General features: G+C 33.2%; 6 protein-coding genes and 1 pseudogene across 6 annotated transcripts; 4 read left to right on the forward strand and 3 right to left on the reverse strand.

Annotated features, from left to right (window-relative positions):
• The first annotated feature begins 4656 nt into the window (after positions 1-4656).
• On the forward strand, positions 4657-6867 carry LOC149563351 (aluminum-activated malate transporter 14-like). The gene is made up of 6 exons (XM_089828124.1): positions 4657-4978; positions 5090-5221; positions 5274-5570; positions 5789-5910; positions 6033-6176; positions 6283-6867. Exons 1-6 carry the CDS (start codon positions 4657-4659, stop codon positions 6865-6867), a joined length of 1602 nt encoding a protein of 533 aa, XP_089684250.1.
• Positions 6868-14278: 7411 nt separating this feature from the next.
• On the reverse strand, positions 14279-16334 carry LOC149563352 (aluminum-activated malate transporter 14-like). Its single transcript, XM_089828126.1, has 5 exons — positions 16139-16334; positions 15192-15329; positions 14799-15071; positions 14578-14696; positions 14279-14341 (listed from the first exon to the last, which is right to left on the reverse strand). The coding sequence occupies exons 1-5, from the start codon at positions 16332-16334 to the stop codon at positions 14279-14281; spliced, it is 789 nt and encodes a 262-aa protein (XP_089684252.1).
• A 26038-nt stretch (positions 16335-42372) lies between these two features.
• Positions 42373-44567, forward strand: LOC149563353 (aluminum-activated malate transporter 14-like). The gene is made up of 6 exons (XM_089828127.1): positions 42373-42694; positions 42790-42921; positions 42974-43270; positions 43489-43610; positions 43733-43877; positions 43984-44567. The coding sequence occupies exons 1-6, from the start codon at positions 42373-42375 to the stop codon at positions 44565-44567; spliced, it is 1602 nt and encodes a 533-aa protein (XP_089684253.1).
• A 12184-nt stretch (positions 44568-56751) lies between these two features.
• Positions 56752-58883, forward strand: LOC149563354 (aluminum-activated malate transporter 14-like; annotated as a pseudogene).
• Positions 58884-69062: 10179 nt separating this feature from the next.
• Positions 69063-81940, forward strand: LOC149563355 (uncharacterized). Its single transcript, XM_089828128.1, has 5 exons — positions 69063-69175; positions 80533-80837; positions 80949-81080; positions 81157-81251; positions 81356-81940. The coding sequence occupies exons 1-5, from the start codon at positions 69063-69065 to the stop codon at positions 81938-81940; spliced, it is 1230 nt and encodes a 409-aa protein (XP_089684254.1).
• A 5340-nt stretch (positions 81941-87280) lies between these two features.
• LOC149563356 (aluminum-activated malate transporter 14-like) lies at positions 87281-89501 on the reverse strand. The gene is made up of 6 exons (XM_089828129.1): positions 89180-89501; positions 88931-89068; positions 88578-88850; positions 88238-88359; positions 87972-88115; positions 87281-87865 (listed from the first exon to the last, which is right to left on the reverse strand). The coding sequence occupies exons 1-6, from the start codon at positions 89499-89501 to the stop codon at positions 87281-87283; spliced, it is 1584 nt and encodes a 527-aa protein (XP_089684255.1).
• Positions 89502-102314: 12813 nt separating this feature from the next.
• Positions 102315-104435, reverse strand: LOC149563357 (aluminum-activated malate transporter 14-like). Its single transcript, XM_089828130.1, has 6 exons — positions 104114-104435; positions 103914-104002; positions 103582-103753; positions 103239-103360; positions 102973-103116; positions 102315-102866 (listed from the first exon to the last, which is right to left on the reverse strand). The coding sequence occupies exons 1-6, from the start codon at positions 104433-104435 to the stop codon at positions 102315-102317; spliced, it is 1401 nt and encodes a 466-aa protein (XP_089684256.1).
• Between the last annotated feature and the right edge of the window lie 39744 nt (positions 104436-144179).

Here is a 144179-nt window from a genome sequence, read left to right on the forward strand (position 1 = left end):
TGGTTAATCTACATTTAGAATAGACGTAAGAGTTAGAAATATTAAGATAATCTACTACAGTCATTCCATTGAGAGTGATAGGTTACTCAAATCTATTTTTCCTAAATTGTTTGTGCCTACAAACAATTTGGTTATCTTTTACCACTCTCAAGTTAAGAGCTTATAATGTCAAAACCTCTGATCTCATAAAAAAAAATTCATTGCATATCATTTCAAATCATAGGGAATTACACCTAATCATTCAGAGGGTAATGATAGAATACATATACTAACCCATTTGTTGGTAAACATGTTTTTGTCTCTCCAAGCATTGGGTATCAAAGAGTTAGGATTTTAAAATCTAATAGGAGAGAAAATTGTTAACCAATAGTATTTAAAAAGTAAATTAATCTAATATATCTTGTAAATGGATGAGATCATATTATGTTAGATTTAATCTTGTAGAAATTGTAGGATATGTGCCCAATGATTTTGTTGAGAGGGAAATATGAACTTTTAAGTAATTCTTGCAAGAAACACTATATCAAGAACTAAAAATTTTGTAGGACATGCACAACATGAACTTTTAGAAAATCCTTTAAAGACTTCAAGGAAAATATAGTTTCAAGTTTAAAGATAGATCATGTCATTGATAAAATAGGATCATTAGAATTATCCATACATCTTCAAAATATGACTTGGGCAATAGTACATTCATGAGATTAACTACTTTTTTAATAGCAACATACATAATTGTCATTGCTTCATTGAAAAGCACAATAAACATTGACAATGCCTAAGGTGTACACTCATTTTCAAGATACATTAACAATAATATAGATAATATCAATTTTATGCATTATATAAAGTACATAACAAACGAGTTTCTAATTTGAGCCACTCATTCATTTTTAGAATATAATCTGTTATTAATTTAAAATTACTTAACACCTATTTTAATAGAACATTTGCAGGAACTAGAAAACCATTCAAAGGAGAAACAATATGAAATATTTCCTAAATTTCTTGTGCACATCATTTGTTTATGTTCAATATTTATTTTCAAGCTATAGATGCAACATAGTTCTATATTCTTTGTCTATGACTCTTTAGATGAACACTCGAACACATACATTACTTTAAGAAACTTTACAATTTATGAATATGTCACCATTACTAAATGTTCAAAATTTTTAATGTACAATTTGACTCAACACTTACCCCAAAACCCACCACACTAGAGGCAAGAAATTTGGCACTTGCACCCCTTGTTAAGATCTATCATATTCAATAGTAGTATACAATAATAATATATGATGGTTAAGTTTTGGTGGTGTTCAGTTTAATAGTGGTATTGTATGAAAGTTAAGTTTTTGTGTGGTATTCTCCTTACTAAGGATCAAACTCTAATAAATAAAATAGACCTATTTTTTTCAAAAATATTATTATTAATAATATTAGGGTTTACATCTAATCTTAATTGAAAAAGTGTCAAAAATTTATACAGATATAATAGAATGTCAATAATTAATTCAATTTGTTAGATTTAATTTTATAATTAGAAATTGAATAATATCTTGATTGTAATTCAAAGAATGTTATAAAAATTATAGATTTTTAGAAACACTATTAAAATAAATCAAATTTAGTCATTCTGATAAGTCAGCCTGAAAGGTGACACAACTTTGTACTTTCACCCTCTAAGTCCAAGTCTAAAGAAAGTGAGGAGAAAGGGAAACATGCGATGAAAAAATAGAAAACTAGGAGGTTCCAGTGCATCAATGATGATGAGGAGGAAAATGCTACTAAGTTCCCCTTGATGATAGAGGAAGTTTAGTCATTAAAAAGGTATATCTCATGTTTCGACTAGTTTCAGTTTGGACAATCTAGATCTCACAGGTTGTCCAACCTAGCCACCCATATAAAAAGTTGTGAGATCTAGCTTGTCCAAACTAAAACGAGCCAAAACATGAGATATATCTTTATCCTGAGAAACTTCCTGCATCTTTAGGGGGGATTTAGTAACATTTTCCTCCTCCTCATTATCGATGTACTAGAACCTTCTAGATTTTTTGTTTCTTCCTTGCATGTTTCTCTTTCTCCTCACTTACTTTAGACTTAGAGTTAGAATCTAGTTCTTTCAGGCTCTCATTATTTTTCACTCTTTTTTTTTTATTAAGGTTTGAGACATCTCTATGGGAATGTCTCCCATCCCTAGTTAATTAATTCCATCCTAACCTCACCTACATCCAGACCCTGAAATGTCTAAAATAACATAATTGAAAGTTCTAGTATTACATCAGAGAAATGTGGACATGTGGAAGAAAAGCAAGAGGAAATAAAAGATAGCCCAGAAGAGATAGACTGGGATTTTGTGTCTAAGGGGATTGAAAAAAAAGGAACCCACGATGCTAAGTAGGAGCAAAAATCTAGGAGGAACTTCTATATTGAGGAACAACAGGGTATACTCCAAGATATTGCAAAAGCCTTCTCAGATATAATCACCCATGTTTTGGCTACACTTGGTATGGGCATGGAAAATCTCATGAGAAAGGATCATAACCTAGGCACAAATGATAACTCATCCATGACATTTACTTCCCCTCTCAAGAGGCCTAAGGAGGACCCCCTTATTTTGCCTCCCCCTAAGAAACCCCCTGTCCAACCCTTGACCCCTTTTACTTGTCCCATGCAACCCCTTGTTCAAGACCCCGACCCACCCACCAATTTGGATCAAAGTACTTTCAAATAGGTTGAAGCTAAATTGAAGACATTGTGGACCAAGATGAAAAAGCAAAAGAACCTGCTAATTTATTTGAATATGAGGTTCACCACTTTGGTGGATTTTTTGTGTAAAGTTTATGCATTTTGTAGTAACCATTCTTTAGCTTCTTCAGTCAGGGAAGATGGGAGGTAAGGTGGAGGAAGATGAGGAAAGCACCTAAAGACTCTATAGGTTCCAATTAAATGACATGTTGAATGTGCGACAAGGGAAACCAACCCCCTGATGAGAAGAAAGAATGACTACTTGGCCTCATTTTGTGTTAAATTTTTAATATTGTTATGATGGTTCAATTTTGATCTTGTGTGGCCAATATGGAAACTTTTTATATGAACTTTAATGTTGGTAGCCTGATTAGTTTTCTTGTTGGTAACTTGTATGACACTATAGACTATAATGGTTTTGATATTAGATTGAAAAATTCTTGTAGGTACTTATTTTTTATGATAATGGGCAGCTAGTTTTTTGTTTATGATTTGGGTCAATGAGCCATCCGTCAGGTGATAGTGTTTCCTTCACTATGGTTGTTCTTACTGGGCTAGTCACCCATTTTGGACTGCTAATGTTATACATAATAAATGTGACATCAAATATGAAACTCCTTTAGCCACATAATAATATTTGATGGTAAGGGGATGATTGCCTTCTTAGGCATAATAAATTATATAACGCCTTCAAATTAATCGTATGAAGTTGGACTATATTATCTTGGATTGTTAAGAGTATATTCAACTATTATTTAGATTAATTTAGACTAAAGTAAATTTTTTAAGATTTAAACTGAAAAATTATTTTAATTATGTATTTATATTTTTATAAAATTTTAATAAAAAAATTCAAATACTATATCTCGAAGTAGTACAAAAACAATCAAAATCTATGATCTAGCTATTGGTTGCGTATATTATTTATAGATTTAATTTTGCAAGGTTTTTTCACAAACTATCTCATCCACTATTAGAAATGGGAAATATGACAAGACAAATGACAGATCATGAAATTTGATATTGAACACCTAGGAAAAAATCATCCAATAAAATCTAAAAGTAATAGATATTACTCTTTAAAGATTCTTCTGATCAAGAATCTATCACTTGATAATTATTAAATCTAAAGTCCCTTACTTGATCCCACTTTATAAGCCATTCTTGGCTTAGATGGTAGAATAAAGTCTATTATCCATCATACATAAAGTAAGAAAAAAGAAAAAAAAATCATACAATTTCATTCAAATTTCGAAAAGAAGAATCCATAGAATGGAATTTAAAATTTAAAATTAATATATATTCTTTTTTAGAAAAAATGACAGTATGAAATCTCCCTATAATAACTTTCAACGAAAGACGTTTAAATTTTATAAGACTATATATTTACATATAAAAAAAATTTATTTATTTATTTTTATAATAGCCTTTTCTATTAATAATTAATAATCTAAGAATACAATTCACCAAAAAAGAACTGGAGATACAGAATCACCCATCCAGAATTCACAAGTATTATCTCCGTGACAATGAAAATAAAGTAATTCAATCATCTCCCTCTCCCTCTCCGTGACAAGTATTATCTCTGCGATTAGTAAAACAAGAAATGCAAAGGCCGATTCATTTGAGAAGCCGAGTTTTTTCTCTTCCATCTTGTAGGGCAACCGCAAGAAGAAATGAACGGTTTGCTCGATCCTCAGAATTTATAAGATCTGCTTCCTTACTACAATTGAGCTCATTTATAAGGTGCTCCAAGATTTTAGCCAGGGTGTTCTTCTTTGGAGTTTATGAGGGCTTGTGTAACTGTTCAGACCAAGATTAAATTACATTATAAATCAGTTTGGCTGGATCTCCTCTACTTGAAATTTAAGCTCTTGTATCTGAAATCTGATTGAATCGATTTTGTGTACCATGGTGTCTCTTGGCAGCGGCGAATACAGAACTAACATCAGTACGTCTTATGAAGAAATTAGCTACAATGAGTCTCGAAACGGGGGATTTCTAAGAAAAATTTGGTTAAATATAAGCAATGTTTTGATGGGGTGGTGTAGAAACATAATGGATGTTGGAATAGAGGATCCCAGAAGGATTACGCATGCTATAAAAGTTGGGTTGGCATTGTCATCGGTTTCGCTGTTATTTCTGTGGGATCGATTATTCCGTAGGGTGGGATTTGGTAACCATGCAATTTGGGCAGTCATGACTGTCGTTGTCGTTCTCGAATTCTCCGCGGGTATGAGTTAGTTTAATTTAATTTACCCCTTGTTCGATTGTTTCTAACGCAACCATCTTTTTCACCCTAATCGACTAACATTCAGAATGGATGTTGTTGCTACTTGAGCAGGGGCTACCATGAAGAAAGGCCTCAACAGAGGAATTGGAACCATGGTGGCTGCATTTCTTGCCTTCCTCGTTTGCTACGTGTCAGAGAAGGTAGTGCGAGGAAAGGCGTTTGTGCTCTCTTCATCATGGGTGAGTTTTTGTGCTCTCTTGGAATCACCTTGTTGCATTCACCAAATCTCAATTAGTACTCTACTACACTCATTTTGCAGGAGCGGCTACCACGTATGCCCATTTCTTTCCTTCCCTCAAGAATACATTTGACTATGCAGTCCTTATATTCCTGCTCACATTCAGCATGATAACGGTCTCTGGATATCGAGTGGAGAATATATCACGCATGGCATACGAACGCTTCGCCACCATACTCATCGGATGTGGAGTGTGTTTGGTTGTAAGACTGCTCATCTTCCCCGCCTGGGCTGGCGAGGATCTTCACAATTCCACTCTCAGGAAGTTACAAGGCTTGGGGAAATCTCTGCAGGGTAAGAAAACCGAACGAAAACAATTGAGGTTAAAAATCCTTGTTTTGATTGTGATGAAAACGTAACGTTTTCTTCAGCGTAAAATGTGTGTTTTTCGCAATGGGCTGTTACAGATGAACTACTAGTACACTTTGATTGGTGTGGCTTGTTATCGGCTCGGTAGATTAACTTGTTAAAATATCCGACTAATGTAATGGGCATGATATATTTGATGCCAGGATGCGTGGATGAATATTTCAGCGGATGCCGTACTGATGAGAAGGTGGAAGATGAGTCAGAAGATATCATACACAGAGGATACAAGTCTGTGCTGGACTCAAAGGCTACCGACGATTCTTTGGTAAATCGAAAAAATATATAGTTATTAGAAGAAACTAATTAAGTGGTAGCCATGACAACTTTTGACATTAAAGAATGTTAAATGGATCGTCTCAAAGCAGTGATTGTACATGTTAATTGCAGGAGGAATTTGCTAGGTGGGAGCCAAGGCATGGTGTATTTCGATGCCGGCATCCATGGAAGCAGTATGTGAAAATTGGAGTGAAGCTTCGTTATCTGGCTTATCCTATTGTGGCCTTGCACGGATGCCTTCGATCTGAAATCGAGGTATATTCGTATGCATTTCCTCATTTGGTATCATTACCTTAAATTTACAAATTATCTTCAATGCATGCACTATAGCTGATGAATTTTTGTTTTGCATACGTTTCAGGCCCCTCGTTCCCTTCGTTCACCATTGAAGAAGCCATGCACCAACGTCGCCTACAAAGCAGCCAAATTACTGGCAGAGCTGTCAAGCTGCATTGAACAAATGAGAATATACGACTTCGAGCCAATATTGGAAGAAGTTCAACATGCACTGGAGGATCTTCAAGTTTCCTTGAATTCTCAACCAAACCTCTTACTGCATTCAACAACAAGAACGCCGAGTCAGAAAATCGTACTTGAGAATGAAAATAGAGAAGAGGAGGTAAGGTGGGCGACGAGAAGAAGATCATGGCATGGAGAAAGTAGTGACGAGAAGAGGTTAATGCTGAGACACGGCGTTGAATTTGGAGAAGCACTTCCATTGGCTACGTTTGCGTCGTTGGTGGCGGAGATAGTAGCGAGGCTTGAGCACGTGGTACACGCCGTGGAAGAGCTCGCGGCAATGGCGAAATTCAAGCCTCACAATCCTTCGGCATCAGATCAGGAGGCTTTAATCATAACTAGTGCTGCTTCTCCCCGTAGTTATATCCAGAGACCCAGTCTTGCAAGAACGCCGGAAAGATGTGTACATATCAACAATGTCGACTGATTTTTCCCTTCAATTCACACTCTAATACAGGAGTCAATTTTTAACATCATACACTAAGGGAAAAATTAAGCTTGCCAAAAACAAAGTCAAATGCTATGGTTGCATTATTAAATTTTATGTATTAATGATTTACACTAGTCTCATTTTTGTCTCTCTCACAGTTGTCATATCATCTTGCTGACACCATGAGCTACTCCTAATCCCAATCTTTCTGAGAGGAGCACATATCTTAACTTCACTATGCATGTCTAATCGAATAATATTATAATTATACCAAATAATCAATTTAAAAACGATATACACTATTATGACATTCGTAAATTTTTGAAAACTTTTTAAAGACTAGTTGTTACACCTACTTCCAATCTTGTTTGAGCAGATGTCAAATAACATTTTTAATTTTCACTTCTTTCTATTTTACTAATATCAATCTATAATACCTTCTATTCTTATTTATTATTATAATTATAATCTCATCACATACTTTTATATCATGATTATTCTTTATTTGTTTCCACTATCTATATCTACATCTCTATAACTCTTGATATTACCTCTTCGAGACCACTACCTCTTATGTTCCAAATATCAACTATATGTTTATACATGACCAAAAATATTTGTAGTAATGAACAATATTTATTGAAAATATTTCAGATTATAAAACATCGTTCTCTTCTTTCATACGCTTTTCTCTAAATATATCAATATCATTCTTCCTTCAAATATCTGCTTTATATCATCATTTTTTTCATGATATGTACTTCTAGATTTCATTTATGGTTATATCTAACTATATTTAAAAGTAAATTTAATTATTTTTATATTTATTATTAGTTATTATTTTTGCTTTAAAATAGAGTAAAGGAATCTCAAACCTTTCCTTTTACGTGAAAGTTGGTGTGTAGAGTGCTTGGGCACACTTTTTTAGCACAAACAAAAGGTTTGCAATGCAACTACTACCACCTACAAACAAGACAATGGAAAACCTTAAATAAATAGTAAATATTCAAGTTTTGAAACCAATTGTTTTAAATATTATGAATGATTTGAATAGAAAGATTTCTAATGACCTAGGGATTCATATTTTATAGCTATATAAAGCGCGCACACAAATATTTACATCCACACATTTGCAAATGTTGAAGTAAGTCATTATTAATGTGTATGCCAACGATTTCATGTGTTCAAAAGAAAAAAGAAGAAGAAGATTTGAAATGTTGAAAAATGTCATAGTTTTTTTTGAAACTTATAAGAAATTGAATAGGTTCCTCCACAAGGAAATTCTTAACAAAATGAAAGACATAATTATTATTTTTAATTATAATAATCTCTTTGAGTAAAATATTATTTTTATTTTAATACATTTGTAATTGATTAACATTTCATGTAAAATAACATTTTTCTCAAAATTATTTTCTATGTCTTCAAACCTCATTTTTATAATACTAAATCTTATATTAATTAATTAATTAAAATCTTTTGAAGGTTTTATAAATTGAAATTTAATTTTAATACCTAGAATTACATTATTAGGACTTTTGTTAGGGTTAGTTTTTTATTGGGACAAGGGTTAAAGTAAGGATTTAAGGGTTAGGGTGAGCATTAGGGTTTGACATTTAGGATTAGGATCATGGTTTAACATTCATAACAAGGTATTAGGGTTAACCATTTAGGCTTAGGGTTTATCTTAAGATTTAGGATTCAAGGTTAGTCTTTTACATTTTGTATGAGGGTTCAACATTTATGGTTATTATTACGTTGAGCGTTATGGTATGGGTATGCATCATAGTTAAGATTGGGATTTATATTAAGGTTAGGTTTAATAGTTAGAGCTAGGATTTAGAATTAGGGTTGTATATTTAGACTTGATGATTAGCAATTAGGATTGGGGTTTAACATAAGGATTAGATAATGGTTTAAGGTTTATCATTTAGGATTATAGTTTGGATTTAGATTTAGGTTTTAGTTTTCTAGATTATGATGTGGTAATTGGGATTAGGTTTGGAGTTTATTATTTAGGGTGTAGCATTTAGAACTAGGATTACAATTAAGGCTTATAATTTAAGATTTATTTAGTAATTTATGGAAATAGGATATGATATTACATCATGGTTAGTATTATAGTTATGGGTAGAGTTTGAATTACGATAGAATTTTGGTTAAAGTTCAACATTTAGGATTATGATTCAATAATAAGGGCTATGATTAGTGTTTGATAATAGTGATTAGCACTTATGATTTAGGATCATAATTTAGGGTGGGATTATGATTAGGGTTTAGCAAATGGGATTTGGGGTTGGAGAGACTTAGACTTAGGTTAAGGTTAAATATATAATTTTTTAAAAAAATTATTAATCAGAAACCTAACTACAATTGAACTATAATACAAATTCTCACCATAAACTTTAATGAAAAGTATTAATCCTTATGCTTACATAAATTTCACCTTTGATTGTAAGCATAATAAAAAATCATAACCCTAATTTATTTAATATTCTCACTACAATTATTGTTTGGGTGTTGGAGATCGGAGTTAAAATTTAGGTTTTTGTATTTAGATCATAGTATGCATTATGGTTCTAATTAGGGACACATAATAGTAAATTTTAGTGTCAAGGTTAGTGTTTATAATTATGATCAACACTTAGATTTTACCATTAGGATTATAGTTAGAATTACCGATAAGAGGATCTACACCTTGAGGAGGGTAAGTGGTAGTCTCCCAACTTGGGCCTACCTTGTCCAACTTCAGTTGGATGGCCCCATTTACTTTCTAGATATCAATGACTCTCTTTAGTGAGCTATCTTAAAGCTTCACATTCTCCCTAATTTAGCATGTTTGAATAAATGTCAAAAAAATGGACCAGTTGTATACCATCCTTATATACAATCATTATTCCCTCATTAATTTAGATCATGAAGTGGTCCTTGAGGAACTCTACAACCATAGATACTTGTGACATGATATTGAAGAAGGTGATTTTAAGCATAAACCTAGTAAGTTCCCTCTTGATATTTTGGAAGACTTCATCATTCCTCTCTTTCTGAAGATACAAAATCACTTCAGTAGATAGAAAAAACTAGAACTGATTAAGCACATTGTCAAATTTATCTACATGACTAGCAAAGACTAGTAAATGGAGTCAACAAAAGGTAAATCGTGCGTGAAAGCATTGAAAAGAAGGGAAGCAGAACATTTTTACTTTAGAGCATTCAAGATTTGATGGATTTATTTTAAGCCCCAAAATGGAAGCGTTTTCACATAATGTTCATTTGCATTTTAAATGAAGTGTCCATCGCACTGGTTTAGTTTTTAATAGTTGCCATTCAAGAGTGGATTTTCTTAATTAAACTATCCAAACATTCCAATGAAAAAAATTATAATATTTAGACATGGATTCCATGAAAAAGAAAGAATGGTTCATTTTTAAGCTTTTAAACATGGGTTTTCAAGAAATCATTATAAGAAACTTGCAAAAAACTGTTAGTATTTTGCTACCACAAATACTCGCAACAAAAAAAGATTATAGGTTTGCCACTAGTTGGTCATTCCAGCAAACTCATGGGTTTAAACTGCGATCCCACAATGCAGGATCGAAGCTAAAAGGTAGTGGGATTGGAGTGAAAAAAATTGGTGAAACTACAAAAAAATGGGTCGCGAGAAGAAAGTAACAGGGCAATCTTGCAAAACGATGATTGCATGGTTTTATGGGGACACTTTCCCACTGAAAAATTTATCTGTGGGTTCGATAGTTGAGGAAAAAAAGTGGGGTATAATGATTGAATAAATAGGTGAAACATTCCTATAGGTTTTTACAGCGATCCTGTTGGTAAAAATTGGCGTTCCCATGGGAATAGGGTCAATGGGAATGAAAACTCGGATGTTTTTAATGTCACGTGGTGGTGGTGTTTGGGGCAAAGGGTGATTTCTCCTTCACCAGGTTGTGTTCCCATGGGTTGAAGATCACGATCTCACAATTGTGCGTTTGCAATTTTGTGGTTGCAGGATTGCGAACCAGGGGTGCTAAAATATTGGTGAAACTAGAATTTGATTTTATGGCCGAGAGCATAATTCTTGGCAAGGGAATTTGGTGCCTTCAAAAAATGCTAGAAGAACACCTACATGCATAAAAGACACAAAATGTTAGTTTGGTTAGTTCAAACATGAATAAGCAAAAGTGTGATTATAGTGACCCGAATGCGGACTCCCATTGGGTGTGCCAAAATGTATAACCTAATCTAGTAGTGTAATATTGAATACTAACTAGTAAAAGCATTCACAAAAGTAAATAAGTAAAAATTTATAATAAGACGAGGTTACCACCAAAAGGAAGGCAAACAAAGAATGGTAAGCTCCTTGGGTGTAACCTATTATGACGTGAATATGTCCCTGATGGATAGGGGATGTATGCTAATGATGTACTCAAGCTTCCAATGGGTGGGGGTTTTTACCAAGTGTGTAGATGGGTGAGAGTTTCAACAATGGAGGTGTGGATGCATTTCAGCATTATGATGGTGTAAAATGGATATGATGTAGTAGTTAGTGGGGCATTATAAGTTTTCATAAAAGTGGATTGATAGATTGTGAGAGGGAAGGGCTTTATTTATAGGCTAAGGGGTAGTGAAATGGAGGGTCAAGATGCAAGGATGGAAGAATGGTGAGGAAGGGCTATGATTATTTCAAAGGGAAGCACATGGATTGTGCTTGTTTAGAGCCAATAGGAAAGTGACACTTGTCACAAGGAGGATCAGTGTGAGGGGATGGGATAATGGTTGGTCAAAGGGAGTAACGAGGGAGGATGAGTGTGTAAGAGGGATGTAAGATGTATTTAATGGCATGCAAGAGGTATTAATGGTATGTAAGAGCCATAAAAGCTCTTGGATAGGAATGGAAGAGGATAAGGGAGACTTTTTGACTTTAGCTTGGGTTAGCAAGTCTCAACCCTTGCTTAAAGTTGTGAACATGTTTAGGAGGGGGATTAAACTTAGTTTAGAAAGGGGATTAGGGGGCAAGTGGCTTAGCTTTGGTGGGATGGGTTAGTTAGGTGGCCAAGTAAGGTTAGTATGGGTGGATGAGTTGGATTAGGGGTAAAGGTTGGGTTTAGGGATATTTTTAGGGGTTTGGATAATTTATTTAATAAAATGGGGGATGTGGGATTAAATTAAATAGGTTTGAGGATTTATTTAATTTAATAGAGGAATATGGATTTAATTGATAGATTGATTTTGGGTTATCATTTGATTTTATCAATTGGACTATAGTCAATTAAATAAATAAATAAACTAGGGGATGACGACTAATTAATTAAATAGTAAATATTTAATTAGTAACATCCTAGGAGACTACTAAATAAGATTACCTAGTGATGTAAATAGATTTAGGTGTCTACAGAATTTACTTTTGAATTGGGGATGGATCCTATGAATTTTCTAAGAAAGTTGATGCATAACCCAAACGATATTTCTCGCCCAAACTTGACTCAAGCATTTTTTGCGCAAAAAAAATGGGGAAGAAGCAAGAGCAATGAATACTAAAAAATCCCTCAGCTTGAAACCCGACATCATACTATACTCATATTTGAATGAAAAATGATTGCACCTGTGAAAAAGGACTTAGGGATTTTTATGACCACAGTGAGACTGGAAACATTAAAAAAATTTGACTGCTGGGAAAACAAAGGGACCTTAAACATGACAATCGACCCTTCATTAATTGATTTCAAAAAGTAACTCAAAATTATAACGTGGTAAAGGTTTTCAAGAGTTTCACCTAGGGTTTTATACTTAGGAAACTTTAATGGACATGGAAACAAGTAGAAATCTCACCCTATCAACAAAGTTTGAGCATTTTATGATACAAATATTAGATTTTGCACTTTACTAGAATAAGGGCCAACACCCACAACTACTATTTCACCCTTTTAAATAATTTAGGTTCAAGAAATGAGTTTTCTTTCCTTTTTGTCAGCTCTTCTCTCTCACTCATAGTATCAAGGCTCATAGAGAGAATCCACATAAACCCATTTTGCGCCAAGGTTTCATGGTTTTAATTTATGATTACATAGTGGAAAAATGTGAAATTAAACCTTGCGAGGTCCTTGGTGTTAAATAAGGATAAAAGCTCAAAATTCCCTTCTAGCAATAAAGGTAAGGGAAAAGGAATTATGGAAGAGTTGGGTGATATTAAGAGTGAAATGAGTAAGAGGAAGAAGAAAAATATCTGTTAAAAGGATACAAAAATAGAGTTAGAAGGTGAAGTGAGGAGGATGGAAAGATATTGAAGATGGTGGATGATGGGGATGGTGAGTATTTTGGTGGTTCGATGGACAAAATATACAAGCCTCTCAATAATTGTCTTTCCCCTATTTCATCCCATTCTCATGACAACCAAGGCCTTCCTCGAAATGACATGGAAAAGGAGGAAAAAGTGATTAATCAAGAGGAGAATGATGAGGATTTTGATAAAGAGACTCTCCATCTTGACAAATTTGTGGATAATGTGAATCATGATGTGCACAGTTCACTGAATGCCTCAACCCAAAAAGGGGATCAATAAAGATGTTGAAAGTCAAAGAAAGAATTCCAACAGAAAGAACATTCCTATAACTAATATGGTGGACACGGATGAGGTTAATTTGAAGCTTTTGGAAGATGAGCTTAAGGATCTTAGTGTTGAACCTTCCTTGGGTGTTTTGTAGATAGTGAAGGCAATTTCCTTGAACACATTTTGTATGGAGAACTAGTCATTCAATGCTATTAAACTCTTGAATATCAATTATAGGGCCCTAAATGCTAAGATGGATGAAATCTTAGGTAAATGCAACATTGTGTAGAGAAAGAGAATTATAGGGAATCCATTAAAAAGAACAATGTTATTCTAGCATTGATAGAAAGAATTGAGAATCTAGAAAATACTATGAAGCGAGGATTAAAATACTATCATTGAATAAACCATTTTTTTAACAATTTTCGTTGTTTCTGTTGGTTTTAATATCACTTTTTAGATCGCTGTCTGTGATCTATAATTAAGAATAATGAAGTGCAGTCACATGTTTTAGATCATTTTCTATGGCCCATTATCAGAATGAGTAGAATGATTCAAAAATGGATCATAGATCTTGATGAGTGAATTTGTGTGTTATTAGTTTTCATGATAGGCTACATAAATTATCTATAATGTTGATGAAAAAAGTGCAGAATGATTATTATTACATTTGTATTGATTTTCTTAAACATCACTCTAAGATTTAATTCCTAACTAAAAGTATTAGATAATCAAAATTGAAATACCATACAATTTATACAACAATAGATAGAATTTGTATACCATAATCTCAGATCAAAGGCATCCATGCAAGGAAACTATAGAGTAAGCCAAATAACGAAGCTTCACTCCAATTTTTGCATACTACTTCCATGGGTGCCGGTGTCGAAATTGGCCATGCATTGGCTCCCAGCTAGCAAAAGTTACCTGTAATGGAAACACACACTTTCAGATTTACAACAATCAACTGCGTGGATGAATATACTTGAGTCTAGAGTCAAGTAAATTTGATGGTTATTATGTTATAGATTTGATTCTATTAAACATCACATACTAAGGATGAAATTAAATTTTGAACAATAAGTTAATTTTGACTATTTAACACTTTAACATAAGAATCAAGCCTTAGTATATAATGTTTAAGCCATCTGTTTTAAATTTACCCAAGACTCGTCCATAGTTTTTGAATCCGACATAGACTTGTATCTTTTGTATATAAGATCTTTTGATTCATCTCCATTCCCCTCATCATTCCTTCCATCGATGTATTCACCAACACATTCTGTGCAACATATACTCACATTTAAACATTCCATGTAACCCTAACTTTTCCATATAAACATTCCATGTACATATAGATTTTTGAAACCCTAGGTTTCCTTACCTTTAAGAGATTTAGCTAGGAGTTGAAATTTCTCAACAGTTGTGTTGTGAAGATCCTCCCCTGCCCAGATGGGGAAAACAAGTAGACTTATGACGATGCACACTCCGCATCCCATGAGTATGGTGATCAAGCGTTGGTACGCCATGCAGATTATGTTTTGCACTGGATATCCAGAGATTGTTATTAGACTGAATGTTAGCAGGAAAACCACTACTCCATAGTCATATCTTCTTTTAATGAAGGGGATAAACCAAGCATATGTAGCAATAGCGCCTGCAAAAGGACATTACCAATAAGAAGGCAGATGAAGGAATTAGAGGCTTAATGTTTGATACTTATAATAGAAATAGAAATCAAACTTAATTTTGTTTAAGGGTGGTCACAATTAGAGACCTATAAGAAACATGCAAGAACCAACTACAATGGCCTCTCCTTGGGCTACTTGCTCTGACAAATAACAAACAAAAAATCCTAGATACACTGCCACTCCAGTCCCGATTCTTCTGTTCAACCCCTTGCTTAAAGTACCCCCTGCTTTCACACAAACAACCAAAGTCACAACTTTATCTTTTTCAACACCCAAATTGAAGCCTTGCTTTTACAAGAAAAAATTCTGAAGAATATTAAAAAGTGCTATATAGAGATAACTATGTTTTGGTATGCATGTATGCTTAACATTAACTCTGCATTATAATGTTTCTATTTACAATTAATAATCTAACATCATCTTTTTGAATCAATGTTTCTGATCATACTCTTTATGATCAATTAGAAACATTTTGAATTAATATTTTCAATACTGATCTATGATCTATCATCATCTTTTTGAATCAAAATTTCTTGTCATATTCTACCATCAAAATGATAGACATATGATTCACAACATTGATTCAAAAATATATGCTTGTATGTTTTTACATAATGTTTCTAATTATATCTTATAATCTATGATCGTCTTTTTGAGTCAACATTTCTGATCATACTCCATGATCTATGATCATCTATTTGAATTCATATTTCGAATCTATTATACATCATCATCTTTTTGAATCAACATTTCTCATCATATTCCATCATCACAATGATGGGAATATGATTTACAGCATTGATTCAAAAAGATGCACACAAGATAATGATAGATCACACTAAAATCAGAAAGTATGATCTCAAATGTTGATCCAAAAAGTACACAGTTAATCCACAAACTTACAAACAAATTATTGTTAACTATAGAAACATAATATGATTGATTACAATGCCTTCAAAAAACATGTCGCAAATGTTTCGCTGTTGCATTTCTCTACTCAGATTGGATTTTGAAAACGAATTCTTACCTCAACTGAATTCCAGAACAACCACGACTGTCATAACTGCCCAAATTGAATTATCACCCACTTCAACAAACAATGGATTCAAGAGAAATAAAAGAGAAACCAGAGACAATGCTAGATTTGCGAGTAATCCACTATATTGAGACCCGTTTCGCTCATCAACTGTGATGTCTACTTTACATTCGCCATTAGAATCAGCTGCCATTACCAAAATTGATTCCAAATGTATTTATGAGAGGATGAAATGAATTTTAGTTTCTAGTATCCCAAAACACCCAAATCCACCATTACAACTTATAATGCTTCTTGATCATAGTAAACCCAAAACACCCAAATCCAGCATTATAACTTATAATGCTTCTTGATCATAGTAACAACAAAAATATAAGCAAAGAATGAACCGAAGAAAGAAGAAAAAGTTTGGGGAAAATGCATATGCCCAATAGCTGAAGCCATTTGTGGAGGAAAACATAATAAAGGGACATGAAAGTACAGCAGCAGATGCGTGATAGTTGTTATATATCTTTCTCAAAAAGTTCACATGAGCACAGTAATTTGAATTTCGATTACACAAAATTTTCATATAGTAAGGCTGTCGTCAAGAACGTGAAAAAATAAAATCTCTCTTCTGTTACCGTGAGTCAATAGGTATTCTCTCGGTGTCCACCAACAAAATCTTTGGATTCCAAGATGCTTTTTACAACAGAAATACCGTCATTGGGTGATGATAATGCTTATACTTTTTATATGATTAAATAGCAGTTTAAATATTAGGATGAAATGACTGGGTGCGCCTTTACTGTTGGCACACATAATTTGAAAAAAAGAGGGTTGAACCACGTACGTGTCGGTATGGTTTTGTTTCGTTTGAAGGAAAAGTAAATGTCATTTGTCTTTCTTTGAACTGACATGCTGATTTCAGTTCTTCGAAAGGAGGAGAGTATTTTTTTTAATAGCATATCTGTATATGGATTTCTATGGTTTATAAGAGGTACATATCTTATTTCATACAAAATTTGCATAAGTTTTTTTTGTCATTACAATGACTTGGAATAACTAAATATTGATCTAATAATGAAAAATTTAAATATCAATTGTTTTTTTTTATGAATAGTCCTTTTCAATTAATACAATTTACTAAGATTACAATTCACAAAAAAGGGCCGGGGGATATAGGATAATCGGCCAAAGTTGGAGCAAATAACATGGCTGCAGCCAGCAACTATAAACTATTCATCAAAAAAAAAAAATATTAAGAACAACCTCATGCTGCCAAGGCAGTACCAGCAGAGGGAGGAGGATCATCTTTATCTGGAAATCCCCACGCATCAGTGGGATTGTGAGGCGGACTAGGAATAGTCCAGCCGTCAGCAACATCCACAAGATCTGGGGTAGTTGCAGTCTCCGCATCCTTTTTATCTGGTTGCGGAGGAGAAATTGCCAAGGCCAACCGAGGAAACTTGCCAGAGTGCGCCTGTCTAGGGGGAGGAGCCGGAGACCAGCACGAAGCCCATCCAGGGGGGAGCCGGGGACCAACCAGAACCACCACGTGGTGGGGAAGCGGAGCGGTGCCTCCAACCGCCATGACCACCGCTGGGAGAGCGATGGCGGGGACCCTGGGAGCGCAGCATGTGTGAATGGCGGCCAGAGGATTGGCATCTGGAACAGTGACCGCGGGATGAGGAAGCATTAGCTGATTCATCCGGAGGCACTCTGGCAATAGTATAAGGAGCATTGCCCCAATGGTTTAACAATTCTTGTAAGTGGGCAACCTCCAGTGCAACTTTATTAGCTTGCACCTGTATCTGCATAATGACATTGTTACAAATGCATGCCTTAGTGTACATTGCAATATTAACATCCAAAAAATTGCGAGTGAATAAAACTGCATTCCTATCTTTCCATAGAGAAAACAAAATTTCCATCCTGAAGGTATGCCAAATCTGGAAAAACTTTTGAGAAAATCTGGGGGAATCACCCAGAAGGATCATGTGCAATGAAAAAGGTTTGGGCCTGAAAGGCTTGAAAAAATCATAGATCCAGTGCCAATAATTCTGAGCACATTTGCAAAACTAAAAAATATGCAAAAAGGACTTAGGTTGGCCATAGAAAGGGCATCTAGGGTCAGGAACCCCAATGTGTTTGAGCCGAGACCCCAGGGGAAGACCTTCAAAAGCAAGGCACCAAGCAAAGTGAGCAATCTTAGGTTCTATAATGGCACTCCAAATGGTGTCGAACCGTTTTCTCCATTGAGAAAGCGAAGAATACAAATGCCACCGTTGATTAAGCATGTCCACCATCGAAAGGTGGGGCGAAAGCCATCTGTATCCCATATTGGGCTTATAATTGGTAAATGGAGTGGTAGGAAACCACTTCCAATCATGCCACCAAGGTCGAACAAACTGAATCCCCACTTTATGAAGTAAGTGCACAGGGATGGAAGACAACAGAAGCTCATAAGTCTAACGATCGACACGAACAAGGCAGTATTGAACTTGCATATCCTCCCAAGACCTAAAATTCATGGTGACTCTTGAAAAAATATCCTTAGTAGTGCGAATGCCACGTTTATAGAAACGCAGAGCACTGGCACCTTGAGTCTTGGTAAGAGGAATACCCTGGAAGGCAAACAAGGGAGACCACCAAATGTTCTGTTGATTTAAGGACAACCCATTGCGGAACTCATTACCAGCCCAACGAAGCCAAGGTTTAACAGTTTCCTAGGCTTTCCAGATGCTCTTTATAATGAAGGAGCCTTGTATGACCACTGGTTCTCACATAGTGAGAAGGCTCTGAAAACCAATTCCCTTCCAGGCCGGTCTGTTAGCAGGGTAGCTTGAAGAGATGCAATGTCTGACGAGATTTTTCTAGGCTTCATCTCCAGAAATAGCTTTGATAATCCATTTAGCACAGAGGGAAAGGCCCTGCTTCCGAATGGAAAATAGGCCGAGACCCCCAGATTCCCTCGGGAGACAACAGAAATCCCAAGCAACTCTTTGAAAACCATGATGGTTAGAACCAGAGGCCCAATGAAAATCTCTGAGCAAACGTTCTAATTTTAGGTATGAAGCTTTGGAGGGAGCCCAACAAGAAGAATAAAACACATGGGTGGCAGCCAAAATCTTAGAACAAATTTGGTATTTACCATCAAGAGAAAGTGTCTTAGTGATCCAATAATCAAGCTTTTTGGTAATCTTTGTAAGCACAACATTCCAAAGTTGCACAGGGGAAGCCTGGAAAGCAAAGGGAGTTCCAAGAAAGCAGAAAATTTCTCCATGAGTAACCCATTTCCATTGGAATTGGCTGAGCCAAGGTGGAGCTAGCAAAAAAGACTGTCGGTAACAGAGCGTTTTATGCCATTGAATGGCAGAGCCAGAGGCTTGACAAAAAGTGTCAAGACAATCTAACGCATTGTTGATGTTTTCTTCATCTTCAAGAAGAGTTAGAAAAGAATCATCAGCAAAATGACTATTGACTAACTGGGAGGAAGAATTAGGCAAGGAAATGCCACAGACCAACCCAGAAGACACAGAGTGAGCAAGTAAATAACCAAAGCCTTCAACAACAAGGACATAAAGCGCAGGAGCTAACCGACAACCTTGTCTGGTGGAATGAAAAATTCCAAAAGCTTCAGATTGCGAATTATTGATGGTGATGCAAGAATTAGTGTCACCAAAGAGCATCTCCATGGACTGAAGGAAATAGGGACCAAAACCCAGAGCCTGAAGCATAGCCAAAATGAAAGGCCATTCAATGCGATCATAGGCTTTAGTAAAATCTATCTTTAAAAAGATAACCTATTGCTTGGACTTACGCGCCCATTCCATACCTTCCCAAACAGCAATGATTTTGTCAAGAATATACCTGGATTTGATGAAGCCAGTTTGTTTAGGCCGCACAATTAGAGGAAGCATATGGCGGATTTTGGGAGAGAGCGCCTTAGTAATGATCTTATAAGACACATTGAGGAGGGTGATGGGCCTCCAGTTGCAGATGTCCTTAGGATCACCAACTTTAGGTATGAATTTAATATTGCCTTTATTTATGATCACTCCTAAGATTTTAGAATGGTATGCTTCAAGATAGACTTTGTGCAGATCAGGACCAATTTGCTCCCAAAGATGTTTGTAAAATTCACAGGGAAATCCATCACACCCAGGGGATTTCTCATCCACCATGGAGTAAGCTGCCTCTTTAAGGTCTCGGAGGGAAAGAAGTTGCTCACAGAAAGTGCGTTGCTCAACTGCGAGGCAGTTTGGAGTAACAGATATACACTTTTTGAGAGCCTCCTCCTGAGCAACCGAATGGCCTTACGAAGAAAAAACGTTCTCATAGTGAAGAACAAAAGCTTGCAGGAGGTCTGGCAGATTGGAAAGAACATCAGTTCCCTGTTTTATCTTTTTAATCCCAATATTGGTATGACAGGCTCGGAGAGCCTGGAAGAACTCCTTCGAGGCTTTTTCGCCAACCTCCAACCAGTGGAGACGGGCTTTGATTTGAGCTCCTCGGGTAGCATAGTTATCAGCAATTTGCTTTTCATGGCGAAGCTTGGCAAGCTGAAGTTGCAGATCCACATCAAAAGGGTTGAAGGTGAGCACTTCAGAGGCTTTTTTGAGGGCAAGGGTGTTGGCTTCATAAGATCATTTTCTGAAAATTGCCAGCTGATGCCCGTAGATGCGCAAAAAATGAGCCATTCTGGTAATGGCATCATTCCACCATTGAATCCAACCTCGATGGGAATGTGTTTTCCCTTGAATTCAAGTGAGAAAGTTGAATAATTGGTTAAGGCCAAAGGCCAAGCTATTAAAATTATAGCTAGATTCTGTTAGGTTAAAAAAATAGAGCATGTGAATTTATAAAGTATTTTAATTATAAGTATAAAAGAAAACAATTGGTGCTATATTAGATGAGCATGAACTACACACTCATGTTACTTCAAACTTTCTATTATAGTAGACTTTCAAAATAAAATTGTCAAAATCTATTAAAAGAAGGGAAAAAATGGACAAATATAGTTAGTGTCTTAAACCTAAAGCTTTGTGACATTATGATTCTTTACTAGGATTGGGCCCACTTTGGAAGATGTGCTGAATTTATGCCTCAATATGTTCATTTTAGACTATTTTCATAACTTATGTGCATTCCCATATTCGTACACATTTTTTAGACATTTTACAAGGTGTTGGCTCCTTATTTGACAGAACAGGTTTACAATATAGAATAGCAACCACCACACCCTGGTTGTGACCTTATGAATTTGTCAAATTCAATGACGAGGAGACAATCAAAAGGAGGGGATCAACTAACAAGGTTTCTTATAAACCTTCAATACTTTAGGCCTTGCAAGACCTAGGAGGGACTCCCCAATTCCATGGTATTTTCACACATTCACCTCTTTCTTATAATCAATTAAGTAGGTAGCTCCACTATTCAACTACAACACACCAAGGATAAGAACATTGGGCTAGGAAACTTCAAACATGCCTTTCAAATGTGGAGGATGGAGCTGGAAAATAACTTACAAATAAGTTAAACATAAAAGGGAAATGGATTTTTGATTTTAAAAGATTCAAACAAGAACCATGGAAAATAGACAACAAAATATATGCAAAGTTTCCAATTGAGATCAATGCCTTATCTCCATTGGGCACCTAAAACATGAGGCACAATACCACTTTCATAATAGAGTTTCTAACATAGCATTAGATATGAGAAATGTTGTCTTACAACATTATTTATCAACACTAACAATTCAACCTACTTATCAAATCCATAAAACACTTTATCAATCTATGTTCTTCATTAAACAACTTAGTTGATTCCTTGAATCAAAGTAAAAAAAGAGACACACGTCTCACAAAAAGACACCAAATGCACTACATCCTTGATTCATTCATTTGAAACTTGATAGAGCATTACAATGGTGAGATCTAAACCATAGTATTTTATTCATTGAAAACCCTTGCTATCTCTGCTATACAATGAATTATGAATGAACAGATACAAGAAACCATACAAAGGCTAAACATGAATCTATTAATCTTCTCAAGAAATTATACAAAGTGCTTCTCAAAACATGAAAAACTTGCTAGAAAAGGTGGAATCGGAAGAATAGAAACTTGTCCAATAAGATGGAACCAACCCCCTACAATGAATTAGAAGAAGAAGATATACACGGAAAAAGATGAGCAAATTTGATCTTTGGATGCCAAATGTCACCTTGAGACTCCATCTGTTATTGTTGCAAAACCTCTCTCATCTCTCCCCAATTAAAAAGCAAATCAAATCTTGTCATTTCAACAACAAAATAAAAAAATATCTCTCCAAATGATGAGAAAACCACTAAAGAAAAAGCCTAATCTAATATTATTATTTTTTCCAAAATGCCCTCCAAAAGGTTGCAACAATAAAATAATGCACTAAGAGAATGTCCTCCAAGTTTGGAGACAACCCAGATGGTGGATTTGCAAAAAAGATGCCTCTTACTACCAAATTGAAAAGCCTTGAAAATTGCTTCTAAAGTTGAGTTTAGAAAATCCCCAATTTAATAAACTTCAGAATAGATTCTTCATAGTGAGACCTACACTCATTACACTTGTAAAATTAAAATCCCCACCTCAAGAAATTTTCGATGGTATATAATACTTGTAGGCCTGGACATTATCTGCACTATAGAACTACACTGTTGTGAAAAATTCCCTTTGCTAGAAAATGAGAATTTCCCTTTGTTGCTAGTAAAAATGAATCCTTTGTAAAAATGTGACAAGCCTCTTAAAGCATAAGTCATTTTTATTAGTTATCTCCCAACCAATAAAATCTCATATCTTAACCTCCTTATCTCACTGGTCACTTTCTTTAATGGGCCCCACATCATTTCTTTTTAACATTTTCCTATATCCTTGTGGGTTCATATTAATGGCAATGAAGGGAAATAATTTAATATTCCCCCTATTCACGCTACATGAGGATGAATAATTATTAATACTTCAATTGTAACCTTTTATATTACCTTTCTCTTCCCTTGGAATTTGGTAAAATTCGGTCAACTTGAGATGTGACAAGTGTCAATCCCTGCTTAGCTTGCTTCATCCATGCCACTAATCTATTAGCATTATTTATCATCTCTACCATATCATTTCCATATGGCACACTATCATTGGTCCTCAGAACTGATGTAGGGGCATCCGAGGGTTAAGGTTGTTGACTTAGATGTGGGTTTTGGTCAAAATTTACTTTTGGCAATCATATCTTTTGACTTGGATGTGGTTTTGGCTGAAATTTTATAGGCAATTGCATGAGAAGGAGTTATTTGGATTGCTAATAGAGCTTATCTCAATAGGTGGCCATTTCGACATTTTTCAAGAGCCTAAAAAAATGTCTTGACCTCCAAAATTAGCTTTTCATATTTTTTCCAAATTTTTTTGAAAGTTGTTTTTGTAATAAATCAAAAATCAATTTTTTGATTTCGTCGATTAGTTGACAATTCATCTTGCCTTAGTTGGGGTTTTTTCTTGGCAAAAAAAGGATTCGTAGGATGGGTTATAAAAATTTACCAAAAATGAAAAAATCTATTTTCCCTGAAAAACTACCAAATATGGTAATTTTCAAAATTTTATTAAGTAGGTTTTTTATTTCATTGTAGAGGTAGAGTAGAGTTTCGAAAGTTTAATGAAAGATTATGGCATTCTAAAAGTTCTTTGTTGGGTCATTTTCTGATTTATTCTTTGAAGAGTTGATGGTTACATCAAGAACCATTTCAACCTACCACATCGTACAGACCATTTGGGTGCCCCTAGACACATGTCAAACTATCATGGAGCCTCTCCAAAGAATAATTTTATATCTCTTAATCATGGGTTTGTGACAACCATTGATCTTCACCATCGTTAAATATATCTCATTATGCCTTTAGGGACATGTGTTGACCAGTCGTGAAGCCACTATTATTAAAGAAACATGTAACTCTCTATCACAGGTCCGCAACAACCATTGATCTTCATCATCATTGACCTAATCTAACTCACACAACAACATGCATATCAAACATGTGTCAGTTTGTTGTGAAGTTGCAAAGCTTTTCACACCATGCATCTTATTTCTAATGGTTCATGACTATTGTCAATCTTTTTTGTATTCAATAAAATTTGACTCTATCTTCCTAGACACATAGAAAAAGTTTGTAAAGACACAAAGATAATTTAACCTACATCTTCTCATCACAAGTTCACGGCCATTGTTAGATCATTGTGATCCTTGATCTCATCTCATCTTTACATTGCCTATATATATGTGTACTTCCCTCTGAATCATAGTCAACCTACATTTGATCATTTGGATATTTCCACAAGACATTGTGCAATTAGCTCTTGAATCCATCTCACCACCTCCTACAAATTCGACCCCACAAACATGTGTCACCTTCTCACGAACCTGCAATGGCTTTCGTAAACCTACCATTCTCTTTGTAGCATTGTGACTAACTATCATGTGTCCTTCTATTGACATCACAATCTCATGTATCTAGCATTAGTCACTATGCTATGTGTTAGATATCCATTCGTTGTCTAAGTCTAGGTCATCCTGGCTTCAAACTGACCATCTAGGTATTCTTGGACACGTGGCATCTCATTGCAATGCCTCAATGCTTAATGAACCATGCAACTTACATTGCACATTAGTGACCACCATTGGATCAACTCAAGATTAAATCATGCTAAAGTCTATCATCTTGGACACATGGAAAGTAGTCATGAAGTTTCCATGAACAATGATCATGCACCTTATCTTCATAGATTCATGGCTATCATTAGATGAATTTCATCTTTAACCAGATCTTGTCTACACATTGTAACTCAGTAGGAAAATGTGGCACTTAGTCGTGAAGCCACCTCCAAAGAAATATCTCATCCAGACTCAGAGTATATTTCTCATTGTAGGATCACTTTATAGTTTTTTAGAGCTATGCAAAAATTGCTTCTCCTCTGACCAGAAAAGAAGCAAGAGAGAGGAAATTACAAACACTTCTTTATTAAGAAAGCACAAAAGGGATTAGACTTTACTTCTGATTTGGGAGTGGATCCTATGAATTTTCTAGGAAAGTTGATGCATAACCCAAACAATATTTTTTGAGTAAACCTGACTCAAGCATTTTCTGTACCAAACAAATGGGGATGAAGTAGGAGCAATGGATCTTGAAAAATCCCTCACCAAAGGGAAACCCACTAAGAAGTAATTTGAGTTGAATTCCAAAATCATATTATACTCATATTTGCATGAAAGATGATTGCACATGTTAAAAAGGACTTAGGGATTTTTAATGACCACAATGAGACTAGAAACATTAAAAAGTTTTGATCCCTAGGAAAACAAAGGGGCCTCCAACATGACAATCGACCCTTTATTAATTGATTTCAAAAAGTAACTCAAAATTATAACATGGTAAAGGTTTTCAATAGTTTTACCTAGGGTTTTATACTTAGGAAAATTTGATGGACATGGAAACAAGGAGAGATCCCACCCTATCAACAAAGTATGAGCATTTTATGATACATGTATTGGATTTTGCACTTTACTATGAGTATTCTTCCCTTTCTATCAACTCTTCTCTCTCACTCATAGTATCAAGGCTCATAGAGGGAATCCACATAAACCCATTTTGCACCAAGTTTTGATGGCTTTAATTTATGATTAAATAGTGGAAAATGTAAAAGAAAACCTTTTGAGGTGCTTGGTGATTAATAAGGATAAGAGCCCTAAATTTCCTCCTAGTAGTAAAGGTGAGGGAAAAAGAATTATGATAGAGTTGGGTGATGTTAAGAGTGAAATTAGTAAGAGGAAGAAGAAAAATATCAGTTAAAATGATACAAAAATAGAGTTAGAAGGTCAAGTGAGGATGATGGAAAGATCTCAAAGACGATGGATGATGGGGATAGTGAGTATTTTGGTGGTTCGGTGAAAAAAATATACAAGCCTCTCAGTAATTATCCTTCCCTTGTTTCATCTCCTTCTCATGACAACTAGGGCCTTCCTCAGAATGACATGGTGGAGGAGGAAAAGTAATTAATCAAGAGGAGAATGGTGAGGATTTTGATAAAGAGACTTCCCTTCTTGATAAATTTGTGGAGAATATGAATCATGATATGTACATTTCATCGAATGTGTCAGCTCAAAAAGGGGATCAATAAAGATGTTGATATTCAAAGAAAGGATTCCAACAAAAGGAACTTTCCTATGACTAATATGGTGGACATAGACAAGGTTAATGCAAAACTCTTGTAAGATGACCTCAAGGATCTTATTGTCAAACCTCCCTTGGGTGTTTTGTAGAAAATGAAGGCCATTTCCTTGTACACTTTTTGTATGGAGAAATGGTCATTCAATGCTATTAAACTCTTGAATATCAATTACAGTGTCCTATATGCCAAGATGGATGAAATCCTTGGTAAATGTAGGATTGTGCAAAGAAAGAGAATTCTAGGGAACCCTTTAATAAGGACAATATTAAATTCTAGCATGGCTAGAAAGAATTGAGAATTTGGAAAATACTATGAAAGTTTTCAGTATATTTTGGAAGCTATCGTTGAATGTCTTAACAAGACACTAGGCAAAGTGGATCATAAATCTATGAATCTGCTTGTTTTAGTCTTAGTGGACCCAAAGTGTTAGAATATATAGTCCACCAATATAATTGGGGCGGGGGGGGCTTGAATCAGTTATCCAACTAATATCACAATTATCAACCTTATTAAACTTTAACCATATGAACAATATAATTAGAAACCACAATAAGATACTCATGCACAATAACACCAAATATGATAATTAGGGAAACCCTTGATTAGAGGGAAAACCCTGGTGGAGATGATACCCAAAAGATGATGTACTAATATAAATATTGCTTGTTAGAGGATGAACCCTATTAGGAGTCTATAACATCATTCAATACATATCAGTCCCTACTAGGAGACTTTGAATCCCTTTTAGGAGATTCCAACTATGTTAGGAGTTGTGCCAACCGTGTTAGGAGTTGTAGAAGACAGATGGACCCACTGTCCAAACAACTTCACGGGCAAGACTAATGAACCCACTGCTCAAATGATCTTTGTATTATTCCTTGCAGATGAATATTAATAAATAGTACTAATCCTTCAGGGCCTCTTTCTTTGTCCTGTCAACCAAACATCTCCTTCTAATCTTGTAACTACATCACAAATCTTGCATCCAATAATCCCTTGGATTTCTTACTCCCATTCGCCAAACACTCTACTCCTTTTCACACTTCACATTCAATACAATGATTTTTACCACTACTACAAACAAGGAAAACATCTTTCCTTTATACCCTATCTTTAAAATAATTCCTTGAGTCGGCCTTGAGGATTTCCCAATTAATTATGATAAGATAATTAATTAATTTGTAATTACAATAGCACTGTTAGCTAATAATCTATACAATTTTTCACATGTGAGACACTACAGCTTGCGCATTCACTGACATCATCATCGGACTACCTTATGTCATTGGCTGATCGCACATCTCTAGATTATATCTCTATTAGAAGATATAAGACAAACATTAGGAACCACTTCTTAGGTACCTTGTCTCTATACTGTTACTGCATTTATTCTACTGTTACCGCATTTAAAATTTTGAGGTGAGGTTATTATTGGCCTTACATGTATAAAGATGCATATAAGTGGATGGTTACTTGTGAGAAATGCAAGATGTTTGCTGGTAAACCTCAGCTTGCTATTCTACCTCTTAGGCCAATGGTAGTAGAAGCTCCTTTCCATGAATGGGGTTTATATTTTATAGGTCCACTTAATCCTGCTTCTAGTCAAGGACACTCTTACATACTAATTGCCACAAATTATTTTAGTAAATGGGTTGAAGTAAAGCCAATTAAGAAGAAATCATCAGAAGTAGTATGTGAAATCCTTAAAGAGCATATATTTATTAGGTTTGGAGTTCCTATCAAATTGAAAATGGATAATACATCTTACTTTTCCTCTTTATAAATTATTGGATTTTACTATGATAAAAAATCATAGCCCTAATTTATTTAATATTCTCACTACAATTATTGTTTGGGTGTTTGAGATCGGAGTTAAAACTTAGGTTTTTGTATTTAGACCATAGTATGCACTATGGTTCTAATTAGGGACACATAATAGTAAATTTTAGTGTCAAGGTTAGTGTTTATAATTATGATCAACACTTAGATTTTACCATTAGGATTATAATTAGAATTATTTTTAGGTTTACTATATTTAATAAAATTAAAAAAATTGAGAACACTATCCACCTCATGTATACAATTATGTAACGTGTCTTATTTTTTTTCTCTATAATGACATTGTGCATAAGTTAAATTTTGTGTAATGTGTTTTCTTAGTTTTTATTTTTGGTATTTTCCTTAAATTTGGGCTTACTTAATAGAGTTTAATTCCACTACACTTCCCTCACACATGTTTATAAACTTCCTCCAATTATTCACTAAGTTGTGTTAAAACTAAATTAAATTTTATCTACTTCAAAAAATTGTAGAACATATATATTATTCTTTTACTTATTTTTAATATTTATCCTAGAAATAATGAAAATGATTAATATGTATTTTTAACTATCATATAGTATTCCTATTTTTTTAAATAATTAGATATCTAAATCATACACTGTCTACTTTAAATACTTATTTGAAATACTTTGTTACCAATTTTAGGGACCACCTCAAATTGGTCGAGCTATATAGTTGTCAACTTAATGAAAAGTACATGTTTTCATTTCAAAAATTTCACAAAAATTGATAAAGTTATACTCATTCTTACTTTTGATCTAATTTTTTTAATAATAAGATAAAGGATAAACTACATACATAGCATAAAAAACTTGAAGTACAACATCAAAATAATGATTACTATCAATCATGTAAGAATATTAAATTTGAAACCAAGCCATATAATCTCACGAGTGAATCAAAAAATAAATAGTGACAAGTTACAATGCTTATCATATACAAAAAAACATCTTGCTAATAACAAAGAATTAACAAAATGATATTGTTTCACATGAAGGACTAGTCCAATGCACCGAAATTAATGTTGCTAGTTTTTTATTTATTTTTCTCAAAAGCACCGATAAGAGGATCTACACCTTGAGGAGGGTAAGTGGTAGTCTCCCAACTTGGGCCTACCTTGTCCCACTTGAGTTGGATGGCCCCATTTGCTTTCTAGATATCAATGACTATCTTTAGTGAGCTTTCTTAAAGCTTCACATTCTTCCTAATTTAGCATGTTTGAATAAATGTCAAAAAAATGGACCAGTTGTATACCATCCTTATATACAATCATTATTCCCTCATTAATGTAGATCATGAAGTGGTCCTTGAGGAACTCTACAACCATAGATACTTGTGACATGATATTGAAGAAGGTGAGTTTAAGCATAAACCTAGTAAGTTCCCTCTTGATATTTTGGAAGACTTCATCATTTGTCTTTTTCTGAAGATACAAAATCACTTCAGTAGATAGAAAAAACTAGAACTGATTAAGCACATTGTCAAATTTATCTACATGACTAGCAAAGACTAGTAAATGGAGTCAACAAAAGGTACATCGTGCATGAAAGCATTGAAAAGAAGGGAAGCAGAACATTTTTACTTTAGAGCATTCAAGATTTGATGGATTTATTTTAAGCCCCAAAATGGAAGCATTTTCACATATCGTTCATTTGCATTTTAAATGAAGTGTCCATCGCACTGGTTTAGTTTTTAATAGTTGCTATCAAGAGTGGATTTTCTTAATTAAACTATCCAAACATTCCAATGAAAAACATTATAATATTTAGACATGCATTCCATGAAAAAGCAAGAATGGTTCATTTTTAAGCTTTTAAACATGGGTTTTCAAGCAATCATTATAAGAAACTTGCAAAAAACTGTTAGTATTTTGCTCCCACAAATACTTGCAAAAAAAAAAGATTATAGGTTTGCCACTGGTTGGTCAATCCAGCAAACTCATGGGTTTAAACTGTGATCCCACAATGCAGGATCAAAGCTAAAGGTAGCGGGATTGGAGTGAAAAAAATTGGTGAAACTACGAAAAAATGGGTCGTGAGAAGAAAGTAATACGACAATCTTGCAAAACGATGATCGCATGGGTTTATGGGGACACTTTCCCACTGACAAATTTATCTGTGGGTTCGATAGTGGAGGAAAAAAAGTGGGGTATAATGATTGAATAAATAGGTGAAACATTCCTATAGGTTTTTACATCGATCCTGTTGGTAAAAATTGGCGTTCCATGGGAATAGGATCAGTGGGAATAAAAAATCGGATGTTTTTAATGGCACGTAGTGGTGGGGTTTGGGGCAAAGGGTGATTTAGGTTGTGTTCCCATGGGTTGAGGATCACGATCTCACAATTGTGGGTTTGCAATTTTTTGGTTGCAGGATTGCAAACCAGGGGTGCTAAAATATTGGTGAAACTAGAATTTGATTTTATGGTCGGGAGCATAATTCTTGGCAAGGGAATTTGGTGCCTTCAAAAAATGTTAGAAGAACACCTACATGCATAAAAGACACAAAATGTTAGTTTGGTTAGTTCAAACATGAATAAGCAAAAGTGTGATTATAGTGACCCGAATGCGGACTCCCATTGGGTGTGCCAAAATGTATAACCTAATCTAGTAGTGTAATATTGAATACTAACTAGTCAAAGCATTCACAAAGTAAATAAGTAAAAACTTATAATAAGACGAGGTTACCACCAAAAGGAAGGCAAAAAAAGAATGGTAAGCTCCTTGGGTGTAACCTAATATGACGTAGATATGTCCCTGATGGATAGGGGATGTATGCTGATTATGTACTCAAGCTTCCAATGGGTGGGGGTTTTTAGTAAGTGTGTAGATGGGTGAGAGTTTCAACAATGGAGGTGTGGATGTATTTCAGCATTATCATGGTGTAAAATGGCTATGATGTAGTAGTCAGTGGGGCATTATAAGTTTTCATAAAAGTGGATTGATAGATTGTGAGAGGGAAGGGCTTTATTTATAGGCTAAGGGGTAGTGAAATGGAGGGTCAAGATGCAAGGATGGAAGAATGGTGAGGAAGGGCTATGATTATTTCAAAGGGAAGCACATGGATTGTGCTTGTTTAGAGCCAATAGGGAAGTGACACTTGTCACAAGGAGGATCAGTGTGAGGGGATGGGATAATGGTTGGTCAAAGGGAGTAACGAGGGAGGATGAGTGTGTAAGAGGGATGTAAGAGGTATTTAATGGCATTCAAGAGGTATTAATGGTATGTAAGAGCCATAAATGCTCTTGGATAGGGATGGAAGAGGATAAGGGAGACTTTTTGACTTTAGCTTGGGTTAGCAAGTCTCAACCCTTGCTTAAAGTTGTGCACATGTTTAGGAGGGGGATTAAACGTAGTTTAGAAAGGGGATTAGGGGGCAAGTGGCTTAGCTTTGGTGGGATGGGTTAGTTAGGTGGCCAAGTAAGGTTAGTATGGGTGGATGAATTGGATTAGGGGTAAAGGTTGGGTTTAGGGATATTTTTAGGGGTTTGGATAATTTATTTAATAAAATGGGGGATGTGGGATTAAATTAAATAGGTTTGAGGATTTATTTAATTTAATAGAGAAATATGGATTTAATTGATAGATTGATTTTGGGTTATCATTTGATTTTATCAATTGGACTATATTCACTTAAATAAATAAATTAACTAGGGGATGAAGACTAATTAATTAAATAATAAATATTTAATTAGTAATATCCTAGGAGACTACTAAATAAGATTACCTAGTGATGTAAATAGATTTAGGTGTCTACAGAATTTACGTTTGAATTGGGGATGGATCCTATGAATTTTCTAAGAAAGTTGATGCATAACCCAAATGATATTTCTCACCCAAACTTGACTCAAGCATTTTTTGCACAAAAGAAATGGGGAAGAAGCAAGAGCAATGAATACTGAAAAATCCCTCAGCTTGAAACCCGACATCATACTATACTCATATTTGAATGAAAAATGATTGCACCTATGAAAAAGGACTTAGGGATTTTTATGACCACAGTGAGACTAGAAACATTAAAAAATTTTGACTGCTGGGAAAAAAAAGGGGCCTTAAACATGACAATCGACCCTTCATTAATTGATTTCAAAAAGTAACTCAAAATTATAACATGGTAAAGGTTTTCAAGAGTTTCACCTAGGGTTTTATACTTAGGAAACTTTAATGGACATGGAAACAAGTAGAAATCCCACCCTATCAACAAAGTTTGAGCATTTTATGATACAAATATTAGATTTTGCACTTTACTAGAATAAGGGCCAACACCCACAACTACTATTTCACTCTTTTAAATAATTTAGGTTTAAGAAATGAGTTTTCTTTCCTTTCTGTCAGCTCTTCTCTCTCACTCATAGTATCAAGGCTCATAGAGAGAATCCACATAAACCCATTTTGCACAAAGGTTTCATGGTTTTAATTTATGATTACATAGTGGAAAAATGTGAAATTAAACCTTGCGAGGTCCTTGGTGTTTAATAAGGATAAAAGCTCGAAATTCCCTTCTAGCAATAAAGGTAAGGGAAAAGAAATTATGGAAGAGTTGGGTGATATTAAGAGTGAAATGAGTAAGAGGAAGAAGAAAAATATCGGTTAAAAGGATACAAAAATAGACTTAGAAGGTGAAGTGAGGAGGATGGAAAGATATTGAAGATGGTGGATGATGGGGATAGTGAGTATTTTGGTGGTTTGATGGACAAAATATACAAGCCTCTCAATAATTGTCCTTTCCCTATTTCATCCCATTCTCATGACAACCAAGGCCTTCCTCAGAATGACATGGCAAAGGAGGAAAAAATGATTAATCAAGAGGAGAATGATGAGGATTTTCATAAAGAGACTCTCTGTCTTGACAAATTTGTGGATAATGTGAATCATGATGTGCATAGTTCACTAAATGCCTCAACCCAAAAAGGGGATCAATAATGATGTTGAAAGTCAAAGAAAGAATTCCAACAGAAAGAACATTCCTATAACTAATATGGTGGACACAGATGAGGTTAATTTGAAGCTTTTGGAAGATGAGCTTAAGGATCTTAGTGTTGAACCTTCCTTGGGTGTTTTGAAGATAGTGAAGGCAATTTCCTTGAACACATTTTGTATGGAGGACTAGTCATTCAATGCTATTAAACTCTTGAATATCAATTATAGGGCCCTAAATGCTAAGATGGATGAAATCTTAGGTAAATGCAAGGTTGTGTAGAGAAAGAGAACTATAGGGAACCCATTAAAAAGAAAAATGTTATTCTAGCATTGATAGAAAGAATTGAGAATCTAGAAAATACTATGAATGCGAGGATTAAAAGTTTTCAGCATATTTTGGAAGCTACCGTCGAATGTCTTAACAAGACACAAGGTAAACTGGATCAGAAATTGAAGAATCCACTTGTTCTAGAATTAGAGGACCCAAAGTGTTTGAATATATTCCAGCAATATATCTTTTGGCAGGGGGGGGGGCGGGGGTGTGGGTGTTGAATTAGTATTTTGTGTGACAGAAGGCAAGCCTGTTGCTCATATTGTATCCCAAGAAGGAGTGATGATTTATCTAGGCAGAGTTAAAGTCATTCAACAATTAAGTCTTTCATTGAGTAAAACTAGAGTAAAGTCCTTCTTTGGTCAAGTAAATTTCTTGAGGAGATTTATGCCCGACTTCTCTAAAATAATTAAATGTATAGTTGATATGATAAAAGAAAATACAACTTTAAAATGGACTGATGTTGGGAAAAGACTTTTGAAGATATCAAGAGTTCCATTGCCAAAGCCCATGTTCTTGTCCATCCTAACTACACTAAAGAATCCATTATTTACTGTTATTCCGTAGAAAATACTTGTCAACTGTATTGATGAAAGAGAATAAAGAAAGAATACAAGCTCAAATTGCTTTCATGAGCATACCATTGAAGAATCAAGAATTGATATACTCATAGATGGAAAAACATGTATATGCAATGGTGAGAGCCCTTAAATTTTTTAGGTTTTATGTGCTACATTCTCATTCAATAATATATGTGCCAGATCCTACAAAAAAAAGTATTCTGATGGAACAAGAGGTTGGTTGTAATAATAGAGGAGTATGGATAGAAAAAGTCCAAGAATATGATATAGAAATTAAGCCAACCAAACCTGTAGGAAGTAATACACATTGTAAAGCCTTGGTAGAGGATCAACAATTCAAAGAAGAAGATACTCCAAAAGTTCTAATGGTAAGCCTTTAGGATCCTTGGTTCTCAAAAATTACTTATTTTATGATATATGGTGAATTCCTTGATGGATTGATTACTAAGAAAAGAAGGGTTCTAAAAACAAAAATCTTGAAGTATGTGATTCATGATGATGTCTTGTATACAAAAGCAATTGATGGAACATTTTTGAGATATGTGGATAAAGAGAAATAGGTAAAATTGTTGACATCTTTTCATAATGAAGCATGTGGAGGACACTTTTATTCTACTGTTACTGCATTTAAAATTTTGAGGTGAGGTTATTATTGGCCTTACATGTATAAAGATGCATATAAGTGGGTGTTTACTTGTGAGAAATGCAAGATGTTTGCTGGTAAAACTCAGCTTGCTATTCTACCTCTTAGGCCAATGGTAGTTGACACTCCTTTCCATGAATGGGGTTTATATTTTATAGGTCCACTTAATCCTCCTTCTAGTCAAGGACACTCTTACATACTAATTGCCACAAATTATTTTAGTAAATGGGTTGAAGTAAAGCCAATGAAGAAGAATTCATCAAAAGTAGTATGTGAATTCCTTAAAGAGCATATATTTATTAGGTTTGGAGTTCCTATAAAATTGCTAATGGATAATACATCTTACTTTTCCTCTTTATAAATTATTGGATTTTGCTATGATAATGGTATTCAAGTTGGACATTCCTCTGGCTATTTCCCTTAAGGAAATGGGCATGGTGAGTCTGGTAATAAGAATCTGATTAATATTTTAAAGAAATTGGTCTCAAATAATGTAAAAAATGGGCATAAGAAGATTCATGATGCTTTATGGGTTGATAGGACCACACCTAAAAGGGCTTTTGGTACCTAAAAGGGCTATCCAGTATTTCACCTTTTCAATTAGTCTATGGAGTGGAAGCTAATTTGCCACTACCCTTAGAGCTTTCTACATGTAAACTACAAACTATTATTGAAGAGGATGATTTAAAAGATGGATTAGAGAAGAGGATCTTGTAACTTACCAAATTGCAAGAGGAAAGAGAAGAGATGGTTGATAAAATCACTGAACACTAGGGAAGAAACAAAAGATTGTTTGATAGAAGAACAAGGCCTAAAATTTTTATGGAAGGTGATTTGGTGTTGCTATGGGATAGGAGACATGAGCCAAGAGGTATGCACTCTAAGTTTTAGTCTTTGTGGAAAGGGCCATTTTAGATCATTTAAGTGAATCAGAATAATTCTTTCAAAAATGAATATCGCACTGGAGAAACCCTACTAGGTTCCTATAATGAGAAGGATTTGAGGTTGTATCAAATGTAAAATTGAAAGTAGATAACCCCTGTATAGTAGTTAGATAGGTAGGTAACATGCGGTTTTCTTTAGCTTAGTTGCTTGCTTTCTTAGGTAGTTTGTTGTTGTTTTCCTAGTTTAGTTTTTTTTTTTTGTTTGTTTTGTTTTTAAGTTGTCACCTTTTGTGCATAGCCAAAGATTGCTAGATTTCCTTCAACCATTATCATGCTTAAATACCCAGCCAGAGTCAGCTGTTGCCCAAGTTTCAGTTCATATATTTTTGCTTCAGGGTTTTGGAATCAAGTCAAGTATCAATGTTTCAAGTCTAGGTCTATATTTCCCATAGGATTATCTATCTTCTCACCATTCCTTCAAATGAGCTAACCGAATGTAGAGAATCATATGAACAATGCATCAATTCAAAGCTAGGTGATTAGGGTTTGAAAGGTTTTATGTGTCATCTCGATGAGAAGAAGGTCTATACCTTCTATTGATTTGTTCCTAACCACGATAAACACAAAGATTCAACATTATCTTATGGTTTCCATGAAAGACATTGTAGATAAGAAAGATCAGTGAGTAGAAGAAGTAGTTCATGTAGAAGAAAAGATTCAAAACCCTCCTAAAGTAAAAATATGAAGATAAGAAAATATGCATCGTCGATTTAGTACATGAACGGTTCATATGCAATCATACTAAGCTACATGGTGGAGAAAATTCAAATGAATGAAAGAATGCACACTATTGGCCAATTGACAAGTCAAATGGTTTAGAAGATCAAATCTAGATCATCGATAAAGACCAGATCAATGGATGAAGTTTTAATGATGGAAATATGAGTATTCAATGATGCATCTTATTCATTGTCAGATCAAAAGAACATCTACACTTGTCACTATATCATTATGAAAAGATGAACATGCTTTAATCATTACAAAAAAGTGATAGAAAGACATGTGTCCTATGGGCCATTACATTTCACGAAGCAAAACTAGGTCAATGTTAGATCCTCCAAGTTATAAAATAGTTCCAACTACTCACCATGGTGTACCTAGTTGGAAAGTGGACCCGCATCATAAAGAAAATAGAGAATTAATATCTTTTATTTTTGCCATCAGATCAAAAGAGAGATCAACGCTCATTGTTATGTTGCTATAAAAAGTTACAAGGAAAATAATCATAGTAACATAATGATTGAAAGATACGTGTACATGGAGGGACTCAAGGAAGAAGTTTTAATGAAAATTTATAATTTTTTAATCATGATCGTTAATTTAAGATTGATGGTTAGTGTTCAAAAATGCAATGACCATTGGAATATGAAATACACAGGTTTGGCGCAAAATAGAAGACTATGAAGAATTAACAATTTTCTACAAGTTTTTCTGAGATTGCATGAAATCGAATAGTTATTTCATATTTTCATAAACACCATGGATTTAGAAACATTGATGGAGAAGATGCCACATATTCATATGAATAGATAATTTCACATTTTATTTCCTTTTCTATTTTGTGACTGTTGCTCTGATAAACTGAAGGATAACGAAAAACTATAAATGTAACCTCATTTGACGTTATAAAGGTTGACAAACTTGATGGTGAATTGGTCTATAATTTCATTTACCATATTTTCTTCTCATGTTTTATTGCCCATGCATAGATTAGTTCTACATTAAGAGTTGAAAGAAAATCATATGTGGCTCTGTGGTTAACATATGGATTCTATTTCATTTTGGTAACTATAGTGAATGTGATTCCATTTACTCTCTTTATATATGGTCTTGTTTCTCCTCTTATTAATTTCATCTCATATTAGATAGGTTCATTGGGAAATGAAAGATAAATGTGTATGAATCTATTAGTTATTGGTTGGATTCTATTTCATTCAAGGCTGGTAGTGAGAGCAATTCCATTTTCCCTCATATGCATATCTCTTCATTCCTCTTCTACATTTTGATGGTTAATCTACATTTAGAATAGAAGTAAGAGTTAGAAATATTAAGATAATCTACTAAAGTCATTCCATTGAGAGTGATAGGTTATTCAAATCTATTTTGCCTAAATTGTTTGTGCCTACAAACAATTTGGTTATCTTTTACCACTCTCAAGTTAAGAGCTTATAATGTCAAAACCTTTGATCTCATAAAAAAAAGTTCATTGCATATCATTTCAAATCATAGGGAATTACACCTAATCATTTAGAGGGTAATGATAGAATACATCTACTAACCCATTTGTTGGTAAACATGTTTTTGTCTCTCCAAGCATTGGGTATGAAAGAGTTGGGATTTTAAAATCTAATTGGAGAGAAAATTGTTAACCAATAGTATTTAAAAAGTAAATTAATCTAATATATCTTTTAAATGGATGAGATCATATTATGTTAGATTTAATCTTGTAGAACTTGTCGGATATGTGCCCAATGATTTTCTTGAGAGGGAAATATGAACATTTAAGTAATTATTGCAAGAAACACTATATCAAGAAATAAAATTTTTGTAGGACATGCACAACATGAACTTTTAGAAAATCCTTTAAAGACTTCAAGGAAAATATAGTTTCAAGTTTAAAGCTAGATCATGACATTGATAAAATAGGATCATTAGAATTATCCATAAATCTTCAAAATATGACTTGGGCAATAGTACATTCATGAGACTAACTACTTTTTTAATAGCAACATACATAATTGTCATTGCTTCATTCAAAAGCACAATAAACATTGACAATGCCTAAGGTGTACACTCATTTTCAAGATACATTTACAATAATATAGATAATATCAATTTTATGCATTATATAAAGTACATAACAAACGAGTTTCTAATTTGAGCCACTCATTCATTTTTAGAATATAATCTGTTATTAATTTAAAATTACTTTACACCTATTTTAATAAAACATTTGTAGGAACTAGAAAACCATTAAAAAGAGAAACAATATGAAATATTTCCTAAATTTCTTGTGCACATCATTTGTTTATGTTCAATATTTATTTTCAAGCTACAGATGCAACATAGTTCTATATTCTTTGTCTATGACTCTTTAGATGAACACTCAAACACATACATTACATTAAGAAACTTTACAATTTATGAATATGTCACCATTACTAAATGTTCAAAATTTTTAATGTACAATTTGACTGAACACTTACCCCAAAACCCACCACACTAGAGGCAAGAACTTTGGTGCTTGCACCCCTTGTTAAGATCTATCATATTCAATAGTAGTATATAATAATAATATATGATGGTTAAGTTTTGGTGGTGTTCAATTTAATAGTGGTATTGTATGAAAGTTAAGTTTTTGTGTGGTATTCTCCTTACTAAGGATCAAACTCTAATAAATAAAATAGACCTATTTTTTTTCAAAAATATTATTATTATTAATATTAGGGTTTACATCTAATCTTAATTGAAAAAGTGTCAAAAATTTATATAGATATAATTGAATTTCAATCATTAATTCAATTTGTTAGATTTAATTTTATAATTAGAAATTGAATAATATCTTGATTGTAATTAAAGGAATGTTAGAAAAGTTATAGATCTTTAGAAACACTATTAAAATAACTCAAATTTAGTCATTCTGATAAGTCAGCCTGAAAGGTGACACAACTTTGTACTTTCACCCTCTAACTCCAAGTCTAGAGAAAGTGATGAGAAAGGGAAACATGCGAGGGAAAAATAGAAAACTAGGAGGTTCCAGTGCACCAATGATGATGAGGAGGGAAATGCTATTAAGTCCCCCTTGATGATGGAGGAAGTTTAGTCATTATAAAGGTATATCTCATGTTTCAACTAGTTTTAGTTTGCAAAATCTGGAGCTCACAGGTTGTCTAACCTAGCCACCCATATAAAAAGCTGTGAGATCTAGCTTGTCCAAACTAAAACTAGCCAAAACATGAGATATATCTTTATCCTAAGAAACTTCCTGCATCTTTAGGGGGGATTTAGTAACATTTTCCTCCTCCTCATTATCGATGTACTAGAACCTTCTAGCTTTTTTGTTTTTTCCTTGCATGTTTCTCTTTCTCCTCACTTACTTTAGACTTAGAGTTAGAATCTAGTTCTTTCAGGCTCTCATTATTTTTCACTCTTTTTTTCTTATTAAGGTTTGAGATATCTCTATGGGAATGTCTCCCACCCCTAGTTAATTAATTCCATCCTAACTTCACCTACATCCACACCCTGAAATGTCCAAAATAACATAATTGAAAGTTCTAGTATTAGATCAGAGAAATGTGGACATGTGGAAGAAAAGGAAGAGGAAATAAAAGATTGCTTGGAAGAGATAGACTGGGATTTTGTGTCTAAGGGGATTGGAAAAAAAGGAACCCATGATGCTAAGTAGGAGCAAAAATCTAGGAGGAACTTCTATATTGAGGAACAACAGGGTATACTCCAAGATACTGCAAAAGCCTTCTCAGATATAAACACCCATGTTCTGGCTACACTTGGTATGGGCATGGAAAATCTCATGAGAAAGGATCATAACCTAGGCACAATTGATAACTCATCCATGACATCTACTTCCCCTCTCAAGAGGCCCAAGGAGGACCCCCTTATTTCCCCTCCCCCTAAGAAACCCCTTGTCCAACCCTTGACCCCTTTTACTTGTCCCATGCAACACCTTGCTCAAGACCCCGACCCACCCAGAAATTTGGATCAAAGCACTTTCAAATAGGTTGAAGCTAAATTGAAGACATTGTGAACCAAGATGAAAAATCAAAAGAACCTGCTAATTTATTTGAATATGAGGTTCACCACTTTGGTGGATTTTTTGTGTAAAGTTTATGCATTTTGTAGTAACCATTCTTTAGCTTCTTCAATCAGGGAAGATGGGAGGTAACGTGGAGGAAGATGAGGAAAGCACCTAACGACTCTATAGGTTCCAATTAAATGACATGTTCAATGTGCGACAAGGGAAACCAACCCCCTGATGAGAAGAAAGAATGACTACTTGGCCTCATTTTGTGTTAATTTTTTAATATTGTTATTATGGTTAAACTTTGATCTTGTGTGGCCAATATGGAAACTTTTTATATGAACTTTAATGTTGGTAGCCTGATTAGTTTTCTTGTTGGTAACTTGTATGACACTATAGACTATAATGGTTTTGATAGTAGATTGACAAATTCTTGTAGGTACTTATTTTTTATGATAATGGGCAGCTAATTTGTTGTTTATGATTTGGGTCAGTGAGCCATCCGTCAGGTGATAGTGTTTCCTTCACTATGGTTGTTCTTATTGGGCTAGTCATCCATTTTGGACTACTAGTGTTATACATAATAAATGTGACATCAAATATGAAACTCCTTTAGCCACATAATAATATTTGATGGTAAGGGGATGATTTCCTTCTTAGGTATAATAAATCATATAACGCCTTCAAATTAATCGCATGAAGTTGGACTATATTATCTTGGATTGTTAAGAATATATTCAACTATTATTTAGATTAATTTAGACTAAAGTAATTTTTTTAAGATTTAAACTGAAAATTTATTTTAATTATGTATTTATATTTTTATAAAATATTAATAAAAAAATTCAAATACTATATCTCGAAGTAGTACAAAAACAATCAAAATATATGATCTAGCTATTGGTTGCGTATATTATTTATAGATTTAACTTTGCAAGGTTTTTGCACAAACTATCTCATCCAATATTAGAAATGGGAATTATGACAAGACAAATGACGGATCATGAAATTTGATATTGAACACCTAGAAAAAAAATCATCCAATAAAATCTAAAAGTAATAGATATTACTCTTTAAAAATTCTTGTAATCAAGAATCTATCACTTGATAATTATTAAATCTAAAGTCCCTTACTTGATCCCACTTTATAAGCCATTCTTGGCTTACATGGTAGAATAAAGTCTATTATCCATCATACATAAAGTAAAAAAAAAGAAAAAGAAATCATACAATTTCATCCAAATTTCGAAAAGAACCATCTATAGAATGGAATTTAAAATTTAAAATTAAAATATATTCTTATTTAGAAAAAATGATAATATAAAATCTCCCTACAATAACTTTCAATTTTATAAGACTATATATTTGCATATAAAAATAATTTTAAATTTTTTTTTTTATAATAGCCTTTTCTATTAATAATTAATAATCTAAGAATACAATTAAATTTTATAAGACTATATATTTGCATATAATAATAATTTAAATTTTTTTTTTTTATAATAGCCTTTTCTATTAATAATTAATAATCTAAGAATACAATTCACCAAAAAAAAACCGGAGATGCAAGATCACCCACCAGAATTCACAAGTATTATCTCCGTGACAATGAAAATAAAGTAACTCAATCATCTGCCTCTCCCTCTCCGTGACAAGTATTATCTCTGCCATTAGTAAAACAAGAAATGCAAAGGCCGATTCATTCGAGAAGCCGAGTTTTTTCTCTTCCATCTTGTAAGGCAACCGCAAGAAGAAATGAACGGTTTTCTCGATCCTCAGAATTTATAAGATCTGCTTCCTTACTACAATTGAGCTCATTTATAAGGTGCTCCAAGATTTTAGCCAGGGTGTTCTTCTTTGGAGTTTCTGATCGCTTGTGTAACTGTTCAGATAAGGATTAAATTACATTATAAATCAGGTTGGTTGGATCTCCTCTACTTGAAATTTAAGCTCTTGTATGTAAAATTTGATTGAATCGATTTTGTGTACCATGGCGTCTCTTGGCAGCGGCGAATGCAGAACTAACATCAGTACGTCTAATGAAGAAATTAGCTACAATGAGTCTCGAAACGAGGGATTTCTAAGAAAAATTTGGTTAAATATAAGCAATGTTTTGATGGGGTTGTGTAGAAACATAATGGATGTTGGAAGAGAGAATCCCAGAAGGATTACGCATGCTATAAAAGTTGGGTTGGCATTGTCATCGGTTTCACTGTTATTTTTGTGGGATCGATTATTCCGCAGGGTGGGATTTGGTAACCATGCAATTTGGACAGTCATGACTATCGTTATCATTCTCGAATTCTTTGGGGGTATGAGTTAGTTTAATTTAATTGTTTCTAACGCGACCATCTTTTTCACCCTAATCGACTAACATTTAAAATGGATGTTGTTGCTGCTTGAGCAGGGGCTACCATGAAGAAAGGCCTCAACAGAGGAATTGGAACCATGGTGGCTGCATTTCTTGCCTTCCTCGTTTGCCACGTGTCAGAGAAGGTAGTGCGAGGAAAGGCGTTTGTGCTCTCTTCATCGTGGGTGAGTTTTTGTGCTCTCTTGGAATCACCTTGTTGCATTCACCAAATCTCAATTAGTACTCCACTACACTCATTTTGCAGGAGCGGCTACCACGTATGCCCGTTTCTTTCCTTCCCTCAAGAATAAATTTGACTATGCAGTGCTTATATTCCTGCTCACATTCAGCATGATAACGGTCTCTGGATATCGAGTGGAGAATATATCACGCATGGCATACGAACGCTTCGCCACCATACTCATCGGATGTGGAGTGTGTTTGGTTGTAAGTCTGCTCATTTTCCCCGCCTGGGCTGGCGAGGATCTTCACAATTCCACTGTCAGGAAGTTACAAGGCTTGGGGAAATCTCTGCAGGGTAACATAACCGAACGAAAACAATTGAGGTTAAAAATCCTTGGTTTGATTGTGATGAAAACGTAACATTTTCTTTAGCGTAAAATGTGTGTTTTTCGCAATGGGCTGTTACAGATGAACTACTAGTACGCTTTGATTGGTGTGGCTTGTTATCAGTTCGGTAGATTAACTTGTTAAAATATCCGACTAATGTAATGGGCATGATATATTTGATGCCAGGATGCGTGGATGAATATTTCAGCGGATGCCCTACTAATGAGAAGGTGGAAGATGAGTCAGAAGATATCATACACAGAGGATACAAGTCTGTGCTGGACTCAAAGGCTACCGACGATTCTTTGGTAAACCGAAAAAATATATCGTTATTAGAAGAAACTAATTAAGTGGTAGCCATGAACACTTTTGACATTAAAGAATATTAAATGGATCGTCTGAGAGCAGTGATTGTACATGTTAATTGCAGGAGGCATTTGCTAGGTGGGAACCAAGGCATGGTCTATTTCGATGCCGGCATCCATGGAAGCAGTATGTGAAAATTGGAGTGAAGCTTCGTTATCTGGCTTATCCTATTGTGGCCTTGCACGGATGCCTCCAATCTGAAATTGAGATATATTCGTATGCATTTCCTCATTTGGTATTATTACATTAAATTTACAAATTATCTTCAATGCATGCACTATACCTGATGAATTTTTGTTTTGCATATATTTCAGGCCCCTCATTCGCTTCGTTCACCATTGAAGAAGCCATGCACCAACGTCGCCCACAAAGCAGCCAAATTACTGGCAGAGCTGTCAAGCTGCATTGAACAAATGAGAATATACGACTTCGAGCCAATATTGGAAGAAGTTCAACATGCACTGGAGGATCTTCAAGTTTCCTTGAATTCTCAACCAAAGCTCTTACTGCATTCAAAAACAAGAATGCCGAGTCAGAAAATCGTACTAGAGAATGAAAATAGAGAAGAGGAGGTAAGGTGGGCGACGAGAAGAAGATCATGGCATGGAGAAAGTAGTGACGAGAAGAGGTTAATTCTGAGACACGGCGTTGAATTTGGAGAAGCACTTCCATTGGCTACGTTTGCGTGGTTGGTGGTGGAGATCGTAGCGAGGCTTGAGCACGTGATACACGCCGTGGAAGAGCTCACGGAAATGGCGAAATTCAAGCCTCACAATCCTTCGACGTCGGATCAAGAGGCTTTAATCATAACTAGTTCTGCTTCTCCCCGTAGTTATATCCAGAGACCCAGTCTTGCGAGAACGCCAGAAAGATGTGTACATATCAACAATGTCGACTGATTTTTTCCTTCAATTCACACTCTAATACAGGAGTCAATTTTGAACATCATACACTAAGGGAAAAATTAAGCTTGCCAAAAACAAAGTCAAATTCTATGGTTGCATTATTAAATTTTATGTATGAATGATTTACACTAGTCTCATTTTTGTCTAATCGAATAATTATATAATTATACCAAATAATCAATTTAAAAACAATATACACTATTATGACATTGGTAAATTTTTGAAAACTTTTTAAAGACTAGTTGTTACACCTACTTCCAATCTTGTTTGAGCAGATGTCAAATAACATTTTTAATTTTCACTTCTTTCTAATTTACTAATATAAATCTATAATACCTTCTATTCTTATTTATTATTATAATTATAATCTCATCACATACTTTTATATCATGATTATTGTTTATTTGTTTCCACTATCTATATCAACGTCTCTATAACTCTTGATATTACCTCTTCGAGACCACTACCTCTTATGTTCCAAATATCAAATATATGTTTATTCATGACCAAAAATATTTGTAGTAATGAACAATATTTATCGTAAATATTTCAGATTATAAAACATCGTTCTCTTCTTTCATACGCTTTTCTCTAAATATATCAGTATCATTCTTCCTTCAAATATCTGCTTTATATCATCATTGTTTCATGATATGTACTTCTAGATTTCATTTATGATTATATCTAACTATATTTAAAAATAAATTTAATTATTTTTATATTTATTATTAGTTATTATTTTTGCTTTAAAATAGAGTAAAAGAATCTCAAACCTTTCCTTTTACTTGAAAGTTGGTGTGTAGAGTGCTTGGGCACACTTTTTTAGCACAAAAAAAAAAACTAAACTAGGAAAAAAACAACAAACTACCTAATAAAAAATCATAACGTAATTTATTTAATATTCTCACTACAATTATTATTTGGGTGTTTGAGATCGGAGTTAAAATTTAGGTTTTTGTATTTACATCATAGTATGCATTATGGTTCTAATTAGGGACACATAATAGTAAATTTTAGTGACAAGGTTAGTGTTTATAATTATGATCAACACTTAGATTTTACCATTAGGATTATAGTTAGAATTATTTTTAGGTTTACTATATTTAATAAAATTAAAATAATTGAGAACACTATCCACCTCATGTATACAATTATGTAACGTGAATTATTTTTTTTTCTCTATAATGAAATTGTGCATAAGTTAAATTTTGTGTAATGTGTTTTCTTAGTTTTTATTTTTGGTATTTTCCTTAAATTTGAGCTTACTTATTAGAGTTTAATTCCACTACACTTCCCTCACACGTGTTTATAAACTTCCTCCAATTAATCACTAAGTTGTGTTAAAACTAAATTAAATTTTATCTACTTCAAAAAATTGTAGAATATATATATTATCCTTTTACTTATCTTTAATATTTATCCTAGAAATAATGAAAATGATTAATATGTATTTTTAACTATCATATAGTATTCCTATTTTTTTTTTAATAATTAGATATCTAAATCATACACTGTCTACTCTAAATACTTATTTGAAGTACTTTGTTACCAATTTTAGGGACCACCTCAAATTGGTCGAGCTATATAGTTGTCAACTGAATGAAAAGTACATGTTTTCATTTCAAAAATTTCAAAAAAATTGATAAAGTTATACTCATTCTTACTTTTAATCTAATTTTTTTAATAATAAGATAAAGGATAAACTACATACATAGCATAAAAAACTTGAATTACAACATCAAAATAATGATTACTATCAATCATGTAAGAATATTAAATTTGAAACCAAGCCATGTAATCTCATGAGTGAATCAAAAAATAAATAGTGACAAGTTACAATGCTTATCATATACAAAAAAACATCTTGCTGATAACAAAGAATTAACAAAATGATATTGTTTCACATGAAGGACTAGTCCAATGCACCAAAATTAATGTTGCTATTTTTTTCTTTATTTTTCTCAAAAGCACCGATAAGAGGATCTACACCTTGAGGAGGGTAAGTGGTAGTATCCCAACTTGGGCCTACCTTGTCCCACTTCAGTTGGGTGGCCCCATTCGCTTTCTAGATATCAATGACTCTCTTTAGTGAGCTATCTTAAAGCTTCACATTCTTCCTAATTTAGCATGTTTGAATAAATGTCAAAAAAATGGACAAGTTGTATACCATCCTTATATACAATCATTATTCCCTCATTGATGTAGATCATGAAGTGGTCCTTGAGGAACTCTACAACCATAGATACTTGTGACATGATATTGAAGAAGGTGAGTTGAAGCATAAACCTAGTAAGTTCCCTCTTGATATTTTGGAAGACTTCATCATTCCTTTTTTTCTGAAGATACAAAATCACTTCAGTAGATAGAAAAAACTAGAACTGATTAAGCACATTGTCAAATTTATCTACATGACTAGCAAAGACTAGTAAATGGAGTCAACAAAAGGTAAATCGTGCATGAAAGCATTGAAAAGAAGGGAAGTAGAACATTTTTACTTTAGAGCATTCAAGATTTGATGGATTTATTTTAAGCCCCAAAATGGAAGCATTTTCACATAATGTTCATTTGCATTTTAAATGAAGTGTCCATCGCACTGGTTTAGTTTTTAATAGTTTCCATTCAAGAGTGGATTTTCTTAATTAAAATATCCAAACATTCCAATAAAAAACATTATAATATTTAGACATGCATTCCATGAAAAAGCAAGAATGGTTCATTTTTAAGCTTTTAAACATGGGTTTTCAAGCAATCATTATAAGAAACTTGCAAAAAACTGTTAGTATTTTGCTCCCACAAATACTTGCAACAAAAAAAGATTATAGGTTTGCCACTGGTTGGTCAATCCAGCAAACTCATGGGTTTAAACTGCGATTCCACAATGCAGGATCGAAGCTAAAAGGTAGCAAGATTGGAGTGAAAAAAATTGGTGAAACTACGAAAAAATGGGTCGTGAGAAGAAAGTAACAGGGCAATCTTGCAAAACGATGATCGCATGGGTTTATGGGGACACTTTCCAACTGACAAATTTATCTATGGGTTTGATAGTGGAGGAAAAAAAGTGGGGTATAATGATTGAATAAATAGGTGAAACATTCCTATAGGTTTCTACAGGGATCCTATTGGTAAAAATTGGCGTTCCCATGGGAATAGGGTCAGTGGGAATGACAACTCTGATGTTTTTAATGGCACGTAGTGGTGGGGTTTGGGGCAAAGGGTGATTTCTCCTTCACCACGTTGTGTTCCCCTGGGTTGAGGGTCACGATCTCACAATTGTGGGTTTGCAATTTTGTGGTTGCGGGATTGCAAACCAGGGGTGCTAAAATATTGGTGAAACTAGAATTTGATTTTATGGCCGGGAGCATAATTCTTGGCAAGGGAATTCGGTGCCTTCAAAAAATGTTAGAAGAACACCTACATGCATAAAAGACACAAAATGTTAGTTTGGTTAGTTCAAACATGAATAAGCAAAAGTGTGATTATAGTGACCCGAATGCGGACTCCCATTGGGTGTGCCAAAATGTATAACCTAATCTAGTAGTGTAATATTGAATACTAACTAGTAAAAGAATTCACGAAAGTAAATAAGTAAAAACTTATAATAAGACGAGGTTACCACCAAAATGAAGGCAAACAAAAAATGGTAAGTTGCTTGGGTGTAACCTATTATGACGTAGATATGTCCCTGATGGATAGGGGATGTATGCTGATGATGTACTCAAGCTTTCAATGGGTGGGGGTTTTTACCAAGTGTGTAGCTGGGTGAGAGTTTCAACAATGGAGGTGTGGATGTATTTCAGCATTATGATGGTGTAAAATGGCTATGATTTAGTAGTCAGTGGGGCATTATAAGTTTTCATAAAAGTGGATTGATAGATTGTGAGAGGGAAGGGATTTATTTATAGGCTAAGGGGTAGTGAAATGGAGGGTCAAGATGCAAGGATGGAAGAATGGTGAGGAAGGGCTATGATGCTTTCAAAGGGAAGCACATGGATTGTGCTTGTTTAGAGCCAATAGGGAAGTGACACTTGTCACAAGGAGGATCAGTGTGAGGGGATGGGATAATGGTTGGTCAAAGGGAGTAATGAGGGAGGATGAGTGTGTAAGAGGGATGTAACACGTATTTAATGGCATGCAAGAGGTATTAATGGTATGTAAGAGCCATAAATGCTCTTGGATAGGGATGGAAGAGGATAAGGGAGACTTTTTGACTTTAGCTTGGGTTAGCAAGTCTCAACCCTTGCTTAAAGTTGTGCACATGTTTAGGAGGGGGATTAAACTTACTTTAGAAAGGGGATTAGGGGGCAAGTGGCTTAGCTTTGGTGGGATGGGTTAGTTAGGTGGCCAAGTAAGGTTAGTATGGGTGGATGAGTTGGATTAGGGGTAAAGGTTGGGTTTAGGGATATTTTTAGGGGTTTGGATAATTTATTTAATAAAATGGGGGATGTGGGATTAAATTAAATAGGTTTGAGGATTTATTTAATTTAATAGAGGAATATGGATTTAATTGATAGATTGATTTTGGGTTATCATTTGATTTTATCAATTGGACTATAGTCAATTAAATAAATAAATTCACTAGGGGATGAAGACTAATTAATTAAATAGTAAATATTTAATTAGTAACATCCTAGGAGACTACTAAATAAGATTACCTAGTGATGTAAATAGATTTAGGTGTCTACAGAATTTACTTTTGAATTGGGGATGGATCCTATGAATTTTCTAAGAAAGTTGATGCATAACCCAAACGATATTTTTCGCCCAAACTTGACTCAAGCATTTTTTGCGCAAAAAAAATGGGGAAGAAGCAAGAGCAATGAATACTGAAAAATCCCTCAGCTTGGAACCCGACATCATACTATACTCATATTTGAATGAAAAATGATTGCACCTGTGAAAAAGGACTTAGGGATTTTTATGACCACAGTGAGACTAGAAACATTAAAAAAAATTGATTGCTCGAAAAAAAAAGGGGCCTTAAACATGACAATTGACCCTTCATTAATTGATTTCAAAAAGAAACTCGAAATTATAACGTGGTAAAGGTTTTCAAGAGTTTCACCTAGGGTTTTATACTTAGGAAACTTTAATGGACATGGAAACAAGTAGAAATCCCACCCTATCAACAAAGTTTGAGCATTTTATGATAAAATTATTAGATTTTTCACTTTACTAGAATAAGGGCCAACACCCACAACTACTATTTCACCCTTTTAAATAATTTAGGATTAAGAAATAAGTTTTCTTTCCTTTCTGTCAGCTCTTCTCTATCACTCATAGTATCCAGGCTCATAGAGAGAATCCACATAAACCCATTTTGCACCAAGGTTTCATGGTTTTAATTTATGATTACATAGTGGAAAAATGTGAAATTAAACCTTGCGAGGTCCTTGGTGTTTAATAAGGGTAAAAGCTCGAAATTCCCTTCTAGCAATAAAGGTAAGGGAAAAGGAATTATGGAAGAGTTGGGTGATATTAAGAGTGAAATGAGTAAGAGGAAGAAGAAAAATATTGGTTAAAAGGATACAAAAATAGAGTTAGAAGGTGAAGTGAGGAGGATGGAAAGATATTGAAGATGGTGGATGATGGGGATAGTGAGTATTTTGGTTGTTCGATGGACAAAATATACAAGCCTCTCAATAATTGTCCTTCCCCCATTTCATCCCATTCTCATGACAACCAATGCCTTCCTCAGAATGACATGGCAAAGGAGGAAAAAGTGATTAATCAAGAGGAGAATGATGAGGATTTTGATAAAGAGACTTTCCATCTTGAAATTTTTTTGGATAATGTGAATCATGATGTGCACAGTTCACTGAATGCCTCAACCCAAAAAGGGGATCAATAAAGATGTTGAAAGTCAAATAAAGAATTCCAATAGAAATAATATTTGTATAACTAATATGGTGGACACAGATGAGGTTAATTTGAAGCTTTTGGAAGATGAGCTTAAGGATCTTAGTGTTGAACCTTCCTTGGGTGTTTTGTAGATAGTGAAGGCAATTTCCTTGAACACATTTTGTATGGAGAACTAGTCATTCAATGCTATTAAACTCTTGAATATCAATTATAGGGCCCTAAATGCTAAGATGGATGAAATCTTAGGTAAATGCAAGATTGCATAGAGAAAGAGAATTATAGGGAATCCATTAAAAAGAAAAATGTTATTCTAGCGTTGGTAGAAAGAATTGAGAATCTAAAAAATACTATGAATGTGAGGATTAAAATTTTTCAGCATATTTTGGAAGATACCGTTGAATGTCTTAACAAGACACAAGGTAAAGTGGATCAGAAATTGAAGAATCCACTTGTTCTAAATTAGAGGACCCAAAGTGTTCAAATATATTCCACCAATATAACATTTTGTGGGGGGGGGGGGGGGGGGGGGCGGGTGGGTGTTGAATTAGTATTTTGTGTGACAGAAGGCAAGCCTCTTGCTCATATTGTATCCCAAGAAGGAGTGATGATTTATATAGGCAGAGTTAAAGTCATTCAACAATTAAGTCTTTCATTGAGTAAAACTAGAGTAAAGTCCTTCTTTGGTCAAGTAAATTTCTTGAGGATATTTATGCCTGACTTCTCTAAAATAATTAAATGTATAGTTAATATGATAAAAGAAAATACAAATTTAAAATGGACTGATGTTGGGAAAAGACTTTTGAAGTTATCAAGAGTTCCATTGCCAAAGCTCATGTTCTTGTCCATCCTAGCTACACTAAAGAATCCATTATTTACCGTTATTCCTTAGAACATACTATGTCAACTATATTGATGAAAGAGAATAAAGAAAGAATACAAGCTCAAATTGCTTTCATGAACATACCATTGAAGAATAAAGAATTGATATACTCATAGATGGAAAAACATGTATATGCAATAGTGAGAGCCCTTAAATTTTTTAGGTTTTATGTGCTACATTCTCATTCAATAATATATTTGCCAGATCCTACAAAAAAAAGTATTCTGATGGAACAAGAGGTTGGTTGTAATAATAGAGGAGTATGGATAGAAAAAGTCCAAGAATATGATATAGAAATTAAGCCAACCAAACTTGTAGGAAGAAATACACTTTGTAAAGCCTTGGTAGAGGATCAAAAATTCAAAGAAGAAGATACTCCAAAAGTTCTAATGGTAAGCCTTTAGGATCCTTGGTTCTCAAAAATTACTTATTTTATGATATATGGTCAATTCCTTGATGGATTGATTACTAAGAAAAGAAGGGTTCTAAAAAAAAAAATCTTGAAGTACGTGATTCATGATGATGTCTTGTACAAAAAAGTAATTGATGGAACATTTTTGAGATGTGTGGATAAAGAGCAATAGGTAAAATTGTTGACATCTTTTCATAATGAAGCATGTGGAGGACACTTTTATTCTACTGTTACTGCATTTAAAATTTTGAGGTGAGGTTATTATTGGCCTTACATGTATAAAGATGCATATAAGTGGGTGGTTACTTGTGAGAAATGCAAGATGTTTGCTGGTAAACCTCAGCTTGCTATTCTACCTCTTAGGCCAATGGTAGTTGAAGCTCCTTTCCATGAATGGGGTTTATATTTTATAGGTCCACTTAATCCTCCTTCTAGTCAAGGAAACTCTTACATACTAATTGCCACAAATTATTTAAGTAAATGGGTTGAAGTAAAGCCAATGAAGAAGAATTCATCAGAAGTAGTATGTGAAATCCTTAAAGAGCATATATTTATTAGGTTTGGAGTTCCTATAAAATTGATAATGGATAATACATCTTACTTTTCCTCTTTATTAATTATTAGATTTTGCTAAGATAATGGTATTCAAGTTGGACATTCCTCTGACATGTTTTTGTCTCTCCAAGCATTGGGTATCAAAGAGTTAGGATTTTAAAATCTAATTGGAGAGAAAATTGTTAACCAATAGTATTTAAAAAGTAAATTATTCTAATATATCTTTTAAATGGATTAGATCATATTATGTTAGATTTAATCTTGTAGAACTTGTCAGATATGTGCCCAATGATTTTGTTGAGAGGGAAATATGAACTTTTAAGTAATTCTTGCAAGAAAAACTATATCAAGAACTAAAATTTTTGTAGGACATGCACAACATGAACTTTTACAAAATCCTTTAAAGACTTCAAGGAAAATATAGTTTCAAGTTTAAAGCTAGATCATGTCATTGATAAAATAGGATCATTAGAATTATCCATACATCTTCAAAATATGACTTGGGCAATAGTACATTCATGAGACTAACTACTTTTTTAATAGCAACATACATAATTGTCATTGCTTCATTCAATAACACAATAAACATTGGCAATGCCTAAGGTGTACACTCATTTTCAAGATACATTAACAATAACATATATAATATCAATTTTATGCATTATATAAAGTAAATAACAAATGAGTTTCTAATTTGAGCGACTCATTCATTTTTAGAATATAATCTGTTATTAATTTAAAATTACTTAACACCTATTTTAATAGAACATTTGCAGGAACTAGAAAACCATTCAAAGGAGAAACAATATGAAATATCTCCTAAATTTCTTGTGCACATCATTTGTTTATGTTCAATATTTATTTTCAAGCTACAGATGCAACATAGTTCTATATTCTTTGTCTATGACTCTTTAGATGAACACTCGAACACATACATTACTTTAAGAAACTTTACAATTTATGAATATGTCACCATTACTAAATGTTCAAAAATTTTAATGTACAATTTGACTCAACACTTACCCCAAAACCCACCACACTAGATGCAATAACTTTGGCGCTTGCACCCCTTGTTAAGATCTATCATATTCAATAGTAGTATATAATAATAATATATGATGGTTAAGCTTTGGTGGTGTTCAATTTAATAGTGGTATTGTATGAAAGTTATGTTTTTGTGTGGTATTCTCCTTACTAAGGATCAAACTCTAATAAGTAAAATAGACCTATTTTTTTTCAAAAATATTATTATTATTAATATTAGGGTTTACATCTAATCTTAATTGAAAAAGTGTCAAAAATTTATATAGATATAATTGAATGTCAATCATTAATTCAATTTGTTAGATTTAATTTTATAATTAGAAATTGAATAATATCTTGATTATAATTCAAAGAATGTTAGAAAATTTATAGATTTTTAGAAACACTATTAAAATAACTCAAATTTAGTCATTCTGATAAGTCAGCCTGAAAGGTGACACCACTTTGTACTTTCACCCTCTAACTCCAAGTCTAGAGAAAGTGAGGAGAAAGGGAAACATGCGAGGAAAAAATACAAAAACTAGGAGGTTCCAGTGAATCAATGATGATAAGGTGGAAAATGCTACTAAGTCCCCCCTAATGATGGAGGAAGTTTAGTCATTATAAAGTTATATCTCATGTTTCAACTAGTTTCAGTTTGGACAATCTGGATCTGACGGGTTTTCCAACCTAGCCACCCATATAAAAAGCTGTGAGATCTAGCTCGTCCAAACTGAAACTAGCCAAAACATGAGATATATCTTTATCCTAAGAAACTTCCTCCATCTTTAGGGGGGAGTTAGTAACATTTTCCTCCTTCTCATTATCAATGTACTAGAACCTTCTAGCTTTTTTCTTTTTTCCTTGCATGTTTCTCTTTCTCCTCACTTACTTTAGACTTAGAGTTAGAATCTAGTTCTTTCAAGCTCTCATTATTTTTCACTCTTTTTTTCTTATTAAGGTTTGAGACGTCTCTATGGGAATGTCTCCCACCCCTAGTTATTTAATTCCATCCTAACCTCACCTACATCCACACCCTGAAATGTCTAAAATAAAATAATTCAAAGTTCTAGTATTACATCAGAGAAATGTGGGCATGTGGAAGAAAAGCAAGAGGAAATAAAGGATAGCTTGGAAGAGATAGACTGGGATTTTGTGTCTAAGGGGATTGGAAAAAAAGGAACCCATGATGCTAAGTAGGAGCAAAAATCTAGGAGGAACTTCTATATTGAGGAACAACAGGGTATACTCCAAGATACTGCAAAAGCCTTCTCAGATATAAACACCCATGTTTTGGCTACACTTGGTATGGGCATGGAAAATCTCATGAGAAAGGATGATAACCTAGGAAAAAATGATAACTCATCCATGACATCTACTTCCCCTCTCAAGAGGCCTAAGGAGGACCCCCTTATTTCCCCTCCCCCTAAGAAACCCCTTGTCCAACCCTTGACCCTTTTTACTTGTCCCATGGAACCCCTTGTTCAAGACCCTGACCCACCCACCTATTTGGATCAAAGTACGTTCAAATAGGTTGAAACTAAATTGAAGACATTGTGGACCAAGATGAAAAAGCAAAAGAACCTGCTAATTTATTTGAATATGAGGTTCACCACTTTGGTGGATTTTTTGTGTAAAGTTTATGCATTTTGCAGTAACCATTCTTTAGCTTCTTCAGTCAGGGAATATGGGAGGTATGGTGGAGGAAGATGAGGAAAGCACCTAAAGACTCCATAGGTTCCAATTAAATAACATGTTGAATGTGCGACAAGGGAAACCAACCCCCTGATGAGAAGCAAGAACGACTACTTGGCCTCATTTTGTGTTAATTTTTTAATATTGTTATGATGGTTAAACTTTGATCTTGTGTGGCCAATATGGAAACTTTTTATATGAACTTTAATGTTGGTAGCCTGATTAGTTTTCTTGTTGGTAACTTGTATGACACTATAGACTATAATGGTTTTGATAGTAGATTGACAAATTCTTGTAGGTACTTATTTTTTATGATAATGGGCAGCTAATTTGTTGTTTATGATTTGGGTCAGTGAGCCATCCGTCAAGTGATAGTGTTTCCTTCACTATGGTTGTTCTTATTGGGCTAGTCATCCATTTTGGACTGCTAGTGTTATACATAATAAAAGTGACATCAAATATGAAACTCCTTTAGCCACATAATAATATTTGATGGTAAGGAGATGATTGCCTTCTTAGGCATAATAAATTATATAACACCTTCAAATTAATCGCATGAAGTTGGACTATATTATCTTGGAGTGTTAAGAATATATTCAACTATTATTTAGATTAATTTAGAGTAAAGTATTTTTTTTAAGATTTAAACTGAAAATTTATTTTAATTATGTATTTATATTTTTATAAAATATTAATAAAAAAATTCAAATACTATATCTCGGAGTAGTACAAAAACAATCAAAATCTATGATCTAGCTATTGGTTGCATATATTATTTATAGATTTAATTTTGTAAGGTTTTTGCACAAACTATCTCATCCAATATTAGAAATGGGAATTATGACAAGACAAATGACAGATCATGAAATTTGATATTGAACACCTAGAAAAAAAATCATCCAATAAAATCTAAAAGTAATAGATATTACTCTTTAAAGATTCTTGTAATCAAGAATCTATCACTTGATAATTATTAAATCTAAAGTCCCTTACTTGATCCCACTTTATAAGCCATTCTTGGCTTACATGGTAGAATAAAGTCTATTATCCATCATACATAAAGTAAGAAAAAAGAAGAAAAAATCATACAATTTCATCCAAATTTCGAAAAGAACAATCTATAGAATGGAATTTAAAATTTAAAATTAATATATTTTCTTATTTAGAAAAAATGATAATATAAAATCTCCCTATAATAACTTTCAACAAAAGACGTTTAAATTTTATAAGATTATATATTTGCATATAAAAATAAATTTAAATTTTTTTTTTTTATAAAAGCCTTTTCTATTAATAATTTATAATCTAAGAATAGAATTCACCAAAAAAAACTGGAGATGCAATATCACCCACCAAGAATTCACAAGTATTATCTCCGTGACAATGAAAATTAAGTAACTCAATCATCTCCCTCTCCCTCTCCATGACAAGTATTATCTCTACCATTAGTAAAACAAGAAATGCAAAGGCCGATTCATTCGAGAAGCTGAGTTTTTTCTCTTCCATCTTGTAAGGCAACCGCAAGAAGAAATGAACGGTTTAGAATTTATAAGATCTGCTTCCTTACTAAAATTGAACTCATTTATAAGGTGCTCCAAGATTTTAGCCAGGGTGTTCTTCTTTGGAGTTTCTGAGCGCTTGTGTAACTGTTCAGACCAAGATTAAATTACATTATAAATCAGGTTGGCTGGATCTCCTCTACTTGAAATTTAAGCTCTTGTATCTAAAATTTGATTGAATCGATTTTGTGTACCATGGCGTCTCTTGGCAGCGGCGAATGCAGAACTAACATCAGTACGTCTAATGAAGAAATTAGCTACAATGAGTCTCGAAACGGGGGATTTCTAAGAAAAATTTGGTTAAATATAAGCAATGTTTTGATGGGGTTGTGTAGAAACATAATGGATGTTGGAAGAGAGGATCCCAGAAGGATTACGCATGCTATAAAAGTTGAGTTGGCATTGTCATCGGTTTCGCTGTTATTTCTGTGGGATCGATTATTCCATAGGGTGGGATTTGGTAACCATGCAATTTGGGCAGTCATGACTGTCGTTGTCATTCCCGAATTCTCTGCGGGTATGAGTTAGTTTAATTTAATTGTTTCTAATGCAACCATCTTTTTCACCCTTATCGACTAACATTTAGAATGGATGTTGTTGCTGCTTGAGCAGGGGCTACCATGAAGAAAGACCTCAACAGAGGAATTGGAACCATGGTGGCTGCATTTCTTGCCTTCCTCATTTGCCCCGTGTCAGAGAAGGTAGTGCGAGGAAAGGCGTTTGTGCTCTCTTCATCGTGGGTGACTTTTTGTGCTCTCTTCGAATCAGCTTGTTGCATTCACCAAATCTCAATTAGTACTCCACTACACTCATTTTGCAGGAGCGGCTACCACGTATGCCCGTTTCTTTCCTTCCCTCAAGAATAAATTTGACTATGCAGTGCTTATATTCCTGCTCACATTCAGCATGATAACGGTCTCTGGATATCGAGTGGAGAATATGTCACGCATGGCATGCGAACGCTTCGCTACCATACTCATCGGATGTGGAGTGTGTTTGGTTGTAAGTCTGCTCATATTCCCCGCCTGGGCTGGCAAGGATCTTCACAATTCCACTGTCAGGAAGTTACAAGGCTTGGGGAAATCTCTGCAGGGTAAGAAAACCGAACGAAAACAATTGAGGTTAAAAATCCTTGTTTTGATTGTGATGAAAACGTAACGCTTTCTTCAGCGTAAAATGTGTGTTTTTTGCAATGGGCTGTTACAGATGAACTACTAGTACGCTTTGATTGGTGTGGCTTGTTATCAGCTCGGTAGATTAACTTGTTAAAATATCCGACTAATGTAATGGGCATGATATATTTGATGCCAGGATGCGTGGATGAATATTTCAGCGGATGCCGTACTGATGAGAAGGTGGAAGATGAGTCAGAAGATATCATACACAGAGGATACAAGTCTGTGCTGGACTCAAAGGCTACCGACGATTCTTTGGTAAATCGAAAAAATATATAGTTATTAGAAGAAACTAATTAAGTGGTAGCGATGACAACTTTTGACATTAAAGAATGTTAAATGGATCGTCTGAGAGCAGTGATTGTACATGTTAATTGCAGGAGGCATTTGCTAGGTGGGAGCCAAGGCATGGTCTATTTCGATGCCGGCATCCATGGAAGCAGTATGTGAAAATTGGAGTGAAGCTTCGTTATCTGGCTTATCCTATTGTGGCCTTGCACGGATGCCTTCGATCTGAAATGGAGGTATATTCGTATGCATTTCCTCATTCGGTATCATTACCATAAATTTACAAATTATCTTCAATGCATGCACTATAGCTGATGAATTTTTGTTTTGCATACGTTTCAGGCCCCTCATTCCCTTCGTTCACCATTGAAGAAGCCATGCACCAACGTCGCCCACAAAGCAGCCAAATTACTGGCAGAGCTGTCAAGCTGCATTGAACAAATGAGAATATACGACTTCGAGCCAATATTCGAAGAAGTTCAACATGCACTGGAGGATCTTCAAGTTTTCTTGAATTCTCAACCAAAGCTCTTACTGCATTCAACAACAAGAACGCCGAGTCAAAAAATCGTACTTGAGAATGAAAATAGAGAAGAGGAGGTAAGGTGGGCGACGAGAAGAAGATCATGGCATGGAGAAAGTAGTGACGAGAAGAGGTTAATGCTGAGACGCGGCGTTGAATTTGGAGAAGCACTTTCATTGGCTACGTTTGCGTGGTTGGTGGCGGAGATCGTAGCGAGGCTTGAGCACGTGGTACACGCCGTGGAAGAGCTCGCGGAAATGGCAAAATTCAAGCCTCACAATCCTTCGACGTCGGATCAGGAGGCTTTAATCATAACTAGTGCTGCTTCTCCCCGTAGTTAATCCAGAGACCTAGTCTTGCAAGAATGCCGGAAAGATGTTTACATATGAACAATGTCGACTGATTTTTCCCTTCAATTCACATTCTAATACAGGAGTCAATTTTTAACATCATACACTAAGGGAAAAATTAAGCTTGCCAAAAACAAAGTCAAATGCTATGGTTGCATTATTAAATTTTATGTATTAATGATTTACAGTAGTCTCATTTTTGTCTCTCTCACAATTTTCATATCATCTTGCTGACACCATGAGCTACTCCTAATGCCAATCTTTCTGAGAGGAGCACACATCTTAACTTCACTATGCATGACTAATCGAATAATATTATGATTATACCAAATAATCAATTTAAAAACGATATACACTATTATGACATTGGTAAATTTTTGAAAACTTTTTAAAGACTAGTTGTTACACCTACTTCCAATCTTGTTTGAGCAGATGTCATATAACATTTTTAATTTTCACTTCTTTCTAATTTACTAATATCAATCTATAATACCTTCTATTCTTATTTATTATTATAATTATAATCTCATCACATACTTTTATATCATGATTATTCTTTATTTGTTTTCACTATCTATATCTACATCTCTATAACTCTTGATATTACCTCTTCGAGACCACTACCTCTTATGTTCCAAATATCAAATATATGTTTATTCATGACCAAAAATATTTGTAGTAATGAACAATATTTATTGAAAATATTTCAGATTATAAAACATCGTTCTCTTCTTTCATACGCTTTTCTCTAAATATATCAATATCATTCTTCCTTCAAATATCTGCTTTATATCATCATTTTTTTCATGATATGTACTTCTAGATTTCATTTATGGTTATATCTAACTATATTTAAAAGTAAATTTAATTATTTTTATATTTATTATTAGTTATTATTTTTGCTTTAAAATAGAGTAAAGGAATCTCAAACCTTTCCTTTCACATGAAAGTTGGTGTGTAGAGTGCTTGGGCACACTTTTTTAGCACAAACAAAAGGTTTGCAATACAACTACTGCCACCTACAAACAAGACAATAGAAAACCTTAAATAAATAGTAAATATTCAAGTTTTGAAACCAATTGTTTTAAGTATTATGAATGATTTGAATAGAAAGATTTCTAATGACCTAGGGATTCATATTTTATAGCTATATAAAGCGCGCACACAAATATTTGCATCCACGCATTTGCAAATGTTGAAGTAAGTCATTATTAATGTGTATGCCAACGATTTCATGTGTTAAAAAGAAAAAAAAATGAAGAAGATTTGAAATGTTGAAAAATGTCATAGTTTTTTTTGAAACTTATAAGAAATTGAATAGGTTCCTCGACAAGGAAATTCATAACAAAATGAAAGACATAATTATTATTTTTAATTATAATAATCTCTTTGACTAAAATATTATTTTTATTTTAATACATTTGTAATTGATTAACGTTTCATGTAAAATAACATTTTTCTCAAAATTATTTTCTAAGTCTTCAAACCTCATTTTTATAATACTAAATCTTATATTAATTAATTAATTTAAATCTATTGAAGGCTTTATAAATTAAAATTTAATTTTAATACCTAGAATTACATTATAAGGACTTTTGTTACGGTTAGTTTTTTATTGGGACAAGGGTTAAAGTAAGGATTTAAGGGTTAGGGTGAGCATTAGGGTTTGACATTTAGGATTAGGATCATGGTTTAACATTCATAAGAAGGTATTAGGGTTAACCATTTAGGCTTAGGGTTTATCTTAAGATTTAGGATTCAAGGTTAGTCTTTTACATTTTGTATGAGGGTTCAACATTTATGGTTATTATTACGTTGAGCGTTATGGTATGGGTATGCATCATAGTTAAGATTGGGATTTATATTAAGGTTAGGTTTAATCGTTAGAGCTAGGATTTAGAATTAGGGTTGTATATTTAGACTTGATGATTAGCAATTAGGATTAGGGTTTTACATAAGGATTGGATAATGGTTTAAGGTTTATCATTTAGGATTATAGTTTGGATTTAGATTTAGGGTTTAGTTTATCGGATTATGATGTGGTAATTGGGATTAGGATTGGAGTTTATTATTTAAGGTGTAGCATTTAGAACTAGGATTACAATTAAGGCTTATAATTTAAGATTTATTTAGTAATTTATGGAAATAGGATATGATATTACATCATGGTTAGTATTATAGTTATGAGTAGAGTTTGAATTACGATAGAATTTGGGCTAAAGTTCAACATTTAGGATTATGATTCAATAATAAGGGCTATGATTAGTGTTTGATAATAGTGATTAGGACTTATGATTTAGGATCATAATTTAGGGTGGGATTAGGATTAGGGTTTAGCAAATGGGTTAACCTAACTACAATTGAACTATAATACAAATTGTCACCATAAAATTTAATGAAAAGTATTAATCCTTATGCTTACATAAATTTCACCTTTGATTGTAAGCATAATAAAAAATCATAACCCTAATTTATTTAATTTTCCCACTACAATTATTGTTTGGGTGTTTGAGATCGGAGTTAAAATTTAGGTTTTTGTATATAGATCATAGTATGCATTATGGTTCTAATTAGGGACACATAATAGTAAATTTTAGTGTCAAGGTTAGTGTTTATAATTATGATCAAAACTTAGATTTTACCATTAGGATTATAGTTAGAATTATTTTTAGGTTTACTATATTTAATAAAATTTAAATAATTGAGAACACTATCCACCTCATGTATACAATTATGTAATGTGTCTTATTTTTTTTCTCTATAATGACATTGTGCATAAGTTAAATTTTGTGTAATGTGTTTTCTTAGTTTTCATTTTTGGTATTTTCCTTAAATTTGGGCTTACTTATTAGAGTTTAATTCCACTACACTTCCGTCACACATGTTTATAAACTTCCTCCAATTAATCACTAAGTTGTGTTAAAACTAAATTAAATTTTATCTACTTCAAAAAATTGTAGAACATATATATTATCCTTTTACTTATTCTTAATATTTATCCTAGAAATAATGAAAATGGAGTCAACAAACGGTAAATCGTGCGTGAAAGCATTGAAAAGAAGGGAAGCAGAACATTTTTACTTTAGAGCATTCAAGATTTGATGGATTTATTTTAAGCCCCAAAATGGAAGCGTTTTCACATAATGTTCATTTGCATTTTAAATGAAGTGTCCATCGCACTGGTTTAGTTTTTAATAGTTGCCATTCAAGAGTGGATTTTCTTAATTAAACTATCCAAACATTCTAATGAAAAACATTATAATATTTAAACATGCATTCCATGAAAAAGCAAGAATGGTTCATTTTTAAGCTTTTAAACATGGGTTTTCAAGCAATCATTATAAGAAACTTGCAAAAAACTGTTAGTATTTTGCTCCCACAAATACTTGCAACAAAAAAAGATTATAGGTTTGCCACTGGTTGGTCAATCTAGGAAACTCATGGGTTTAAACTGCAATCCCACAATGCAGGATCGAAGCTAAAAGGTCGCGGGATTGGAGTGAAAATAATTGGTGAAACTACGAAAAAATGGGTCGTGAGAAGAAAGTAACAGGGCAATCTTGCAAAATGATGATCGCATGGGTTTATGGGGACACTTTCCCACTGACAAATTTATCTATGGGTTCGATAGTGGAGGAAAAAAAGTGGGGTATAATGATTGAATAAATAGGTGAAACATTCCTATAGGTTTTTACAGCGATCCTGTTGGTAAAAATTGGCGTTCCCATGGGAATAGGGTCAGTGGGAATGACAACTAGGATTTTTTTAATGGCACGTAGTGGTGGGGTTTGGGGCAAAGAGTGATTTCTCCTTCACTAGGTTGTGTTCCCGTGGGTTGAGGATCACGATCTCACAATTGTGGGTTTGCAATTTTGTGGTTGCGGGATTGCAAACCAGGGGTGCTAAAATATTGGTGAAACTAGAATTTGATTTTATGGCCGGGAGCATAATTCTTGGCAAGGGAATTTGGTGCCTTCAAAAAATGTTAGAAGAACACCTACATGCGTAAAAGACACAAAATGTTAGTTTGGTTAGTTCAAACATGAATAAACAAAAGTGTGATTATAGTGACCCGAATGCGGACTCCCATTGGGTGTGCCAAAATGTATAACCTAATCTAGTAGTGTAATATTGAATACTAACTAGTAAAAGCATTCACAAAAGTAAATAAGTAAAAACTTATAATAAGACGAGGTTACCACCAAAAGGAAGGCAAACAAAGAATGGAAAGCTCCTTGGGTGTAACCTATTATGACGTAGATATGTCCCTGATGGATAGGGAATGTATGCTGATGATGTACTCAAGCTTCCAATGGGTGGGGGTTTTTACCAAGTGTGTAGATGGGTGAGAGTTTCAACAATGGAGGTGTTGATGTATTTCAGCATTATGATGGTGTAAAATGGCTATGATGTAGTAGTCAGTGGGGCATTATAAGTTTTCATAAAAGTGGATTGATAGATTGTGAGAGGGAAGGGCTTTATTTATAGGCTAAGGGGTAGTGAAATGCAGGGTCAAGATGCAAGGATGGAAGAATGGTGAGGAAGGGCTGTGATGCTTTCAAAGGGAAGCACATGGATTGTGATTGTTTAGAGCCAATAGGGAAGTGACACTTGTCACAAGGAGGATCAGTGTGAGGGGATGGGATAATGGTTGGTCAAAGGGAGTAACGAGGGAGGATGAGTGTGTAAGAGGGATGTAAGAGGTATTTAATGGAATGCAAGATGTATTAATGGTATGTAAGAGCCATAAATGCTCTTGGATAGGGATGGAAGAGGATAAGGGAGACTTTTTGACTTTAGGTTGGGTTAGCAAGTCTCAACCCTTGCTTAAAGTTGTGCACATGTTTAGGAGGGGGATTAAACTTAGTTTAGAAAGGGGATTAGGGGGCAAGTGGCTTAGCTTTCGTGGGATGGGTTAGTTAGGTGGCCAAGTAAGGTTAGTATGGGTGGATGAGTTGGATTAGGGGTAAAGGTTGGGTTTAGGGATATTTTTAGGGGTTAGGATAATTTATTTAATAAAATAGGGGATGTGGGATTAAATTAAATAGGTTTGAGGATTTATTTAATTTAATAGAGGAATATGGATTTAATTGATAGATTGATTTTGGGTTATCATTTGATTTTATCAATTGGACTATAGTCAATTAAATAAATAAATTAACTAGGGGATGAAGACTAATTAATTAAATAGTAAATATTTAATTAGTAACATCCTAGGAGACTACTAAATAAGATTACCTAGTGATGTAAATAGATTTAGGTGTCTACAGAATTTACTTTTGAATTGGGGATGGATCCTATGAATTTTCTAAGAAAGTTGATGCTGAACCCAAACGATATTTCTCGCACAAACTTGACTCAAGCATTTTTTGCGCCAAAAAAATGGGGAAGAAGCAAGAGCAATGAATACTGAAAAATCCCTCAACTTGAAACCCGACATCATACTATACTCATATTTGAATGAAAAATGATTGCACCTGTGAAAAAGGACTTAGGGATTTTTATGACCACAGTGAGACTAGAAACATTAAAAAAATTTGACTGCTGGGAAAACAAAGGGGCCTTAAACATGACAATCGACCCTTCATTGATTGATTTCAAAAAGTAACTCAAAATTATAATGTGGTAAAGGTTTTCAAGAGTTTCACCTAGTGTTTTATACTTAGGAAAGTTTAATGGACATGGAAACAAGTAGCAATCCCACCCTATCAACAAAGTTTGAGCATTTTATGATACAAATATTAGATTTTGCACTTTACTAGAATAAGGGTCAACACCCACAACTACTATTTCACCCTTTTAAATAATTTAGGTTTAAGAAATGAGTTTTCTTTCCTTTCTGTCAGCTCTTCTCTCTCACTCATAGTATCAAGGCTCATAGAGAGAATCCACATAAACCCATTTTGCGCCAAGGTTTCATGGTTTTAATTTATGATTACATAGTGGAAAAATGTGAAATTAAACGTTGCGAGGTCCTTGGTGTTTAATAAGGATAAAAGCTCAAAATTCCATTCTAGCAATAAAGGTAAGGGAAAAGGAATTATGGAAGAGTTGGGTGATATTAAGAGTGAAATGAGTAAGAGGAAGAAGAAAAATATCGGTTAAAAGGATACAAAAATAGAGTTAGAAGGTGAAGTGAGGAGGATGGAAAGATATTGAAGATGGTGGATGATGGGGATAGTGAGTATTTTGGTGGTTCGACGGACAAAATATACAAGCCTCTCAATAATTGTCCTTCCCCTATTTCATCCCATTCTCATGACAACCAAGGCCTTCCTTAGATTGACATGGAAAAGGAGGAAAAAGTGATTAATCAAGAGGAGAATGATGAGGATTTTGATAAAGAGACTCTCCATCTTGACAAATTTGTGGATAATGTGAATCATGATGTGCACAGTTCACTGAATGCCTCAACCAAAAAAGGGGATCAATAAAGATGTTGAAAGTGAAAGAAAGAATTCCAATAGAAAGAACATTCCTATTACTAATATGGTGGACACGGATGAGGTTAATTTGAAGCTTTTGGAAGATGAGCTTAAGGATCTTAGTGTTGAACCTTCCTTGGGTGTTTTGTAGATAGTGAAGGCAATTTCCTTGAACACATTTTGTATGGAGAACTAGTCATTCAATGCTATTAAACTCTTGAATATCAATTATAGGGCCCTAAATGCTAAGATGGATGAAATCTTAGGTAAATGCAACATTGCGTAGAGAAAGAGAATTATAGGGAATCCATTAAAAAGAACAATGTTATTCTAGCATTGATAGAAAGAATTGAGAATCTAAAAAATACTATGAATGCGAGGATTAAAAGTTTTCAGCATATTTTGGAAGCTACCATTGAATGTCTTAACAAGACACAAGGTAAAGTGGATCAGAAATTGAAGAATCTACTTGTTCTAGAATTAGAGGACCCAAAGTGTTCAAATATATTCCACCAATATAACTTTTGGTGGGGGGGGTGTGTTGAATTAGTATTTTGTATGACAGAAGGCAAGCCTTTTGCTCATATTGTATCCCAAGAAGGAGTGATGATTTATCTAGGCAGAGTTAAAGTCATTCAATAATTAAGTCTTTCATTGAGTAAAACTAGAGTAAAGTCCTTCTTTGGTCAAGTAAATTTCTCGAGGAGATTTATGCCTGACTTCTCTAAAATAATTAAATGTATAGTTGATATGATAAAAGAAAATACAACTTTAAAATGGACTGATGTTTGGAAAAGACTTTTGAAGATATCAAGAGTTCCATTGCCAAAGCCCATGTTCTTGTCCATCCTAACTACACTAAAGAATCCATTATTTACTGTTATTCCTTAGAACATACTATGTCAACTATATTGATGAAAGAGAATAAAGAAAGAATACAAGCTCAAATTGCTTTCATGAGCATACCATTGAAGAATCAAGAATTGATATACTCATAGATGGAAAAACATGTATATGCAATGGTGAGAGCCCTTAAATTTGTTAGGTTTTATGTGCTACATTCTCATTCAATAATATATGTGCCAGATCCTACAAAAAAAAGTATTCTGATGGAACAAGAGGTTGGTTGTAATAATAGAGGAGTATGGATAGAAAAAGTCCAAGAATATGATATAGAAATTAAGCCAACCAAACTTGTAGGAAGAAATACACTTTGTAAAGCCTTGGTAGAGGATCAACAATTCAAAGAAGAAGATACTCCAAAAATTCTAATGGTAAGCCTTTAGGATCCTTGGTTCTCAAAAATTACTTATTTTTGTAATGCCCCGCCAAGGGATCCAAAAGAATTAACCTAAAGTTTTACTAAGTTTTCTAAACAATTTTTTTTTTTAACAAGAAGTATAACGTACACATCAAACACATAGTAGCGGAAGCAATAACATGTAATCATTGACAACATACATTGTAAGTTACATTTCTTAAAGATCCCAAGACGTTGAGTCACGTTTAAATTTAATTAATTCTAAGTCTAACAACTATCACATACATATGAAGGAATAATCAGAAAGTCCCATGTCCATAATATACATTTGTTCCGAATGCCTCTCGGCAAATTAATTCAAAATGCTCAATCATCCACTATACAAGTCACAGGGTATGAAAGGCTTAAAAGAATATACATATGTAATAATAGAAATACATCAACCTCCATGAATCCATGATACAAAGTACAGTAAAGATATATACAAAACTATTCACCATACTTGATACATCCATACATCCATAATGATAAAACATCTAACATAAAATCTAACCATCCATCATAATAATCCAAGGACATAGTGAAGGTAAATGCCAATCACGAAAACTCCAGCCACAGTGACCACGAAATGGATCTCAATGGTAAGAGTAAAAGCACTACCACCCGACCGCATGGAACCTAAATGGTCCACTCCCACTGTGCTAAGGAGATAGTCTCAAGTCCCAAATAGGATAACAAAACCTATAATCATAAATACTCTCTAAGTCCAGGAAATCCTATAAGTATGCTAACTCAAGGGTTCCTAAAAAGATCGACATCTAAATCCCAGAGGTACCACAAGACACGTAGGAAACCTAATATGCAAGCGAGAAAGTGTCATCACAAAAGTCATGTAGAAGTTACCCAAGTAATCCCTTAGGAATCTTGGGTCCCTACTAATCCCTGCGGCCATTAGTATCCTCTCGTACTGACGAGGCATACTATGGAATGCAAGGTCGTAACCAAGCGTTCTCTCTACCCCATCCTAGTGTGTAATAGCACTCAAGGCATGGGAGAGAACATGCAATTATCTTATTAGGTTCATTTTCCCTTATTTAGTGTAAATGTTTTCACTTATTAAAACAACTTACAATGGGTTACTCCAGGCAGCCTCTTAGGGCCCCGATCCCCATTGCAAGCCACTTCCCGACTCTACACATAGATAACCTACCCTAGGCTCATGAAATCACAAATAAAGAATCATAATAAAATCACCTCAGTCCTATACAAGCAACTGAAAAACATCATAAAAGATAAGCCACAAAATTACATCAGTTCTTCATGAGCAACAGATAAGCATCCAATAATAATCATATGATCACGACAGTTCTCTATCAGCAACTGAAGGCATCAATGATAAATCACAAAATCCAATGGTTCTCTAATGAGCAACTAGAAAGTATCCCAATAGTAAATTACAATACTGATCGAAGACTCCAAAATGGTCAAGTCAAAACATGACATCATCAAGAACATAACAAACACTTCAGTCCTCTCAAGCGACCGAAAAGCAAACCAAGTATAACTGATCAAGACTCAAAAATGGTTATCAAATATAACTGATCGAGACTTGAAAATGGTTAAGTCAAGTATCTCAAATACATACACCTCAGCTTCACACAAGGAAATTGGAAAGCAATAACAAACAGTAAATACATCCATCATAAAGCTTACTATCACATTACCTTGGTTGGTTTGAAAAGATCAAGAACAAATCATCATAACATCAAATTCACAACCCCGAGCCTCTGGGGAGAACCTAAACTGGTCAACGCTAAACCAACCCCATAACACTCAAACATAAACAATATATAGAAAACATCATAGTCTCACAATTGGTTTTGATTTGAAATATACAGTTGAGTTAAACAATAAGGTTTCAGTTTTCAGTGTTTATTTTCAAATAAAAAGTTTTATAGTTCAATTTAATTGATAATATACTATTGAGGTTTCCATTTCCAGTTGAACGTATGTTTTAAACAGATAGGACCCATAGTTCACCTTTACAAAGTAACCCGTTCCTAACTCCAAATGAAACACCCAATTACCCTTAATTGATTTTAAGTCAAAGTCCTAAAACAATCTAAGGTAATAATTAAATTATTAATAATCCTTGTTGATTATAATAATCTGAGCTTCCATTAAAATCGATGTTATAATATTAAACTTGCTTACACAAATATTCGATTTAATTAATCTTAATTAAGTCAAACTATAACTAAGATTAATTAATGATACATAAAGAATCATATTATATTTATTAATAATTTATTTATTTATAAAATTATTAATAAATAATAATAAAATTTCAATATAATTTAAAATTTAATAATTTTAAATTATATAATAACAATATTAAATAAAGTAATTCTATTTAAAACATTTTTTTTAAAAAAAAAACGATTTATAAAAATTTAAATTGTAATATTTTTTTTTTCTAAAACAATGGCGTTTTTAAAGGCCCGCCGTCCACCTGTGGCCGCAGGTGTTACTGCTGCCGCAGGCAGCAGTACCACCTGCTGCGGCAGCGTAGGAAAGAGTGTGGGGCGTGGGAAGTGGTGGCCCCGCCCCACCCCAAATATATTATTTTTTTTATTTTTTATTTTTTATTTTTTTTATTTATTTTAAATTTAAAACAAATCTCCATTTTCGATTTTAATAAAAGTATTAAATAATTAATTTTATTTTAAATAAGATTTATTTAATTTTATTAAAACAATAAATATATATATATAAAATAAATAATGTTTATTTTAAATTTAGTTTGATTTAATTTTCATTAAGACAATATCCTCCAAGGAAAAAATATATATATGATATATATATATATATATATTTTTTTTTTAAAACTTAGAACTTTCAGTTTTACATTCAAAATCCTTACCTAAATAAATCTTAATTTCTAAATCAAGAAAACAAGGGTTCTAATAATTCATCCAGTCTCCATGGATACAGAAATTATTGATGAACAATTAATAAATTCACAATATTGAAAGCTTAAAACTTTCATCACAGAGAATTCGGATTTACAAATCCCAGACACAAAGAAGACAGGAAAGGATAATTGCGTATTGAATCGATAATCAACAACACAAGACCCTACCTGATCCTGATGCTATTATGAAATCCCCAGGAACTGCAAGAGAAATCGCTCCTCTCAATAACCTTCTTCCCAAAATCTTTCTTTGGTATTTGCCTTCTGAAAATCGTTTCCAAAAGATTTCTCCCCAAAATTTCCCATCGAACTTTGTATCCCCCAAAAATGAACCCCCAAAGTTGTGATAAGCAATTTCTCCTCAATTCGGGGCACTAATTGTGCGTTTACCCGAGAAGACTCTTTGCACAACTCAGTTAACTCAAAATTAACCTTTATTATCTTTTCTTATTCTTTTGCATTCAACTTTCATGCACATTAAGTTGAATTATTAAATAACTTTATTTAATATTCCACTTGACTTCTATTTTTAATCTTTATTACTTTTAATCCCATGCGCACTTTATGAAATTAAAGTAACATTATTATTTTCACTTATTTTATCTTTTAATAAATTTCTTTTATTTAATCTTATGCTTAAGTCATGCGAACTAGAATCTTTTATTAAATAATTATATTTTCACTTTTTAAATTATTTTAGAAACTAAATTGATAAAAATATTTATTAACTCAAATAATAATAATATTTAGCATTTATTTAAAAATGAACTCTAAATATATTATTATTAAATTAACTAAATATTATCACGTTCTAAATTTAGACTTAAAGTTTTTATCTCCAAATTTAATTCCTTTCATTTAATTAATTTCTCAATTTAATTAAAAATAATTAAATATTAAAATGTCATAATAATCTTCTATTAAACTAAATCATTAATTAATATTTTTAATTAAACTTAATTAATAGAAAATACACCAAGGACTCATAAAGAAACATACGAAAACCCATCATAGAAAAAATACATACTAGATCAAACTAAAGGGTTATGATTACGAGTTAACGTCATTCGACGCATTCGAAGGGTACTGACTCAGATACTTGTCCTAGTTTTCAATTAGGGCAAATGGCTTAAAGGTTTAGGATTTGGACTCAAAAATTTATCTCCCCTCTCTTACCATTGAGATAATGCGATAGGGTACGCTCATCCTGGCAATTCAGGGAAATCGATACCCGGTACCTGCAACCTACATAAAATCCACGCATGTACAAACACAATATTCTAAGCTAAACAGGCAATGGCAGGAAGTGGTGCATCGTGTAGATCCCAACTAGCAGGTGACTACGACTCCCTTCCTTAACCACATCAGAAACACCATACATAAAGAAAACAAACATGCACACCATACACATGCAGTATGGGGTAAGTATCCATAAGAAAGTACGTGTGATAATAAACCATATAACTAATCATCATTGATAATTGAAAACATTGAATAATCATCATACATGCATGAAATATAGAGTACCAAGTCATCTCATCATATAATAAATTGAGTGTAAAACAACATCTAATAATTTGAAAGTAATGCTACAAAACATCAAGTATAAAACTGGCCTAAAAGAGTTTGGCAATGAAGACTGAAATGCGACTTAGTGGCAGGCACTACAATTTTATGATATATGGTGAATTCCTTGATGGATTGATTACTAAGAAAAGAAGGGTTCTAAAAACAAAAATCTTGAAGTATGTGATTCATGATGATGTCTTGTACAAAAAAGCAATTGATGGAACATTTTTGAGATGTGTGGATAAATAGCAATAGGTAAAATTGTTGACATCTTTTCATAATGAAGCATGTGGAGGACACTTTTATTCTACTGTTACTGCAGTAAAAATTTTGAGGTGAGGTTATTATTGGCCTTACATGTATAAAGATGCATATAAGTGGGTGGTTACTTGTGAGAAATGCAAGATGTTTGCTGGTAAACCTCAACTTCCTATTCTACCTCTTAGGCTAATGGTAGTTGAAGCTCCTTTCCATGAATGGGGTTTATATTTTATAGGTCCACTTAATCCTCCTTCTAGTCAAGGACACTCTTACATACTAATTGCCACAAATTATTTTAGTAAATGGGTTGAAGTAAAGCCAATGAAGAAGAATTCATCAGAAGTAGTATGTGAAATCCTTAAAGAGCATACATTTACTAGGTTTGGAGTTCCTATAAAATTGATAATGGATAATACATCTTACTTTTCTTCTTTATAAATTATTAGATTTTGCTATTATAATGGTATTCAAGTTGGACATTCCTCTAACTATTTCCCTTAAGGAAATGGGCATGGTGTGTCTGGTAATAAGAATCTAATTAATATTTTAAAGAAATTGGTCTCAAATAATCAAAAAAATGGGCATAAGAAGATTCATGATGCTTTATGGGTTGATAGGACCACACCTAAAAGGGCTATTGTTACCTAAAAGGGCTATTGGTATTTCACCTTTTCAATTAGTCTATGGAGTGGAAGCTAATATGCCACTAACCTTAGAGCTTTCTATATGTAAACTAAAGACTATGATTAAAGAGGATGATTTAAAAGATGGATTAGAGAAGAGGATCTTGTAACTTACCAAATTGCAAGTGGAAAGAGAAGAGATGGTTGATAAAATCATTGAACACTAGGGAAGAATCAAAAGGTTGTTTGATAGAAGAACAAGGCCTAGAAAATTTATGGAAGGTGATTTGGTGTTGCTATGGGATAAGAGACATGAGTCAAGAGGTATGCACTCTAAGTTTTAGTCTTTGTGGAAAGGGCCACTTTAGATCATTTAAGTGAATCAGAATAATTCTTTCAAATTGGGATATCCCACTAGAGAAACCCTACCATGTTCCTATAATGAGAAGGATTTGAAGTTGTATCAAATGCAAAATTGAAAGTAGACTAGGTATCATGCAGTTTGCTTTAGCTTAGTTGCTTGCTTTCTTAGGTAGTTTGTTGTTTTTTTCCTAGTTTAGTTTTTTTTTTTGTTTTGTTTTGTTTTTAAGTTGTCACCTTTTGTGCAAAACCAAAGATTTTTGGATTTCCTTCAACCATTATCATGCTTAAATACCCAGCCAGAGTCAGTTGTTGCCCAAGTTTTAGTTCATATCTTTTTGCTTTAGGGTTTTGGAGTCAAGTCAGGTATCAATGTTTCAAGTCTAGGTCTATATTTCCCATAGGATTATCTATCTTCTCATCATTCCTTCAAATGAGCTAACCGAATGTAGAGAATCATATGAACAATGCATCAATTCAAAGCTAGGTGATTAGGGTTTGAGAGGTTTTATGTGTCATCTCGATGCAAAGAAGGTCTATACCTTCTATTGATTTGTTCCTAACAATGATAAACACAAAGATTCAACATTATGTTATGGTTTCCATTAAAGACATTGCAGATAAGAAAGATAAGGAGACTTTTTTACTTTAGCTTGGGTTAGCAAGTCTCAACCCTTGCTTAAAGTTGTGCACATGTTTAGGAGGGGGATTAAACTTAGTTTAGAAAGGGGATTAGGGGGCAAGTGGCTTAGCTTTGGTGGGATGGGTTAGTTAGGTGGCCAAGTAAGGTTAGTATGGGTGGATGAGTTGGATTAGGGGTAAAGGTTGGGTTTAGGGATATTTTTAGGGGTTTGGATAATTTATTTAATAAAATGGGGGATGTGGGATTAAATTAAATAGGTTTGAGGATTTATTTAATTTAATAGAGGAATATGGATTTAATTGATAGATTGATTTTGGGTTATCATTTGATTTTATCAATTGGACTATAGTCAATTAAATAAATAAATTAACTAGGGTATGAAGACTAATTAATTAAATAGTAAATATTTAATTAGTAACATCCTAGGAGACTACTAAATAAGATTACCTAGTGATGTAAATAGATTTAGGTGTCTACAGAATTTACTTTTGAATTGGGGATGGATCCTATGAATTTTCTAAGAAAGTTGATGCAAAACCCAAACGATATTTCTCGCCCAAACTTGACTCAAGCATTTTTTTCGCAAAAAAAATGGGGAAGAAGCAAGAGCAATGAATACTGAAAAATCCCTCAGCTTGAAACCCGACATCATACTATACTCATATTTGAATGAAAAATGATTGCACCTGTGAAAAAGGACTTAGGGATTTTTATGACCACAGTGAGACTAGAAACATCAAAAAAATTTCACTGTTGGGAAAACAAAGGGGCCTTTAACATGACAATCGACCCTTCATTAATTGATTTCAAAAAGTAACTCAAAATTATAACGTGGTAAAGGTTTTCAAGAGTTTCACCTAGGTTTTTATACTTAGGAAACTTTAATGGACATGGAAACAAGTAGAAATCCCACCCTATCAACAAAGTTTGAGCATTTTATGATACAAATATTAGATTTTGCACTTTACTAGAATAAGGGCCAACACCCACAACTACTATTTCACCCTTTTAAATAATTTAGGTTTAAGAAATGAGTTTTCTTTCCTTTCTGTCAGCTCTTCTCTCTCACTCATAGTATCAAGGCTCATAGAGAGAATCCACATAAACCCATTTTGTGCCAAGGTTTCATGGTTTTAATTTATGATTACATAGTGGAAAAATGTGAAATTAAACCTTGCGAGGTCCTTGGTGTTTAATAAGGATAAAAGCTCGAAATTCCATTCTAGCAATAAAGGTAAGGGAAAAGGAATTATGGAAGAGTTGGGTGATATTAAGAGTGAAATGAGTAAGAGGAAGAAGAAAAATATCGGTTAAAAGGATACAAAAATAGAGTTAGAAGGTGAAGTGAGGAGGATGGAAAGATATTGAAGATGGTGGATGATGGGGATAGTGAGTATTTTGGTGGTTCGATGGACAAAATATACAAGCCTCTCAATAACTGTCCTTCCCCTATTTTATCCCATTCTCATGAAAACCAAGGCCTTCCTCAGAATGACATGGCAAAGGAGGAAAAAGTGATTAATCAAGAGGAGAATGATGAGGATTTTGATAAAGAGACTCTCCATCTTGGAAAATTTGTGGATAATGTGAATCATGATGTGCACAGTTCACTGAATGCCTCAACCCAAAAAGGGGATCAATAAAGATGTTGAAAGTCAAAGAAAGAATTCCAACAGAAAGAACATTCCTATAACTAATATGGTGGACACAGATGAGGTTAATTTGAAGCTTTTGGAAGATGAGCTTAAGGATCTTAGTGTTGAACCTTCCTTGGGTGTTTTGTAGATAGTGAAGGCAATTTCCTTGAACACATTTTGTATGGAGAACTAGTCATTCAATGCTATTAAACTCTTGAATATCAATTATAGGGCCCTAAATGCTAAGATGGATGAAATCTTAGGTAAATGCAACATTGCGTAGAGAAAGAGAATTATAGGGAATCCATTAAAAAGAACAATGTTATTCTAGCATTGATAGAAAGAATTGAGAATCTAGAAAATACTATGAATGCGAGGACTAAAAGGTTTCAGCATATTTTGGAAGCTACCATTGAATGTCTTAACAAGACACAAGGTAAAGTGGATTAGAAATTGAAGAATCTACTTGTTCTAGAATTAGAGGACCCAAAGTGTTCGAATATATTCCACCAATATAACTTTTGGTGGGGGGGTGTTGAATTAGTATTTTGTGTGATAGAGGGCAAGCTTGTTGCTCATATTGTATCCCAAGAAGGAGTGATGATTTATCTAGGCAGAGTTAAAGTCATTCAACAATTAAGTCTTTCATTGAGTAAAACTAGAGTAAAGTCCTTCTTTGGTCAAGTAAATTTATTGAGGAGATTTATGCCTGACATCTCTAAAATAATTAAATGTATAGTTGATATGATAAAATAAAATACAACTTTAAAATGGACTGATGGTGGGAAAAGACTTTTGAAGATATCAAGAGTTCCAATGCCAAAGCCCATGTTCTTGTCCATCCTAACTACACTAAAGAATCCATTATTTACCGTTATTCCTTAGAACATACTATGTCAACTATATTGATGAAAGAGAATAAAGAAAGAATACAAGCTCAAATTGCTTTCATGAGCATACCATTGAAGAATCAAGAATTGATATACTCATAGATGGAAAAACATATATATGCAATGGTGAGAGCCCTTAAATTTATTAGGTTTTATGTGCTACATTCTCATTCAATAATATATGTGCCAGATCCTACAAAAAAAAAGTATTCTGATGGAACAAGAGGTTGGTTGTAATAATAGAGGAGTATGGATAGAAAAAGTCCAAGAATATGATATAGAAATTAAGCCAACCAAACTTGTAGGAAGAAATACACTTTGTAAAGCCTTGGTAGAGGATCAACAATTCAAAGAAGAAGATACTCCAAAAGTTCTAATGGTAAGCCTTTAGGATCCTTGGTTCTCAAAAATTACTTATTTTATGATATATGGTGAATTCCTTGATGGATTGATTACTAAGAAAAGAAGGGTTCTAAACACAAAAATCTTGAAGTATGTGATTCATGATGATGTCTTGTACAAAAAAGCAATTGATGGAACATTTTTGAGATGTGTGGATAAATAGAAATAGGTAAAATTGTTGACATCTTTTCATAATGAAGCATGTGGAGGACACTTTTATTCTACTGTTACTGCATTTAAAATTTTGAGGTGAGGTTATTATTGGCCTTACATGTATAAAGATGCATATAAGTGGGTGGTTACTTGTGAGAAATGCAAGATGTTTGCTGGTAAACCTCAGCTTCCTATTCTACCTGTTAGGCCAATGGTAGTTGAAGCTCCTTTCCATGAATGGGGTTTATATTTTATAGGTCCACTTAATCCTCCTTCTAGTCAAGGACACTCTTACATACTAATTACCACAAATTGTTTTATTAAATGGGTTGAAGTAAAGCCAATGAAGAAGAATTCATCAGAAGTAGTATGTGAAATCCTTAAAGAGCATATATTTACTAGGTATGGAGTTCCTATAAAATTGATAATGGATAATACATATTACTTTTCTTGTTTATAAATTATTGGATTTTGCTATTATAATGGTATTCAAGTTGGACATTCCTCTAACTATTTCCCTTAAGGAAATGGGCATGGTGAGTCTGGTAATAAGAATCTGATTAATATTTTAAAGAAATTGGTCTCAAATAATCAAAAAAATGGGCATAAGAAGATTCATGATGCTTTATGGGTTGATAGGACCACACCTAAAAGGGCTATTGTTACCTAAAAGGGCTATTGGTATTTCACCTTTTCAATTAGTCTATGGAGTGGAAGCTAATATGCCACTAACCTTAGAGCTTTCTATATGTAAACTAAAGACTATGATTAAAGAGGATGATTTAAAAGATGGATTAGAGAAGAGGATCTTGTAACTTACCAAATTGCAAGTGGAAAGAGAAGAGATGGTTGATAAAATCACTGAACACTAGGGAAGAATCAAAAGGTTGTTTGATAGAAGAAAAAGGCCTAGAAAATTTATGGAAGGTGATTTGGTGTTGCTATGGGATAAGGGACATGAGCCAAGAGGTATGCACTCTAAGTTTTAGTCTTTGTGGAAAGGGCCACTTTAGATCATTTAAGTGAATCAGAATAATTCTTTCAAATTGGAATATCCCACTAGAGAAACCCTACCATGTTCCTATAATGAGAAGGATTTGAAGTTGTATCAAATGCAAAATTGAAAGTAGACTAGGTATCATGTAGTTTGCTTTAGCTTAGTTGCTTGCTTTCTTAGGTAGTTTGTTGTTTTTTTCCTAGTTTAGGTTTTTTTTTTTTTTTGTTTTGTTTTTAAGTTGTCACCTTTTGTGCAAAACCAACAATTGTTGGATTTCCTTCAACCATTATCATGCTTAAATACCCAGCCAGAGTCAGTTGGTTCCCAAGTTTCAGTTCATATCTTTTTGCTTTAGGGTTTTGGAGTCAAGTCAGGTATCAATGTTTCAAGTCTAGGTCTATATTTCCCATAGGATTATCTATCTTCTCATCATTCCTTCAAATGAGCTAACCGAATGCAGAGAATCATATGAACAATACATCAATTCAACGCTAGGTGATTAGGGTTTGAGAGGTTTTATGTGTCATCTCGATGAAAAGACGGTCTATACCTTCTATTGATTTGTTCCTAACCATGATAAACACAAATATTCAACATTATGTTATGGTTTCCATGAAAGACATTGCAGATAAGAAAGATCAGTGAGCAGAAGAAGTAGTTCATGCAGAAGAAAAGATTCATAACCCTTCTAGAGTCAAAATATGAAGATAAGAAAATATGCATCATCGATTTAGTACATGAACGGTTCATATGCAATTATAATAAGCTACATGGTGGAGAAAATTCAAAGGAATGAAAGAATGCACACTATTGGCCAGTTGACAAGTCAAATGGTTTAGAAGATCAAATCCAGATCATCGATAAAGACCAAATCAATGGATGAAGTTTTAATGATGGAAATATGAGTATTCAATGATGCATCTTATTCATTGTCAGATCAAAAGAACATCTACACTCGTAACTATATCATTATGAAAAGATGAACATGCTTTAATCATTGCAAAAAAGCGACAGAAAGACATGTGTCCTATGGGCCATTACATTTCACGAAGCAAAACTAGGTCAATGTTAGATCCTCCAAGTAATAAATAGTTCCAACTATTCACCATGGTGTACCTAGTTGGAAAGTGGACCCGCATCATAAAGAAAATAGAGAATTAATATCTTTTATATTTGCCATTAGATCAAAAGAGAGACCAATGCTCATTGTTATGTCGCTATAAAAAGTTACAAGGAAAATAATCATAGTGACATAATGATTGAAAGATACGTGTACACGGAGGGACTCATGGAGGAAGTTTTAAAGAAAATTTATAATGTTTTAATCATGATCGTTAATTTAAGATCGATGGTTAGTGTTAAAAAATGCAATGACCATTGGAATATGAAATACACAGGTTTGGCGCAAAATAGTAGACTATGAAGAATTAACAATTTTCTACAAGTTTTTCTGAGATTGCATGAAATGGAATAGTCATTTCCTATTTTCATAAACACCATGGATTTAGAATCATTGATGGAGAAGATGCCACATATTCATATGACTAGATAATTTCACATTTTATTTCCTTTTCTATTTTGTGACTGTTGCTCTGCTAAACTGAAGGATATCGAAAAACTATAAACGTAACCTCATTTGAGGATATAAAGGTTGCCAAACTTGATGGTGAATTGGTCTATAATTTAATTTATCCTATTTTCTTGTCATGTTTTATTGCCCATGCATAGATTAGTTCTGCATTAAGAGTTGAAAGAAAATCATATGTGGCTCTGTGGTTAACATATGGATTCTATTTCATTTTGGTAACTATAGTGAAGGTGATTCCATTTACTAAGGATCAAACTCTAATAAATAAAATAGACATATTTTTTTTCAAAAATATTATTATTATTAATATTAGGGTTTACATATAATCTTAATTGAAAAAGTGTCAAAAATTTATACAGATATAATTGAATGTCAATCATTAATTCAATTTGTTAGATTTAATTTTATAATTAGAAATTGAATAATATCTTGATTGTAATTCAAAGAATGTTTGAAATGTTATAGATTTTTAGAAACACTATTAAAATAACTCAAATCTAGTCATTCTGATAAGTCAGCCTGAAAGGTGACACAACTTTGTACTTTCACCCTCTAACTCCAAGTCTAGAGAAAGTGAGGAGAAAGGGAAACATGTCAGGAAAAAATAGAAAACTAGGAGGTTCCAGTGGATCAATGATGATGAGGAGGAAAATGCTACTAAGTCCCCCCTGATGATGGAGGAAGTTTAGTCATTATAAAGGTATATCTGATGTTTCAACTAGTTTCAGTTTGGACAATCTAGATCTCATAGGTTGTCCAACCTAGCCACCCATATAGAAAGTTGTGAGATCTAGCTTGTCCAAACTGAAACTAGCCAAAACAATCAAAATCTATGATCTAGCTATTGGTTGCGTATATTATTTATAGATTTAATTTTGTAAGGTTTTTGCACAAACTATCTCATCCAATATTAGAAATGGGAATTATGACAAGACAAATGACAGATCATGAAATTTGATATTGAACACCTAGAAAAAAAATCATCCAATAAAATCTAAAAGTAATAGATATTACTCTTTAAAGATTCTTGTAATCAAGAATCTATCACTTGATAATTATTAAATTAAAGTCCCTTACTTGATCCCACTTTATAAGCCATTCTTGGCTTACATGGTAGAATAAAGTCTATTATCCATCATATATAAAGTCAGAAAAAAGAAAAAGAAATCATACAATTTCATCCAAATTTCGAAAAGAACAATCCGTAGAATGGAATTTAAAATTTAAAATTAATATATATTCTTATTTAGAAAAAACGATAATATAAAATCTCCCTATAATAACTTTCAACGAAAGACGTTTAAATTTTATAAGACTATATATTTGCATATAAAAATAATTTTAAAATTTTTTTTTTTATAATAGCCTTTTCTATTAATAATTAATAATCTAAAAATACAATTCACCAAAAAAGAAACCAGAGATGCAAGATCACCCACCCAGAATTCACAAGTATTATCTCCGTGACAATGAAAATAAAGTAACTCAATCATCTCCCTCTCCCTCTCCGTGACAAGTATTATCTCTGCCATTAGTAAAACAAGAAATGCAAAGGCCGATTCATTCGAGAAGCTGAGTTTTTTCTCTTCCATCTTGTAAGGCAACCGCAAGAAGAAATGAACGGTTTAGAATTTATAAGATCTGCTTCCTTACTACAATTGAGCTCATTTATAAGGTGCTCCAAGATTTTAGCCAAGGTGTTCTTCTTTGGAGTTTCTGAGCGCTTGTGTAACTGTTCAGACCAAGATTAAATTACATTATAAATCAGGTTGGCTGGATCTCCTCTACTTGAAATTTAAGCTCTTGTATCTAAAATTTGATTGAATCGATTTTGTTTACCATGGCGTCTCTTGGCAGTGGCGAATGCAGAACTAACATCAGTACGTCTAATGAAGAAATTAGCTACAATGAGTCTCGAAACGGGGGATTTCTAAAAAAAATTTGGTTAAATATAAGCAATGTTTTGATGGGGTTGTGTAGAAACATAATGGATGTTGGAAGAGAGGATCCCAGAAGGATTACGCATGCTATAAAACTTGGGTTGGCATTGTCATCGGTTTCACTGTTATTTCCGTGGGATCGATTATTCCGCAGGGTGGGATTTGGTAACCATGCAATTTGGGCAGTCATGACTGTCGTTGTCGTTCCTGAATTCTCTGCGGGTATGAGTTAGTTTAATTTAGTTTACCCCTTGTTCGATTGTTTCTAACGCAACCATCTCTTTCACCCTAATCGACTAACATTTAGAATGGATGTTGTTGCTGCTTGAGCAGGGGCTACCATGAAGAAAGGCCTCAACAGAGGAATTGGAACCATGGTCTCTGCATTTCTTGCCTTCCTCGTTTGCCACGTGAAAGAGAAGGTAGTGCGAGGAAAGACGTTTGTGCTCTCTTCATCGTGGGCGAGTTTTTGTGCTCTCTTGGAATCACCTTGTTGCATTCACCAAATCTCAATTAGTACTCCACTACACTCATTTTGCAGGAGCGGCTACCACGTATGCCCGTTTCTTTCCTTACCTCAAGAATAAATTTGACTATGCAGTGCTTATATTCCTGCTCACATTCAGCATGATAACGGTCTCTGGTATCATTACCTCATTTGGTATCATTACCTTAAATTTACAAATTATCTTCAATGCATGCACTATAGCTGATGAATTTTTGTTTTGCATACGTTTCAGGCCCCTCATTCCCTTCGTTCACCATTGAAGAAGCCATGCACCAACGTCGCCCACAAAGCAGCCAAATTACTGGCAGAGCTGTCAAGCTGCATTGAACAAATGAGAATATACGACTTCGAGCCAATATTGGAAGAAGTTCAACATGCACTGGAGGATCTTCAAGTTTCCTTGAATTCTCAACCAAAGCTCTTACTGCATTCAACAACAAGAACGCCGAGTCAGAAAACCGTACTTGAGAATGAAAATAGAGAAGAGAAGGTAAGGTGGGCGACGAGAAGAAGATCATGCCATGGAGAAAGTAGTGACGAGAAGAGGTCAATGCTGAGACGCGGCGTTGAATTTGGAGAAGCACTTCCATTGGCTATGTTTGCGTGGTTGGTGGCGGAGATCGTAGCGAGGCTTGAGCACGTGGTACACCCCGTGGAAGAGCTCGCGGCAATGGCAAAATTCAAGCCTCACAATCCTTCGACATCGGATCAGGAGGCTTTAATCATAACTAGTGCTGCTTCTCCCCGTAGTTATATCCAGAGACCCAGTCTTGCAAGAACGCCGGAAAGATGTGTACATATCAACAATGTCGACTGATTTTTCCCTTCAATTCACACTCTAATACAGGAGTCAATTTTTAACATCATACACTAAGGGAAAAATTAAGCTTGCCAAAAACAAAGTCAAATGCTATGGTTGCATTATTAAATTTTATGTATTAATGATTTACACTAGTCTCATTTTTGTCTCTCTCACAATTGTCATATCATCTTGCTGACATCATGAGCTGCTCCTAATCCCAATCTTTCTAGAGGAGCACATATCTTAACTTCACTATGCATGTCTAATCGAATAATATTATAATTATACCAAATAATCAATTTAAAAACAATATACACTATTATGACATTGGTAAATTTTTGAAAACTTTTTAAAGACTAGTTGTTACACCTACTTCCAATCTTGTTTGAGCAGATGTCAAATAACATTTTTAATTTTTACTTCTTTCTAATTCACTAATATCAATCTATAATACCTTCTATTCTTATTTATTATTATAATTATAATCTCATCACATACTTTTATATCATGATTATTCTTTATTTGTTTTCACTATCTATATCTACATCTCTATAACTCTTGATATTAGCTCTTCGAGACCACTACCTCTTATGTTCCAAATATCAAATATATGTTTATTCATGACCAAAAATATTTGTAGTAATGAACAATATTTATTGAAAATATTTCAGATTATAAAACATCGTTATCTTCTTTCATACGCTTTTCTCTAAATATATCAATATCATTCTTCCTTCAAATATCTGCTTTATATTATCATTTTTTTCATGATATGTACTTCTAGATTTCATTTATGGTTATATCTAACTATATTTAAAAGTAAATTTAATTATTTTTATATTTATTATTAGTTATTATTTTTGCTTTAAAATAGAGTAAAGGAATCAAAGAGTTAGGATTTTAAAATCTAATTGGAGAGAAAATTGTTAACCAATAGTATTTAAAAAGTAAATTAATCTAATATATCTTGTAAATGGATGAGATCATATTATGTTAGATTTAATCTTGTAGAAATTGTAGGATATGAGCCCAATGATTTTGTTGAGAGGGAAATATGAACTTTTAAGGAATTCTTGCAAGAAACACTATATCAAGAACTAAAATTATTGTAGGACATGCACAACATGAACTTTAAGAAAATCCTTTAAAGACTTCAAGGAAAATATAATTTCAAGTTTAAAGCTAGATCATTTCATTGATAAAATAGGATCATTAGAATTATCCATACATCTTTAAAATATGACTTGGACAATAGTACATTCATGAGACTAACTACTTTTTTAATAGCAACATACATAATTGTCATTGCTTCATTCAAAAGAACAATAAACATTGACAATGCCTAAGGTGTACACTAATTTTCAAGATACATTATTTATAATATAGATAATATCAATTTTATGCATTATATAAAGTACATAACAAACAAGTTTCTAATTTGAGCCACTCATTCATTTTTAGAATATGATCTATTATTAATTTAAAATTACTTAACACCTATTTTAATAGAACATTTGCAGGAACTAGAAAACCATTCAAAGGAGAAACAATATGAAATATTTCCTAAATTTCTTGTGCACATCATTTGTTTATGTTCAATATTTATTTTCAAGCTACAGATGCAACATAGTTCTATATTCTTTGTCTATGACTCTTTAGATGAACACTCGAACACATACATTACATTAAGAAACTTTACAATTTATGAATATGTCACCATTACTAAATGTTCAAAATTTTTAATGTACAATTTGACTCAACACTTACCCCAAAACCCACCACACTAGAGGCAAGAACTTTGGCACTTGCACCCCTTGTTAACATCTATCATATTCAATAGTAGTATATAATAATAACATATGATGGTTAAGTTTTGGTGGTGTTCAATTTAATAGTGGTATTGTATGAAAGTTAAGTTTTTGTGTGGTATTCTCCTTACTAAGGATCAAACTCTAATAAATAAAATAGACCTATTTTTTTCAAAAATATTATTATTATTAATATTAGGGTTTACATCTAATCTTAATTGAAAAAGTGTCAAAAATTTATACAGATATAATTGAATGTCAATCATTAATTCAATTTGTTAGATTTAATTTTATAATTAGAAATTGAATAATATCTTGATTGTAATTCAAAGAATGTTATAAAAGTTATAGATTTTTAGAAACACTATTAAAATAACTCAAATTTAGTCATTCTAATAAGTCAGCCTGAAAGGTGACACAACTTTGTACTTTCACCCTCTAAGTCCAAGTCTAAAGAAAGTGAGGAGAAAGGGAAACATGTGAGGAAAAAATAGAAAACTAGGAGGTTCCAGTGCATCAATGATGACGAGGAGGAAAATGCTACTAAGTCCCCCCTGATGATGGAGGAAGTTTAGTCATTATAAAGGTATATCTCATGTTTCAACTTGTTTCAGTTTGGACAATCTGGATCTCACAGGTTGTCCAACCTAGCCACCCATATGAAAAGTTGTGAGATCTAGCTTGTCGAAATTGAAACTAACGAAAACATGAGATATATCTTTATGCTGAGAAACTTCCTGCATCTTTAGAGGGGATTTAGTAACATTTTCCTCCTCCTCATTATCGATGTACTAGAACCTTCAAGCTTTTTTGTTTGTTCCTTGCACGTTTCTCTTTCTCCTCACTTACTTTAGACTTAGAGTTAGAATCTAGTTCTTTCAGGCTCTCATTATTTTTCACTCTTTTTTTCTTATTAAGGTTTGAGACATCTCTATGGGAATGTTTCCCACCCCTAGTTAATTAATTCCATCCTAACCTCACCTACATCCACACCCTAAAATGTCTAAAATAACATAATTGAAAGTTCTAGTATTACATTAGAGAAATGTGGACATGTGGAAGAAAAGCAAGAGGAAAAAAAAGATAGCCCGAAAGAGATAGACTGGGATTTTGTGTCTCAGGGGATTGGAAAAAAAGGAACCCATGATGCTAAGTAGGAGCAAAAATCTAAGAGGAACTTCTATATTGAGGAACAACAGGGTATACTCCAAGATACCGCAAAAGCCTTCTCAGATATAAACACCCAGGTTTTGGCTACACTTAGTATGGGCATGGAAAATCTCATGAGAAAGGATGATAACCTAGGCACAAATGATAACTCATTATTATTGAATCATAGCCCTTATTATTGAATCATAATCCTAAATGTTGAACTTTAACCCAAATTCTATCGTAATTCAAACTCTACTCACAACTATAATACTAACCATGATGTAATATCATATCCTATTTCCATAAATTACTAAATAAATCTTAAATTATAAGCCTTAATTGTAATCCTATTTCTAAATGCTACACCCTAAATAATAAACTCCAATCCTAATCCCAATTACTACATCATAATCCAGACAACTAAACCCTAAATCTAAATCCAAACTATAATCCTAAATGATAAACCTTAAACCATTATCCAATCCTTATGTGAAACCCTAATCCTAATTGCTAATCATCAAGTCTAAATATACAACCCTAATTCTAAATCCTAGCTCTAACTATTAAACCTAACCTTAATATAAATCCCAATCTTAACTATGATGCATACCCATACCATAACGCTCAACGTAATAATAAGCATAAATGTTGAACCCTCATACAAAATGTAAAAGACTAACCTTGAATCCTAAATCTTAAGATAAACCCTAAGCCTAAATGGTTAACCCTAATACCTTGTTATGAATGTTAAACCATGATCCTAATCCTAAATGTCAAACCCTAATGCTCACCCTAACCCTTAAATCCTTAGTTTAACCCTTGTCCCAATAAAAAACTAACCCTAATAAAAGTCCTAATAATGTAATTCTAGGTATTAAAATTAAATTTTAATTTATAAAGCCTTCAATAGATTTTAATTAATTAATTAATATCAGATTTAGTATTTTAAAAATGAGGTTTGAAGACTTAGAAAATAATTTTGAGAAAAATGTTATTTTACATGAAACGTTAATCAATTACAAATGTATTAAAATAAAAATAATATTTTAGTCAAAGAGAGTATTATAATTAAAAATAATAATTATGTCTTTCATTTTGTTATGAATTTCCTTGTGGAGGAACCTATTCAATTTCTTATAAGTTTCAAAAAAAACTATGACATTTTTCAACATTTCAAATCTTCTTCTTTTTTTTTCTTTTTCTTTTGAACACATGAAATCGTTGGCATACACATTAATAATGACTTACTTCAAAATTTTCAAATGTGTGGTTGTAAATATTTTTGTGTGCGCTTTATATAGATATAAAATATGAATCCCTAGGTCATTAGAAATCTTTCTATTCAAATAATTCATAATATTTAAAACAATTGGTTTCAAAATTTGAATATTTGCTATTTATTTAAGGTTTTCCATTGTCTTGTTTTTAGGTGGCAGTAGTTGCATTGCAAACCTTTTGTTTGTGCTAAAAAAGTGTGCCCAAGCACTCTACACACCAACTTTCACGTAAAAGGAAACGTTTGAGATTCCTTTACTCTATTTTAAAGCAAAAATAATAACTAATAATAAATATAAAAATAATTAAATTTACTTTTAAATATAGTTAGATATAACCATAAATAAAATCTAGAAGTACATATCATGAAAAAAATGATGATATAAAGCAAATATTTGAAGGAAGAATGATATTGATATATTTAGAGAAAAGCGTATGAAAGAAGAGAACAATGTTTTATAATCTGAAATATTTTCAATAAATATTGTTCATTACTACAAATATTTTTGGTCATGAATAAAAATATATTTGATATTTGGAACATAAGAGGTAGTGGTCTCGAAGAGGTAATATCAAGAGTTATAGAGATGTAGATATAGATAGTGAAAACAAATAAAGAATAATCATGATATAAAAGTATGTGATGAGATTATAATTATAATAATAAATAAGAATAGAAGGTATTATAGATTGATATTAGTGAATTAGAAAGAAGTGAAAATTAAAAATGTTATTTGACATATGCTCAAACAAGATTGGAAGTAGGTGTAACAACTAGTCTTTAAAAAGTTTTCAAAAATTTACCAATGTCATAATAGTGTATATCGTTTTAAAATTGATTATTTGGTATAATTGTAATATTATTCGATTAGACATGCATAGTGAAGTTAAGATATGTGCTCCTCTCAGAAAGATTGGGATTAGGAGTAGCTCATTGTGTCAGCAAGATGATATGAAAATTGTGAGAGAGACAAAAATGAGACTAGTGTAAATCATTAATACATAAAATTTAATAATGCAACCATAGCATTTGACTTTGTTTTTGGCAAGCTTAATTTTTCCCTTAGTGCATGATGTTAAAAATTGACTCCTGTATTAGAGTGTGAATTGAAGGGAAAAATCAGTAGACATTGTTGATATGTAGACATCTTTCCGGCGTTCTTGCAAGACTGGGTCTCTGGATATAACTACAGGGAGAAGCAGCACTAGTTATGATTAAAGCCTCCTGATCTGACGTCGAAGGATTGTGAGGCTTGAATTTCGCCATTGCCGCGAGCTCTTCCACGGGGTGTACCACGTGCTCAAGCCTAGCTACGATCTCTGCCACCAACCACGCAAACGTAGCCAATGGAAGTGCTTCTCCAAATTCAACGCCGTGTCTCAGCATTAACCTCTTCTCATCACTACTTTCTCCATGCCATGATCTTCTTCTCGTCGCCCACCTTACCTCCTCTTCTCTATTTTCATTCTCAAGTACGATTTTTTGACTTGGCGTTCTTGTTGTTGAATGCAGTAAGAGCTTTGGTTGAGAATTCAAGGAAACTTGAAGATCCTCCAGTGCATGTTGAACTTCTTCCAATATTGGCTCGAAGTCGTATATTCTCATTTGTTCAATGCAGCTTGACAGCTCTGCCAGTAATTTGGCTGCTTTGTGGGCGATGTTGGTGCATGGCTTCTTCAATGGTGAACGAAGGGAATGAGGGGCCTGAAACGTATGCAAAACAAAAATTCATCAGCTATAGTGCATGCATTGAAGATAATTTGTAAATTTAAGGTAATGATACCAAATGAGGAAATGCATACGAATATACCTCGATTTCAGATCGAAGGCATCCGTGCAAGGCCACAATAGGATAAGCCAGATAACGAAGCTTCACTCCAATTTTCACATACTGCTTCCATGGATGCCGACATCGAAATAGACCATGCCTTGGCTCCCACCTAGCAAATGCCTCCTGCAATTAACGTGTACAATCACTGCTTTCAGACAATCCATTTAACATTCTTTAATGTCAAAAGTTGTCATGGCTACCACTTAATTAGTTTCTTCTAATAACTATATATTTTTTCGATTTACCAAAGAATCGTCGGTAGCCTTTGAGTCCAGCACAGACTTGTATCCTCTGTGTATGATATCTTCTGACTCATCTTCCACCTTCTCATCAGTACGACATCCGCTGAAATATTCATCCACGCATCCTGGCATCAAATATATCATGCCCATTACATTAGTCAGATATTTTAACAAGTTAATCTACTGAGCTGATAACAAGCCACACCAATCAAAGCGTACTAGTAGTTCATCTGTAACAGCCCATTGCGAAAAACACACATTTTACGCTGAAGAAAATGTTACGTTTTCATCACAATCAAAACAAGGATTTTTAACCTCAATTGTTTTCGTTCGGTTTTCTTACCCTGTAGAGATTTCCCCAAGCCTTGTAACTTCCGGACAGTGGAATTGTGAAGATCCTCGCCAGCCCAGGCGGGGAAGATGAGCAGACTTACAACCAAACACAATCCACATCCGATGAGTATGGTGGCGAAGCGTTCGCATGCCATGCGTGATATATTCTCCACTCGATATCCAGAGACCATAATCATGCTGAATGTGAGCAGGAATATAAGCACTGCATAGGCAAATTTTTTCTTGAGGGAAGGAGAGAAATGGGCATACGTGGTAGCCGCTCCTGCAAAATGAGTGTAGTGGAGTACTAATTGAGATTTGGTGAATGCAACAAGGTGATTCCAAGAGAGCACAAAAACTAACCCACGATGAAGAGGGTAGATCCCACTACAAACGCCTTTTGTCGCACTACCTTCTCTGACACGTGGCAAACGAGGAAGGCAAGAAATGCAGCCACCATGGTTCCAATTCCTATGTTGAGGCCTTTCTTCATGGTAGCCCCTGCTCAAGCAGCAACAACAGCCATTCTAAATGTTAGTCGATTAGGGTGAAAAAGATGGTTGCGTTAGAAACAATCGAACAAGGGGTAAATTAAATTAAAGTAACTCATACCCGCAGAGAATTCGAGAACGACAACGACAGTCATGACTGCCCAAATTGCATGGTTACCAAATCCCACCCTGCGGAATAATCGATCCCACAGAAATAACAGCGAAATCGATGACAATGCCAACCCAACTTTTATAGCATGGGTAATCCTTCTCGGATCCTCTATTCCAACATCCTTTATGTTTCTACACCACCCCATCAAAACATTGCTTATATTTAACCAAATTTTTCTTAGAAATCCCCCGTTTCGAGACTCATTGTAGCTAATTTCTTCATTAGACGTACTGATGTTAGTTCTGCATTCGCCACTGCCAAGAGACGCCATGGTACACAAAATCGATTCAATCAGATTTCAGATACAAGAGCTTAAATTTCAAGTAGAGGAGATCCAGCCAAACTGATTTATAATGTAATTTAATCTTGGTCTAAACAGTTACACAAGCCCTCATAAACTCCAAAGAAGAACACCCTGGCTAAAATCTTGGAGCACCTTATAAATGAGCTCAATTGTAGTAGGGAAGCAGATCTTATAAATTCTAAACCATTCATTTCTTCTTGCGGTTGCCTTACAAGATGGAAGAGAAAAAACTTGGCTTCTCGAATGAATCGGCCTTTGCATTTCTTGTTTTACTAATGGCAGAGATAATACTTGTCACGGAGAGGGAGAGGGAGATGATTGAGTTACTTTATTTTCATTGTCACGGAGATAATACTTGTGAATTCTGGGTGGGTGATCTTGTATCTCGGGTTTTTTTTGGTGAATTGTATTCTTAGATTGTTAATTATTGATAGAAAAGGTTATTATAAAAATAAATAAATAAATTATTTTTATATGCAAATATATAGTCTTATAAAATTTAACGTCTTTCGTTGAAAGTTATTATAGGGAGATTTTATACTGTCATTTTTTCTAAAAAAGAATATATATTAATTTTAAATTTTAAATTCCATTCTATGGATTGTTCTTTTCAAAATTTCAATGAGATTGTATGATTTCTTTTTCTTTTTTCTTAATTTATGTATGATGGATAATAGACTTTATTCTACCATGTAAGCCAAGAATGGCTTATAAAGTGGGATCAAGTAAGGGATTTTAGATTTAATAATTATCAAGTGATAGATTCTTGATTACAAGAATCTTTAAAGAGTAATATCTATTACTTTTAGATTTTATTGGATAATTTTTTTCCTAGGTGTTCAATATCAAATTTCATGATCTGTCATTTGTCTTGTCATATTTCCCATTTCTAATATTGGATGAGATAGTTTGTGCAAAAACCTTGCAAAATTAAATCTATATATGCAACCAATAGCTAGATCATAGATTTTGATTGTTTTTGTACTACTTCGAGATATAGTATTTGAATTTTTTTATTAATATTTTATAAAAATATAAATACATAATTAAAATAAAATTTCAGTTTAAGTCTTTAAAAAATTACTTTAGTCTAAATTAATCTAAATAATAGTTGAATATACTCTTAACAATCCAAGATAATATAGTCCAACTTCATGCGATTAATCTGAAGGCATTATATGATTTTTTATGCCTAAGAAGGAAATCATCCCCATACCATCAAATATTATTATGTGGCTAAAGGAGTTTCATATTTGATGTCACATTTATTATGTATAATATTAGCAGTCCAAAATGGGTGACTAGCCCAGTAAGAACAACCATAGTGAAGGAAACACTATCACTTGAAAGATAGCTCACTGACCCAAATCATAAACAACAAATTAGCTGCCCATTATCATAAAAAATAAGTACCTACAAGAATTTGTCAATCTACTATCAAAACCATTATAGTCTATAGTGTCATACAAGTAACCAACAAGAAAACTAATTAGGCTACCAACATTAAAGTTCATATAAAAAGTTTCCATATTGGCCAGACAAGATCAAAGTTTGACCATCATAACAATATTAAAAAATTAACAAAAAATGAGGCCAAGTAGTCATTCTTTCTTCTCATCAGGTGTTTGGTTTCCCTTGTCGCACATTCAACATGTCATTTAATTGGAACCTATAGAGTCTTTAGGTGCTTTCATCATCTTCCTCCACCTTACCTCCCGTCTTCCCTGACTGAAGAAGGTAAAGAATGGTTACTACAAAATGCATAAACTTTACACAAAAAATCCACCAAAGTGGTGAACCTCATACTCAAATAAATTAGCAGGTTCTTTTGCTTTTTCATCTTAGTCCACAATGTCTTCAATTTAGCTTCAACCTATTTGAAAGTACTTTGATCCAAATTGGTGGGTGGGTTGGGGGCTTGAACAAGGGGGTGCATGGGACAAGTAAAAGGGGTCAAGGGTTGGACATGGGGTTTCTTAGGGGGAGGGGAAATAAGGGGGTCCTCCTTAGGCCTCTTGAGAGGGGAAGTAGATGTCATGGATGAGTTATCATTTGTGCCTAGGTTATCATCCTTTCTCATGAGATTTTCCATTCCCATACAAAGTGTAGCCAAAACATGGGTGTTTATATCTGAGAAGGCTTTTGTAGTATCTTGGAGTATACGCTGTTGTTCCTCAATATAGAAGTTCCTCTTATATTTTTGCTCCTACTTAGCATCATGGGTTCCTTTTTTTCCAATCCCCTTAGACACAAAATCCCAGTCTATCTCTTCCGGGCTATCTTTTATTTCCTCTTGCTTTTCTTCCACATGTCCACATTTCTCTGATGTAATACTAGAACTTTCAATTATGTTATTTTAGACATTTCAAGGTGTGGATGTAGGTGAGGTTAGGATGGAATTAATTAACTAGGGGTGGGAGAAATTCCCATAGAGATGTCGCAAACCTTAATAAGAAGAAATGAGTGAAAAATAATGAGAGCCTGAAAGAACTAGATTCTAACTCTAAGTCTAAAGTAAGTGAGGAGAAAGAGAAACATGCAAGGAAAAAACAAAAAAGCTAGAAGGTTCTAGTACATCGATAATGAGGAGGACGAAAATGTTACTCAATCCCCCCTAAAGATGCAGGAAGTTTTTCAGGATAAAGATATATCTCATGTTTTGGCTAGTTTCAGTTTGGACAAGCTAGATCTCACAGCTTTTTATATGGGTGGCTAGGTTGGACAACTTGTGAGATCCAGATTGTCCAAACTGAAACTACTTGAAACATGAGATATACCTTTATAATGACTAAACTTCCGCCATCATTAGGGGTGACTTAGTAGTATTTTCCTCCTCATCATCATTGATGAACTGGAACCTCCTAGTTTTCTATTTTTTCCTCGCATGTTTCCCTTTCTCCTCACTTTCTTTAGACTTGGACTTAGAGGGTGAAAGTACAAAGTTGTGTCACCTTTCAGGCTGACTTATCAGTATGACTAAATTTGAGTTATTGTAATAGTGTTTCTAAAAATCTATAACTTTTATAACATTCTTTGAATTACAATCAAGATATTATTCAATTTCTAATTATAATATTAAATCTAACAAATTGATTTAATGATTGACATTCAATTATATCTGTATAAATTTTTGACACTTTTTCAATTAAGATTAGATGTAAACCCTAATATTAATAATAATAATATTTTTGAAAAAAATAGGTCTATTTTATTTATTAGAGTTTGATCCAAAGTTCTTGCCTCTAGTGTTGTGGGTTTTGGGGTAAGTGTTGATTCAAATTGTACATTAAAAGTTTTGAACATTTAGTAATGGTGACATATTCATAAATTGTAAAGTTTCTTAAAGTAATGTATGTGTTCAAGTGTTCATCTAAAGAGTCATAGACAAAGAATACAGAACTATGTTGCATCTGTAGCTTGAAAATAAATATTGAACATAAACAAATGATGTGCACAAGAAATTTAGGAAATATTTCATATTGTTTCTCCTTTGAATGGTTTTCTAGTTCCTGCAAATGTTCTATTAAAATAGGTGTTAAGTAATTTTAAATTAATAACAGATTATATTCTAAAAATGAATGAGTGGCTCAAATTAGAAACTCATTTGTTATGTACTTTATATAATGCATAGAATTGATATTATCTATATTAGTGTTAATGTATCTTGAAAATGAGTGTACACCTTAGGCATTGTCAATGTTTATTGTGCTTTTGAATGAAGTAATGACAATTATGTATGTTGCTATTAAAAAAGTAGTTTGTCTCATGAATGTACTATTGCCCAAGTCATATTTTGAAGATGTATGGATAATTCTAATGATTCTATTTTTATCAATTACATGATCTAGCTTTAAACTTGAAACTATATTTTCCTTGAAGTCTTTAAAGGATTTTCTAAAAGTTCATGTTGTGCATGTCCTACAAATTTTTTTGTTCTTGATATAGTGTTTCTTGCAAGAATTACTTAAAATTTCATATTTCCCTCTCAACAAAATCATTGGGCACATATCCGACAATTTCTACAAGATTAAATCTAACATAATATGATCTCATCCATTTACAAGATATATTAGATTAATTTACTTTTTAAATACTATTGGTTAACAATTTTCTCTCCTTTTAGATTTTAAAATCCTAACTCTTTGATACCCAATGCTTGGAGAGACAAAAACACGTTTACCAACAAATGGGTTAGTATATGTATTCTATCATTACCCTCTGAATGATTAGGTGTAATTCCCTATGATTTGAAATAATATGCAATGAATTTTTTTTATGAGATTAGAGTTTTTGACATTATAAGCTCTTAACTTGAGAGTGGTAAAAGATAACCAAATCGTTTGTAGGCACAAACAATTTAGGCAAAATAGATTTGAATAACCTATCACTCTCAATGGAATGACTGTAGTAGATTATCTTAATATTTCTAACTCTTACTTCTATTCTAAATGTAGATTAACCATCAAAATGTAGAAGAGGAATGAAGAGATATGCATATGAGGGAAAATGGAATTGCTCTCACTACCAGCCTTGAATGAAATGGAATCCAACCAATAACTAATAGATTCATACAAATTTATCTTTCATTTCCCAATGAACCTATCTAATATGAGATGAAATTAATAAGAGGAGAAACAAGACCATATATAAAGAAAGTAAATGGAATCACCTTCACTATAGTTACCAAAATGAAATAGAATCCATATGTTAACCACAGAGCCACATATGATTTTCTTTCAACTCTTAATGCAGAACTAATCTATGCATGGGCAATAAAACATGACAAGAAAATAGGATAAATAAAATTATAGACCAATTCACCATCAAGTTTGGCAACCTTTATATCCTCAGATGAGGTTACGTTTATAGTTTTTCGATATCCTTCAGTTTAGCAGAGCAACAATCACAAAATAGAAAAGGAAATAAAATGTGAAATTATGTAGTCATATGAATATGTGGCATTTTCTCCATCAATGATTCTAAATCCATGGTGTTTATGAAAATAGGAAATGACTATTCGATTTCATGCAATCTCAAAAAAACTTGTAGAAAATTGTTAATTCTTCATAGTCTACTATTTTGCGCCAAACCTGTGTATTTCATATTCCAATGGTCATTGCATTTTTGAACACTAACCATCGATCTTAAATTAACGATCATGATTAAAACATTATAAATTTTCTTTAAAACTTCCTCCATGAGTCCCTCCGTGTACACGTATCTTTCAATCATTATGTCACTATGATTATTTTCCTTGTAACTTTTTATAGCGACATAACAATGAGGGTTGATCTCTCTTTTGATTTGATGGCAAAAATAAAAGATATTAATTCTCTATTTTCTTTATGATGCAGGTCCACTTTCCAACTACGTACACCATGGTGAATAGTTGGAACTATTTTATTACTTGGAGCATCTAACATTGACCTAGTTTTGCTTCATGAAATGTAATGGCCCATAGGACACATATCTTTCTGTCACTTTTTTGCAATGATTAAAGCATGTTCATCTTTTCATAATGATATAGTGATGAGTGTAGATGTTCTTTTGCTTTGACAATGAATAAGATGCATCATTGAATACTCATATTTCCATCATTAAAACTTCTTCCATTGATCTAGTCTTTATCGATGATTTGGATTTGATCTTCTAAACAATTTGACTTGTCAATTGGCCAATAGTGTGCATTCTTTCATTCATTTGAATTTTCTCCACCATGTAGCTTATTATGATTGCATATGAACCATTCATGTACTAAATCGATGATGCATATTTTCTTATCTTCATATTTTGACTCTAGAAGGGTTCTAAATCTTTTCTTCTACATGAACTACTTCTTCTGCTCACTGATCTTTCTTATGTGCAATGTCTTTCATGGAAACCATAGCATAATGTTGAATCTTTGTGTTTATCATGGTTAGAAACAAATCAATAGAAGGTATAGACCTTCTTCTCATTGAGATGATACATAAAACTTCTCAAACCCTAATCACCTAGCTTTGAATTGATGCATTGTTCATATGATTCTCTACATTCGGTTAGCTCATTTGAAGGAATGATGAGGAGATAGATAATCCTATTGGAAATATAGACCTAGACTTGAAACATTGATACCTGACTTGACTCCAAAACCCTGAAGCAAAAAGATATGAATTGAAACTTGGGCAACAGCTGACTCTGGCTGGGTATTTAAGCATGATAATGGTTGAAGGAAATCCAGCAATCTTTGGTTTTGCACAAAAGGTGACAACTTAAAAACAAAACAAAAAAAAAAAAAAAAAACTAAACTAGGAAAAAAACAACAAACTACCTAAGAAAGCAAGCAAATAAGCTAAAGCAAACTGCATGATACCTAGTCTACTTTAAATTTTGCATTTGAGACAACTTCAAATCCTTCTCATTATAGGAACATGGTAGGGTTTCTCTAGTGGGATATTCCAATTTAAAAGAATTATTCAGATTCACTTAAATGATCTAAAGTGGCCCTTTCCACAAATACTAAAACTTAGAGTGCATACCTCTTGGCTCATGTCTCTTATCCCATAGCAACACCAAATCACATTCCATAAAATTTCTAGGCCTTGTTCTTCTACCAAACAACCTTTTGATTCTTCCCTAGTATTTAGTGATTTTATCAACCATCTCTTCTCTTTCCTCTTGCAATTTGGTAAGTTACAAGATCCTCTTCTCTAATCCATCTTTTAAATCATCCTCTTTAATCATAGTCTTTAGTTTACATATAGAAAGCTCTAAGGTTAGTGGCAAATTAGCTTCCACTCCATAGACTAATTGAAAAGGTGAAATACCAATAGCCCTTTTAGGTAACAATAGCCCTTTTAGGTGTGGTCCTATCAACCCATAAAGCATCATGAATCTTCTTATGCCCATTTTTTTGATTATTTGAGACCAATTTCTTTAAAATATTAATCAGATTCTTATTACCAGACTCACCATGTCCATTTCCTTAAGGGAAATAGTAAGAGGAATGTCCAACTTGAATACCATTATCATAGCAAAATCCAATAATTTATAAAGAGGAAAAGTAAGATGTATTATCCATTATCAATTTTATAGGATCCCCAAACCTAATAAATATATGCTCTTTAAGAATTTCACATACTACTTCTGATGAATTCTTCTTCATTGGCTTTACTTCAACCCATTTACTAAAATAATTTGTGGCAATTAGTATGTAAGAGTGTCCTTGACTAGAAGGAGGTTTAAGTGGACCTACAAAATATAAACCCCATTCATGGAAAGGAGCTTCAACTACCATTGGCATAAGAGGTAGAATAGCAAGCTGAGGTTTACCAGCAAACATCTTGCATTTCTCACAAGTAACCACCCACTTATATGCATGTTTATACATGTAAGGCCAATAATAACCTCACCTAAAAAATTTAAATGCAGTAATAGTAGAATAAAAGTGTCCTCCGCATGCTTCATTATGAAAAGATGTCTACAATTTTACCTATTGCTCTTTATCCACACATCTCAAAAATGTTCCATCAATTGCTTTCTTGTACAAGAAATCATCATGAATCACATACTTCAAGATTTTTGTTTTGAGATCCCTTCTTTTCTTAGTAATCAATCCATCAAGGAATTCACCATATATTATAAAATAAGTAATGTTTGAGAACCAAGGATCCTAAAGGCTTACCATCAGAACTTTTGGACTATCTTCTATCACACAAAATACTAATTCAACAACCCCCCCCCCTCCACCAAAAGTTATATTGGTGGAATATATTCGAACACTTTGGGTCCCCTAATTCTAGAAGAAGTGGATTCTTCAATTTCTGATCCACTTTACCTTGTGTCTTGTTAAGACATTCAACGGTAGCTTCCAAAATATGCTGAAAACTTTTAACCCTCGCATTCAGAGTATTTTCTAGATTCTCAATTCTTTCTATCAATGCTATAATAATATTGTTCTTTTTAATGGATTCCCTATAATTCTCTTTCTCTACGCAATCTTGCATTTACCTAATATTTCATCCATCTTAGCATTTAGGGCCCTATAATTGATATTCAAGAGTTTAATAGCATTGAATGACTAGTTCTCCATACAAAATGTGTTTAAGGAAATTGCCTTCACTATCTACAAAACACCCAAGGAAGGTTCAACACTAAGATCCTTAAGCTCATCATCCAAAAGCTTCAAATTAACCTCATCCAGGTCCACCATATTAGTTATAGGAATGTTCTTTCTGTTGGAATTCTTTCTTTGACCTTGAACATCTTTATTGATCCCCTTTTTGGGTTGAGGCATTCAGTGAACTGTGCACATCATGATTCACATTATCCACAAATTTGTCAAGATGGAGAGTCTCTTTATCAAAATCCTCATCATTCTCCTCTTGATTAATCACTTTTTCCTCCTTTTCCATGTCATTCTGAGGAAGGCCTTGGTTTTCATGAGAATGGGATGAAATAGGGGAAGGACAATTATTGAGAGGCTTGTATATTTTGTCCATCGAACCACAAAAATACTCACTATCCCCATCATCCACCATCTTCAATATTTTTCCATCCTCCTCACTTCACCTTCTAACTCTATTCTTGTATCCTTTTAACCGATATTTTTCTTCTTGCTCTTACTCATTTCACTCTTAATATCACCCAACTCTTCCATAATTCCTTTTCCCTTACCTTTATTGCTAGAATGGAATTTCAAGCTTTTATCCTTATTAAACACCAAGGACCTCGCAAGGTTTAATTTCACATTTTTCCACTATGTAAGCATAAATTAAAACCATGAAACCTTGTCGCAAAATGGGTTTATGTGAATTCTCTCTATGAGCCTTGATACTATGAGTGAGAAAGAAGAGCTGACAGAAAGGAAAGAAAACTCATTTCTTAAACCTAAATTATTTAAAAGGGTGAAATAGTAGTTTTGGGTGTTGGCCCTTATTCTACTAAAGTGTAAAATCTAATATTTGTATCATAAAATGCTCAAACTTTGTTGATAGGGTGGGATTTCTACTTGTTTCCATGTCCATTAAAGTTTCCTAAGTATAAAGCCGTAGGTGAAACTCTTGAAAACCTTTACCACGTTATAATTTTGAGTTACTTTTTGAAAGCAATTAATGAAGGGTCGATTGTCATGTTTAAGGCCCCTTTGTTTTCCTAGCAGTCAAAATTTTTTAATGTTTCTAGTCTCATTGTGGTCATAAAAATCCGTAAGTCCTTTTTCACAGGTGCAATCATTTTTCATTCAAATAGGAATGTTTCACCTATTTATTCAATCATTATACCCCACTTTTTTTCCTCAACTATCGAACCCACAGATAAATTTTTCAGTGGGAAAGTGTCCCCATAAACCCATGCGATCATCATTTTGCAAGATTGCCCTGTTACTTTCTTCTCATGACCCATTTTTTAATAGTTTCACCAATTTTTTTCACTCCAGTCCCACTACCTTTTAGCTTCGATCCTGAATCGTGGGATCGCAGTTTAAACCCATAAGAAAATCCACTCTTGAATGGCAACTATTAAAAACTAAACCAGTGCGATGGACACTTCATTTAAAATGCAAATGAACATTATGTGAAAACACTTCCATTTTGGGGCTTAAAATAAATCCATCAAATCTTGAATGCTCTAAAGTAAAAATTTTCTGCTTCCCTTCTTTTCAACGCTTTCACGCACGATTTACCTTTTGTTGACTCCATTTACTAGTCTTTGCTAGTCATGTAGATAAATTTGACAATGTGCTTAATCAGTTCTAGTTTTTTCTATCTACTGAAGTGATTTTGTATCTTCAGAAAAAGAGGAATGATGAAGTCTTCCAAAATATCAAGAGGGAACTTACTAGGTTTATGCTTAAACTCACCTTCTTCAATATCATGTCACAAGTATCTATGGTTGTAGAGTTCCTCAAGGACCACTTCATGATCTACATTAATGAGGGAATAATGATTGTATATAAGGATGGTATACAACTGGTCCATTTTTTTGACATTTATTCAAACATGCTAAATTAGGAAGAATGTGAAGCTTTAAGATAGCTCACTAAAGAGAGTCATTGATATCTAGAAAGTGAATGGGGCCATCCAACTTAAGTGGGACAAGGTAGGCCCAAGTTGGGAGACTACCACTTACCCTCCTCAAGGTGTAGATCCTCTTATCGGTGCTTTTGAGAAAAATAAAGAAAAAACTAGCAACATTAATTTTGGTGCATTGGACTAGTCCTTCATGTGAAACAATATCATTTTGTTAATTCTTTGTTATCAGCAAGATGTTTTTTTGTATATGATAAGCATTGTAACTTGTCACTATTTATATTTTGATTCACTCATGAGATTACATGGCTTGGGTTCAAATTTAATATTCTTACATGATTAATAGTAATCATTATTTTGATGTTGTACTTCAAGTTTTTTATGCTATGTCTGTAGTTTACCCTTTATCTTATTATTAAAAAAATTAGATCAAAAGTAAGAATGAGTATAACTTTATCAATTTTTGTGAAATTTTTGAAATGAAAACATGTACTTTTCATTCAGTTGACAACTATATAGCTCGACCAGTTTGAGGTGGTCCCTAAAATTGGTAACAAAGTACTTCAAATAAGTATTTAGAGTAGACTGTGTATGATTTAGATATCTAATTATTAAAAAAAATTAGGAATACTATATGATAGTTAAAAATACATATTAATCATTTTCATTATTTCTAGGATAAATATTAAAAATAAGTAAAAGGATAATATATATGTTCTACAATTTCTTGAAGTAGATAAAATTTAATTTAGTTTTAACACAACTTAGTGATTAATTGGAGGAAGTTTATAAACACGTGTGAGGGAAGTGTAGTGGAATTAAACTCTAATAAGTAAGCCCAAATTTAAGGAAAATACCAAAAATAAAAACTAAGAAAACACATTACACAAAATTTAACTTATGCACAATGTCATTATAGAGAAAAAAAATAAGACATGTTACACAATTTTATACATGAGGTGGATAGTGTTCTCAATTATTTTAATTTTATTAAATATAGTAAACCTAAAAATAATAAACTCCAATCCTAATCCCAATTACCACATCATAATCCGAAAAACTAAACCCTAAATCTAAATCCAAGCTATAATCCTAAATGATAAACCTTAAATCATTATCCAATCCTTATGTTAAACCCTAATCCTAATTGCTAATCATCAAGTCTAAATATACAACCCTAATTCTAAATCCTACCTCTAACTATTAAACCCAACCTTAATATAAATCCCAATCTTAACTATGATGCATACCCATACCATAACGCTCAACGTAATAATAACCATAAATGTTAAACCGTCATACAAAATGTAAAAGACTAACCTTGAATCCTAAATCTTAAGGTAAACCCTAAGCCTAAATGGTTAACCCTAATAACTTGTTATGAAAGTTAAACCATGATCCTAATCCTAAATGTCAAACCCTAAAGCTCACCCTAACCCTTAAATCCTTACTTTAACCCTTGTCCCAATAAAAAACTAACCCTAACAAAAGTCCTAATAATGTAATTTTAGGTATTAAAATTAAATTTTAATTTATAAAGCCTTCAATAGATTTTAATTAATTAATTAATATAAGATTTAGTATTATAAAAATGAGGTTTGAAGACTTAGAAAATAATTTTGAGAAAAATATTATTTTACATGAAACGTTAATCAATTACAAATGTATTAAAATAAAAATAATATTTTACTCAAAGAGATTATTATAATTAAAAATATTAATTATGTCTTTCATTTTGTTATGAATTTCCTTGTGGAGGAACCTATTAAATTTCTTATAAGTTTCAAAAAAAAACTATGACATTTTTCAACATTGCAAATCTTCTTCTTCTTTTTTCTTTTGAACCTGTGAAATCGTTGGCATACACATTAACAATGACCTACTTCAACATTTGCAAATGTGTGGATGTAAATATTTGTGTGCGCGCTTTATATAGCTATAAAATATGAATCCCTAGGTCCTTAGAAATCTTTCTATTCAAATCATTCGTAATATTTAAAACAATTGGTTTCAAATCTTGAATATTTACTATTTATTTAAGGTTTTCCATTGTCTTGTTTGTAGGTGGTAGTAGTTGCATTGCAAACCTTTTTTTTGTGCTAAAAAAGTGTGCCCAAGCACTCTACACACCAACTTTAAAGTAAAAGGAAAGGTTTGAGATTCTTTTACTCTATTTTAAAGCAAAAATAATAACTAATAATAAATATAAAAATAATTAAATTTACTTTTAAATATAGTTAGATATAATCATAACTGAAATCTAGAAGTACATATCATGAAACAATGATGATATAAAGCAGATATTTGAAGGAAGAATGATATTGATATATTTAGACAAAAGCGTATGAAAGAAGAGAACGATGTTTTATAATCTAAAATATTTTCGATAAATATTCTTGAGTACTACAAATATTTTTGGTCATGAATAAACATATATTTGATATTTGGAACATAAGAGGTAGTGGTCTCGAAGAGGTAATATCAAGAGTTATAGAGATGTTGATATAGATAGTCGAAACAAATAAAGAATAATCATGATATAAAAATATGTGATGAGATTATAATTATAATAATAAATAAGAATAGAAGGTATTATAGATTTATATTAGTAAATTAGAAAGAAGTGAAAATTAAAAATGTTATTTGACATCTGCTCAAACAAGATATGAAGTAGGTGTAACAACTAGTCTTTAAAAAGTTTACAAAAATTTACCAATGTCATAATAGTGTATATCGTTTTTAAATTGATTATATGGTATAATTATAATATTATTCAATTAGACATGCATAGTGAAGTTAAGATATAACTACGGGGAGAAGCAGCACTAGTTATGATTAAAGCCTCCTGATCCGACGTCGAAGGATTGTGAGGCTTGAATTTCGCCATTGCCGCGAGCTCTTCCACGGCGTGTACCACGTGCTCAAGCTTCGCTACAATCTCCGCCACCAAGCACGCAAACGTAGCCAATGGAAGTGCTTCTCCAAATTCAACGCCGCGTCTCAGCATTAACCTCTTCTCGTCACTACTTTCTCCATGCCATGATCTTCTTCCCGTCACCCACCTTACCTCCTCTTCTCTATTTTCATTCTCAAGTACGATTTTCTGACTCGGCGTTCTTGTTGTTGAATGCAGTAAGAGCTTTGGTTGAGAATTCAAGGAAACTTGAAGATCCTCCAGTGCATGTTGACCTTCTTCCAATATTGGCTCGAAGTCGTATATTCTCATTTTTTCAATCCAGCTTGACAGCTCTGCCACTAATTTGGCTGCTTTGTGGGCGACGTTGGTGCATGGCTTCTTCAATGGTGAACGAAGGGAATGAGGGGCCTGAAACGTATGCAAAACAAAAATTCATCAGCTATAGTGCATGCATTGAAGATAATTTGTAAATTTAAGGTAATGATACCAAATGAGGAAATGCATACGAATATACCTCGATTTCAAATCGAAGGCATCCGTGCAAGGCCATAATAGGATAAGCCAGATAACGAAGCTTCACTCCAATTTTCACATACTGCTTCCATGGATGCCGGCATCGAAATAGACCATGCCTTGGCTCCCACCTAGCAAATGCCTCCTGCAATTAACATGTACAGTCACTGCTTGCAGACGATCCATTTAACATTCTTTAATGTCAAAAGTTGTCATGGCTACCACTTAATTAGTTTCTTCTAATAACTATATATTTTTTCGATTTACCAAAGAATTGTCGGTAGCCTTTGAGTCCAGCACAGACTTGTATCCTCTGTGTATGATATCTTCTGACTCATCTTCCACCTTCTCATCAGTACGGCATCCGCTGAAATATTCATCCACGCATCCTGGCATCAAATATATCATGCCCATTACATTAGTCGGATATTTTAACAAGTTAATCTACTGAGCTGATAACAAGCCACACCAATCAAAGCGTACTAGTAGTTCATCTGTAATAGCCCATTGCGAAAAACACACATTTTACGCTGAAGAAAACATTACATTTTCATCACAATCAAAACAAGGATTTGTAACTTCCTGATAGTGGAATTGTGAAGATCCTCGCCAGCCCAGGCGGGGAAGATGAGCAAACTTACAACCAAACACACTCCACATTCGATGAGTATGGTGGCGAAGCATTCGTATGCCATGCGTGATATATTCTCCACTCGATATCCAGAGACCGTTATCATGCTGAATGTGAGCAGGAATATAAGCACTGCATAGTCAAATTTATTCTTGAGGGAAGGAAAGAAACGGGCATACGTTGTAGCTGCTCCTGCAAAATGAGTGGAGTGGAGTACTAATTGAGATTTGGTGAACGCAACAAGGTGATTCCAAGAGAGCACAAAAAATCACCCACGATGAAGAGAGCACAAACGCCTTTCCTCACACTACCTTCTCTGACACGTGGCAAACGAGGAAGGCAAGAAATGCAGCCACCATGGTTCCAATTCCTCTGTTGAGGTCTTTCTTCATGGTAGCCCCTGCTCAAGCAGCAACAACATCCATTCTAAATGTTAGTCGATTAGGGTAAAAAAGATGGTTGCGTTAGAAACAATCGAACAAGGGGTAAACCAAATTAAACTAACTCATACCCGCAGAGAATTCGGGAACGACAACGACAGTCATGACTGCCCAAATTGCATGGTTACCAAATCCCACCCTACGGAATAATCGATCCCACAGAAATAACAGCGAAACCGATGACAATGCCAACTCAACTTTTATAGCATGCGTAATCCTTCTGGGATCCTCTCTTCCAACATCCATTATGTTTCTACACAACCCCATCAAAACATTGCTTATATTTAACCAAATTTTTCTTAGAAATCCCCCGTTTCGAGACTCATTGTAGCTAATTTCTTCATTAGACGTACTGATGTTAGTTCTGCATTCGCCGCTGCCAAGAGACGCCATGGTACACAAAATCGATTCAATCAATTTTAGATACAAGAGCTTAAATTTCAAGTAGAGGAGATCCAACCAACCTGATTTATAATGTAATTTAATCTTGGTCTGAACAGTTACACAAGCGCTCAGAAACTCCAAAGAAGAACACCCTGGCTAAAATCTTGGAGCACCTTATAAATGAGCTCAATTGTAGTAAGGAAGCAGATCTTATAAATTCTAAACCATTCATTTCTTCTTGTGGTTGCCTTACAAGATGGAAGAGAAAAAACTCAGCTTCTCGAATGAATCGGCCTTTGCATTTCTTGTTTTACTAATGGCAGAGATAATACTTGTCACAGAGAGGGAGAGGGAGATGATTGGGTTACTTTATTTTCATTGTCACGGAGATAATACTTGTGAATTCTGGGTGGGTGATCTTGAATCTCCGGTTTTTTTTTTTTCGTGAATTGTATTCTTAGATTATTAATTATTAATAGAAAAGGCTATTATAAAAAAAAAAATTTAAAAATTATTTTTATATGCAAATATATAGTCTTATAAAATTTAAACGTCTTTCGTTGAAAGTTATTATAGGGAGATTTTATATTATCATTTTTTCTAAATAAGAATATATATTAATTTTAAATTTTAAATTCCATTCTGTGGATTGTTCTTTTCGAAATTTGGATGAAATTGTATGATTTCTTTTTCTTTTTTCTTACTTTATGTATGATGGATAATAGACTTTATTCTACCATGTAAGCCAAGAATGGCTTATAAAGTGGGATCAAGTAATGGACTTTAGATTTAATAATTATCAAGTGATAGATTCTTGATTACAAGAATCTTTAAAGAGTAATATCTATTACTTTTAGATTTTATTGGATGATTTTTTTTGTAGGTGTTCAATATCAAATTTCATGATCTGTCATTTGTCTTGTCATAATTCCCATTTCTAATATTGGATGAGATAGTTTGTGCAAAAACCTTACAAAATTAAATCTATAAATAATAAACTATCAAAACTACAAGAATTTGTCAATCTACTATCAAAACCATTATAGTCTATAGTGTCATACAAGTTACCAACAAGAAAACTAATCAGGCTACCAACATTAAAGTTCATATAAAAAGTTTCCATATTGGCCACACAAGATCAAAGTTTAACCATCATAACAATATTAAAAAAATTAACACAAAATGAGGCCAAGTAGTCATTCTTTCTTCTCATCAGGGGGTTGGTTTCCCTTGTCGCACATTCAACATGTCATTTAATTGGAACCTGTAGAGTCTTTAGGTGCTTTCCTCATCTTCCTCCACCTTACCTCCCATCTTCCCTGATTGAAGAAGCTAAAGAATGGTTACTACAAAATGCATAAACTTTACACAAAAAATCCACCAAATGGTGAACCTCATATTCAAATAAATTAGCAGGTTCTTTTGCTTTTTCATCTTGGTCCACAATGTCTTCAATTTAGCTTCAACCTATTTGAAAGTACTTTGATCCAAATTGGTGGGTGGGTCGGGGTCTTGAACAAGGGGTTGCATGGGACAAGTAAAAGGGGTCAAGGGTTGGACAGGGGGTTTCTTAGGGGGAGGGGAAATAAGGTGGTCCTCCTTAGGCCTCTGGAGAGGGGAAGTAGATGTCATGGATGAGTTATCATTTGTACCTAGGTTATCATCCTTTCTCATGAGATTTTCCATGCCCATACCAAGTGTAGCCAAAACATGGGTGCTTATATCTGAGAATGCTTTTGCAGTATCTTGGAGTATACCCTGTTGCTCCTCAATATAGAAGTTCCTCCTAGATTTTTGCTCCTACTTAGCATCATGGGTTCCTTTTTTTCCAATCCCCTTAGACACAAAATCCAAGTCTATCTCTTCCAGGCTATCTTTTATTTCCTCTTGCTTTTCTTCCACATGTCCACATTTCTCTGATGTAATACTAGAAGTTTCAATTATTTTATTTTAGACATTTTAGGGTGTGGATGTAGGTGAGGTTAGGATGGAATTAATGAACTAGGGGTGGGAGACATTTCCATAGAGATGTCTCAAACCTTAATAAGAAAAAAAGAGTGAAAAATAATGAGAGCCTGAAAGAACTAGATTCTAAATCTAAGTCTAAACTAAGTGAGGAGAAAAAGAAACATGCAAGGAAAAAACAAAAAAGCTAGAAGGTTCTAGTACATCGATAATGAGGAGGAGGAAAATGTTACTAAATCCCCCCTAAAGATGCAGGAAGTTTCTCAGGATAAAGATATATCTCATGTTTTGGCTAGTTTCAGTTTGGACAAGCTAGATCCCACAACTTTTTATATGGGTGGCTAAGTTGGACAACTTGTGAGATCCAGATTGTCCAAACTGAAACTAGTTGAAACATGAGATATACCTTTGTAATGACTAAACTTCCTCCATCATCAGGGGGGACTTAGTAGCATTTTCCTCCTCATCATCATTGATGCACTGGAACCTCCTAGTTTTCTATTTTTTCCTCCCATGTTTCGCTTTCTCCTCACTTTCTCTAGACTTGGAGTTAGAGGGTGAAAGTACAAAGTTGTGTCACCTTTCAGGCTAACTTATCAAAATGACTAAATTTGAGTTATTTTAATAGTGTTTCTAAAAATCTATAACTTTTCTAACATTCTTTGAATTAAAATCAAGATATTATTCAATTTCTAATTATAAAATTAAATCTAACAAATTGAATTAATGATTGACATTCAATTATATTTTTATAAAATTTTGACACTTTTTCAATTAAGATTAGATGTAAACCCTAATATTAATAATAATAATATTTTTGAAAAAAAAATAGGTCTATTTTATTTATTAGAGTTTGATCCAAAGTTCTTGCCTCTAGTGTTGTGGGTTTTGGGGTAAGTGTTGAGTCAAATTGTACATTAAAAGTTTTGAACATTTAGTAATGGTGACATATTCATAAATTGTAAAGTTTCTTAAAGTAATGTATGTGTTCAAGTGTTCATCTAAAGAGTCATAGACAAATAATATAGAACTATGTTGCATCTGTAGCTTGAAAATAAATATTGAACATAAACAAATGATGTACACAAGAAATTTAGGAAATATTTCATATTGTTTCTCCTTTGAATGGTTTTCTAGTTCCTGCAAATGTTCTACTAAAATAGGTGTTAAGTAATTTTAAATTAATAACAAATTATATTCTAAAAATGAATGAGTGGCTCAAATTAGAAACTCGTTTGTTATGTACTTTACATAATGCATAAAATTGATATTATCTATATTATGGTTAATGTATCTTGAAAATGAGTGTACACCTTAGGCATTGTCAATGTTTATTGTGCTTTTGAATGAAGCAATGGCAATTATGTATGTTGCTATTAAAAAAGTAGTTAGTCTCATGAATGTACTATTGCCCAAGTCATATTTTGAAGACGTATGGATAATTCTAATGATCCTATTTTATCAATGACATGATCTAGCTTTAAACTTGAAACTATATTTTCCTTGAAGTCTTTAAAGGATTTTCTAAAAGTTCATGTTGTGCATGTCCTACAAAAATTTTAGTTCTTGATATAGTGTTTCTTGCAAGAATTACTTAAATGTTCATATTTCCCTCTCAACAAAATCATTGGGCACATATCCGACAAGTTCTACAAGATTAAATCTAACATAATATGATCTCATCCATTTAAAAGATATATTAGATTAATTTACTTTTTAAATACTATTGGTTAACAATTTTCTCTCCAATTAGATTTTAAAATCCTAACTCTTTGATACCCAATGCTTGGAGAGACAAAAACATGTTTACAAACAAGTGGGTTAGTAGATGTATTCTATCATTACCCTCTGAATGATTAGGTGTAATTCCCTATGATTTGAAATGATATGCAATGAACTTTTTTTTATGAGATCAGAGGTTTTGACATTATAAGCTCTTAACTTGAGAGTGGTAAAAGATAACCAAATTGTTTGTAGGCACAAACAATTTAGGCAAAATAGATTTGAATAACCTATCACTCTCAATGGAATAACTGTAGTAGATTATCTTAATATTTCTAACTCTTAATTCTATTCTAAATGTAGATTAACCATCAAAATGTAGAAGAGGAATGAAGAGATATGCATATGAGGGAAAATGGAATTGCTCTCATCACCAGCCTTGAATGAAATGGAATCCAACCAATAACTAATAGATTCATACACATTTATCTTTCATTTCCCAATGAACCTATCTAATATGAAATGAAATTAATAAGAGGAGAAACAAGACCATATATAAAGAAAGTAAATGGAATCACCTTCACTATAGTTACCAGAATGAAATAGAATCCATATGTTAACCACAGAGCCACATATGATTTTCTTTCAACTCTTAATGCAGAACTAATCTATGCATGGGCAATAAAACATGACAAGAAAATAGGGTAAATGAAATTATAGACCAATTCACCATCAAGTTTGTCAACCTTTATATCGTCAAATGAGGTTACATTTATAGTTTTTCGTTATCCTTCAGTTTAGCAGAGCAACAGTCACCAAATAGAAAAGTAAATAAAATGTGAAATTATCTAGTCATATGTATATGTGGCATCTTCTCCATCAATGATTCTAAATCCATGGTGTTTATGAAAATAGGAAATGACTATTCGATTTCATGCAATCTCAGAAAAACTTGTAGAAAATTGTTAATTCTTCATAGTCTACTATTTGAACACTAACCATCGATCTTAAATTAACGATCATGATTAAAACATTATAAATTTTCTTTAAAAATTCTTCCTTGAATCCCTTCGTGTACACGTATCTTTCAATCATTATTTCACTATGATTATTTTCCTTGTAAATTTTTATAGCGACATAACAATGAGTGTTGATCTCTCTTTTGATCTGATGGCAAAAATAAAAGATATTAATTCTCTATTTTCTTTATGATGCGGGTCCACTTTCCAACTAGGTACACCATGGTGAATAGTTGGAACTATTTTATAACTTGGAGGATCTAACATTGACCTAGTTTTGCTTCATGAAATGTAATGGCCCATAGGACACATATCTTTCTGTCACTTTTTTGTAATGATTAAAGCATGTTCATCTTTTCATAATGATATAGTGACGAGTTTAGATGTTCTTTTGATCTGAAAATGAACAAGATGCATCATTGAATACTCATATTTCCATCATTAAAACTTCATCCATTGATCTAGTCTTTATCGATGATCTGGATTTGATCTTCTAAACCATTTGACTTGTCAACTGGCCAATAGTGTGCATTCTTTCATTCATTTGAATTTTCTCCATCATGTAGCCTATTATGATTGCATATGAACCGTTCATGTACTAAATCGACGATGCATATTTTCTTATCTTCATATTTTGGCTCTAGGAGGGTTCTGAATCTTTTCTTCTGCATGAACTACTTCTTCTACTCACTGGTCTTTCTTATCTACAATGTCTTTCATGGAAACCATAACATAATGTTGAATCTTTGTGTTTATCATGGTTAGGAACAAATCAATAGAAGGTATAGACCTTCTTGTCATCGAGATGACACATAAAACCTCTCAAACCCTAATCACCTAGCTTTCAATTGATGCATTGTTCATATGATTCTCTGCATTCGATTAGCTCATTTGAAGGAATGATGAGAAGATAGATAATACTATGGGAAATATAGACCTAGACTTGAAACATTGATACTTGACTTGACTCCAAAACCTTGAAGCAAAAAGTTATGAACTGAAACTTGGGCAACAACTGACTCTGGCTGGGTATTTAAGCATAATAATGGTTGAAGGAAATCCAGCAATCTTTGGCTTCGCACAAAAGGTGACAACTTAAAAAAAAAAAACAAACAAACAAAAAAAAACTAAACTAGGAAAACAACAACAAACTACCTAAGAAAGCAAGCAACTAAGCTAAAGAAAACCGCATGTTACCTACCTATCTAACTACTATGCAGGGGTTATCCACTTTCAATTTTGCATTTGATACAACTTCAAATCCTTGTCATTATAGGAACATAGTAGGGTTTCTCCAGTGGGATATTCCAATTTGAAAGAATTATTCTGATTCACTTAAATGATCTAAAATGGCCCTTACCACTAAGACTAAAACTTAGAGTGCATACCTCTTGGCTCATGTCTCTTATCCCATAGCAACACCAAATCACCTTCAATAAATTTTCTAGGCCTTGTTCTTCTATCAAACAACCTTTTGATTCTTCCCTAGTGTTCAGTGATTTTATCAACCATCTCTTCTCTTTCCTCTTGCAATTTGGTAAGTTACAAGATCCTCTTCTCTAATCAATCTTTTAAATCATCCTCTTTAATCATAGTCTTTAGTTTACATGTAGAAAGCTCTAAGGGTAGTGGCAAATTAGCTTTCACTCCATAGACTAATTGAAAAGGTGAAATACTGGATAGCCCTTTTAGGTACCAAAAGCCCTTTTAGGTATGGTCCTATCAACCCATAAAGCATCATGAATCTTCTTATGCCCATTTTTTTGATTATTTGAGACCAATTTCTTTAAAATATTAATCAGATTCTTATTACCGGACTCACCATGCCCATTTCCTTAAGGGAAATAGCCAGAGGAATGTCCAACTTGAATACAATTATCATAGCAAAATCCAATAATTTATAAAGAGGAAAAGTAAGATGTATTATCCATTAGCAATTTTATAGGAACTCCAAACCTAATAAATATATGCTCTTTAAGGAATTCACATACTACTTCTGATGAATTCTTCTTCATTGGCTTTACTTCACCCCATTTACTAAAATAATTTGTGGCAATTAGTATGTAAGAGTGTCCTTGACTAGAAGGAGGATTAAGTGGACCTATAAAATATAAACCCCATTCATGGAAAGGAGCTTCAACTACCATTGGCTAAGAGGTAGAATAGCAAGTTGAGTTTTACCAGCAAACATCTTGCATTTCTCACAAGTAACCACCCACTTATATGCATCTTTATACATGTAAGGCCAATAATAACCTCACCTCAAAATTTTAAATGTAGTAATAGTAGAATAAAAGTGTCCTCCACATGCTTCATTATGAAAAGATGTCAACAATTTTACCTATTGCTCTTTATCTACACATCTCAAAAATGTTCCATCAATTGCTTTTGTGTACAAGACATCATCATGAATCACATACTTCAAGATTTTTGTTTTTAGAACCCTTCTTTTCTTAGTAATCAATCCATCAAGGAATTCACCATATATCATAAGATAAGTAATTTTTGAGAACCAAGGATCCTAAAGGCTTACCATTAGAACTTTTGGAGTATCTTCTTCTTTGAATTGTTGATCCTCTACCAAGGCTTACAAAGTGTATTACTTTCTACAAGTTTGGTTGGCTTAATTTCTATATCATATTCTTGTACTTTTTCTATCCATACTCCTCTATTATTACAACCAACCTCTTGTTCCATCAGAATACTTTTTTTTGTAAGATTTGGCACATATATTATTGAATGAGAATGTAGCACATAAAACCTACAAAATTTAAGGGCTCTCACCATTCCATATACATGTTTTTCCATCTATGAGTATATCAATTCTTGATTCTTCAATGGTATGCTCATGAAAGAAATTTGAGCTTGTATTCTTTCTTTATTCTCTTTCATAAATATAGTTGACATAGTATGTTCTAAGGAATAACAGTAAATAATGGATTATTTAGTGTAGTTAGGATGGACAAGAACATGGGCTTTGGCAATGGAACTCTTGATATCTTCAAAAGTCTTTTCCCAACATCAGTCCATTTTAAAGTTGTATTTTCTTTTATCATATCAACTATACATTTAATTATTTTAGAGAAGTCAGGCATAAATCTCCTCCAGAAATTTACTTAACCAAAGAAGGACTTTACTCTAGTTTTACTCAATGAAAGACTTAATTGTTGAATGACTTTAACTCTGCCTAGATAAATCATCACTCCTTCTTGGGATACAATATGGGCAAGAGGCTTGCCTTCTGTCACACAAAATACAATATTCAACACCCCCCCCCACCAAAACTTATATTGGTGGAATATATTCAAACACTTTGGGTCCTCTACTTCTAGAACAAGTGGATTCTTCAATTTTTGATCCACTTTACCTTTTGTCTTGTTAATACATTCAACGGTAGCTTCCAAAATATGCTGAAAACTTTTAATCCTCACATTCATAGTATTTTCTAGATTCTCAATTCTTTCTATCAATGCTAGAATAACATTGTTCTTTTTAATGGGTTCCCTATAATTCTCTTTCTCTAAGCAATCTTGCATTTACCTAAGATTTCATCCATCTTAGCATTTAGGGCCCTATAATTTATATTCAAGAGTTTAATAGCATTGAATAACTAGTTCTCCATACAAAATGTGGTCAAGGAAATTGCCTTCACTATCTACAAAATACCCAAGGAAGGTTCAACACTAAGATACTTAAGCTCATCTTCCAAAAGCTTCAAATTAACCTCATCCGTGTCCACCACATTAGTTATAGGAATGTTCTTTCTGTTGGAATTCTTTCTTTGACTTTCAACGTCTTTATTGATCCCCTTTTTGGGTTGAGGCATTCAATGAACTATGCACATCATGATTCACATTATCCACGAATTTTTCAAGATGGAGAGTCTCTTTATCAAAATCCTCATCATTCTCCTCTTGATTAATCACTTTTTCCTCCTTTTCCATGTCATTCTGAGGAAGGCCTTGGTTGTCATGAGAATGGGATGAAATAGGGGAAGGACAATTATTGAGAGGCTTGTATATTTTGTCCATCGAACCACCAAAATACTCATTATCCCCATCATCCACCATCTTCAATATCTTTCCATCCTCCTCACTTCACCTTCTAACTCTATTTTTGTATCCTTTTAACCGATATTTTTCTTCTTCCTCTTACTCATTTCACTCTTAATATCACCCAATTCTTCCATAATTCCTTTTCCCTTACCTTTATTGCTAGAATGGAATTTTGAGCTTTTATCCTTATTAAACACCAAGGACCTCGCAAGGTTTAATTTTACATTTTCCCACTATGTAAGCATAAATTAAAACCATGAAACCTTGGCGCAAAATGGGTTTATGTGGATTCTCTCTATGAGCCTTGATACTATGAGTGAGAGAGAAGAGCTATCAGAAAGGAAAGAAAACTCATTTCTTAAACCTAAATTATTTAAAAGTGTGAAACAGTAGTTGTGGGTGTTGGCCCTTATTCTAGTAAAGTGCAAAATCTAATATTTGTATCATAAAATGCTCAAACTTTGTTGATAGGGTGGGATTTCTACTTGTTTCCATGTCCATTAAAGTTTCCTAAGTATAAAACCCTAGGTGAAACTCTTGAAAACCTTTACCACGTTATAATTTTGAGTTACTTTTTGAAATCAATTAATGAAGGGTCAATTGTCATGTTTAAGGCCCCTTTGTTTTCCCAGCAGTCAAAAATTTTTAATGTTTCTAGTCTCACTGTGTTCATAAAAATCCCTAAGTCCTTTTTCATAGGTGCAATCATTTTTCATTCAAATATGAGTATAGTATGATGTCAGGTTTCAAGCTGAGGGATTTTTCAGTATTCATTGCTCTTGCTTCTTCCCCATTTTTTTTGTGCAAAAAATGCTTGAGTCAAGTTTGGGCGAGAAATATCGTTTGGGTTATGCATCAACTTTCTTAGAAAATTCATAGGATCCATCCCCAATTCAAAAGTAAATTCTGTAGACACCTAAATCTATTTACATCACTAGGTAATCTTATTTAGTAGTCTCCTAGGATGTTACTAATTAAATATTTACTATTTAATTAATTAGTCTTCATCCCCTAGTTAATTTATTTATTTAATTGACTATAGTCCAATTGATAAAATCAAATGATAACCCAAAATCAATCTATCAATTAAATCCATATTCCTCTATTAAATTAAATAAATCCTCAAACCTATTTAATTTAATCCCACATCTCCCATTTTATTAAATAAATTATCCAAACCCCTAAAAATATCCCTAAACCCAACCTTTACCCCTAATCCAACTCATCCACCCATACTAACCTTACTTGGCCACCTAACTAACCCATCCCACCAAAGCTAAGCCACTTTACCCCTAATCCCCTTTCTAAACTAAGTTTAATCCCCCTCCTAAACATGTGCACAACTGTAAGAAAGGGTTGAGACTTGCTAACCCAAACTAGTGTCAAAAAGTCTCCCTTATCCTCTTCCATCCCTATCCAAGACCATTTATGGCTCTTACATACCATTAATACCTCTTGCATGCCATTTAATACCTCTTACATCCCTCTTACACACTCATCCTCCCTCGTTACTCCCTTTGACCAACCATTATCCCATCCCCTCACACTGATCCTCCTTGTGACAAGTGTCACTTCCCTATTGGCTCTAAACAAGCACAATCCATGTGCTTCCCTTTGAAAGCATCATAGCCCTTCCTCACCATTCTTCTATCCTTGCATCTTGACCCTCCATTTCACTACCCCTTAGCCTATAAATAAAGCCCTTCCCTCTCACAATTTATCAATCCACTTTTATGAAAACTTATAATGCCCCATTGACTACTACATCATAGCCATTTTACACCTCCATTTTTGAAACTCTCACCCATCTACGCACTTGGTAAAAACCCCCACCCATTGGAAGCTTGAGTACATCATCAGCATACATCCCCTATCCATCAGGGACATATCTACGTCATAATAGGTTACACCGAAGGAGCTTAGCATTATTTGTTTGCCTTCTTTTTGGTGGTAACCTCGTCTTATTATAAGTTTTTACTTATTTACTTTTGTGAATGCTTTTACTAGTTAGTATTCAATATTACACTACTAAATTAGGTTATACATTTTGGCACACCCAATGGGAGTCCGCATTCGGGTCACTATAATCACACTTTTGCTTATTCATGTTTGAACTAACCAAACTAACATTTTGTGTCTTTTATGCATGTAGGTGTTCTTCTAACATTTTTTGAAGGCACCAAATTCCCTTGCCAAGAATTATGCTCTCGGCCATAAAATCAAATTCTAGTTTCACCAATATTTTAGCACCCCTGCTTCGCAATCCCGCAACCACAAAATTGCAAACCCACAATTGTGAGATCATGATCCTCAACCCACGGGAACACAACCTGGTGAAGGAGAAATCACCCTTTGCCCCAAACCCCACCACTACGTGCCATTAAAAACATCTGAGTTGTCATTCCCACTGACCCTATTCCCATGGGAATGCCAATTTTTACCAACAGGATCGCTGTAAAAACCTATAGGAATGTTTCACCTATTTATTCAATCATTATACCCCACTTTTTTTCCTCCACTATCGAACCCACAGATAAATTTCTCAGTGGGAAAGTGTCCCCATAAACCCATGCGATCATCATTTTGCAAGATTGCCCTGTTACTTTCTTCTCATGACCCATTTTTTTGTAGTTTCACCAATTTTTTTCACTCCAATCCCGCTACCTTTTAGCTTCGATCCTGCATTGTGGGATCGCAGTTTAAACCCATGAGTTTGCTGGATTGACCAACCAGTGGCACACCTATAATCTTTTTTTGTTGCAAGTATTTCTGGGAGCAAAATACTAACAGTTTTTTGCAAGTTTCTTATAATGATTTCTTGAAAACCCATGTTTAAAAGCTTAAAAAATGAACCATTCTTGCTTTTTCATGGAATGCATGTCTAAATATTATTATGTTTTTCATTGGAATGTTTGGATAGTTTAATTAAGAAAATTCACTCTTGAATGGCAACTATTAAAAACTAAACCAGTGCGATGGACACTTCATTTAAAATGCAAATGAACATTATGTGAAAACGCTTCCATTTTGGGGCTTAAAATAAATCCATCAAATCTTGAATGCTCTAAAGTAAAAATGTTCTGCTTCCCTTCTTTTCAATGCATTCACGCACGATTTACCTTTTGTTGACTCCATTTACTAGTCTTTGCTAGTCATGTAGATAAATTTGACAATGTGCTTAATCAGTTCTAGTTTTTTCTATCTACTGAAGTGATTTTGTATCTTCAAAAAAAGAGGAATGATGAAGTCTTCCAAAATATCAAGAGGGAACTTACTAGGTTTATGCTTAAACTCACCTTCTTCAATATCATGTCACAAGTATCTATGGTTGTAGAATTCCTCAAGGACCACTTCATGATCTACAGTAATGAGGGAATAATGATTGTATATAAGATGGTATACAACTGGTCCATTTTTTTGACATTTATTCAAACATGCTAAATTAGGAAGAATGTGAAGCTTTAAGATAGCTCACTAAAGAGAGTCATTGATATCTAGAAAGCGAATGGGGCCATCCAACTGAAGTGGGACAAGGTAGGCCCATGTTGGGAGACTACCACTTACCCTCCTCAAGCTGTAGATCCTCTTATCGGTGCTTTTGAGAAAAATAAACAAAAAATTAGCAACATTAATTTTGGTGCATTGGACTAGTCCTTCATGTGAAACAATATCATTTTGTTAATTCTTTGTTATCAGCAAGATGTATTTTTGTATATGATAAGCATTGTATCTTGTCACTATTTATTTTTTGATTCACTCATGAGATTACATGGCTTGGTTTCAAATTTAATATTCTTCCATGATTGATAGTAATCATTATTTTGATGTTGTACTTCAAGTTTTTTATGCTATGTATGTAGTTTATCCTTTATCTTATTATTAAAAAAATTAGATCAAAAGTAAGAATGAGTATAACTTTATCAATTTTTTTGAAATTTTTGAAATGAAAACATGTACTTGTCATTCAGTTGACAACTATATAGCTCGACCAATTTGAGGTGGTCCCTAAAATTGGTAACAAAGTACTCCAAATAACTATTTAGTGTAGACAGTCTATGATTTAGATATCTAATTATTAAAAAAAAATAGGAATACTATATGATAGTTAAAAATACATATTAATCATTTTCATTATTTCTAGGATAAATATTAAAAATATGTAAAAGGATAATATATATGTTCTACAATTTTTTGAAGTAGATAAAAATAATTCTAACTATAATCCTAATGGTAAAATCTAAGTGTTGATCATAATTATAAACACTAACCTTGACACTAAAATTTACTATTATTTGTCCCTAATTAGAACCATAATGCATACTATGATCTAAATAAAAAAACCTAAATTTTAACTCCGATCTCGAACACCCAAACAATAATTGTAGTGAGAATATTAAATAAATTAGGGTTATGATTTTTTATTACGCTTACAATCAAAGGTGAAATTTATGTAAGCATAAGGATTAATATTTTTCATTAAAGCTTATGTTGAGAATTTGTATTATAGTTCAATTGTAGTTAGGTTTATGATTAATATTTTTTTTAAAAATTATATATTTAACCTTAACCTAAGTCTAAGTCTCTGCAACCCCAAATCCCATTTGCTAAACCCTAATCCTAATCCCACCCTAAATTATGATCCTAAATCATATGTCCTAATCAATATTATCAAACACTAATCCTAGCCCTTATTATTGAATCATAATCCTAAATGTTGAACTTTAACCCAAATTCTATCGTAATTCAAACTCTACTCATAACTATAATACTAACCATGATGTAATATCATATCCTATTTCCATAAATAACTAAATAAATCTTAAATTATAAGCCTTAATTTTAATCCTAGTTCTAAATGCTACACCCTAAATAATAAACTCCAATCCTAATCCCAATTACCACATCATAATCCGAAAAACTAAACCCTAAATCTAAATCCAGGCTATAATCCTAAATGATAAACCTTAAATCATTATCCAATCCTTATGTTAAACCCTAATCCTAATTGCTAATCATCAAGTCTAAATATACAACCCTAATTCTATATCCTACCTCTAACTATTAAACCTAACCTTAATATAAATCCCAATCTTAACTATGATGCATACCCATACCATAACGCTCAACATAATAATAATCATAAATGTTAAACCCTCATACAAAATGTAAAATACTAATCTTGAATCCTAAATCTTAAGATAAACCCTAAGCCTAAATGGTTAACCCTAATAACTTGTTATGAATGTTAAACCATGATCCTAATCCTAAATGTCAAACCCTAATGCTCACCCTAACCCTTAAATCCTTACTTTAACCCTTGTCCCAATAAAAAACTAACCCTACCAAAAGTCCTAATAATGTAATTCTAGGTATTAAAATTAAATTTTAATTTATAAAGCCTTCAATAGATTTTAATTAATTAATTAATATAAGATTTAGTATTATAAAAATGAGGTTTGAAGACTTAGAAAATAATTTTGAGAAAAATATTATTTTACATGAAACATTAATCAATTACAAATGTATTAAAATAAAAATAATATTTTACTCAAAGAGATTATTATAATTAAAAATAATAATTATGTCTTTCATTTTGTTATGATTTCCTTGTGGAGGAACCTATTCAATTTCTTATAAGTTTCAAAAAAAACTATGACATTTTTCAACATTTCAAATCTTTTTTTTTTTTTCCTTTTGAACCCGTGAAATCGTTGGCATACACATTAACAATGACTTACTTCAACATTTGCAAATGTGTGGATGTAAATATTTGTGTGCGTACTTTATATAGCTATAAAATATGAATCTCTAGGTCCTTAGAAATATTTCTATTCAAATCATTCATAATATTTAAAACAATTGGTTTCAAAACTTGAATATTTACTATTTATTTAAGGTTTTCCATTGTCTTGTTTGTAGGTGGCAGTAGTTGCATTGCAAACCTTTTTTTTGTGCTAAAAAAGTGTGCCCAAGCACTCTACACACCAACTTTAAAGTAAAAGGAAAGGTTTGAGATTCTTTTACTCTATTTTAAAGAAAAAATAATAACTAATAATAAATATAAAAATAATTACGCCGAGACGCGTTCTCTACAGCCACAACACGGCAGTTACAATTTCAATAAAAAATAAAATGCCAGCTGTGGGCTGTGGAGTGAGGCAGCAAGACCGCCTGTCAGCGGTAGTTACTGCCGCCCCTGACATGCATGTCAGGGGTGGCAGTAACTGCCGCTGACAGCTAGTCTTGCTGCCACATAAAACAATGCCCCATGGGGTGGCGGGGGTGATGGCCTGTCACCCCATTTTATTTTATTTTTTAATATTTTTTTTTCAACAAAACAGATAACGTGGCGAGTTAATGTATTTTTTTTTTAATAGTTTTTTTTGAAAAAAATAGAGAACGACATTTAGACACACTATTTTTTTTTAATTTCGTTGTGTAATATTGTCTTATTGGCATTTTTTAGTAATTAATTTGAATTTTGTAGAGGAGTGGAAGAGTGGAGATGTGGAATTTGAAGAGTTCCTTTATTGGAAATTGAATAGTTTTTTCGTGGGAGATGAAGAGTTTTTTCTCTGATTATAAAACACTCATATCCTCTCATTTTTGCTCTTCATTCATAGAAGAACATATTTGCAGAAGATAGGGTTTGAGTAAAGCTTTCATTGCTCTTGAGAGGTAGAGCAAACTTTTTTGGGAAGAAGAAAGGGAGATACATCATTTAGAAAAGCATTCTACATTTGAAGATCAACAAGGAGATCCAAAAAGCAAAGTAAGCTTTTTGTTAAATTTTTTTTCCCTATTAAGTTTTATTTTGCATTTTGATTATTATCTCCATTTAGAATAGTAGTTACACTATTTACATTTAGTTGTAATTTATTTGTTATATGACATTTCTTAATTTTTACATTGTTCTATACAAAATTATATTTGCATGTTTCATGCATTATTGTTTTTCATATTTTTCAATGTATTTTTTGGATTAATCTTGTATTTATTTTCCATAATATTTCATATGGATGGCAATGCCTCCATATCAATATATTTTATTTAAAAAAAAAGTGATTTATAAATTTAATGATTACTATTTTCATTTGCAAAAGTAGTTTGATTTATAATAGTTTTTTATTAAGATTAGTATATTAATATTCTGAATTAGATTACTATTTTTCTTAAAATAGTTTTGTACTTTACATTTAGACTATAATTAATCATAACATATTAATATTTGAAAAGTGGATGACAATGCCGCCATTTTTCAAATATTTTATTAAAATGCCAGTTTATTTATTTTTAAATATAAAAGCTTAATTTTATAATTTTAATTTTGTTACTTGAAAATTAGAGTAGCCATATATTTTATTTTAATTTATGCTTATTTTTTTCATGCAATTTTTAAATAATAAATATTAATTTTTAGGCATCAATCTTTAAAGAATGGAAGGCAATGCCGCCATTTTTTAAATATTATAATAGTAAGAAATTTATTATAATGTTAACTATATCTCAACATATTTCTAATGTTTTCATTAAGAGTAGTATATTTATTTAGAGTATCATTCTAAATTAGATTACTATTTCAATTATAATAGTTTTGTAATTTACATTTAGATTAAAATTAATCTTTACATATTAACATTTTAAAAGTGGATGGCAATGTCTCCATTTTCCAAATATTTTATTAAAATACCAATTTATTTATTTTTAAATAAGAAAAGGAGACTAATACTTTTAATTTTGTTGCATAACCATATATTTATTTTAATTTATGTTTCTTTTTTATATGCAATTTTAAAAGAATAAATATTAAATTTTAAGCATTAATCTTTATACTGACACATTAGAATGTAAATCACTGATATTATTTTTATACTAGCTATGGTGAGACCTAGGTTAAATTTTGAATCAGAGGAGGCAAGAAGAGAATACCAAAGGCAATATCAAAGAGAATATCGCAGAGAATACCGTAGATGTCAACAACAACAACAACAACAAACATAAAATGAAAAAGAACAACAAAAAATAACATTAAATCAAAGAAACAAGCAAAGTTATGGTAGAAGAAGGTCTGAAGTGTCAGTTGCACAACTAGAGAATGATGAAAGAGAGCACATAAATGTACAAAGAAACAATCGTCAGCGTACTTTTGAGAGGGTCCTTCGAGATGTACAAACATTTGAAGTACAACATGTTGAAGTGAAACCAAGTGACATACATGAACGTCGTACAGAAGCAAACAATCAACTAAATGTTGAGTATGAAGGGTCTCCATCTGTAGAACGTGTCCCAAAAACACCACAACGTGGAAGTCAAATCCATGTGAATCATGAATTAGAAGGTGAGAGAGAAAACATGCCCAACCCAAACAGTATGCTTCAATCTGAATTTAGAAGATTCCAAATGCAGTTTAGATATCAGATAGATAGTTTGAAAACACCAAAAATGTGTTATGTTTGTCAGGAGTCATATGCAGGAATGAGAGTATATCGCACCAGTGAGGGTCCAATATGTAATAGGTGTCGTCAAGAGACAGGAATTCATAGGTTTTCATCTTCAAATAATATGGATCCGGGATGTCAACCACTAGAGCTTCCAAATTTAACTCAGGTTGAAGAGATATTGATTGCACGTGTAAATCCTATATTGTAAGTTACACATGCAACTGGTGGTCAGTATAAGTATAAATGACATACCATTAGTTTTCCCTAGCACATTGTATAGTTATCAAAAGTCTTGCCACACACAATTGATCATTTACCAATCATTATTGTTCGAAGAAGGGATCAACGTGGTACACGATATAACTTTACTGTGAATAGGGATCATGTGTATAGAGCATTAAAATACAAAGTTGAAAATGATAAATTCTATGTAGATGTTAGGATAGATGAAAGCACTCTTAATGACCTTCCTACAAATACAGATGAGAATATTTTTCATAGATTAAAGACAGTGCATATGGAGTTTGATTCTGATGCAAATGGAGTTGTCTTCCTAGGTCCTCTCATGGAGATAGACGAAGGTAATATAATTGAGCACACAAACTCTATGGCTTCAAGGCCACCTAATGCTCAAAGGGAAATGGAATTAATTCATGCTTGGGTTAATAATCCTGATGCAGTTTTGTCTGGTTTAATTGAGTGACCATCTATAGGTGCATCACCTATCAATGAGTATGTCACAGCTGGGTTGTTGGATATGGCTTTCCCAACATTATTTCCAAATGGAAGTTGTGATTGGTTAGAGCCTATAATGAGACAAGTATACTTGCATGAATTTGTAAAGCATTTGATCAAATATAGGGATCACTACTTTGGAAAACATCCACGGTTTAGGTATTTTGTGCAAAACATGGTAATGAGACATCGTGCACAAAGTTCAGCATCTATTTTGGCAAAAAAGAGCTTTCATGAAATACCAATAACTATTAATGAATTACGTGAACATATGGAGAATATTCCATGTAATAATCTTGTGGATAGGCTAATGCGGTTCATAACAACTCTAAGATGAACAAGGTCGTATTGGGCATAAAATAAAGCAGAATTAACTGACTTGCTTGAGTAGATTGGGACACCTACAATTTTCTTCACATTAAGTGTAGCTGATATGCAATGGCCTAATTTGCATGCACTAATTCCTGGTACACCACCTACTGATCCATGAGAGGCTCAAAAATGGAGAATGCAAAATATCATCAACTATTCACATATAGTCACTTATTACATGCACTTAAGCTATACAATGTTCAGGAAAGAAATACTTCAAAAAGGTATGAAAGTAAAGGACTTTTGGTGTAGATATGAGTGGCAACATCGTGGTAAGCATAATATAGAATCCAATAGAATAATATATAAATTTTCATTTTTAGGTCTTCCAGAATTTTGGTCAGCATCCATACCTCAAGAATACAACACAACTTACTGAGATGGATATAGATCAAGATTATAAATAGATACTCAATTGTGTTGGAAGACACATGGTCTGTAAGGAGGGATCATGCCGTCGTAAAAAAAGAGGACACATAGTTTGTAGGTTAATCAATTTTTAAAAAAAATTATATCTAATTTATTTATTTCACCTTTTTCAAAAAGTTGGATTGACAAGATATGTATTCACCAATATTTTAGGTATAATGCTCCTTGGCAATTGAATTTGGAGGGATCAAAGTTATATACCGATGCAGATTCAGGTGAGAAAAAATTTGAACCAGCAAGAAATGATGATAGAGTTAATACACACAATCCGTACATACTACATTTGTGGAGGGCGAATGTTGATTGGCAACCTATCCTTTCAAGACATGCAGTTATCAAATATATTGGAAAGTATGCAACAAAATTAGAGAGAAGCTCTGAAACATATCAACAAATGTTGATGCGAATTTCAAATCTTGAAAATCCTGATGATTTAGCATCACGGGCATATAGAAAGCTTCTAACAGAGACAGTTATAGAAAGAGATATTGGAGCTCAAGAAACATGCCATATGTTATTAGAACTTCCATTGGTGGAGTGTAGTAGAAAGTTTGTCAATCTAAATGTCTCACATGAAGTTTTCAAACCGGTGGTAATCAATAATGACAGAAATGAGGAAGAACTCACAAAATCTTTTCTTGATGGTTATAAAACAAGACCACTTTGTATGGAAGGTATTAGTTTGATTGATGCAGCAAGGTCTTGGTTATATAATCCTAAAAGAAGAGGAGATAATAAATGGGGGCCAAGAAACAAAGTAGCTATTGTTAGAGTTTTTCCTAGGTATTTTTCTATTCCTCCACGAGATTCTGATAAGTGGATAGACTTTTGTTTGTCTGAGTTGTTACTATACAAACCTTTTCGTAATGTCAAGAGAGACATTGGTCATGATAATGATACTATAGTAGCAAATTGGTCCTCACTCAATTATAATCCTTGGCATGTCCAAAGGCAAGAACATGCATAAAATAATGAACCTTCAAGTGATTCAGAGACAGAAGATAATGGAGCCATTCAAGAAAATACTACAAAACATGAGTGGAAAATAATATCTAGGTTACATCATGGTCAACATATGCCAGTTTCTGAAATTGACATGTTGGGAAGAAGATATATTCATAGAAATACAAATTGGTGTAGTGCATATCAAAGTGAAGAGGAGACAATCCGAGCAATAAATTTCATACCTGAAATGAAAAAGCATGGATGTCTTATGTATGATGATATTCCACAGTGTATCAATCTTACAACTCTTAGTGACAAGCAACAAAAGGCATTTGACATTATTCTGAAACACTACCATAGCAATCAAGTGGGAAATCCTTTATTTATGATAATTCAAGGAACAACAGGAACATGAAAGTCTCATCTAATTGGTGCCATCAATCAATCTTTTCAGATGGCATCGATGGCAAATCCTTCTCCTCTTCTATTGCTTGCACCAACTGGAGTTGCTGCTTTCAATATAGGAGCATCTACGATCCATTCAAAGTTGCGGATTCCAATTACAAAATTTTCCCAACTACAAGGGACAAGACTTACAAGCTTTCAACAAGAGATGGAAAATATCAAATATATATTGATTGATGAAATGAGCTTCATTGGCCAAAACATGCTGGAAAATAGAGATAGTCGACTTAGAGAAGCCTTCCCGCATAAAGCACACATAAGCTTTGGAGGTATCCCTTTCCATACATCACATGGTGTTATTAATGTCTTATGATTCTTATTAAGATTAGCCATATAGAATGTATACCTTTTGATTTCACTTTATGTGCATAACTAAAAATTTTTCAACTATCTTTCAGGTGTATCTATTATTTTAGTTGGTGATTTGGGGCAATTACCTCCTGTTAATGATAGATCAGCATATGATAGAATTAGGTGGGCAAAGTTATTATGGCAGGAATTCAAGATAGTGGTTACACTAGATAAAGTATTTAGGCAAGATGGAGAAAATATCCAACAACAAAGATTTCGTCAGCTTCTCACAAATGTCAGAGATGCAAATCCACAAATAGATGACTGGAACTTGCTTATGACATGAACACCTATAAGGTTAGATGTTGTAAGCAATGATGATTTTGATAAGGGAGTGCATTTATTCTCTACAAATGACAATGTTCATAACCATAACATGAGCATGTTGTATTCTTTAAGACATCCAGTTGCACATAGCCTTGCAACCAAGTCAAGCAATGGTAATCGAAATGAAGAATTATCAAGCGAAGAACTTGATATTGAGTTATTGATTAGTAACAATGCAAGAGTAATGTTGACTACAAATCTACGGATAGAAGCTGGTCTTGTGAATGGATCATTGGGATATATCAGAAATATTGTCTACTTTGACCATGGTCCTACTTCTCTCCTAACTCTAATCCTAACCATAATTCTAATGCTTTGTCTACCCCTAACTCAAACTATAACCCTAACTCAGATTCTAACCATAAACCTAATCCTAACCCTAACCCCTACCCTAACCTTTTATGTACCCTTATCTCTAACCCTAATTGTAATGCTAAAATTAACCTTGACCCTATCTCTAACCCTAACCCTAACCCTAACCCCAATCCTAACCCTAACCTTAACCCTAACTCTAATCCTAACACTAACACTAACCCTACCCCTACCCCTAACTCTAACTCTAAATATAACTCTACCATAATTATAATATAACCCTAACCCTAAGCCTAACTTTAATGCTGACTGAAACCCTAACCCTAACCTTAATTCTAAACTTAACCTTGACTCAAACTCGTACCTTAACCTTAACCTTGATGTAACTCTATACATATCCCTAACTCAATATGTAAAACTAACACTAACCATAACCTTAAATCTAATCCTTTCTCTACCCCTTTCTCTAACTCCAACCATAATCATAACCATACCCGAAACCCTACCATACCCCAAACTCTAACCGTGAATCTAACTCTACCATAATTGTACTTTACCCTAGCCCTAACCCTAAATCTATCCTTAAAGTTGACTCAAAACTCTAATGTTAACCGTAACTCTAACATTAACCCTAATCATAATATTTAATCTTTTTGAAACTCTAACCCTAACCCTAACCCTGACTATAACCCTCCCCCTACCTCTAATTGTAGCCCTAAATCTAACTCTACCATAATTGGACTTTAACTCTAACCCTAGCAATTATTTTAACCCTAATCATAATATTAAATGTCTTTGTAACTCCAACCCTAACCCTAACCCTAACTATAAGCCTACCTCTACCTCTAATTATGGTCCTAAATCTAACTCTACCATAATTGGACTTTAACTCTACCCCTAAAAATTATTTTAACCCTAAAGCTAACTCTAACCCTAACCCTTTCTATACACCTATCTCCAACCCTGACCCTAACTTTAATTCTAACCCTAACACTAACACTGACCCTAATCCTTAACCCAATCATACCCCTAACTCTAATTCTAACTATAAATCTAACTCTACCATAATTAGACTCTAATCCTAACCGTATCCCTTTGTTTAATCTTCACTAAAACCCTAACTCTAACCTTAACCCTGACTCAAAACTCTAACTCTAACCTTAACCCTAACTCAAAACTCTAACTTTAACCTTAACCCTTACTTTAATCTTGACAAAAATCCTAACCCTAACTCTAACTTTAACCCTAATTCAAAACTCTAATTCTAAACCTAACCCTAACTCTAACCCTAACAATAGTCATAATCCTAAAATAACCCTAACCACAACTCTAACTCTATTTGTAACTCTAATCCTGACCCTAACTCTGGCTCTAATTGTAACCCTAACCCTAATTCGAATTAAAATCCTAACCCTAACCTTAATTTAAATATTAATGCTAACCCTAACCTTTACTTTAGTCTTCATTAAAACCTTAACCCTAACTCTAACCTTAACCCTGGTTCAAAACTCTAATTCTAAACCTAACCCTAACTCTAACCCTAAAAATAGTCATAATCCTAAAATAGCCCTTGCCCTAGCCCTAACCATAACTCTAACTCTAATTGTAACTCTAATCCTGACCCTAACTCTAGCTCTAATTGTAACCCTAACCCTAATTTAAATCTTAATGCTAACCCTAACCCTATTTCTAACCCTAACCATAACCATAACTCTACTCTTAAATATAACAATTTACCTAATAATATCCTTAAAATAAGATTGAATCAAAGTGATGCAAATAAAAAATATATATAGAATTTCAAAACAAAATGTTGAAGAATGATTTTATACTAAGTTTATATGACTACAATTTTATAGTAAGTTTATACAACTAAATTTAAAAAGAAAAAAATAAATCAATACTAACCATATCAAAAAAAGAAAAATTAAAAAATAATTTATCTGTTGCGCGGCGACTGCTACTAGCTTATATATACATACATATATATATATATATATATATACATACATATATATATATATATATATATATATATATATATATATATATATATATATATATATATATATATATATATATATATATATATATATATATATATATATTACGCCGAGAGTAGTCGATCTCGAGGCGCCTATTTTTTTTCATAAATCTCGATTATAAAATAACCTTGGGATTAAATAAAAATAGGTGCCTCGAGAACGATTACTCTCGGCGTAATATATATATATAGGTATATATAAGCTAGTTACGCCGAGAGGCGTTCTCTACAGCCACAACACGACAGTTACAATGTCAATAAAAAAGAAAATGCTAGCTGTGGGCTGCAGAGTAAGGCAGCAAGACCGCCTGTCAGGGGCAGTTACTGCCGCCCCTGACATGCATGTCAGGGATGGCAATAACTGCCGCTGACAGGCAGTCTTGCTGCCACATAAAACAACGCCCCATGGGGTGGCGGGGGTGATGGCCTGTCACCCCATTTTATTTTATTTTTTAATATTTTTTTTTCAAGGAAACAGATAACGTGGCGAGTTAATGTATTTTTTTTTAAATTTTTTTTTTTTTGAAAAAAACAGATAACGACATGTAGACACACTATTTTTTTTTAATTTCGTTGTGTAATATTGTCTTATTGGCAGTTTTTAGTAATTAATTTGAATTTTGTAGAGGAGTGGAAGAGTGGAGATGTGGAATTTGAAGAGTTCCTTTAGTGGAAATTGAATAGTTTTTTCGTGGGAGATGAAGAGTTTTTTCTCTGATTATAAAACACTCACCTCTCATTTTTGCTCTTCATTCATAGAAGAACATATTTGCAAAAGACAGGGTTTGAGTAAAGCTTTCACTGCTCTTGAGAGGTAGAGCAAACTTTTTGGGAAGAAGAAAGGGAGATACATCATTTAGAAAAGCATTCTACATTTGAAGATCAACAAGGAGATCCAAAAAGAAAAGTAAGCTTTTTGTTAATTTTTTTTCCCTATTAAGTTTTATTTTGCATTTTGATTATTATCTCCATTTAGAATAGTAGTTAAACTATTTACATTTAGTTGTAATTTATTTGTTATATGACATTTCTTAATTTTTACATTGTTCTATACAAAATTACATTTGCATGTTTTATGCATTATTGTTTTTCATATTTTTCAATGTATTTTTTAGATTAATCTTGTATTTATTTTTCATAATATTTCATATGGATGGCAATGCCTCCATATCAATATATTTTATTTAAAAAAAAAGTGATTTATAAATTTAATGATTACTATTTTCATTTGCAAAAGTAGTTTGATTTATAATAGTTTTTTTATTAAGATTAGTATATTAATATTCTGAATTAGATTACTATTTTGCTTAAAATAGTTTTGTACTTTACATTTAGATTATAATTAATCATAACATATTAATATTTGAAAAGTGGATGGCAATGCCGCCATTTTTCAAATATTTTATTAAAATGCCAATTTATTTATTTTTAAATATAAAAACTTAATTTTATAATTTTAATTTTGTTACTTGAAAATTAGAGTAGCCATATATTTTATTTTAATTTATGCTTTTTTTTTCATGCAATTTTTAAATAATAAATATTAACTTTTAGGCATCAATCTTTAAAGAATGGAAGGCAATGCTGCCATTTTTAAAATATTATAATAGTAAGCAATTTATTATAATGTTAACTATATCTCAAAATATTTCTAATGTTTTCATTAAGAGTAGTATAGTATATTTCTAATGTTAACTTTTAATTTTGTTGCATAACCATATATTTATTTTAATTTATATTTCTTTTTTATATGCAATTTTAAAAGAATAAATATTAAATTTTAGGCATTAATCTTTATACTGACACATTAGAATGTAAATCACTGATATTATTTTTATACTAGCTATGGTGAGACGTAGGTTAAATTTTGAATCAGAGGAGGCAAGAAGAGAATACCAAAGGCAATATCAAAGAGAATATCGCAGAGAATACCGTAGACGTCAACAACAACAACAACAACAAATAGAAAATGAAAGAGAACAACAAAGAATAACATTAAATCAAAGAAACGAGCAAAGTTATGGTAGAAGAAGGTCTGAAGTGTTAGTTGCACAACTAGAGAATGATGAAAGAGAGCACATAAATGTACAAAGAAACAATTGTCAGCGTACTTCTGAGAGGGTCCTTCGAGATGTACAAACATTTGAAGTACAACATGTTGAAGTGAAACCAAGTGACATACATGAACATCGTACAGAAGCAAACAATCAACTAAATGTTGAGTATGAAGGGTCTCCATCTATAGAACGTGTCCCAGAAACACCACAACATGGAAGTCAAATCCATGTGAATCATGAATTAGAAGGTGAGAGAGAAAACATGCCCAACCCAAATGGTATGCTTCAATATGAATTTAGAAGATTCCAAATGTAGTTTAGATATCAGATAGATAGTTTGAAAACACCAAAAATGTGTTATGTTTGTCAGGAGTCATATGCAGGAATGAAAGTATATCGCACCAATGAGGGTCCAATATGTAATAGGTGTCATCAAGAGACAGGAATTCATAGGTTTTCATCTTCAAATAATATGGATCCGGGATGTCAACCACTAGAGCTTGCAAATTTAACTCAGGTTGAAGAGATGTTGATTGCACGTGTAAATCCTATATTGCAAGTTACACATGCAACTGGCGGTCAGTATAAGTATATAGGACATACCATTAGTTTTCTCCAGCACATTGAATAGTTATCAAAAGTCTTTCCACACACAATTGATCATTTACCAATCATTATTGTTCAAAGAAGGGATCAACGTGGTACACGATATAACTTTACTGTGAATAGGGATCGTGTGTATAGAGCATTAAAATACAAAGTTGAAAATGATAAATTCTATGTAGATGTTAGGATAGATGAAAGCGCTCTTAATGACCTTCCTACAAATACAGATGAGAATATTTTTCATAGATTAAAGACAGTGCACATGGAGTTTGATTCTGATGTAAATGAAGTTGTATTCCTAGGTCCTCTCATGGAGATAGACGAAGGTAATATAATTGAGCACACAAACTCTATGGCTTCAATGCCACCTAATGCTCAAAGGGAAATGGAATTAATTCATGCTTGGGTTAATAATCTTGATGCAGTTTCGTCTGCTTTAATTGAGTGGCCATCTATAGGTGCATCACCTATCAATGAGTATGTCACAGCTGAGTTGTTGGATATGGCTTTCCCAACATTATTTCCAGATGGAAGTTGTGATTGGTTAGAGCCTAGAATGAGATGAGTATACTTGCATGAATTTGTAAAGCATTTGATCAAATACAGGGATCACCGCTTTGGAAAACATCCACGATTTAGGTATTTTGTGCAAAACATGGTAATGAGACATCGTGCACAAAGTTCAGCATCTACTTTTGCAAAAAGGAGCTTTCATGAAATTCCAATAACTATTAATGAATTACGTGAACATATGGAGAATATTCCATGTAATAATCTTGTAGATAGGCTAATGCGGTTCGGAACAACTCTAAGAGGAACAAGGTCATATTGGGCAAAAAATAAAGCAGAATTAACTGACTTGCTTGACCAGATTGGGACACCTACAATTTTCTTCACATTAAGTGCAGCTGATATGCAATGGCCTGATTTGCTTGCACTAATGCCTGGTACACCACCTACTGATCCACGAGAGGCTCAAAAATGGAGAAGGCAGAATATCATCGACTATCCACATATAGTCACTTATTACATGCACTTAAGGAATACAATGTTCAGGAAAGAAATACTTCAAAAAGGTATGAATGTAAAGGACTTTTGGTGTAGATATGAGTGGCAACATCATGGTTCTCCTCATGTTCATGGCTTCTTATGGCTCGAAGGGGCACCAAATATGGACACTATTAATTGGTTAAATGAGGATGAACGAAAAACTACAGAGAGATATTTTGACTCCATTATTCATGCATGGAATCCTAGACATGATCCACATCAAAGGAATATACAAGTAAGTTTCATATTATAAATCAGTTAAATATTAATATATGTTTCTCACCTCAATCCAATAGAATAATATATAAATTTTTATTTTTAGGTCTTCCAGAATTTTGGTCAGCATCCATGCCTCAAGAATACAACACAACTTGCTGACATGGATACAGATCAAGATTATGAACAGATACTCAATTGTGTTGAAAGACAGACAGTCTATAAGGAGGGAGCATACCTTCGTGAAAAAAGAGGACACATGGTTTGCAAGTTAATCAATTTTAAAATAAAATTATATCTAAATTTTTTATTTCACCCTTTTCAACAAGTTGGATTGACAAGATATGTATTCACCAATGTTTTAGGTATAATACTCCTTGGCAATTGAATTTGGAGGGATCAAAGTTATATACCAATGCAGATTCAGGTGAGAAAAAATTTGAACCAGCAAGAAATGATGATACACAATCGGTACATACTACAATTGTGGAGGGCGAATGTTGATTGGCAACCTGTCCTTTCAAGACATGCAGTTATCAAATATATTGCAAAGTATGCGGAAAAATCAGAGAGAAGCTCTGAAACATATCAAAAACTGTTGATGCGAATTTCAAATCTTGAAAATCCTGATGATTTAGCATCACAGACATATAGAAAGCTTCTAACAGAGACAGTTATAGAAAGAGATATTGGAGCTCAAGAAACATGCCATATGTTATTAGAACTTCCATTGGTGGAGTGTAGTAGAAAGTTTGTCAATCTAAATGTCTCACATGAAGTTTTCAAACCAGTGGTAATCAATAATGATAGAAATGAGGAAGAACTCACAAAATCTTTTGTTGATTGTTATAAAACAAGACCACTTTGTATGGAAGGTATTAGTTTGATTGATGCAGCAAGGTCTTGGTTATATAATCCTAAAAGAAGAGGAGATAATAAATTGGGGCCAAGAAACAAAGTAGCTATTGTTAGAGTTTTTCCTAGGTATTTTTCTATTCCTCCACGAGATTCTGATAAGTGGGTAGACTTGTGTTTGTCTATGTTGTTACTATACAAACCTTTTCGTAATGTCGAGAGAGACATTGGTCATGATAATGATACTATAGTAGCAAATTGGTCCTCACTCAATTATAATCGTTGGCATGTCCAAAGGCAACAACATGCACAAAATAATGAACCTTCAAGTGATTCAGAGACAGAAGATAATGGAGCCATTCAAGAAAATACTACAGAACATGAGTGGGAAATAATATCTGGGTTACATCATGGTCAACATATGCCAGTTTCTAAAATTGACATGTTGGGAAGAAGAGGAGATACAAGAGCTTAAATTTCAAGTAGACAAGATCCAGCCAACCTGATTTATAATGTAATTTAATCTTGGTCTAAACACTTACACAAGCGCTCAGAAACTCCAAAGAAGAACACCCTGGCTAAAATCTTGGAGCACCTTATAAATGAGGTCAATTGTAGTAAGGAAGCAGATCTTATAAATTCTAAACCGTTCATTTCTTCTTGCGGTTGCCTTACAAGATGGAAGAGAAAACACTCGGCTTCTCAAATGAATCGGCCTTTGCATTTCTTGTTTTACTAATGGCAGAGATAATAATTGTCACGGAGAGGGAGAGGGAGATGATTGAGTTACTTTATTTTCATTGTCATGGAGATAATACTTGTGAATTTTGGGTGGGTGATCTTGCATCTCCAGTTTTATTTTTTGGTGAATTGTATTCTTAGATTATTAATTATTAATAAAAAAGGGTATTATAAAAAAAAAATTTAAAAAATTATTTTTATATGCAAATATATAGTCTTATAAAATTTAAACGTCTTTCGTTGAAAGTTATTATAGGGAAATTTTATATTATCATTTTTTCTAAATAAGAATACATATTAATTTTAAATTTTAAATTCCATTCTATGGATTGTTCTTTTCGAAATTTGGATGAAATTGTATGATTTCTTTTTCTTTTTTCTTACTTTATGTATGATGGATAATAGACTTTATTCTACCATGTAAGCCAAGAATGGCTTATAAAGTGGGATCAAGTAATGGACTTTAGATTTAATAATTATCAAGTGATAGATTCTTAATTACAAGAATCTTTAAAGAGTAATATCTATTACTTTTAGATTTTATTGGATAATTTTTTTTCTAGGTGTTCAATATCAAATTTCATGATCTGTCATTTGTCTTGTCATAATTCCCATTTCTAATATTGGATGAGATAGTTTGTGCAAAAACCTTACAAAATTAAATCTATAAATAATATATGAAACCAATAGCTAGATCATAGATTTTGATTGTTTTTGTACTACTTCGAGATATAGTATTTGAATTTTTTTATTAATATTTTATAAAAATGTAAATACATAATTAAAATAAATTTTTAGCTTAAATCTTAAAAAAATTACTTTACTCTAAATTAATCTAAATAATAGTTGAATATATTCTTAACAATCAAAGATAATATAGTCCAACTTCATGCAATTAATTTGAAGGTGTTATATGATTTATTATGCCTAAGAAGGCAATCATCCCCGTACCATCAAATATTATTATGTGGCTTAAAGGAGTTTCATATTTGATGTCACATTTATTATGTATAACACTAGTAGTCCAAAATGGATGACTAGCCCAATAAGAACAACCATAGTGAAGGAAACACTATCACCTGACGGATGGCTCACTGACCCAAATCATAAACAACAAATTAGGTGCCCATTATCATAAAGAATAAGTACCTACAAGAATTTGTCAATTTACTATCAAAACCATTATAGTCTATAGTGTCATACAAGTTACCAACAAGAAAACTAATCAGGCTACCAACATTAAAGTTCATATAAAAAGTTTCCATATTGGCCACACAAGATCAAAGTTTAACCATCATAACAATATTAAAAAAATTAACACAAAATGAGGCCAAGTAGTCATTCTTTCTTCTCATCAGGGGGTTGGTTTCCCTTGTCGCACATTCAACATGTCATTTAATTGGAACCTATAGAGTCTTTAGGTGCTTTCCTCATCTTCCTCCACCTTACCTCCCATCTTCCCTGACTGAAGAAGCTAAAGAATGGTTACTACAAAATGCATAAACTTTACACAAAAAATCCACCAAAGTGGTGAACCTCATATTCAAATAAATTAGCAGGTTCTTTTGCTTTTTCATCTTGGTCCACAATGTCTTCAATTTAGCTTCAACCTATTTGAAAGTACTTTGATCCAAATTGGTGGGTGCATTGGGGTCTTGAACAAGGGGTTGGATGGGACAAGTAAAAGGGGTCAAGGGTTGGACAGGGGGTTTCTTAGGGGGAGGGGAAATAAGGGGGTCCTCCTTAGGCCTCTTGAGAGGGGAAGTAGATGTCATGGATGAGTTATCATTTGTGCCTAGGTTATCATCCTTTCTCATGAGATTTTCCATGCCCATACCAAGTGTAGCCAAAACATGGGTGTTTATATCTGAGAAGGCTTTTGCAGTATCTTGGAGTATACCATGTTGTTCCTCAATATAGAAGTTCCTCCTAGATTTTTGCTCCTACTTAGCATCATGGGTTCCTTTTTTTCCAATCCCCTTAGACACAAAATCCCAATCTATCTCTTCCAGGCTATCTTTTATTTCCTCTTGCTTTTCTTCCACATGTCCACATTTCTCTGATGTAATACTAGAACTTTCAATTATGTTATTTTAGACATTTCAGGGTGTGGATGTAGGTGAGGTTAGGATGGAATTAATTAACTAGGGGTGGGAGACATTCCCATAGAGATGTCTCAAACCTTAATAAGAAAAAAAGAGTGAAAAATAATGAGAGCTTGAAAGAACTAGATTCTAACTCTAAGTCTAAAGTAAGTAAGGAGAAAGAGAAACATGCAAGGAAAAAAAAAAAGAAGCTAGAAGGTTCTAGTACATCGATAATGAGGAGGAGGAAAATGTTACTAAATCCCCCCTAAAGATGCAGGAAGTTTCTCAGGATAAAGATATATCTCATGTTTTGGCTAGTTTCAGTTTGGACAAGCTAGATCTCACAGCTTTTTATATGGGTGGCTAGGTTGGACAACCTGTGAGATCCAGATTGTCCAAACTGAAACTAGTTGAAACATGAGATATACCTTTATAATGACTAAACTTCCTCCATCATCAGGGGGGACTTAGTAGCATTTTCCTCCTCCTCATCATTGATGCCCTGGAACCTCCTAGTTTTCTATTTTTTCCTCCCATGTTTCCCTTTCTCCTCACTTTCTCTAGACTTGGAGTTAGAGGGTGAAAGTACAAAGTTGTGTCACCTTTCAGGCTGACTTATCAGAATGACTAAATTTGAGTTATTTTAATAGTGTTTCTAAAAATCTATAACTTTTCTAACATTCTTTGAATTACAATCAAGATGTTATTCAATTTCTAATTATAAAATTAAATCTAACAAATTGAATTAATGATTGACATTCAATTATATCTGTATAAATTTTTTACACTTTTTCAATTAAGATTAGATGTAAACCCTAATATTAATAATAATAATATTTTTCAAAAAAAATAAGTCTATTTTATTTATTAGAGTTTGATCCTTAGTAAGGAGAATACCACACAAAAACTTAAGTTTCATACAATACCACTATTAAATTGAACACCACCAAAACTTAACCATCATATATTATTATTATATACTACTATTGAATATGATAGATCTTAACAAGTGGTGCAAGCGCCAAAGTTCTTGCCTCTAGTGTGTTGGGTTTTGGGGTAAGTGTTGAGTCAAATTATACATTAAAATTTTTGAACATTTAGTAATGGTGACATATTCATAAATTGTAAAGTTTCTTAAAGTAATGTATGTGTTCGAGTGTTCATCTAAAGAGTCATAGACAAAGAATATAGAACTATGTTGCATCTGTAGCTTGAAAATAAATATTGAACATAAAAAAATGATGTGCACAAGAAATTTAGGAAATATTTCATATTGTTTCTCCTTTGAATGGTTTTCTAGTTCCTGCAAATGTTCTATTAAAATAGGTGTTAAGTAATTTTAAATTAATAGCAGATTATATTCTAAAAATGAATGAGTGGCTCAAATTAGAAACTCGTTTGTTATGTACTCTACATAATGCATAAAATTGATATTATATATATTATTGTTAATGTATCTTGAAAATGAGTGTACACCTTAGGCGTTGTCAATGTTTATTGTGCTATTGAATGAAGCAATGACAATTATGTATGTTGCTATTAAAAAAGTAGTTAGTCTCATGAATGTACTATTGCCCAAGTCATATTTTGAAGATGTATGGATAATTCTAATGATCCTATTTTATCAATGACATGATCTAGCTTTAAACTTGAAACTATATTTTCCTTGAAGTCTTTAAAGGATTTTCTAAAAGTTCATGTTGTGCATGTCCTACAAAAATTTTAGTTCTTGATATAGTGTTTCTTGCAAGAATTACTTAAAAGTTCATATTTCCCTCTCAACAAAATCATTGGGCACATATCCAAAAAGTTCTACAAGATTAAATCTAACATAATATGATCTCATCCTATTAGATTAATATTATACAACTTACTTATTTGAAGTACTTTGTTATTTACTTTATATAATGCATAAAATTGATATTATATATATTATTGTTAATGTATCTTGAAAATGAGTGTACACCTTAGGCATTGTCAATGTTTATTGTGCTATTGAATGAAGCAATGACAATTATGTATGTTGCTATTAAAAAAGTAGTTAGTCTCATGAATGTACTATTGCCCAAGTCATATTTTGAAGATGTATGGATAATTCTAATGATCCTATTTTATCAATGACATGATCTAGCTTTAAACTTGAAACTATATTTTCCTTGAAGTCTTTAAAGGATTTCCTAAAAGTTCATGTTGTGCATGTCCTACAAAAATTTTAGTTCTTGATATAGTGTTTCTTGCAAGAATTACTTAAAAGTTCATATTTCCCTCTCAACAAAATCATTGGGCACATATCCGACAAGTTCTACAAGATTAAATCTAACATAATATGATCTCATCCATTTAAAAGATATATTAGATTAATTTACTTTTTAAATACTATTGGTTAACAATTTTCTCTCCTATTAGATTTTAAAATCCTAACTCTTTGATACCCAATGCTTGGAGAGACAAAAACATGTTTAACAACAAATGGGTTAGTAGATGTATTCTATCATTACCCTCTGAATGATTAGGTGTAATTCCCTATGATTTGAAATGATATGCAATGAACTTGTTTTTATGAGATCAGAGGTTTTGACATTATAAGCTCTTAACTTGAGAGTGGTAAAAGATAACCAAATTGTTTGTAGGCACAAACCATTTAGGCAAAATAGATTTGAATAACCTATCACTCTCAATGGAATGACTGTAGTAGATTATCTTAATATTTATAACTCTTACTTCTATTCTAAATGTAGATTAACCATCAAAATGTAGAAGAGGAATGAAGAGATATGCATATGAGGGAAAATGGAATTGCTCTCACTACTAGCCTTGAATGAAATGGAATCCAACCAATAACTAATAGATTCATACACATTTATCTTTCATTTCCCAATGAACCTATCTAATATGAGATGAAATTCATAAGAGGAGAAACAAGACCATATATAAAGAAAGTAAATGGAATCACCTTCACTATAGTTACCAAAATGAAATAGAATCCATATGTTAACCACAGAGCCACATATCATTTTCTTTCAACTCTTAATTCAGAACTAATCTATGCATGGGAAATAAAACATGACAAGAAAATAGGGTAAATGAAATTATAGACCAATTCACCATCAAGTTTGTCACCCTTTATATCGTCAAATGAGGTTACATTTATAGTTTTTCGTCATCCTTCAGTTTAGCAGAGCAGCAGTCACAAAATAGAAAAGGAAATAAAATGTCAAATTATCTAGTTGTATGAATATGTGGCATCTTCTCCATCAATGATTCTAAATCCATGGTGTTTATGAAAACAAGAAATGACTATTCGATTTCATGCAATCTTAGAAAAACTTGTAGAAAATTGTTAATTCTTCATAGTCTACTATTTTGTGCCAAACCTGTGTATTTCATATTCCAATGGTCATTGCTTTTTTGAACACTAACCATCGATCTTAAATTAAGGATCATGATTAAAAAATTATAAATTTTCTTTAAAACTTCTTCCTTGAGTCCCTCCGTGTACACGTATCTTTCAATCATTATCTCACTATGATTATTTTCCTTGTAACTTTTTATAGCGACATAACAATGAGCATTGATCTCTCTTTTGATCTGATGGCAAAAATAAAAGATATTAATTCTCTATTTTCTTTATGATGCGGGTCCACTTTCCAACTAGGTACACCATGGTGAATAGTTGGAACTATTTTATAACTTGGAGGATCTAACATTGACCTAGTTTTGCTTCGTTAAATGTAATGGCCCATAGGACACATGTCTTTCTGTCACTTTTTTGTAATGATTAAAGCATGTTCATCTTTTCATAATGATATAGTGACGAGTGTAGATGTTCTTTTGATCTGACAATGAATAAGATGCATCATTGAATACTCATATTTCCATCATTAAAACTTCATCCATTGATATGGTCTTTATCGATCATCTGGATTTGATCTTCTAAACCGTTTGACTTGTCAACTGGCCAATAGTGTGCATTCTTTCATTCATTTGAATTTTCTCCACCATGTAGCTTATTATGATTGCATATGAATCGTTCCTGTACTAAATCGACAATGCATATTTTCTTATCTTCATATTTTGACTCTAGGAGGGTTCTGAGGCTTTTCTTCTGCATGAACTACTTCTTCTGCTCACTGATCTTTCTTATCTGCAATGTCTTTCATGGAAACCATAACATAATGTTGAATCTTTGTGTTTATCATGGTTAGGAACAAATCAATAGAAGGTATAGACCTTCTTCTCATCGAGATGACACATAAAACCTCTCAAACCCTAATCACCTAGCTTTGATTTGATGCATTGTTCATATGATTCTCTGCATTTGGTTAGCTCATTTGAAGGAATGATGAGAAGATAGATAATCCTATGGGAAATATAGACCTAGACTTGAAACTGTTGAGATAATGGGTGTTGTACACATTGCATAATATTGTTATTTTATTATTTTATTTTTTATTATGTAATGTTGTACCTAGATGGACGTGCAACATGTAAAGATTCCCATGGAATATTCTTGATAAGTTGTATTGTAACATTGTGATAATATTTGATGTAATTATTTAATATTGGGGGAAAGAATTAAATGCCCAATATTAAATGTGGGGTTAGTGGGTTAGGTAGCACATGGTTTTAGCACATGGTTTATGTAATACTACTTAGTGGTTTTGTGAGACTTACTACTATATAAGCAGCCACAAGGGTAGTTGTTGTAGAGAGAGAGATAGAGAGTGACAAGGAGAAGACAAAAGGCAAGAGTCGAGCGGGACAAGGCTTGACAGGTTAGCCAAGGGAGCATTTGTGAAGGTTGAAAGCATGGCATGGGATGTGTGGATTCATGCTTGTTCACATAGTTTTCTCGGTTGTGGCTATGGCCATGAAAGCTTCCATAGATGTATGGCAATGGTATTTTTTGTTGAATAATACATGGTGATGGATGTTTTTGGAGGCTAGGTTTTTTCCCTCAATGAGGGTTTCCCAGGGTATATCTTGTGTCACAATTTTGTGGGTATGTTGTCTATTCTCTTGCATGTGGATTTTAATTCCATGTTATGGGTTATGTGGAAACGGTTATATTCTTTATTGCCAAGTTTCCTTACAAGTGGTATCAGAGCTATGGTTTTATTGTAACCCTAGATTGAATCCATGGGAATACATGAGAGGATAAAAGAAATGACAAGATATATTAATAATTTATTGCAAATCTGAGGATTTTTTTGGTTTGCTGTTATGATGGGATGTTAAAAGATTTGGGCATGTGAAATTGTTGGACAAAAAGATTTTTTTAGATGTTTCATTTAAAATTAGGGTTTTCTTGGGGGTAGCATGCAGAAATGACCTCTTGGGTAAAAACAAACCTCACCATTGGATCCGGGTCAACGTTACCATAAATTTTGATATATAATATGCCCTAGATTGGCCATGTTAAGAGGAAATGAAAGAGTTTTTTTAGTTTCAGCCCATGATGGCCGTCAAATTTAATCCCTTCGGAATTTTTGGCACTGAAAAAATTAAAAATGAAAAATTGTACTGAAAATGGTAAAAAGACTGACTTAGTAAAATGGCCATAACTTTATCTCAAAATATCGGATTTCAGAGTTCTTGCAGGCGTTGGAAAGCTAATTCAAAGCACTACAACTTGGCATAGGTTTGGTTTTGTGATTTTCAATTTTTTTAGGTTTTAAGAGCCCTAAAGTCAGATGTTTTTTATTTTGAGCATGGATTAGGGCATAACTTGGGCATACGGAGTCAGATTTTAGACTTCAAGTAGTCAACGGGAAGCTCTTGGAGAGGTATACACATTGGTTCAGATTTGGTGCAGGTTTGGCATGATTTATTTGTTGATATATTGATCTAAACAGTTTATAGGTATATTTTGACTATGGTAACATTGTGAGTTTATGGCATTGGAGATTTAAGATTTGATGTCATTGTATACTCGGTTCATATTTCAAATTGGTCTCATGATGATATGGTTATCAGTGTTTGGTTTGGATATGCATGATGACTTGTTGGGTCTACAAGTTGTGCAGTGTTGTAAGTAGTCTATACTTACAGGTTGCATTTATAGCTTGGTTATGGGTTGTATTTTCCCATTGATCTTTCATTATTGATGCATATTCAGATTGGTGGCTTGGATTTGGGTTGTCTATGCCCTATGTCACATGATTTTATCTTCATGTAGAAGGGATGAGATGTTGTTACCAGGTACAGTCATGGCAAAGGATTGTGGTTGACTATGCTGACAAGTTGGACATATTGAGAGCCTGATGCTCAATTCATGGATGTGATCATGGTGTCATGGATTTTGGCATGACATGATTGGTTATACAGGTACATCCTTGATGTTCATTAGCTTGGATTTCTGATTCAGTTATGGTGGTATATCTTCTTGGTTGAGGATCATGGTTATTTAGTTTCTTTTGAGGAGCTCATGATGTGCACTTTGAGTACTTTGATGGTTTAATTCCTTGGTTGATTCTCATGGTTAGAGGATGGATTTTTTCATCATTATGTCATGGATAGCTTGGATACACGATTTAGTGGGAGCTTGTGACAGTGATCGGGTGACAGTGCAGGATTAGTTCCTAGTTTTCTTTTGATCTTCATGTAGGAGATGGATTTTGTGATGCCATAGGTGACTTGGTACCACGGTTGAGTGGGAGTTCTTGGCATTGATATATTTATTGAGTGTTTGTAGATGTTGGAGGTTTGCCTTAGATCTTGTTGCTGCAGAAGCGTCTTTGATATTTGCATGGTGCACTTGTTATCTTCATGGTGTATGAAGCTGGTTAGATCTTGAGGACTCATGGAGTTCTTGGTTATCTTCATGGTATGTGGAGATGGTTCTTCTTGGTATGTGGAGATGGTTTTCTTCATGGTGTGTGGAAATGGTTGCATCTTGAGGACTCACAGGGTTCTTGGCAAAGGTGTGGTTTATGCTTTTATTTGGCATGTTATCCTTGGTGTGAGGATGGTTTCATTATTATGTCATGGTAAACTCTTGATACATGTTTAGAGTTGTGACATGTTATGGTGTGTTCATATGGAGCATGTTATCTCTTTGGTTGAGATGGTTAGATCATGTTGTCATGTTTATGTTCCTGAGGCCATGGTTGGAACTTTGACATTGATCTTGGTTTAGTTTCTTGGTATTGAGTACACTGATCATAAGCTGGATACTTCATGATATTGCTACGTTGCATTTGGAGTTGGCATGGATTGATTAGTCACAGGTGCTCATGGATACTTAGAGAGAGTGGTGATGCTGATTTCTCTTTGATTAGAGAAGTATTTGTTGGGACGATTGATGGTTTCAGTAGGAAGTTCGAGGGGTAGTCACCTGATATGGACTTGAGAGGAGATTGTTCTTAGATGAGTCTTGGTTGGAGACTTGTGTATCTTGATGAACATTCTCATTCCCCACTCTTGGTCTACTCGGGGGTTTGCTACTTGAGAGGTATAGCCCATTGTTTCTCTCAGTTGCATTATATTTATGCTTGTCTTTCATGGATATGGATCTTGAGCTATGGTACATGAGTTAGTTTTGGAGGGTTAATTTGAGAGATGGTTTAGCATTGGTTATCTCCATGTGCATATGTTATTATGCTGGTTGAGTTTGGAGATGGTTTTATATTTGGGCATTTTCCTTGGATTAGGAATGGATATTCCTTTGTTTAGGAATGGTTTAATGAGTTTGATCTTCTTGTGAGAGGCTTACATCCATGATTATTTATATGGTATGGTTTGGGTGTTGTTGAGACTTCTTGTTGGGGTTTTATGGAAGAGATCATACTTGCACAGTTTACATCTAGAGGTGTGTGTAGAAGGACATGATACAGGTTATGATTTGCATGGTTTCTCTGGTCTTGGTTATCTTCTTGGATGTTCATTTTTGCCTACATTGAATTTGAGATTGATTGGAGATTGTGATCACTAGTTTGTGCTCATGCATGTCATGTGAGAGATGACATGGTTATTCCTTTATCTCTTTCCTCTGTTGGTTGTGGAGAACTTGGAGACTATTGGAGACTTGTTATGAGAATTTTTCCTGCAGGATATTAGTTTATGTATTGTGGATGTCCTTGATACTACATGGATTCACTTCTTTGAGATGTGTTGAGTGGATTGGTTATAGATTTGACATTATCTTTTGCAGTGGGATCTTCTTGGTATATATGTGGTAGGTATTGCTCTTGAGGCTTGTAATTGCAAGTTATAGATTGGATATGTCGGTGATATGAGATTCACTTGTTATACCTTTGAGGTATGGATAGTTGGATGGGTTTGGCACTTTGCTGTGGGTGCTATTTCAGCTATGGATATTTTGAGAACTATGGATACATGTGATTACATTTGGATTAGGTTATTTGTGCTTGAAATTTCAGCTGGTACAGGATTTTATGATCTTCTAATGCGACAAGTTGAGTGATTTTTCTCTTTGGATGGCTTCTATGTATGTCCAGTGGGAGTGGCATAATAGGAGGTGAGATCATTCATGTTCGAGATGCTGGATACTTTGATTTTTTTCTGGGTACTAGGATGGAGCACTTGATGTAGTTTGATCCATGATGGTGGATGTACTGGGAGGGATTGTTCCCTTGTTCATTTATGTGGCTACGGATTGACCCTATGCAATGTATACAACAAGTGGGAGATTGTTGAGATAATGGGTGTTGCACACATTGCATAATATTGTTATTTTATTATTTTATTTTTTATTATGTAATGTTCTACCTAGATGGATGTGCAACATGTAAAGATTCCCATGGAATATTATTGATAAGTTGTATTGTAACATTGTGATAATATTTGATGTAATTATTTAATATTGGGGGAAAGAATTAAATGCCCAATATTAAATGTGGGGTCAGTGGGTTAGGTAGCACATGGTTTATGTAATACCACTTAGTGGTTTTGTGGGACTTGATACTATATAAGCAGCCACAAGGGTAGTTTTTTTAGA

Source organism: Cupressus sempervirens, chromosome 4, assembly GCF_028749045.1.
Source record: "Cupressus sempervirens isolate cs-2001-9-10 chromosome 4, ASM2874904v1, whole genome shotgun sequence".
Lineage (NCBI taxonomy): Eukaryota > Viridiplantae > Streptophyta > Pinopsida > Cupressales > Cupressaceae > Cupressus > Cupressus sempervirens.

What these genes read in the sequence shown, in the direction of transcription:
- LOC149563351 (XM_089828124.1), top strand. Translation starts at nt 4,657, where the DNA reads ATGGTGTCTCTTGGCAGCGGCGAATACAGAACTAACATCAGTACGTCT. An exon ending in CGTTCTCGAATTCTCCGCGG is followed by an intron (nt 4,979 to 5,089) that starts GTATGAGTTAGT and finishes CTACTTGAGCAG; the next exon opens with GGGCTACCATGAAGAAAGGC. An exon ending in CTTGGGGAAATCTCTGCAGG is followed by an intron (nt 5,571 to 5,788) that starts GTAAGAAAACCG and finishes ATTTGATGCCAG; the next exon opens with GATGCGTGGATGAATATTTC.
- LOC149563352 (XM_089828126.1), bottom strand. Translation starts at nt 16,334, where the DNA reads ATGGCAGCTGATTCTAATGGCGAATGTAAAGTAGACATCACAGTTGAT. An exon ending in CCTAGCTAAATCTCTTAAAG is followed by an intron (nt 14,697 to 14,798) that starts GTAAGGAAACCT and finishes TATGTTGCACAG; the next exon opens with AATGTGTTGGTGAATACATC. An exon ending in AAACTATGGACGAGTCTTGG is followed by an intron (nt 14,342 to 14,577) that starts GTAAATTTAAAA and finishes TTTCCATTACAG; the next exon opens with GTAACTTTTGCTAGCTGGGA.
- LOC149563353 (XM_089828127.1), top strand. Translation starts at nt 42,373, where the DNA reads ATGGCGTCTCTTGGCAGCGGCGAATGCAGAACTAACATCAGTACGTCT. An exon ending in CATTCTCGAATTCTTTGGGG is followed by an intron (nt 42,695 to 42,789) that starts GTATGAGTTAGT and finishes CTGCTTGAGCAG; the next exon opens with GGGCTACCATGAAGAAAGGC. An exon ending in AGGCTACCGACGATTCTTTG is followed by an intron (nt 43,611 to 43,732) that starts GTAAACCGAAAA and finishes TGTTAATTGCAG; the next exon opens with GAGGCATTTGCTAGGTGGGA.
- LOC149563355 (XM_089828128.1), top strand. Translation starts at nt 69,063, where the DNA reads ATGGCGTTTTTAAAGGCCCGCCGTCCACCTGTGGCCGCAGGTGTTACT. An exon ending in CGTTCCTGAATTCTCTGCGG is followed by an intron (nt 80,838 to 80,948) that starts GTATGAGTTAGT and finishes CTGCTTGAGCAG; the next exon opens with GGGCTACCATGAAGAAAGGC. An exon ending in TCACATTCAGCATGATAACG is followed by an intron (nt 81,252 to 81,355) that starts GTCTCTGGTATC and finishes CATACGTTTCAG; the next exon opens with GCCCCTCATTCCCTTCGTTC.
- LOC149563356 (XM_089828129.1), bottom strand. Translation starts at nt 89,501, where the DNA reads ATGGCGTCTCTTGGCAGTGGCGAATGCAGAACTAACATCAGTACGTCT. An exon ending in CGTTCTCGAATTCTCTGCGG is followed by an intron (nt 89,069 to 89,179) that starts GTATGAGTTACT and finishes CTGCTTGAGCAG; the next exon opens with GGGCTACCATGAAGAAAGGC. An exon ending in ATCTACCCTCTTCATCGTGG is followed by an intron (nt 88,851 to 88,930) that starts GTTAGTTTTTGT and finishes CTCATTTTGCAG; the next exon opens with GAGCGGCTACCACGTATGCC.
- LOC149563357 (XM_089828130.1), bottom strand. Translation starts at nt 104,435, where the DNA reads ATGGCGTCTCTTGGCAGCGGCGAATGCAGAACTAACATCAGTACGTCT. An exon ending in CGTTCCCGAATTCTCTGCGG is followed by an intron (nt 104,003 to 104,113) that starts GTATGAGTTAGT and finishes CTGCTTGAGCAG; the next exon opens with GGGCTACCATGAAGAAAGAC. An exon ending in TTTGCCACGTGTCAGAGAAG is followed by an intron (nt 103,754 to 103,913) that starts GTAGTGTGAGGA and finishes CCTTCCCTCAAG; the next exon opens with AATAAATTTGACTATGCAGT.